The 134,850-nt window shown below is 41.0% G+C and overlaps 4 protein-coding genes across 4 annotated transcripts; 3 read left to right on the top strand and 1 right to left on the bottom strand.

The window, feature by feature from the left end:
* The first annotated feature begins 4,001 nt into the window (after positions 1-4,001).
* LOC119657615 (probable cytochrome P450 4d14) lies at positions 4,002-16,139 on the top strand. The gene is made up of 7 exons (XM_038064617.1): positions 4,002-4,372; positions 4,516-4,710; positions 10,483-10,692; positions 14,848-14,917; positions 14,981-15,263; positions 15,453-15,693; positions 15,775-16,139. Exons 1-7 carry the CDS (start codon positions 4,216-4,218, stop codon positions 16,122-16,124), a joined length of 1,506 nt encoding a protein of 501 aa, XP_037920545.1. The 5' UTR covers positions 4,002-4,215; the 3' UTR covers positions 16,125-16,139.
* A 4,740-nt stretch (positions 16,140-20,879) lies between these two features.
* Positions 20,880-70,817, top strand: LOC119657042. Its single transcript, XM_038063795.1, has 15 exons — positions 20,880-21,300; positions 21,443-21,637; positions 34,995-35,204; positions 39,557-39,626; positions 39,688-39,970; positions 40,174-40,414; positions 40,480-40,821; positions 53,139-53,271; positions 60,976-61,148; positions 61,271-61,462; positions 67,698-67,907; positions 69,648-69,717; positions 69,783-70,053; positions 70,109-70,349; positions 70,442-70,817. The coding sequence occupies exons 1-15, from the start codon at positions 21,144-21,146 to the stop codon at positions 70,789-70,791; spliced, it is 3,138 nt and encodes a 1,045-aa protein (XP_037919723.1). The 5' UTR covers positions 20,880-21,143; the 3' UTR covers positions 70,792-70,817.
* LOC119656749 (proteasome subunit alpha type-7-1) lies at positions 70,807-78,366 on the bottom strand. The gene is made up of 3 exons (XM_038063308.1): positions 78,176-78,366; positions 77,799-78,028; positions 70,807-71,449 (listed from the first exon to the last, which is right to left on the bottom strand). Exons 1-3 carry the CDS (start codon positions 78,275-78,277, stop codon positions 71,032-71,034), a joined length of 750 nt encoding a protein of 249 aa, XP_037919236.1. The 5' UTR covers positions 78,278-78,366; the 3' UTR covers positions 70,807-71,031.
* A 286-nt stretch (positions 78,367-78,652) lies between these two features.
* On the top strand, positions 78,653-94,848 carry LOC119657409 (katanin p80 WD40 repeat-containing subunit B1). The gene is made up of 10 exons (XM_038064302.1): positions 78,653-78,816; positions 79,088-79,215; positions 79,281-79,498; positions 85,390-85,870; positions 85,930-86,206; positions 86,267-86,916; positions 86,987-87,108; positions 87,172-87,264; positions 87,329-87,403; positions 93,804-94,848. Exons 1-10 carry the CDS (start codon positions 78,783-78,785, stop codon positions 94,039-94,041), a joined length of 2,316 nt encoding a protein of 771 aa, XP_037920230.1. The 5' UTR covers positions 78,653-78,782; the 3' UTR covers positions 94,042-94,848.
* The last annotated feature ends 40,002 nt before the right edge of the window (positions 94,849-134,850 follow it).

Genomic DNA, 134,850 nt, shown 5'->3' on the forward strand with positions numbered 1-134,850 from the left:
AAAACTCAATATTCATACGCCGTCGTTTTCTCCTGCCAATTCAGAGTCATTTGTTTAATGTCCATGACTCAATGATAGAGCAAACAAATATCACGAACATATTCGAGGTATTTGAGGAAACATGTCATGGTCCAATAAAGTGTTCCGCGTTCTCTGGAAAAGGCATCACCGATAACAGGAAAGAAGGTATTGTTTAGGATAAATGAGGGATCCTAAGTCCATCCTGTTGCACCGGACCAAATGGAGAGCAACTTACTCTCACGTCTTTTTGGTCCACGGATCCCTCGTTTGGGGCATGGCACCCAAGCATTCAAAAAATATAGGACAAACGGTTTCATCCAGGGCAGAGGCAACTCGTCAGACGCTGCCTCACCTCTGCCCTGGGAGCACCGTGATCGTGAGTTGCATCAGATGGAAAACGCTCCTTTATATATTTGGAAAAACGCGCCAAGGGTGTGGGGGGTCCAACACCCAGTGTTTGTGGACTTAGGATCCATCACTTATAACACACAATAAACACACAATAAACAATAATTTAGCTTTAGCCTAGCTTAGGCTCAAACTATTGGCGGTTTCAAATGGATATAATTCACACCCTTGGCGTGTTTGTCTAAATATATAAAGGAGCGTTTTCCATCTGATGCCACTCACGATCACGCTGCTCCCAGGGCAGAGGTGAAGCAGCGTCTGACGAGTTGCCTCTGCCCTGGAGGAAAGAAGGATAGTGACAGTATGCAAGTTTAGCGAATTTTTCTCTCTGATTCTCATTCCTCATGATTTTTTTCTTAACGCAGCACATTGCAATCTGCGCACAGAGCATTCTAGATAGACTCTGTATTAAAGCTGTCGGAAGCTTTCTGGAAAAGGATGAAGACTATTTCTTAAGAGAGAGCGTTCAGGCCTCAGTCTATTAAGGCGTTCCCATACAAGTATAGAGGAAAGGGTAGTATAGGTCCCAGGGCGAATCGTGGATTGGTACCCCTAGACCGGATACCGGTTGCTGCGCCGTTGATGATGATGATGACCTAACCATGTCTTACCAGCAAAATCGGTTGTCACATCGCTTTTCTCCCGCACTTCCCCCATGTTGGTTGGGGAACGTGGAATTAACCTTTGCAACTTATCGCCCTGGTTGTCATTAATACAAAGCCATGGGAAAGGATCCTACGGGTCGGGCTAATCCTTCCACGGAAGAGTCAGGATCGAGAATACTTACATAGCTACACGAGTTAGAGGTTTCACTCTAGCAAAATTGGTTGGTTCCCCATGCCCAACTCACATGCATCCTGTCCATTAGGCTACAACAGCCGCCTACCTAAACTCATGCAGTACATTCAAGCTGGAAGATGGTTTTTGTTGGAACATTGTCTCTGCCCGTGAAACAGTTCCTCTACCGCGGGGAAACACTTTCTAACTACAGGGAGATTTCACGCTGCTCGTGCACATACCCTCTTCACAGGTAAAGCAACAAAGTGGTATTGCAATAACCACCGTTCTGTTAGAGGAATCGAGTTGACGCCACTTCGGGAGTTCTATTGGCAGCTGAAGTACCCATTCCATTACTGAGATATCCGCGAACTGATGCAAGGCCGCTTCAAGATCCATGCATGACGCTACCATGAAACTGTGGGGCAGCTAGACAAACAGCTTGAGAATTCCTTAAAAGAATAAAGGTTAGTTGTATTACATGTGCGTTTAGACCCGACATACAGAGGCGAATTCTCTACTTTCTGACTAGCATGATCCACGAGTTGTGCATGTTATTCCAGCAAATCGAATAGCTAGACGAGCTTCTGTTAAGCTGGCATTTTAACCGACCACACAACTTTCCTGCTTAGTCAGGAGAGGAGGTAAATATGCAGGGCATCTCAGAAAATCCTCATTTAATTTTTTTTAGAATTAAATTTAATGAGAAAAATCTCGGGCGACCAATTCTAGGATATCGAGTTCTAGAATCCAGTCCCAACAACGAGGGCATTTCCGCATCTGTTGCATTTGACTGCGTACTCATTGCGGCCACATCTTCTACGGTAACGCCGTCAGTCATTGTGCTGGAGCGGTTCGACACTCCTGATAAACAAAGATTTCTTAGTCTGGCCACATACTTTTTTTTTTGTGCGTACACGGAGGTGGAAAATCTTAGAAAGACACGTCCGCCGCCCGAACGCTGGAACTACAGCGGGCGCGTGTGGGATTCACACCCACTAAAAACCACCCCTGGTCTCTCCAGCCCCAGCCCCGCGGGACCACCATTGAGGTATTACTTCGCGGGGTAGGTTTGCTCTTAGGCACTCATCTTTCTCCTATTTGCAGCTTTCCTCCTTCTTTGTTCCTTCAGCAACTCCTCCTGTATTTGGATGATTGCGGAGCCAACCGAAAGCCACTTCTCCTCGGACTCCAGCATCTCAGTAAACAAGCTCTCCCGGGTCCCGCTCCTGCCCAGCACCTGGTTTAAGCTCCTTCTCTCCATCGCAAATCGTGGGCAGTGAAACATCACATATTCTGGATCCTCCGGTATGCCATCGCATCTGGGACAGTTCGGAGAATAATCCAACCCAAAGCGGTGCAGATACTAGTAGCAACCACCGTGTCCCGTGAGGAACTGGGTAATTTGGTAGTTGGTCTCCCCATGTTTTCGCTCAAGCCACACCCTAATGTTGGGAATGAGCCTGTGCGTCCACCGACCTTTCGTAGACTCGTCCCATTTACGTTGCCAGAGATCAAGCGACTCTGACCTTACCGCATTTCTACGCTGTGCATGCCCCTCCATACGTCTTGCATTGTACAGGACACTCATTTCTTTGGCCAGAATGTCAACCGGGATCATGCCTGCCACCACCAATACTGCCTCATATGAAGTGGTTCTAAAAGCACTACAAACCCTCAAGGCCATCCGCCGGTAAACCGAGTTCACCTGCTTCCGTCTCTGAGAGTTTGCAAGTGCCTCAGCCCACACAGGCGACGAGTAGAGCAGGATGGTGCACACCACTCCGGCTAGTACCAACCTCCGGCAATGTTTCGATCCACCAATATTTGGCAACATTTTTGCAAGTGCCGTGGTGGCACTGGTTGCCTTTTGGCATGCATACTCTAGGTGTTCCCTAAAACTCAAAAACTCAAACTGGCCACATACCTGCACCTAGTTATGATACATAGAGGCGTGCAAGTGTGTGTCAGCAAGGCACTTCAGTAAAGATACATTCAAGTGGGGATGGGTCTTCTCAGTCAACTTCGCCATTTACTTTAGGTTTGGGATAACCTTCGTCGTTGATCTTGGTCCACCCGGATGATTGTTTGCCTATCTTGCCTCTAAGCCATTACAAATTTTTCAGGCAGAGAAGTAGTAAGTATCCCAAAACGTATGTTTATAACATTTCAAATTTCTCCAGAACCAGAAAGTATTGTTTATTTATTTATTTATTTATTTATTTAATGAGGACAATACACAGAAAGCAAATTTCTTATTACATATTGTCCTCAGAGGGTTTGTCAGCAGTTCATGCCGCTCCATGAGCTACATACAAATATACATAAATTTAAACGAAGAAAAGTTTTGATTATGATGCAATCCTAGGAATTACTCAATTGTCATAAAAGTGTCGTTAACGACAATGCAGAAATCCATATCTAGCATGACTAAACATATTTCCCAAACTACCAACGTATGAATCACTTGTTACTAAATCAATCAAAAGCATAAAAATCTCACCCTGTCACGAAAGGATGAGACCACAAACTTAAAATAATTATTTAATTGCACAATTGGCAGCATTTTTAGTAGTAAACAAATTTTTCTCACCATTCCATAGTCATAATACACATGTGTACATAGTATGCATATGGAGCTACGTAAACCCCCCAAAATACATATTGGCCCCCCTTGTAGAACGTTCTATGTACATAGTATAATTAACTATTAAGAAACGCAAGTCATTGATCAGAATTTCGATGCGACAAGTTGTGGATCGATTACTACATAGTTTCGAGTGTAGTACATTCGAACTTTCGCTGGAAGCAACATCATAAAAAGTCTTATCAGCAAAGCACATATTTAGCTAGAAGATAGTATTCTGTATGGCGGCACGATAAACGTTTATATAATACTTTTCGGGGCGACAAAACCTTCCCAATCAAATTTTTACTCCCAAAGTTTATTCTGATCCGCTTTGGGGATCAGTTAAAAGTTCGGAATAGTTGTGAATTTAACAAATTACAATGATTGTATTAACATTTTTTGTTGTTGCTGTGATTTACTGCTTTGCGGTTCTTTATCGGAGAAAGCAATTTGTGGATTTGATGTTGAACAAATTTCGGGCTCCGTCAACTGATCCGCTTCTCGGGCACGTGGCCCGGATTCCGCCTAATTCGCCCGGTAAGGAAAAGGATTAAGTTGTTTATAAAAAAGTATCTTCACCTTAGTGTATACAAACTGTAAAAGTGAAAGTGAAGTGAAGTGTTCGATTTGCCACAATACACCAAGTTCTGCGCGTACTCAACCATAACGTTTCTTTCCAGGCATCTTTAAAACTTTTTTCGACAGTAAGGAAGGATGGTTCAGAAAGTATGGCAAGAATATCGCATTAATCCGACCACTCTATGATGTCCAGTTATTTGTATCTAATCCGGCAGATGTCGAAAAAATCTTAGCAAATCCTAATTCAAAAACAGCACGGAAGGCGGATTCGTACTTCGATTTAGAAGCTTGGTTGGGTGAGTTTTACATGATTAGCTTATAAGTTATCTATCTTATCCATAGATAAGAGAAAGTTGCTAGCTGCTAGATAAGATAGGTTTCTAATATTGGAAGTAGTAGTAAAAGCATTAGGGGTGCATCTGCCTCTGTCGCTCTGTCTAGACTGGAACTTATGTAATAGTCGACATTCTCTCGGAGATCGACTTCTAAAGCAAGACGGAAAACTTGTGACGACAAATCCAACAGCCAAGGACTATCGTAAGATGCCACCGAAGTGGAGCCACTATTTGCGTGTGAAGATTAAAAGTATTGAAATTAAATTGGTAACATCAATTATTCAGCCGCACATAGCTTTTCATACTACCTATTCCCTGAATGGGACGCCTAGATCCTTTTGGAAACCCAAAATGAAGTTAGCGTTCTCTTGGCCCTTTTCCGACCAGGTTTCCGATTATTTTATTATTTATACACGACGATATACGTAGCCTAGCTAGAGTTGGGCAAACGCAGAGAAAGTGCATGAGGGTTTCTCTTCCTTCTCCGCAGCTTTGGCAATGCGAATTGTAGAGTATGCCGAACCTGGCGGCATGGTCCCCTATGGGCCAGTGCCCCGTGCAGACCGCCGTAATCTTGAATGCATTTGATCGGGCTACGTTATAAACGGGTAAACCTTTTTTATTTTTCGACAGAGTCTCCTTTTAGGCTTATACATTTCGTCCAACGCTGCTCAATTTTGCTGATCCCTTCCTAATAATAGGATTTGTCCAAGTCTCAAAAATAGCGAATCGTTTCTGCAATCATCTGCTCGTTTAAATAAAATATTTTCCCCGCCAGCTACTCCTTCAGATCGAGGAGCAAATAGTGGTCGAAGGGAGTCAAGTCTGGAGAATAGGAGGGATGTGAAACTAGTGGGAACTCTATTTCGATTAATTTTGCGACCACAACTGCTGAGGCGTGAGCTGGTGTGTTGGCGTTATAGAAAACGATTTCATTTTCCCAAGGCTACGTACCTAAGGTCACTGTTCGAATCTCACTGGTGGCAGTGAAATTTGTATCGTGATTTGACGTTGGATACCAGTCGACTCAACTGTGAGAATAATATCGGGCGAGCGCAGTGCTGACCACATTGCCTCCTACATATACTGTAGTGTACCGTTACGGTCTTGAATGCTCTAACACACTTCAAGGCCCTGATCCAATATGGATTGCTGCGCCAACGATTATTATTTCCGAGTTATCACAATCTCGGCAAATGCCGGATTTTATCTAATACTAGCACTAAATGCCAAGCATTTAGGCTCGGACGATCCTACCTATTTAAAAACTAAAGAGGCACTGGTGGTAGTGGCCGGTGGTAGGTCAATGGGAGAATCCGTCGAATACTCCTTGGAACATCGAGCACGTATGCAGAATGGTGTACTTCTGCATGGTTTGAACCAGACTGTGCAAAAGTCCCAGGATATCAAGGGAAGCCGTGAGAGATTTAGGTACAATACCTGTAGCTGACAATATTATTGCAACTACAACCACACGCTCGAGACGCCAAATTTCTTTGATTTCCCGGACCAGTGGCTCATATTTCACCTTCTTCTCCACATATTTCCGTTCAATGTTGCTATTATGGGGGATAGCAACATCAATAATATACGCGGAGTGACCCGTTTTGTCAACTAACAGTACGTCAGGCTTGTTATGTAAAGTATGGCGATCAGTCCGAACTTGCCGGTCCCAATACATGCTCGGGTGGCGACCACGCCGTCCTAAATGACACACATGAACTCCTCCGTCTCAACAAAGAGCTCTTCAGCACACAGCCATCTGTTCGACAAATGCAAATCGACAAATGGTTGCCAAAGACAATTCGCGTCTTTATCGTGCATTGCCTTCGACTTCTATTCATCGATCCGCTCTTGATCCGACTTCACCTCACTCAGAGGATTGGAAGATCAATCCTTCAAGTTAACTGGAGTCAATCCACAGTCTGCCTTACAGACAGCCGCATGCAAGGGACATGCCTGCTCTTTGCTGTAAAAAGAAGGGGGCAGCGAGTCGACTTGGCAATGATGTTGTGCCACCACGCCAACCACGCCACTACCTCCGATGTCACGAGGCAGGTTCATCCGCTCCACGGCAGACTTTTAATGATGCATTCGGAATTTGGACATAGTTGTTCGTATCCGCCGCTGGACGTTTTCCAGATCGATCTTCGTTCACGGCAATATTCCGAATGCATAGGCCAGTGAAGGGCTAGCAAATACATTCAACGCGCTTATTTTATTCTTCCCCGAAAGATGCGATTTCAGCACCAGCTTTACACGTCGCAGGAATTCGGACAGCAGAGCATCCTTCAGCTCACCAACTCGAGTATGGGTTCCTTGCAGAATTACTTGTAGAAGTCTGTCTCGGTCATAGCTTCGATGTTGAGGTCATCAATGCTATGTCCGGCATGCGGCTCGTGATGAGCTTTGTGGATGGCTTGGATTCGACACTTGTCTAATCCAAACTCCATCCGAATATCACGGCCGAACGTGTCTATTATTCGCAACAGACTTCTGTCAGTACCAGCATACAGCCTGATGTCATCTAAGTACATCAAATGTGTCAGTTCGCATTTAGCACGTAGGCCATACTTTATTGCAAAACCATGCTCTCTAGCATCAGTCAGTGCCACACACAACCAAAGGGGACTCATTGAGTCCCCCTGGAGGATGCCTCTCCGTATACGGATGGGCTCTGAGGTATTAGCATCCTCAGATGTACGGACTGATAAGGTGGTATGCCACCCTTCCATGACTGTCGCCAAAAACTTTATTAGTTTCGGATCAATGCGATACAGATGTAGGATATCGATTAGCCGGGTATGCAGAATGCTATCAAAAGCCTTGGCATAATCGATATAGTAACTAAAGTGGTTTCTTTAGCCTTTAGTTGCTTGTCCTCCAACTACTGAGTCGATAATGAGTTTCTCTTTGCAACCCCTTGCCCCAATTCGGCAGCCCTTCTGCTCCTCGGACAGAATGTTGTTGGTCTCGAGGTGCGCATTGATCCTTCCACTAATAATGGACGTTATGAATTTCTAGAGGGTTGGCAAGCAACTAATCGGTCTTGTGTCTGCGACCTATGTGTTCTTCTATGTGACTAACTAAACACGACCGCGATACGCGCCGTTAGTGCCATCTCTCTGACTTTGCACAGACTTTTCAAGCTTGTTTGAAGAGATGAGAATCAATACAAATTGAAAGTGAATTCATATGTTAAACTTTTAGGACCACGATAAATTCAAATTTTCAAGGAAATGTGGTTGTCGGAAAGTTGTTTTCAAAGACTGGAGTGCTTAACAGATTTAATATTGTTGATCTGTAAAATATGTGCTTAGAATTTCGGCTTTGCTTTGTGAAGCGTGTGTGCTCAGTTCCTTTTAAAATTTTGAAAAAGTCCGCACAGTTGGCGTTTTCGACCAGGATAATCCATTCTTATCTGGAAAGCAGTCATTTGGCCAGGCATAAATTCAACTAAAACAGAAGTTGATGATGTTTACCACTATGATAAAAATTCGCAGATTCTACTTTTCGCGGCTAAATGGATAAAAATTGTCACGTTCTTTGACCTAGACCTTCATATTAAATACGCTATGCTATGCAATACTGTCAAACTCCATGAGTTCGAATATTGGACAGAGCAGCTCTATGACCATAGTAATATCCTAGACGAGAATACGAGAGAATAATTCAGGAGCTCTGGGCATAATCAACAGAATATACCACACGCAAGCCGAACTTCATGGGGAATATTGTTGTGGGCTTTCCAATTAAGGCAGAGTAAGAGATCGACGATTTTTTACAGGATTACGACACGGTATTATTCACTGATGAATCAAGAATGGTCTGGGGAGTCGGAACGCACAGTGCAGCCAAGTCGTACACTTTTTCAAAGCACGCCATAGTGTGCAAGCAAAAGTACTAGCAACACTGAAGGCCTGTCGACGATTGGAGCATGATCAAAACCAGAGTCATTCTGGCCGACAGTGAAGACGCCATTAGCGCCCTGTACCCAACGGCGACATCGATTAGTGGTGGCACAGTGCATAATCGGCCTGAGCAGTCTGAACGATACGCTCAAAATCGCCCTTTTCGTTTCTGGCTATAGGGGCATTATAGCGAATGAGCATGTGTCATCCTGGCCAGGTGGGGCTGTGGACAGTGAAAGCCGTTGTCGTCCCTTTACACCTGGGAAGGGTGGAATCTACCAGTAATACTTAATAACGGCTGATTTCAGATGGTGAAAACTCACTACCTTTGCTAAGTGAAGTATTTGGCCCCCTACAGGTGAAGGGGTCAGATACGCTCGAATGTATATAGAATTACGGCAGTTAGCCTGGTAAACTGACGCCAGACTCAACATATTCTACAATTCGCATTGTTGAAGTTTTAGAGAGAAGGCAAATACTCGTGAACATGTGTAATGGACGTCAGTGTTGAGGAAGATCAAAATGAGGGGCTAACTACCGCCAACCACGAAAGATAGAAATTCAAGAAATTGAAAAGCAGGGGAAATTGGCTGTACAAGTCCACCCGCACCTAAGTGCACCCTAACTGAAGTATCTCGTCGATCTGCAAAAAATTCAGCCTCCGCACGGTATTTGCGAAATCATGAGATGATGATGACCTTAAAATCTATATATTCCATCGCGTAATAATATGAGGCTGGATATTAAAAAAATTATAAAATTTCTGGATTGAACCCCCATGAGGAACATAACGCTCGTATATTTAAAATAAAATCAAAGGGATGGAATCCTGAACAAATTGCATCCTTCAGCTTATTCTTCTACTAACTTTACGTGCGGACTAAACGTTGCGACTTACGAATGTAATGATTTACTGGATTGGCTAAATAGCCCAAAAACCTAAAAAAAGTTAGCGAAATTGACAGTGAAGTCCTCCCCAGCAAATATTGAAGCGTAATTTTGGGTATTGAACTTTTAGCTTATCCTGAGTATATGGATAAAAAAAGCAGATTGTTTTATAATTAGGGACGACCTTAAATATATTAGGGTTACATATATCGATATTCCATAAGCTTAGTCTGGCGAGGCTGTGATTTTTTTGATTTACATTGTAAGGAGAGGAGGCGAGGAGCAACTCGCGATCATGAAATATCATATATGTGAAAACAACAACAAATAGGGTTAATGATCATTTTTGAAGTGTTGGAAAATTGCTATATTAAAATTTTAGGGTTTTGCGAATGGGTTTTGTGAATAGAATTATAATCAAAGATTATTATTTTAAAGTTGAAATTTTAAAATTGGTGGATGGAATAGGAAATTGAAAGTAGGATAATCGAGGTGTTGAAGCCAATGAAATAGGAGAAGACTCCATCATTGCCGAGAAGCCACGGCTTCCTCTTAGTTTGTCCTGAGATGATAAAAAAATAGTCAAATGGGTGCCTTTAGATCAACTTTGCAATAAGACGTCAGAAAAACAGAATCTGCATAGAACAGTATGTAGGACGACAGGCACTGGGTTTTCCATGTGACAGTGTCCATAACAAAGACGAGCGGCGAGAGGGCGCATCATTGATGAACACCAGTCATGGGACTTTACTCTTTAGATCGCGGGAGAGCAATTTAACCCAGCACACGAGTTAGTTTGTCATTAGGTGTTGCCGCAAAGTATACCAGATGAGTTCATGTGGTGGCCATGTAGAAATTAGTAAAAAAGGATATAGCAAATAAGTTGAATACATCATTTAATCGATTTGATATATATCCTTTCTATCGTTTCCAGGTACTGGACTTCTTCTAGCATGGGGAGAAAAATGGTTTCAACGACGAAAAATCATCACACCCACATTCCATTTCAATATTTTGGAGCAATTCACAGAAGTGATGAGCAAACAATCTGATATTTTGGTTCAGAAATTGAAACCGAAAGTTAATGCTGGTGACATTGATATTTACCTCTATACAACTCTCTTTGCACTTGATGTGATATGTGGTAAGTAATTTGATAATTCCCCTGTAGTAAAGTCGAATGTATAAATAGATTCTGCTTTGTAACGCTTTATTGCAAATAATGAACTGATAGGCGATGCTAACACATCATTTTCCAATGGTGCAGGGGTTATAAAAATTACGTAATCTGAGCAACCTTCGATTTATGACATAAATGTAAATCAAAATATTTGTTATCAGCTTTTTGCGCGGTTGAAAGGCCATAGGTTTCCTGGGTGTGATCCTGAATCCTAAACTAAACTGTAGACTAGACATAGAAGTAAGGGTTAAGAACGCATGTATAGCCTTCTATGCATGCAAGAGGACTTTTGTGAGCAAATGGGGCTTACGGCTTAGAATTGCTCGCTGAATGTAGACAGCCGTGGTTCAATCCATTCTAACGTCGGGTTCTGCGGTGTGGTGGCCAGTACTGAACAGGAATTAAAGTAGAACCAAGCATAATAGATTTCAAAGTGCCGCATATGCAGGTGATACTGGAGCTCTGCAGTCCTGCTCGACAGATTCCCTCAATATATTCCTGCACCTCCAGTAACGTGTGGTACTGTCAGTTGCGTAAGTCCGGATGTTGGACAGGCAATCCAACGACCGTCCTAGATGATGTAACTCGGAAACTTTCTGCATTCCCAACGGAGCATGCATCACATAAGTCGAACTTCAAGAAGTTTGCTTTAGGCTTTCTAATCAGGAGTGGAAGAGATTCTGACACATTTTTTTATAGGCAAATGTGTGGTCCCTACGGTCTTCCAAGATTTGCCAATGTATTCCAAGTGCAGATATTGGCGATACTAAAAGCCTGTCAATAGCTGGGGCATAATTCGAGCCAGAAGTGTAAAATAGTCATTCTTACCAACAGCCAAGCTGTCGTGAACGCTTTGTTTTCAGTGGCGATACCATCCAGGCTGGTTGGACACAAACTGGGCGGCACGCAAAATCTCACCCTCTTATGAGTTTTCGGTCAAAGGAACTTACAGGGAATGAGCGAGCCGAGCCGAAGACTGGTTAAGTGGGGCTCCGCGCTTGACAGTCTCTTAATGGATAGAGTTGCCGTCCCTCGACTCCCAGGCATGCAATGTGCTCGCACTAGAAGATTTTATTTTAAAAATTTCAGAAAGATCAGTTCGCAAGAGAAGGCAAGTTTTCATCAGATAATGGTCGTTTTCGGAGCCGATGTCAACGTTTCTTATGTCACGCGCATTCAAGAAATGATCACTAAATTTACTGCTTCCCGAGGCTCATCGAAAATGACATAATAAAATAAGAATGATAACAAAGTAAGAATTCTGCTCGAGTTAATAATTTGGCGCTCTGCTGTTCTAATTTGTGCAACGTGTGAAGCTAGTGCTCAAATCGCATCTTTCGGGAAACTGAATGTATTCACTTCCTCCTCATTGGCATATACATTCGGAATATTGTCGTGGACAAAGAACGATCCAGAAGACGTCCAGCGGCAGATAAGGACTACTATGACCAAACTCGAATGTACCACCAAAATCCTGCCGTGGAGAGGATGAATCTGTCCCGTGGGATCGGAGGCAAGTCCGTAGTTGGCGTTGTGGCACAACGCCATCAGCAAGCTGACTCACTACGGGCTTATTTTCACAGTAAGAAGCAGACGGGTGCCGTACATGCAGCTGGTTGTCAGATAGATTACTGGCTGACTCCACTTAACTTGGAGGATCGATATTAATGTCCGGATGGTTCAAGTGGTTAGAGAACTGGGCTGTCGTAGCGGAAGGTTGCGGTTCAAATCTCACTGGGGACAGAGTGATTTGTTGTCGGGACTGGGTTTCGGATTCCAGTAAACTCAGCTGTGAATGAGTACCTAAGTCAAATCAGGGTAATAATCGCAGACGAGTGCAAAAGGATGGATTCTTCAATCCTTCTCTGAGTGGGATCAAACCAGAACAAAAGTGGTTCGATGAATAGAAGTCGAAAGCAATGCACGGTGAATACGTGAATGGCCTCTGTCAGCCATTTGTTTATGTCCATTTGTTAAACCGAAGGCTGCATGTTGGAGAACTCTTTGCTGAGACGAAAAGATGTCCCCAGGCGCATATATAATTTTCGTAAAGGTAGAATTTTCAACCTCATTCCCGCAGGGCTGGGAAAGTTATGGAGGAGGAAGGAAAACTCGATGCGCCCATCGCCCTTACAGTGTTATGGCCATTCAAAGTGGGGCTCCTTTTACATCAACATGATCAATGGCCCCCGAAAAACTTTTTTTTTGTAAATACAGGGTACATTATAAAAGTAATATTCATCCGATTAGTACAGACGGTTAAAATTCTTCGAAATAGTCTCCTCCTGCTGCGATACTCCTGCGGAGATGATCCTGCCACGCCTTGAAAACACTCTGGAATGCCTCTCAGAAACCTTGTAACTTGAGCTTGAAATTTCTCCACCGACTCCCAGTGCGTTTCCTTCAGCTCTTTTTTCAGTCAGGGCACTAAGGAGGCTGGAGCACCCCGGTGGTCTTGTTCTGGCTCAGGAAGTTACTAACGACGAAGGCCGTGTCGCTGGGGGCATTGTCGTGGTGGACTTTGAAAACGTCGTTTCAGTCTCTTGAGCACCTCCAGGTAAAAGGCTGCGTTGAGAATTTGTCCTTGTGGTACAAACTCAAAATGGGCGATTCCTCTGACGTCGAAGAAGACAATCAGCATTCTTTTGAAGCGAGATTTGCTCATGCGCGCTCAAAGTGCATTCCTCTTGAAGGAAAGGCCTCTTGAAGCACTTGGTAAATTTTCATTGCATTCTTCCCAAGCCGCACACAAAATTTGATCGCATACCGTTATTCCAGTGAGCGCTCCATTACGCAGTGACACAATTGAAAAACAGACTTCGCGCAAAAACGCGTTCTAACACTCCGCGCCCAAGAAAAAGGACCTTGAATCAATTGGACACCAGTCTATTTCAGGTGGAAATCTCAGCCAGGTGAACTATATACTGGTATAAAAATGCCTAAATATTTTGAATACGCTTGGTCTGCACAATAAGATAAGGGATGAACTGGCCAAGTAAGGAGGAGGAGCGCCGCTATACGCCGCTATAGGTTAAGACATTGTCAATATGAAACCCTTGGAAGTCAGGAACTTCTTAAAATTACTGTCGGTTATATCTTCGACATTCTTTAGTTATTGGGTATACTATAACATTATGGGGGCATACTAGTTCTCCTAAGACGCAGTGCAACTTCCCTTGACACTATTTATTATTATTTTCGTCAGCTTCTAGCTAGATGTTATCATAGAACTGTCAAGTTAGATGCCCAAACTGTCAACTGTCAAGTTAAATGTCAAGTTAGATGCCCAATGCCCCATTTTACCTCAAACCACTCCAATGAAGGGAATCCTATTGTCCAAAAGCTGAACTTGTGCAACCACGATGCAACCAACTGAACCAACCAGTAATTAACGCAAAAAGTTTCTCAGGAGCCTTCTTTGTCGCTAAGTAATCCACATCCACTTCAGGGCGCCGAGGAATTCTCCGGATCACGTCAAGACATCAACCCTTCTCAGTAATTAGTCTAGAGATCGCGCCTCCCCAAAATTCTAAAATTCAGTAAATCCAAATATGCTGCTCTTGATGGGAGGCAAATGGCGAAAACATTTTAATTAAATCTCAGTTTTTTAAGGTTTTGTTTATAAAATGGGGTCGAAAGTGATGATTTGCAAAAACTACCTAACCGAAAAATCTAAAAAAAATCATAAAGCTGCCTCTATATAGTGTCCAGGCCTCAAAATACTCTCCATATCGATATCTACTCAAATTAGCTCATAATATATTACTTTGTTTCTGGGGAAACTGACTAGAAACCCTCCTTAATTTTATTCTCGAGTTACAGCAATATATCCTCAAGTTTTATTGTACTATTACCTATAAAATAACAGCAGCTCAAAGTTGTCTTTTCCGTGTAAATTCACTGCAAACCCAAAATACTAAATATCAATATCACAAGTGAATAGTTTGACATTCTAAATATACATGTACATTACGGGCTGCGAACAAATGCACTCAAATATACTTACATCGGAAACAAACAAAACCTTTCATACCTGAATCGCTTATGGTTTCGCCACTTGTTACTTCTCTTCGGCAGCTACTAGCTAGATACTAATTAGCTTACATTTTTATTTATTAGAAACATCTATGGGTATTCCGATTGATGCTCAGTCGAGTCCTGATTCCGAATATGTGAAGGCTGTTAAAGAGTAAGTTTTAATAATTTTACGATTTTCCATACATTGATCCTAAATTGACATCTCTTCCTGTAGAATTACGCTCATCCTCCAAAGACGGTTTTTCAGTTTGGTCAGTCGTTGGCAATTCCTATATGATCTTACCCCAGACGGAAGACGTGAGAAGGAATTGCTTAAAATCCTTCACGGGTTCACAGACAGCGTTATACTTCAGCGACGAGAACAACTACTTCAGAAAAAACCAACAGATAAGGCAACCAAAATGAATTTCCTGGACATGCTCCTCAATTCAACAATGAATGGCAAGCCTCCATCAAACTCCGATATTCGTGAGGAAGTCGATACATTCATGTTTGAGGTGTGTGAATTGTGGAAAGGAAAAACCTGGTTCTTGGTGAAAATTGATTCAATTTTGTTTCTCAACTCCGGGCCCCCGAAAGAACTGTGCGCCAAGGGCCCCTCACGCCCCTTTCGGCGGGCCCGGGGATATGCTCATGAGCTTTTTTTGCTTGAAATACTTTAGATCCTTTATCCTGTATCTTTATAGGGACATGATACAACAACATCCGGAATAGCTTTTGCGCTATATCAACTATCACAACACAAGGACATTCAAGATCGTTTATATGAAGAACTGGCGGACATATATGGAGATACAAATCACATGGAAATTACATACAAACAACTTGCAGATTTACGTTACTTGGACATGGTAGTTAAGGAAGCATTACGAATACGCCCTTCCGTTCCGCTTATCGGAAGAAGACTAACAGAAGACACTGTTATAGGTAGGTGCAATACAAACCAAATAGAAATTCAAAATTGTCCACAGTTTCACACGATACGTTTTTAATATAATTCTATTGCAGATGGAGTCAACGTACCCAATGGAACGAACATCATTATTCCTATCTATGCATTACACAACGATCCCGATAATTTCCCGAATCCTCAGAAATTCGATCCAGATCGTTTTGATCCTTCACAAACAGAGGGAAGACATCCTTTTGCCTATGTACCCTTTAGCGCCGGAGCGCGCAATTGTATTGGGCAAAAGTTTGCCCTGATTGAAATTAAACTAGTCATAGCCAAGTTAATTATGCATTATGAACTCTTGCCTGCAACGGAACAAAAATCGCCAATCCTTCAGGGTGATATAGTTTTAAAATCAGCAGATGGTATCTGCCTTAGATTAGCCGAGCGTAAAAGAAATAAATAAAAGATTCTACAAATATTGTGAGCTATTTCCATTCCCCTAACGCCAGCCAAGCTCAGTGCGTGGTCAAAACTATGTACAAGGATTTAGGCGAGGTCGTATTTAAAACAGAAATTTGTGCTACGTTAGTAAAGCGGTTGAAAACACAGGAGCTAGAAGAGGTGGAGGTGATTATTATCAATCACAAGAAGGCTTATTGTAACCCAGATGGGTACCCCTGGACACAGCAAAAGTCCGTGTTTATCGTCTGCTGCCTAAGTTTATACTGAATAGCACGCAGCGAATACAATACGTAGCGTAGTGGACAGAGCACAAAATTATCTCTTTCAAACCTCGTTGAAAAGTCGCGGCGAACACCATCTTTAAAAAGTTGGGGTTCACAGTCGCGGGAGAGGGTGGAGGCGCAAGGGGCGGCCCCCTCTGTAACCCAGCTTGCACATGCGAGTTAGCCTCCTACCTCACATCCAGAATCTAGGAATACTCTCATACGAGGGGATCCCGAAATGCGGCATGAAAGACCAACTTATCAACCGACCAAAGGTTGAAATCCTGCGCTTTCCGCGGTTTCGACAGATAAGGTGTATTACCCGGCTATTTGAGCCCTTTTGTCCTTCCTACTATTTTTTTGTCGCAGCTTTATCAGCAATATTTATTGGTTTGCAGATCAACAATCACCGAAAAATCAAAAGAGACTTCCTCAGAGACTTCCTCGTCCTTGATTCTATGCTTCTGCATGGTGCATCACTATCGTCAGTTGAATTTCTCTCGAGCAAGTACCATTACGTGACGCTAACCATAACTGGTAACACGCATAATATCACACCAGAACAGGGTAAAAAAAACGGCGAAGGAGCCATGTATTACCGACCATTTGGGTCAACAGTCGGAAGGGTAGCGTGCAGAACAAAAAAAAAACTAAAAGTAATGCTTATAATGAAAATGCAAAAACGAATATCAGCTAATTAACTACCTTGGTCCAAGGGTTGGACTTAGTCCTATCCATCCGTACAAGGCTCAACGGCGTGAAATTGCATTAATTTTGTGAATCCTAAAAACTTCTTGAAAAGAAAAGAGGGTAATCAATGAATCGATGTTCCTGGAGAGTACTTCCTGCTTTTCGTAAAAGACAATTAAAAGGGAAAGAAATAGGGGTATTTATAGGGTAGCAATCTACAAAACCCAAACCTTTTTGCAATCGTAATACCAACAGCATTTCGAACAGGAATTGACCTCACGGCTGAGGAATTTGGCTGTCAAAAACATTTCTTGATTATTTTCTGGAATGTACGCACATTTCTCGATAACGGTTCGAGGCTTCCAACAATGCACGTTTTCACCGACTTGAGCGAAAATCCCGGCGAAGTAAGCTGGCCTTTGCGGGTCTAAGCGAAGCGAAATGGTGCGGCTCTGAAGAGTATTCCTTTACTTCTTACGGGACGGGATTTTTGTAAAGCTTAGTAATAGTATACGCAAATCCAGTGGCTGGTCCCAAGCCCAGGTAAAGGAGAAGGGTTTGAGCCAACGTACTTTGTATAATACTAACCCCAGCTAAAGAAAAATAAAATGCTGAGATCAGGGAAAGAGATAAATAAACAACAGTTGGAGTTATTCAACTATACTAAATCCTACCTGATCCCTCTTGGCGACAGATCCCGCGACAGATCGACAAAGAAAATGCATACAATGTCGTTTAAAATCAAAATGATCGGATTGAGTAACAATAAGCCCCGGAGAAATGTTAGGGCGTCGACCTTAGTTGACGTGGCAGGACGGGCCCCGGTCCAGTCGAGAAATGGGCAAGGGTTCTTAACGCATGGACGGCGTCAGGACGCTTTCGCGGTTTCAATTTTTAACTTTTTGTGAACACTTTGAAGAGACAAACGCGATTTTTGCATGAAAAAAACCCCTAATTTATTATTGCAAAAAAAATATTAACAAATTAAAAAAAAACTCTCCAGCGTTACCACGTAAATAATGTAGAAAGTAGTGTGCAAAATGAATCGGTACAGCAATTTTGGAGGAGTAAGTAAGTTTGAAGTTTTGAACACTACAAAAAAATGGAATAAAATGTTCATAAGCGAGTTGTATCGACTTAGCTCACACTGAATCATCGGTACTAGGTCCATAAGGGAGGTTGCTATCCTCCATGATGCCTAAAACACCTGCCTTCTTTAGTCTATTTTTCAGTTCCCGGCTCCGCTCGGTTTATCGCAACCATTCATGAGCGCTTGCTGCTGCCTCTCAAGCCTTGCATGAAGGTTAGTAAAGCAAAGAACATTCAGCAAATTAAATAAAAGAAAAATTAAAAACGTTACACCCTCTTAATTCTCAACAAGAAAAATGTAAAAAGGCGTTATTAAGATGTAAACTTTGTAATTGTTCGATTCCAAAAAAAACAAGCGTTAAAGCTGGAAGCTGAACGCTTCAGGTTTTGTGTACTTTTTTTATAAAGACTAAGTGTGCATTCGCCCCATTAGTATTTAGCATGTAATATATGTATTCATTATGTGAGAATATTTACATTCAGGTGAATTTGACTTTGTTAGTAATAGTGCGATTTCCACCAAATTTGGTAGGATCATGTTATACCCTACATTGCTGCAATTTCGTGGTGCTAAGATGAAGGCTCCTACCTAGGGTCGAAAATCACAACCGATAACAGCTACGATGATGAAATCCGCGCACGGTTGTTGGCAGCCAAGAGACTATTTCAGCTTAAAAAAACTGTTCCGCTCGAGACGTCTCACCGTAAGGTCCAAGCTCTTACTGTACAAGACAATGATCTTACCAGTCCTCATGTATTCCTCGCAGATTTGGGTTCTTAGCAAGAAGAATTGCGAACTGTTGGCCGTGTTCGAGAGAAGAATCCTCTGAAGAATTTTTGTCCCTTACATGATATATAACGACGAAATCTATAATACCATGACCGTCAGGTTGTGAATAAAACCCGGCTCAATAGGTTACGGTGGGCGTGTTAGTTAATCCATATGGATGAGCATCATCTAGCCCGGAAAGTCTATAAGGGCAATATCTATGGTAGAAAAAGAAAACGAGGCAGACCCTGCCTGAGATGGAGCGATGGCGTAGGTGTTTATTTGAACAGATATCGGTATGGAGGGTATTTCGAAGCCTAGGTACCACCTTTTAATTTTTCGGTTTGGTAGTTTCTGATAATGGGTCCCCGCAGTCCCCACCTTTTCAAGAAAACCAGCTTCAGAAAGTACCAACCAAGACCTTTTATTTGATACCCCACATGACTATATCTGATGAAAAAATGTACACCCTTCTTTTGCACCCTCCTTAAATTGGATGTAGAATTATGTAACTCACCGTATGCATATGTTCACAGTTCCCACCTTTCCCCCAACTTTGGTGTGAATCGCTGCTACCGTCTTCGAGAAAAATGCGTGTGACGGACAGACAGACAAAATCACCTGGGCTAGGCCTATGCATGTGAGAAAGCGGCAAATACCAGCGTGTCATTAGCGCGGATGATGCCTAATATTGGAGGCCCTAGATACAGTCGCGGATTACTTCTGGCCTGAGTGGTCCGCTACACACTATTATACGCGACACCAGTTTGGGAGGAAGCACTGGCGTGTGATGGATGAATAGAGCTAAGCGTGTGCAGCGTCTTCAGAAGAATATCACGCGACGAAGCATATGTTATTGCGGGAATGATCCCGATGGACATTCTGCAAGTGAGGCACGCTGCCTGTACGAGAAAAGGAGAACGAATCCACCTGAAAAGGATACAGAATACCGAAAGGCGGCAAGGTGAGAGTCGCTGGAAAAGTGGCAGGAACAGTGGGATGTCTCACAGAGGAGTTGCTGGATCCACACTATAATTCCGCATATTGAGGGGTGGATCCAGCGACGACACGGCGAGATAAACTACCATCTGACGCAATTCCTGTCAGGACATGGTGGTTACAGAAAGTATCTGCACCAATTCTCCCTTTTGTTCTGAAGGTGGTTGCACACCTGAGGACCCGGAGCATGTTATGTTCCACTGTCCACGATTATACTCAGAGAGAAGGAGCGTGGAAGACTCACTGAAAATCAACATAAGCGCGCAGAACATCGTCGGGGAAATGCTAAAGTCGGAGGGAAGCTGCTGTAAGGTGAACTCCGCAATCAAAAGTATACAGGAGGAACTTGGAAAAGCGGAGTGCGTAAGGACGATGCGAGGTTTGGTCGCTTAAAGCGCAGTCCTCCCCGCGAAGTAATGCTTTGCCGCGGTTCCGTGGAGAAGGTAGAAGGAGAAAGTGGGGATGGTTTTAGTGGGTGAGAATCCCACACACTGACGCAACCTGGTACGGCAGTGTTCTTGTAAGATTTCCATCTCCATCCATAAAAAAAAAGACAGACAGACAGACGGACAGACAGTAAACCGATTTTAATAAGGTTTTGTTTTACACAAAACCTTAAAAATGGTTAATGACAATATTGATCAGTATAACTATACATACGTAAATACCAAATCCCACTAAGTGTTCATCACTCATTATTAAGTCAATCAAAGGTATAGGAGCCTGAAAGATATGAGACAACTGCTAATAATTGCTGTAGATTGGCGGCAACTTTAGTAGCAAGCACCTTACCAACTTTTAGACATGATACTTACATACCGTATACATATGACGCATATGTTGTTATGTAGACCTCCTAACATCTAGCCTCATTCATCCTCACAGAGTATTCTACGCACTATATGGAAGTTAATTTTTAACGAGCGCAAGTCATTCAGAATTTCGATGCGATAAGTAGCGGATCGATTACAAGTTTGCGGTGTAGTATACTGAAGCTTTCGCTGGAAGCAACATCTCTATCTTTTTTAATTCAGACCAAAAAATCTTATCAACAAAAACAAGCTTTTAGTTCGAAGATAACATTCTGCTCAAGAAATAATATAAATGTTTATTGTATTCGGTGGTGGCACGAGTAAAAATCTGCACTCCAAGAGTTTATTCTAATTCATTTTTGAGACCAGTGAAAAGTTCAGAAATTTAAGGAACTACCATGATTGTGTTAGCAATTTTTGTTATTGCTCTAATTTACTGTTTCATCGTTTTATACCAGAGGAAACAATTTGTAGATTTTATGTTAAACAAATTTCGAGCTCCTCCAATTGATCCATTGGTAGGACATGTGACCCGGATTCCGCTTAATCCGCCCGGTAAGGTGTTTTGGGGGAAGTATAAACAAACATCAAAAGTGGAAGTGAAAGAGTGAAGATGGAATCATATATTTAGCCACACAAACTGTTCGGTTTATTACTTCAAGCTCAGCGCGTTATGAATCCGAAACGTTTCTTTCAGGCATTTTCAAAACTATTTTGGACACTGAGCAAGGATGGTTTAGGAAGTACGGTAAAAACATCGCCCTCATCCGACCAGTCTATGAAGTCCAATTATTGATAACAAATCCTGCAGATGTCGAAAAAATCTTAGCCAATCCAAATTCGAAAACAGCACGGAAAGGGGATGCGTACTTGGATTTAGAAGCTTGGCTAGGTGAGTTATATATATATGTAGAAGTTTCCTATCAGTTTTTAAGGTTTTGTGTAAAATCGGTTTACTGTCTGTCTGTCTGTCCGTCTTTTTTTTTTCGGCGTTGGAAGGTAGAAAGGTTCAAAACCTACTGCTGGCTCCTGCCACGCAGTTATGTGAGACTTCTACTCACTAAAACCCACCTCCTTCTCATTCCACTCTCCCCACGGAACTCCTATAAAGTATTGCGTCGCGGGGCTGGATCAGCTTTTAACTGCGGCTCATTATGGTTCTCTCCCTTCCCTGTTTTCGTCGTAGTTCTTCCTGCCTAAGCTGTTGGTGAATAGCTTGTAGTTCCCTTACAACCTGGTTCCAGGCATCCGTTGACTCCAGCATAAACTCCACAATGTTTTCGGGTGTTAAACGCTTTCGCCAAGGTGTCTATTGGGAGCATCCCTGCTAGTACATATGCTGCTTCTCCTGATGTTGGCCGATATGCACTGCATACCCGGAATGCGCTTAACCGATACACCATTCCCAACTTTCGGCAGTTCACTTTGTTATTCAGATCAGTTGCCCAAACTAGAGCTGCGTAGAGTAGCACGAAGCTGACTACCCTAGAGAGCAGAAGACGTTGACTTTGTCTGTCCGTCTGTCTGTCTGTCTTTTTTTTTTTTTTTAGGAGATGGAAACCATCAAAAGACACTGGCCTCGACACGCCAGCGTGTGGGATTCTTACCCATTAAAACCACCCCCGGCTCCCCCCAAGCCCCGTGGAACCACCGTACGGTATTACATCACGGGGCGGAGTCAGCTGGTCCCCTTTCGTCTCTACGCGGCGTACGTAACCGCGCTTTTCTGGTCTCCCCTGACTTTCCCAGTTTACTATGGGTAGTTATGACCGTGGAGTTGATCGCATCCCAGTCTTCCTTACATGCTAGCATTCTTCGCACCAGATTCTCTGGTACGAGCACCTCTCCTAGAGTCTCCTCTAGGTTCTTCCTTTCTTCCACGAACCTTGGGCAGTGGAAGAATACATGCTCTGGGTCCTCTGGGACTCCATCGCAGTTTGGACAATCGGGTGAGGTATCTAGTTTAAACCTGAACAGGTACTGGCGATATCCTCCATGCCCCGTGAGAAACTGAGTAAGATTATAATTAATCTCACCGTGCCGTCTCTCCAACCACTCCTTGATGGCAGGGATTAGTCTGTGTGTCCACCGACCCTTTCCCGAGCGTTCCCAACGCCCTTGCCATCTATTTAGAGATCTCTCCCTTTCGGCGTTCTTCGCCTGCGATAAAGGAGAGATAGACTTCGCATTATATATATTCGTCATCTCATCTGACAAGATGTCAATGGGCATCATTCCTGAAATGACGAATGCTGCATCATCTGAGACAGTCCTGAATGCCGAGCACACCCTTAGGGCAAAATTTTTTTTACGGCGCTTGGTGATAAGGACCGCTTCCGTTTTTTCCTCCACAAGTGTCAGACTAGAACTCTCAAGCCAACCCTTAACAGCACTGATCGCTTCGCATGAGTATAACTCAGCATCTTCGAGATGCTTTCCGACAACAACCACCGCTATATCATCGGCGTAGCCCACCACCGTGGCTTCCTCCGGAAGAGGAAGATTAAGAACATCGTTGTACATGATGTTCCACAGCAGTGGGCCTAGTACGGAGCCCTGTGGGACACCCGCGGAGAAAACGTACTCTTGGGGTCCGTCATCGGTGTCATTCCAAAGCCTCCGTTCTGATAAATAGCTGTTGACAATAGCTGCAAGATAAGCGGGAATACCAATCTTCGCCAGAGATTACCGTATTAGGTTCCAATTGGCCGAATTGAATGCATTTTTCACATCCAGGGTCACCACTATGCAATATTTGGTAGTACTGCCCTTTCCGTGGATTGCATCTTCGGCCAAGCCAGTAACCATTTTGATGGCATCAATGGTTGATCTGGCTTTTCGGAACCCATACTGCCGATCTGAGAGACCTCCCTGGCTCTCAACAACCGGGAGTAATCTATTATAGATTACTCGCTCTAGCATTTTGCCCACAGTATCCAAAAGACAAATAGGTCTGTAGGAGGTTGGCTCACCTGGTGGTTTGCCATCCTTAGGCAGCAGCACCAACGTCTGTCGTTTCCATGATGCAGGAAATATTCCCTCGGACATGCACGCTTCAAACAACTCAGCGAACATGTCCGGTCTGGATTTCACGGCAAGCTTAAGGGCCTTATTCGGTACGCCATCCAGACCCGGAGCTTTATTATCTCCTATCCTAGTGCAGATCTCCAGCAGCTCGTCACTGGTGACTGGCGGTATTGCCGTGTCGTTCAGAGGTCGCTGGAAGCTGTCTATGCCCTCCTCTTGCTGAGGGAATAACTCCTGGATAATTTTTAACAAGAGTGTAGTGTGCTGAGATGATCGGCCTCTGAATCGCCCCATCACGATTCTCCATCCTTAAAGCATTCCCTCTTGCTCCATTGGATGGCGAGCTTGAGGGTTTTGCGAGTTTCCTTATAGGCGCGCTCTTTTTGCCCTTGGTCGATTCCGCCTATCGCTCTTTGAGCCGCTCTTCTGGCTCGGTGACAGGCTGATCGAAGGCTGGCCAGTTCAGTATTCCACCAGTGGTTTGGTATTTTACTGGGGAATGAGCACCTCCTCGACATGGACGCGTCACCCGCTTCGGCGATGCATTGGACCACATGGGCAGCTCTTTCCGTAGAGGCGCCTGCTTTATTAGGTTCGTCTAACCACACCTCCATGAAGGTCTACTCATCCAGAGCTTTAGCGGACCAGCCTGACATCTTTCTCGGTTTCGGACATGATGATCTTATGCCCAGTGACTCCACCCATAGCCCAAAGAAGATTGCCTGGTGATCGCTGTGGGTGTAGTGGTTGCTGACACACCAAGACATACTACGTGCCAGTGCAGGGCTGACAAAAGTTAGGTCTACGATTGAGGTAGAGCCCCCTTTCTTATGTCTGTCTGTCCGTCACACGCATTTTTCCCGGAGACAGTTATAGCGATTGGCACCAAATTTGGTAGAAAGGTGGGAACTGTGAACGCTCACGCATATAGTGAGTAACATCCTTTTACGTTGAATTTAAGGGGGGGTCCCCATACATGCAAAAGGGAGGTGTAAATTTTTTTTTCATCAAGTATAGTCATGTGGGGTATCAAAGGCCTCGGTTAGTACTTTTCGAAGACGGTCTTAGTTTTGACTTTTTTTGAAAAGGTGGGGAGTGCGGGGGGTTGAAAGTGATCATTTCTTCAACGAACCCATTCTCAGAAACTACCCAACTGAAAAATCTAAAAAAAATCAGGGGCTGCCACTATATGGTGCCTAGGCTCCGAAATACTCTCCATACCGATACCTGTTCAAATAAAGTTAATAATAGTACATTACTATAATTTTTAGTAATTGACAGGAAAACCCCCCTTAAGTTCACCCTAGAATCACAAAATTGCAGTAATGTAGGCTACAGCATAGAACATGATCCTGCCAAATTTGGTGAAAATCACACTATTACTAACAAAGTTATACAAGGTCAAAACTGCAACGCTTCTCTGCAAATTCAAGACTATGAATGTCAATATCACTTGAAAGTGTAAATTTTCACATAATATAAGCATATTTTCCGTGCTACATGCTAATGGGACAAATGCACACTCAAATCTCTTTATAAAAGAAATATACAAAACCTTTCATACCTGAAGCGTCTAGCTTCCGGTTTCCCAACTTGTTAATATTGCCATTGGAAGCGAGAGCTTAACTAGAAGCTAAGATATAAAGAACACATTGGTTTCTTCCTGAGATGCTGACTATGACATACTATTAAGATGGCACTATCTTTACTCTCAAATCTCACAGTTAAAATCCTTTTTGAAATAACTTCCATGCCAAGATGGAAAGTTTGTGGAAGTTGTCACCGAAAACTCTTTCCGAAGGCTTATCAGAACGCCAAAGTCCGGTGAAACGTCTTACTCAAACCAAGAATATCCATTTGGTAGCATTGGAATTTGGTCAAGGTAAAAATAGTAACGAACTTTAGTCCCATTATCGCAAAGCGTGGGTTCGCTACAAAAAGTAAATTAATGATCGCCAGAAGGCGCGTTTCTTGCGATAGAAGGTTTTTATCACAAAAACTTGCGCTCCATAGCCAATGTATGGTATGAAGGTGAAGCGACATTATCTTGACCAATGAAATGATAGTGGCTCTTCTTTTCCTACTAAGCAGCTTTCAGTTTTGTTTTTATATTAAATTTGGATAATAACTGATGACATCAACAACAACTTTGATAACCATGAATATTATATACAGGTAAGTGAGCATAAGTCCCAAGATGTTAAGAACGTGATGAACTTGAACAACATTTAAACAGTTTTACTGTTGACACGTTCAGTACGCACAAAGAATTTTAATTTTAGTGGTGAATGCATGTACATATAAATAAATTGTGGAAGCACCGAAATCATAGTTGTTGATCCCTACGAGATGGGCTTCCCCTAATTCAGGATTCAAAAGTTACGTTTCCTAGTAACCCTATAGCCTCTAGAAAGGAATTCCAGAGTTGAAGGTCGGTCACTAAAGATCTTTAAGTTTCTCTTACAGTTGATTTGTTGTTGTTGCGTTAGCCGTGCGTAAATCTAAAATAAATTAGCGAGTTATAGAACCATCAGATATTATGCCACTATGCCTAACCTCTGATGATAGTTGCATTACATCAGGTATCATTTATAGTAATGATAGCTCCTTCCATTGCGACGATTATCACAAGACCATCTGCATTATCTTATATACCAAAACCAGTTGAATTTAATTCTTTACACCATGCTCAATAGTAGATACTGACGTATTATCAAAGTCACTCAGTCATGAGTTGACCTGTAATGAATGAATTGGTAATGGATAAGCTGTTTGTAGCAAAACAGCTTGACTTTCTAAGGTGTTGGGCTACTGTATTCTAGGATTGGGTAGAGGGATTCGAAGGCACCTGTTGGACGGTTCAGTGCCTTTGTGATATGTGGGACGTGGGATAGGCGGGAATTGATTGTCACCCCAAGGTAGGTGACTTCTTTGACGGTTGGGATGGTGTCGTTGTGGATCTTCAGGGATAGGGTTGAAATGTCGTTCCTCATTTTCGGTGTTATCCTCGCAGTACCACGGAATACGATGGTTTCGCATTTTTGTGGGTTTAGGGACAGTTTCCAGCGGGTGAAATACCGGTAGAGCTCGTCCAAATAGGAATTCAGGCGGGCTTCACCGGCAGGGATGTTTCTGGTGGAGGTGTAGAGGATGAGATGATCCGCGTATTGGAGGATTCCGATTGGATTTGGGTGTGGAGTTGGTTTAGGAAGGTCTGCGGTGAACAGGGAAAAGAGGGTAGCGGAGAGGACTGACCTCTAAGCGATGCCAGCCGGGCTAGAATATGGGGTGGAGAGGTGGAGGAGTTGGACTTGGGATTTCTGCCCATCAAGAAAGCTAAGAATTAGCTTGCAGAGATGCGGATGGAACTGGAGGACTTCAGAAAGCTTGTATGCGAGTCCGTATTGCCATACGGAGTCGAAAGCTTTCTTTATGTCGAGGAGACAGGCTATGGTCGGTGCGTTCCGGTTGAGACCAAGAAGGACGTCCGATTTGAGCACGAGTAGTGCATACTCGACTGAATGGGGCGGTTGGCGAATTGGAATTGTGGGATTGATTAGATGGAGTCACAGTGCTCGTCGATGATGAGTTTGATGGTCCGCTCGAAAATTTTGGCGGAGTATGAGAGGATTGAGATAGGATAGGAACAATTCGAGCACTCTTCCAATTTGTTGGGAAGTGGGCGTTGGTAAGGCAGTGGTTGATGATGGAGGACATAATGGGGGCAATGCTTGGGGCGCATTTCTTAAGGACGATGGAGGGAATTTTGTCAAGTCCAACCGATTTCTTGTTTTCGGAGGCGGCGATGGCCGCCCTGACGGAGTCTGGACTGACAAAGTGAATGGGTAGGATATTCTCTCACTGACTTGGATCAGCGAGGGCATGGGTGAAGGGATTTTGTGCGGGTTGGCGAATGAGGTAGGAAGGGTGGGTTAGCAGTTGGGAGATCTTTCCGTTTACCTCGTTATCGAAACTTGGTTCACGGAAGTGGAGGATGCAGTGGTGAGCTTGTAGGAAGTTGTCAACGAGGACTTTCACTTTTTCTGTGGGTGGAATGTTTTGGGGAAGGATCGCGTTTTGTTGGACTGATTTGCCCAAACGCGGGCTGGTCTTTCTGAGTTCCCTGTATGTACCAGGGTTCAGTTCGGTGTTGAAGAGGCGGATTCGTTCGCGAATGGACTTGTCCAGTTCGCGGATTTCGGTGAGGAGGTGGGAGGATTGCGGAGAGTATCTATTCCTAAATAATCTCCGCCTGAGAGTCTTTTTAAATTGGATGTCGGATAGGATATCGTCGGGAAGGGTGATTAGGTTGCGGTAATTTAAGGGACGGGAAGCGATCAGTTCGTCGCATACTTGCCGAACTACTTCGGTGTATTGACGAACTGTCAGGTCGATCGATTCATTAGGAATTGTACGGTTGGATGGGAGTAGGAGAGGTTGAAGTTTGGTTTTGAGGGCCAGGTTGATATGTTTCCAGTTTGCACGCTGGAAGTCGGGAACTGAGGGTGGGAATGATCAAGTAGATCGGGCATTCGAAAAAAATTATAGTGCAGTAAAGAGTGACACTGGATTAGTGTGCGTGAGAGCACGCCTTACCACGGCAATATTTAGTATTCCGGTATGATTAAATGTAGTGGCCAAACTGAAATACATAATAATTCCAATTTTGTCAAGCCTAGGTAAAGGAGGCAGAGACACAACGTACGTTCTCCTTCTTCTTCACCTTCGCGCAATTTCATTCTGTCAAAGACCTGAATTGGTGAAGCCACGAGGCTTTCAAATCACTATCCAGCGTATCAAGGCGTCTTTGTTTCGGTCGGCCTTTTGTTCGTTTCCCATCGTTTTCATGAATCACGTGGCCATTGCTGACCGTATCAATCTCAGATATCCTTATTTCGAATGTAATGAAGCGTATCACCCCACTGGTCTACTGCAACATTTTCATCTCCATTACCACAAGGCACCATTCATTGTCTTTTATAGGTGGCCAATACTCAGAACCATAGAAGGCGACAGCACGAACGACACTACAGTAAATTTGAGACGTTCATGATACGCCGATTACAAAGAACGCCAGTTGTAAAAGGCCACTTCATCCAGGTTGCTTTAATGCGTGAGCAATTTCAATTCGCACAGTTCTGGGCGGATCACTACCACTGATTAGTCGTCAAAAATTCAGTTTTATTCAGATTCAATTTGAGACTGTATTGCATGAGGTGATTATTCCATGTTTGCACAAATTGCTTAAGATCAGCCTTGCTATGCGGCTCTTGGAAAACATCATCTGCATTAAGCAATGTATAGAGAACGAACGTTGGATATCCTGTGGGAAGGAAGGAGGGCACCCCTTGATGAACACCGACAGAAACACGAGACGGTTTTGATATGCCCTCCAGACTTCGAACTTTATTTTTTTGGTCGTGGTAGAGCAATTTAAGCCAGCACACAAAATCTTGTGGTTGCCGAAAAGCAAACCAGATTAGTTTGTGTGGCACACGTTTAAACGTTTCTCCAGATCCAGAAATGCAATGTAAAGAGAACCATACTTCTCATGGTGTTTCTCCATGGGTCATGGATATTTGAAGAATTTCGCGAATATGGTTGTGAAGAATGCGTTCAAAAATCTTCCAGATATGGGGCAGTAACCGGATCGGACGGAAATTTGAAAATTCTGCTAGACTACTTTCCTTTTTCCATTTTAAAACTGTAGTACTTTTTTGCCAGTCAGATTGTGTTCTACCTTCGTCAACATCCCGATTGAAGAGTTCACTGAGTCACAGTGTGCCCCCTTCGCCCTCCAGAGCTTAAATGAAATGTCGTCAGGTCCTGTCGCTTTAACCGATTTCATTGGTTTTATCGCTCGACTTCAGTAGCGCTGGCAGCTAAGCCCATGGTGTTTAACGTAGGTACCTGTTGTGGAGACTTAATCCTACGGTCCTCTTCAGACACGGATTGATTTTGTGACCACAATCAGAGCCCCGCTGAGACAAGCAACAACGGTACCAGTCTATACCTAGTGCATGGCTTAGCATTCATACTGGTGGATGCAAGAATTACCTAAATCTCTACCGAACTAAGGAATACGGCACCCGTGTTGAAACGCAACACCACGCCGAGGCCCGAAGGTCTCTTCTCGCTTGAGCATAACCACAACCCCATGAAACTCCCACTAGGGGGCCAACCGCAAACAACCGAGCTGTATTCACATACAACGGGAGTTCACCCGAAGTATGAGAGTCCAGGGGCTATCGCGGTTCCCGTGGTACCAGTATACCCCTGATAAGGTTTCGTGACCAATTTGCCACTTCAGTTGAGTCCCCGTACAGACTCGGGTCTGATCGCCCTAATTAGGCCTTTGGAGCATTCGCCTACTGCATCACGGCCGGCAAACCAAAGTGAGTACAGCGTCTCCTGGTGCCACCATTATGGAGGTTCTCCTCGGCCACTTGGTTTTGGTTTGGCCGACAGGGTTGCCGCCCCGTCTTCCTCACCGCCACCTCTGACCACCATGGAGTAGCACTGACAGGTAGAATCGCTTCAAATGTCGACAGTGCTTGTGAAAGTGGAAAATGAACAAATTCCCCGGATGAAATCTGTCCGAAAGATGCTCGCCATCTATCCATCGCAGCTTGTCCATCAATAAGCAAAGTACAAAAAAGAACGAAAAAGTTGACTGACGTTTTCGTCCAGGGCAGAGGCAACTCATCAGATACTGCCTCTCCTCTGCCCTGGGAGCAGTGTGACCGGAAGTAAGGGCAGGTGGTAATCGCTCCACTTAAATATAATCGCAAACACGTAATGGGTACGAATTATATTCAAGTGAAAGCCGTCATAAGTTCAGACCTAAACCAGGCCAAGGTAAATTTTTTTGTTCTTTTTTGAAAACTTGGGTATTTAGCCCAAAAAAGAGGAGTCCATGGACTACAAAAGAGGAAGCAAGTTGCTTCCCAAGTAGTCTGGTCCGTCACCAAGTGGGTGCGGACTCTGGACTCCCAGCATACTGAACAAAAAAAGCAAAGTACAGTTCTTATCATTAACGCAACAGAAGTGGCTTTTAAGAAGCCGATACAGATATTTCTCGCCGTCCCGAGTGTCCAGTTTATTGTAAAGAACAGCGATCCCTTTCTTTGCTTCACGGTTAGTGTTTTTCTAAATATACCAATTGATCAGCGTTTTATAGTCGAAAAACTTATGGCGTTTCTTTTCGCGGACCTTGGACATCGTCATTCCAAAGCGAAGTATCTCGGTTGATGAACCGCTTATCTGGCTTGATAACCCCGAGGATCGCATAGGCTGCTTTGTGGATCGTAATGGTTGATAATGGTTGGTCATCGCGTAAGTGAGATCATTTCTTCTCTCCTCTCACTAAATCGCGAACATTTAATGGGGGGCTGGTCATTGCATTCTGTCTTATGAGGATATACATAGTCGATTTGCGTATTACGTTTACCACTTTAGAATGTAGGAAGATGAGACAATCGTTTGTACAAGATCGTGAGTGTCCGCAAAATCAACTATACACTCGCCACCCTGATTGCGTGCTCCAAACCCTTTTCCTCCATGACACATGTTACTGTCGTCTGCAATGCCAATATAGTCAGGAACAGGGGGGATATAGGTATCAACAAGTTTTTGCATCGAAAAGTGCCCAAAAGGCACCTCTTTCGACATCAGGACGACCTGCCTACGTATCGTACTATGAGCCGATATAATGGTAAGCTCCATCAGTCAGTCATCGAATCGCTCGACTTATTTAATGGCACCACGGAAACCCTGAGAGATAGTGATACCAATACCATATTGAGTGTGGCGGGCTACCAAAGTCGGAAATTTTATAGAGATTTTTACCATTTGAGCGTTGTTGCAACTTTTTCCACCTCACCATGCAGTTTCTTGTAGAATGCAATTTTCCGTCTTTCCAGTGAGGGCACCACTATTTGGCATGCAGACATATATTTCTTTTGCTCAGACTAATTTACTTACATCCTGGCATCGTCCATCCGTCAAGAACCCCTGCTGCTCTATAGGACCGAAGACAATTCTGGCGAAGTGAACACCCTAGCATCTCTCCTGTCACCACCAAAAGAGGTCAGGTTGGATTTAGCATAGTGGAGCAACTTCAACTGTAGTTATCTCTTTCCCTAACTTCATCATTTTATGTTTGTTTTGTCTTATTGAAGATACTGCACAGAGTCGAAACATGTGTAATACTATCCTTAGTGAATCCGGTGATCATGGAAAGTGATAAAAAGTAGAGATTAACGCCCAGCTTAGTGTCCAGATAGCTCAGTGGTTAGAGCACTGGGTTGTCATACGGAAGACGGCGGTTCAAATCTCGCTGGTGGCAGTGGGATTTGTATCGTGACTTGGTGTCGGATACCAGTCGACTCAGCTGTGAATGAATACCTGAGTCAAATTAGGGTAATAATCTCGGGCGAGCGCAATGCTGACCACATTGTCTCCTACAGTCTACCGTAGTGTACCGTTACGGTCTTGAATGAAGTGCTCTAACACACTTCAAGGCCCTGATCCAATATGGATTGTTGCGCCAACGATTATTATTATTAGTTGGGGTAACTCCGTCATACTGCGTTCTACCTGATAAAATACCCCCTAGTCAAGTAGGTCTAAAGCAGTTGGTCCCTCAGGTTGGAACTTCCACCAAACATATACGGAGATACAATGAACAGCCTCGGACAGGATCGCAAACGAAGGAATGACTACGCTCTTGGATTCTGGTCGAACATAATCTTCAAAAGTAGGAACGTATCAGGAAAACGTGAGTTTCGATTCTCTTGCGCTCGCCTCAAATGTATATACGAAAGATTGTGTATATTTCGCACAAAAGCAAAGTTCTTTAATAGATGGCATATTAACAACCACGCTCCAACTGAAGAAAAAGAGCAATTTTACGATATCCTTGAAAGATTATACGACTGTTTCCGAATGACACCAAGATATTGCTTGGTAATTTCAACACTAAGGTTGTAACGTGGACACGCCGAGGAACGACCGCAGTACGCAGCCTCCATAATATATCAAATGATTGGTTTGATGAATACCTAGCCTTGATAAGCAAAACGAATAATACAAGGAAATACAAGGGAAAAAAAGAAAATTACGAAACTTTCCAACGAGGAAGTAATAAAATGGTAAAAAAAAACGAAAATACTTTGAAGAGGAATTAAAAGAAATTGACGAGAACATTTCGAGCAACAACACAAGATAAGCCTAAACAAGTCGGGAAACCGGAAGCTAGACGCTTCAGGTATGAAAGGTTTTGTGTATTTCTTTTATAAAGAGATTTGGGTGTGCATTTGTCCCATTAGCATGCAGCACGTAAAATATGCATATATTATGTGAAAATAGCCACTTTCAAGTGATATTCACATTCATAGTCTCGAATTTGCAGAGAAGCGACAGCTTTGACCTTGTATTACTTTGTTAGTAATAGTGCGATTTTCACCAAATTTGGCAGGATCATGCTCTATGCTGTAGCCTATATTGTTGCAAGATTTTGTGATTCTAGGGTGAACTTAAGGGAGGTTTTCCTGTCAATTACTAAAAATTATAGTAATGTACTATTATTAACTTTATTTGAACAGGTATCGGTATGTAGGGTATTTCGGAGCCTAGGCACCATATAGTGATAGCCCCCTGATTTTTTTCAGATTTTTCGGTTTGGTAGTTTCTGAGAATGGGTTCGTTAAAAAAATGATCACTTTCAACCCCCCGCACCCCCCACCTTTTCAACAAATGTCAAAACTAAGACCGGCTTCGAAAAGTACTAATCGAGACCTTTAATTTGATACCCCACATGACTATATTTGATGAAAAAAGAATTTACACCCTCCCTTTGCATGTATGGGGACCCCCCCCCCTTAAATTCATCGTAAAAGGATGTAACTCACTATATGCGTGAGCGTTCACAGTTTCCACCTTTCTACCAAATCTGGTGCCAATCGCTACAACCGTCTCCGAGAAAAATGCGTGTGACGGACAGACAGACAGACAGTAAACCGATTTTAATAAGGTTTTGTTTTACAAACAAAACCTTAAAAAGAGTGAAGAATCTGAGGCGTGGGTATCAATCTAAAACCACCATCCCACTACTTTTTATGTCCTAGAAAATCTTCATGAAAATACTAGATAAAAGCATTACAGTGTAAGGCGAAAAGACGATCAGTGCATACCAAGGAGGTTTTCGGACTGGAAGATCGACAATTGACCAACTATTTACGGTCAAACAAGGGCTGAAAAAAACGGGGGGACCTCCATCAAATATACGTTCATATTAAGCAGTCATATGACAGTGTTGACCGATGTACTGTACAAAGTAATGCTTGACTTGGGAATTTCAATAAAGCTGGTAAGCATTTCCGCAATGACAATGTCCTACATAACAGCGCCGGTCAGAGTCAATAACAGACTGACAGATGCGTTTGAGTCAAACGTTGTGTTTAAGCAAAAAGATGGGCTGGCCTCACCTTTGTCCAATCTGGCGCTAGGTAAGGTTATACGAAAGTTGCCTGTGTACCCAAATGCACGCTGCTCAATAAGTCCTGGCAAGCTGTCGCATATGTGAATAATATGAACATCATGGTGTGGTTTTTATAGGTAAGGCAGAGTAGATAGCATAGAGTGTGAAGATCTGTCCGATTAAAGACCTCGGATTTGTTGGCATTCTCCTTTAGCGCCCGGCTCTGCTTGCCTTCTTCGCCAAACATAAGCTACTTAACCAATAACCAATAGCTCGGTGAGAAAGCAAGAAGATATTATCAGTGCAACCTCAAATACAAATAAATACAAGATTGCGTTGGCCTGCACGGGACACTGGCCTATAGGAAACCATGCTGGCAGACTCGATATATCCTAAAATGTGCACTGCCATAGCTGCATAGAACCCCTAAGACACTTTCTTTGCGATTGCCCAACTCTAGCTAGGTCTCGCTACGGACATTAGGTAAACCATTATTTAAGGAGCCAGAGAGATCTCTAGCTGGAGATGGGAGAGCTGCGTTCCTTCGTGAATGCTAAGGGTTGGCTCTGACGGTTTGTGCCAGATGAACTCTGCAGCCTCGCTCTGTGTACTTTGCGTAGTTTCCTTTAGACTTTAAATTATTAGCAAATTTTATAAAGTTTAACGTTCTATCAGACATAATAGCATATAATTTAATGTTTTTAATATATGTATATACATATATAGTTTCCATCATTTATAGGCACTGGACTGCTTCTATCATGGGGAGAAAAATGGTTTCAACGACGAAAAATCATTACGCCCGCATTCCATTTCAATATTTTGGAACAATTCATGGAAGTTATGAGCAAACAATCGGATATTTTGGTCGAAAAATTAAAACCGAAAGTCGGTGCTGGAGACATCGATATTTACCTCTATACAACTCTCCTTGCACTTGATGTGATATGTGGTAAGTAACCTTTTAAACTTTCGCCAGTAAAGATGAATGAATAAATACATTCTGCTTATTAATACTTTATTACGCCTTATAAATTGCTAAGTCATGCTGACATACCATTATTTAATGGCTCATACATTGATAAAAACCGCTTAATCTGATTAACCTTCGATTTATGTTATATTAAAATGTTTGTTATCAGTTTTTTGCAAATTTAATTAAAATTCACGGAGTTGTTATTGTTTTTTAAGGATTTTCACTTTAAATATGTAAAAATGTTGCCTTAAGGGGGGTCACCCAGTATAACAACCGATTTTTCAAGCTTTTTTTTAGAGTTTTTTTGACGCCTAAAAGAAAGAGAGAACTTTAACTTCTTCGTGGTATATTTATCATTATTTCGTTAGGGTATAAAGAATGTTCAGGCATAAATCTCCATACAAATATGAGTGCTTTGAAAACACCTCCAAATTGACGGTTAATTGAACTTGTAAACTTCAGACAACCGAATGAGCTAAAAATTAAATAATTTCTAGACTTTTGAACAATTAATTTTAAAATTTCTCAGTTTTTTTTTAAGAAATGTTGTTTGGAAAAAAAGTAGAAGTATAAAATGGTATATAGGCTAAGGGTCTGCCTAAGGGTGCTTAAAAAATGGCTGGAAAGTAGCTTAAGGGGAGTTTTCAGTCAATTTCTAAGAAATATAATTGCTAAGTATAGTAATATATTATACAGTAATGTATTATTAACTTTATTTGAGCAGATATTGGCATAGCAGATATATTGAGGTCTACCATAGACACCAATGGTCACAGCTTCGGGTTTGTTTTTCAAAGTTTTCAGTAGTTTCTGATAATGGTATCGTGAAGAAATTATCACTTTACAGTCCCCGCATTCAAAAAGGAGCTTTGCAAGTTGCTAATCGGAACCTTTCATTTGATATCCCACATGACTATATTCGGTGGAAACAAAATTATACACCCTGCTTTTGTAGGTGCTTTGAGATAGCGGTGAGGAAGATGGGCCAACAACCCCAAACCAAGTGACCGAGGGGAAAGTTTGATTTATTCGAAATAATTAAGACTTGCTTTTTTCTATTCACTAGTGATATTTATTGATTTTGTAAATACCAATGTTTCGGAAACCACTTACTGAAGGGAACCAGTGCTAACAAGCCATTGTTTTGCTGGTCGTGGTGCAGTAGGCGAATTCCCATTAGGGCGATCAGAACTGAGTCTGCACGAGGACTCATCTGAAGTGGCCATTGGTCCTGAAACCTTGCTGGGGGTATACTGGTACCATGAGCACCAAGGAAGCCCCTGTCTAAGGAGAATTCCTGCTTCAACTGCGTTCACCTCGGTTATAGCGGCTGGCGGTGCGGGTTGTGGTTACGTTCAAACAGACAGAGACTTTCGGGACTCGTCGTCGTGTTGCGTTTCGACACGGCAGCCGTACTTCTTAGTTCGGTAGAGATTTAGGTAGGTCTTGCATCCACCAATATGAATAAACTGGGCCATGCACTCAGTATAGACTGGTACGGTTATGCGTTAAACCAAAAATATGTAACCCTCCATTTGCACCCCTCCCTAAACTTAACCTAGAGCGCACTCAAGGGAATTCACAATTCCCATCTTTCCACCTAATTTCATATTAATAGGAGTAACCACTTCTGAGACAATGGGTTTGATAGATAGACAGTTGCACGATTAGACAATAAACCGACTTTAAAAAGGTTATGTTTCACATAAAACCTTAAAAAGGACTGAGGAAAAGTAGCTTCTTCTTAAATGGGACTTTGGTATTTCACTCGTATGTCATTTATTCTCATTTATTATGACGTCATCATCTTATGTGAAATTGATAACTTTGAACTGCTGAAGTTAAGGAAGTTTCCCGATCAATTTCGAAAAATTGGTAATATATCATTATTAAGTTTATTGGAGCAGACATCTGAATGGGATATATTTTGGGACTAAATTTTAGATAAGCACATGACCCTGAATTTATTTACTGCTACAGCGCGCCATTTACACCTACTGGCCATCATACGGCCTTGTATGTGGGTCTGGTCCAGATTGTTTTATAAGGCAAAAATTATATTTTCCAATGGTGTTAGCGATTATTATGTGTAGTAAGCAGTAGGAAAAAGCCGTTGGTTCCAGTACAATGATTTATTGGTCACTGTCACTAACAGTCGATGTCATTGTCAGTCATCGTGAGGGAGAATTCGCGCGTTAACGTCTCTCACAAGCCCCGTGATATACGGCTCTGAAATACCAGCCCAATAACAAATTCCTTTTTGTCAAGGTGCACAGTACTTACGAGCGTTTTTAATGGTGACCCAATTCTCTTCAATATTCTCGGGCCAATTGATGAAGGTATCTGCCTTACGATCACTATCGAGCGACAGTTGGATTCTATAAACGGTCAATGTTGAACTTTGGAGGTCGAAGCCCTCCGACCCTGCCAGAAGTGACGGAGGAAAAACGCAGGAGAAAGCAAGCGACTATTAGATGGTGATCCCTTTTGAACCCAATGCCAGTGCCTATCTTGTTAGACACATAATGAAGGCAACCCCCAAATACACTGTTGACCGCAAAATGATCAATCTGATTGCTTGTACGGTGTAGATCAGTTGAAACGCCCCTCAGAGCTGCCGTCGTTCAAAAGTACTTTTCCTGGCTTTCAGATGTTGGTGATCAGAATAACCCCAACACTTCCACCCGGATGTTGTTGGCAATAGAGAAGGCCAGAAACTTTCTCAACTATCGGCGTTCCTGAACTGGATACTAGGAAGGTTCGGGTGCAAATGGGCTACCGGCTCTACTACGGCTTGGGACCGTCACGTAACAATTGTTATCTCTTAAGGTCAGTGAAAAGGACGTGTAGCAGATGCTGCACACACAGCATCTTCATCTGAAACTTAGATGAGGTGCAATATTTCCCAATTAAATTTACAGCATTGTAAAGCGGTGACTGCGCTAATCAGTCATCGAATCAGTAGCTGCAAGACATTTACATATAGAGGTTGTTAGTGAGGAAATCAGGTGCTTAAACTTCTTACATGCTGACCTTTTGTATGCCAAAGGAAGGCCTGCATGGTGTTTGCAAACACCTCGAGGTTATCCTAGTTACAGGCTTATGTTATGGCGACACCATAACGGACAAATTAATCATAAGAAGTCAGCAGTGAGGTAAAGAGATTCTTTAGCGTTTTGCTTATTTTCCCTACGACGAGGACGAAATTCCCAGTGGAACATTCGTTAGAGCTATCCAATCCAAGAATAAAGGCATGGAGGATATGCGATGATGATGAGGCTGACAGACTGTCTGCACAATGATCTGGATCCACATTGTGAAGCCAGAGCCAGCATCCGGACACCCACTATCTAGTCTGCTCTGAGGGGTAAAATTGCGAGGATTCACACAGCCGAATGGAGAAACTCTAATTCCTGCCAGCCGACATGTTTGTCGCTCCTTAAGAATTGGAAGATGAAACTCTGGTAGAGGCATTTACGGGGCAATGTTCCCTAAACTGACACATGACGAAAATTGGGGTGATGGTTTCGAATATATGTATGTAGTCAATGTGAAAGAAAGGAGGAGACACTCCTGTATTTCATATGCAGCTGCCGGGCCTTCTCAGACCTTAGACAAAGATACCTCGGTAAAATTTTTTTCAATAAAGAATCTTCGCATTCTCTGTCTCTACAAGATATGCTTCGTAAAAAATACTGGATAGGTGACAGTACAATATACTTAAGAAAAGGCCTGAGTAGTTGGAGCTCTCCTCCCCTAAAAAAATACCCCACCACAAAAAAAAACCGGAGTATACACCTCAAAGTTTGTTTCACTTAAAGCAGGTATATAGTATGCAATGTGATTAAGCCCCTGCAGATCATATGGACGGAAGAAATCAAATCGAATCGGACTCCACTTAAAAAATAAGCTCAAATCAATAATAAAAGAAATGTTTGTTGCCACGAGAAGGAACCTTTTCAGAAATAAGCCTCTCCTGAAGTTCCACTTTTGGAGGCGATTGATCTGAAATTTTGGCTAGCCTAGTAATCAAGACAAACATTCTATACCAGAAACCTTCATTACCATATGCTTGCAGCTAAATCTCTTTCTGGACCCACCCAATGAAGATATAACCATGGATTCTCCTGGTCATACCAAGATAACATCCTTCCTCCATAATTATAATAGTGAACATACAATCAGCTTCCCCTTACTTTGTAACATTAAGAAGATGTTGAACAACCAGTAAAGCAGAAAGTGAGAAGATTATAATTAAATTTTGTCTCCTTCTATTCAACTACTACTGATTAACCAGATATTAACTAACTTAACTTCTTGTTTCGTAGAAACATCCATGGGTATTTCGATTAACGCTCAGTCGAGTCCTGATTCCGAATATGTAAACGCAGTCAAAGAGTAAGTTTTAATGAATTTAGGAGCAATAATTAGACTTTAAACTTTCACTTTCATAATGTAGAATTTCAGCTATCGTCCAAAGACGTTTCTTCAGTTTAGTCAGTCGTTGGCAGTTCCTATATGGTTTTACCCCAGACGGAAGACGTGAGAAGGAATTGCTTAAAATCCTTCATGGGTTCACAGACAGCGTTATACTTCAGCGACGAGAACAACTACTTCAGAAAAAACCAACAGATAAGGCAACCAAAATGAATTTCCTGGACATGCTCCTCAATTCAACAGTGAATGGAAAACCTTTATCAAACGCCGATATCCGTGAGGAAGTCGATACATTTATGTTTGAGGTATGAACATGCGAGGTTGGAGAAAGGAAAAACCTGGTTTGAAGTGAAAAATGCAAAACTGATGCAATTTTTTTCTCTACTCCGAGTCCCGAAGAGGACTGTGGATCGGGGATCTCCTCCTTCCCTTTCAACAGGCCCGGACATATGCTCATAAGCTTGTTTTACTTGAGATACTTTAAATTCTCTGCACTGTATCTTTATAGGGACATGACACTACAACATCCGGAATAGCTTTTGCTCTGTATCAACTATCACAACACAAGGATATTCAAGACCGTTTGTACGAAGAACTAGCGGACATATTTGGAGATACAGACCGCATGGAAATTACATACAAACAACTTGGAGATTTACGTTACTTGGACATGGTAGTTAAGGAAGCACAACGAATATGCCCTTCAGTTCCATTCATTGCACGAAGACTAACAGAAGACACTATTATAGGTAAATATATCACAAATTAAGCCTCTCAAGTTATCACATCATATGCTATTAATATACTATTCTAGATGGAGTCAACATACCCAAAGGATCAAACGTCACGATTGCAATCTATGCATTACACAACGATCCCGATAATTTCCCCAATCCTCGGAAATTCGATCCAGATCGTTTTGATCCTTCACAAACAGAGAAAAGGCATCCTTTCGCCTATGTACCCTTTAGCGCCGGGGCTCGAAATTGTATTGGACAAAAGTTTGCATTGATTGAATTGAAGCTAGTCATAGCCAAGGTAATTATGCATTATGAACTCTTGCCCGCAGCGGATCAAAAATCGCCAATCCTTCAAGGTGATCTAATTTTAAAGTCAGCAGATGGTATTTGCCTTAGACTAGCCGAACGTAAAAGAAATAAATAAGAGATTTTACACACATTTTGAGTTGTTTCACCACTTTATCCTTATGTATTACCACTAGACAGTCTACACTTTTAATCTAAACCAGAATTGCTAAACAAAGTTGTATCCTTAGAACTCTATGATTACAATCTGAAGAGTGTACAGTTGTAAGCTCTATTTTCTCTGTAACCCTCGGGCACTAGGGTAATATGGAGATTCACCATGCCTAAACCGATAAAAGTACGCTCGATCAGCTCCGCGTCCGCTCAAAACCTACTTCGTCGCTCGATACATTTCCGAATAGTTAAGTAACAACACTTAATGGCATTGTTACACAGTTGTTTCTTTTAGTACTTCCGTACTGTAATATCGAAACAAAACTATCGTAATATCGAAACAAGACTGAGGTTCCTTCCTTGGAACTGTGATGAATCTGGAGCTGGTGTTCGACACCTTTGCTCCCCTTTTCGCTGTGGACATTGTTGTCCATCTTTACTCTGGTTGGTTATTGTTCCTCTTTTTTCTTTTTTTTTTTTTTTTTTTTTTCAACAACGTTATAAAACTTATATCTTATACTAGTTATAAATTACTTACAATACTAATAATAATAATTTTTTCTTAACTAACTTTTATTTAACTAATTTTATTTGAACTAACAATATTAACAATATTACTTTATAATACTAATTACCTTAAAATACTATACATTCCTATAATACTAATGCCCTTAAGCTAGGATAAGTTTCTTTTTTCTTTTTGTCTGTTTTTAAGATATTTAAAGTTTTATTCTTATGTGAATCAATTTTTTGGAACAATTTCAGGGCTTTATCTTTAATGTACTTATCTATGGTTTCTAATCTTAGATCGCTATGTATATCTAGGTTTCTTATATAATGCGGGACATTGAAAATTTTTCTTATAGCTATATTCTGACATGTTTGCAGTTGCTTTTTATATGTCTTACATGTTTGGTAGAAAATACTGCTCCCGTATAGCAGAGATGGGCGAATTAATTGTTTATAAATTAAAAGACGATTCTTAATGTTTAGTTTCTTAGATCTAATTAAAGGGTAAAGGGATTTCAGGGTACCTGTGCATGCATCTCTTTTCAACTTTATGTGTTTTCTCCAATTTAGTCTGCTGTCGAAAGTCAGTCCTAAATATTTCGCGGTTGGTTTCCAATCGATGGGCTGATTTTCGATTTGGATTTTTCCCGGTTTCTGTTCTCTCTTTCTTGTGATGAAGATTGCCTGGGTCTTCTCCGGGTTTATTTTTATCTTCCACTTTTTGAAGTATTCCAACATTGTGTTGGTTGCCTTCTGAAGATTGCTGAGGCGTGCCTGTTTCGATGTGTGGAAGAGGCATGTGTCGTCCGCGAATAAGGAGATCCCTGTGAAGCGGTTAAATTTTCTTGGAATGTCCGCCGTGTATACTGTGTATAACAGCGGGGAAAGCGGCGATCCTTGGGGTACTCCTGCCTCAATTCTTTTTTCCGTTGATTGGTGCCCCTCCAGTGCCACCCTAAAACTTCGATCTGCAATAAAGGATTGGATCAGTCTTATCATAGAATCAGAAATTTTAAATTTCTTTAGTTTGGCTACGAGCCCTGCGTGCCAGACTTTATCGAAAGCTTTCGATATATCGAACATTAATAGTCCGGTCGATTTCCGCTTATTCAAACCACTGCGAATGTGCTGGACTACTCTGGCCAGTTGAAGCTCGCATGAATGATCTCGTTGGAATCCGTATTGTTCCTCTGGGATGATGTTGCGCTCGTTGAGTTGATCCTGCAGTCTGCTCCGTATTACCCTTTCTGCAATTTTTCCAATTGTTGGAAGTAGGCTGATGGGTCTCCAGTTCTGTGGGAAGGTTGGGTTCTTTCCCGGTTTCGGCAGAAGGATGATGATGGATTTTTTCCATGCTTTTGGATATGTTCTGAGACGGAGTACTGCATTTATTACTGCAGTGATTGATTCGGCGATGTTATTCGGTGCATTCTTGATGCATTCGTTTGTAAGCATATCCCATCCTGAGGCTTTTTTGCTGCTTAGTCCATGAATGATGGTTTGGACTTCCACCTGATCTGTTTGCAGTTCCCAGTCTTCTCTTTGTGTTGAGTCATCTTGTGTCTCTGTTTCTGACTCGTACTCTTCTTCAGATTCGTCGTCCGATGCGGTGTTCTCCCTGAACTGGAGTTCGAGTGAGTCCGCGAACGCTTCGGCCTTTCCCTCTTTATAAAATTCAAGGCCATTGGGACCATGAATTGTAGGCATTTGCCTTCTCGAGCCTCTTTTAAAATATTTGCTGAGCCGCCAGAAGTTGTTGCTTCCCGGCTCAAGATTTTGGATAAAGTATTCCCACTGTTCGTTTCTGAATCGGTCAATGTCATCTCTGATAACATTAGTGAGCCGATTCGCTTCTCTTTTCAGGTTGGGATCTCCTGTCATTCTTCCTCTTTTTCTGATGCGATTTCTCTCCCTTATTCTATCTTTAATATTTCTTGGGAGCCGGAAGTATTGTTGGTCGTTTACTTCTCTCTCCGTTGAGCTCTCCTGCTTGGCTGAAGTTATTTGGGCGGTTAGGTTTTCAATCTCTATCTCTACCTGCTCCGAAGTTTCTAGTTTTGAGGTTGTGGTGTATTGTCTTAGAATATGGCGGTAGGTGTCCCAGTTGGTGGTTTTTATCATTTTCGGTGGATTTTCAATATATAAGTTGTATATTGAAAATAACACCGGTTTGTGGTCCGACGAGAGGTCGTCCAACACGTTGATTGTGATGTGGTTGCTGTAATTCTTTGTAATAGCCACATCGATTATGGTGCCGGTTGTGCTGCGTCCATAATGTGTTGGTTCCTCTGGTGCGTGAATAGTTGCTTCGTTTCCGTTTAGGAAAGCGAGCAGTTCTCTCCCCGCTTTGGTGTTTCGGGTTGCTCCCCAGTCTCGATGACGCGCATTCAGATCCCCGGCGAGAAAAGACGGTCTGTCCCCGTTGAGTAGCAGTTGAAGGTCCTCTGAAAAATTATCTGCTGATGGAGGACGGTAGGCTGATATGATTTTTATATCAGCTGGTCCTGTCCTTGCCTCGATGACTGTAGCTTCCATTCCAGTGATGAGTGGTGTTTCCAGGCGGTGATGCTCGATGCTTCTCTTAATGAGGACTGCGGTTCCTCCTCCACGGCCAGTAAGTCGGTCGTTTCTATATATGTCGTAGTTGGGTACTTTAAGTGGGTCTGTTGGTTTGAGGAACGTTTCCTGGATGAGTAGTATATCTACTTCTGCCTCGTAAAGGAATTCTTTCAATTCTCCCATTTTTCCTTTTACGGAATTTGCGTTCCATGTGATAATGTTAAGCTTAATGCTTACCATGGTGGATCTTAGTTGGGTTGCCTAGAGGGATCTGAGAGCTAAACAAGGTTTGGATCATTTTAGTCATCATTGACTCCATCATGTTTTGTATCTGTGCTTGCATGCTGCTCAGCACTTGATCCATTTGCACCGGCTTCGGGTTCGCTGAGGAAGAGGGAGTTTTCGGTGCTGTTGGAGTTTTTCCTGTCGGCTTATTGATTGGTTGTGATACCTGTGGAGAAGAATTCGATTTCGTCATCTGGGCGAAGGTTTTTTTAATGTTTTTAGGGTTTTTGGGACATCCGCCGTAGCTGGCTGGATGATCTCCTTTGCAGTTGGTGCAGGTTGCATTCTGCTCCTGCTTCCTCTCGCATTTGGAAAAGTGGTGCGATCCCTCGCATTTAACGCAACGTGCGTCAGCGAAACAGTTATTCGCAGAGTGTCCAAACTGCTGACAGTTATGGCACTGCGATTGGGAAGTTCTCGGCTTTTGGAACTCGATTTTCACGATCAGGTGGCAGATCGATTTTACATTGTATATGCCGGTTTCGTTTTTCGGCATTAACACCTTCAGTAGTCTGGAGGGCCCGTTCTTCATTTTTATGAAGAAGCACTCTATGGGATGGAAGCCCTGATCCTCAAGGTCTTCCTTTACATCTTCGGGCGCTATACCCTCGAGCCCCCGGATTATAATATTTATGTTCTTCTCTTCTGGGAGAAGATATGTGTGGAATTGAATTCCACTTTCCCTAAAGAATTTAGTAATCTTCCGATGGTCGCTCGGCTGCTCTGGAGTTATTCTCACTCCCAGGTGAATCCTCCTCGCGTGAAGGATATTAATTTTCCTTTTCCGCAATTCCTTCTCAATGGCTGGCCATTTTGATGGCTGCCTTAGGATCACGGGTACCGTGCCCTTTTCGGCTTCTTTAGCCTTAGGACTTTCTTGTCCTGAAGGCTTTGCCTTTTCCGGCGACTTCTCTACGGTTTTTTTTTTTAAAAAAATGGGCGGAAGAGTTGGCACTGGTTTCGGTGGCGGCAGAGGTGGAAAGTCTACATCTTCCTCCTCCTCGGTGGCGGTGTTGTCCGTGTTGTCGGTGGACATTTCCTCTTCCGATGACGAGTTGCTTTCCGAGTCCGACACTTGTGGACTCTCGATGCGTAAACGCTTGCCGTTTTCTTTTTTTTCCCTATTTTGCAGGTCTATTGACTCCTGCAAGCTTTTAATGAGGGCTGTCAGACCCTCGTTTTGCTTCCGCTGCTCCTCTATCTCTATTTTCGCTGCGGCTAGCTGTTTATTAATTTCGTCCAGACTGCGTTGCAGACTGGCGATTAGTTTCTCTTGCGATTGGTCCGATAGTAATCGGACCTCTGGGGCTTTCTGGGCCCTCGTCTCCATAGCGGTTTCTGCTGAAAATTTTTCAAAAAACACAAACTATTCTCTACCCACAAAAACTTAACACTATCCACGCTTATCACTAAAGGGTACCTAAAAGATAATCACTCCTGAAAAAAGAAAAAATCTTGTAATTTATAAATTCTCAAAAAACTTTTACCTCTGCTGCTGTCCAAGGACGTCTGCTGCGTTCGGCTGAACTCTCAAGAATACTGAGGTTCCTTCTCGGTCACCTCGTATTTATATTTCCTTATAATATACATATGTTCCTTATCTTCTATGAAAATACATAACACATATGGTTCTTATCTACGTAAAATCCTTCTTATCTACGTAAAATCCAATCCTTTTATTAGGGTCATTCTGAGCAGCGAAGATGCGCAAATGCATCTTCGTTTATTATTCAACAACAGGACATGTTGTGAAAGAAAACGTTTGACCTGAGTCGGGTATGACGAGATATGGAAAGACCGAAATATTTATGAGGGTCATACGGAGGAAAGAAGATGCGCAGATGCATCTTCGTTTATTATTATTTAGGACCAGCATTTATGCTGCCGACGGTGCGGACGATTCCATAACTCCTCCCTCCTTAAGATTGAAGTTGTCCTTAACTTTGTCTGTTACTGTCTTTTTTTATGGTTATTTTTACAGATTTTTTATTACAAACAGATTTTACGAGAAGTATTATCATTATGAAGGCGAATACGATTATGAGTAATGATATGGCTACTGATAAGTTAAAATTATTTTCCTTAAGTGTTTCCAATTTAGTTATAATATATTTAACAAATTTAATGTCTTATTTTCTAAGTTTTGCATAATTTATGTTCGTCATAGGATACAAAGTAGGTATATAATTGCTAATTGTTGTTCTTAAGATCCTTACTAATCGAGAAATTACAGTTATTTGATTGTAATAAGAAACTTTTAGACTCTATGTATACAGATTTTGATTCGTTACAAAATGTTTGTAAATACTTATCTTTAATATTTATTAACTTAAATACTTATCTTAACATTTATTAACATCGTATTTGAAATTTGGGTGATTGATTTGTGTGTGTTTTTAAACCAAAACTGGGAATATTGTTAGCATCACCACCAGTATCCTTGTAAATATTGTGATGTTTTCTTAGCTTTTTCTGTCGTTGAGGGTGTGTCTTAGAATTATGTTTATCAACTACATATCTCAAATCTAACTTATTCTTTGGAATATTCTTTTTATATTTGTCGTCAAGAGGAACGTGTTTCCTGTTCTGATTGGACCTAGCAATCCATTTTTCCTTCTTGTTTTGGAGGTTTCTTAGTATCTCAGTTTTTCCAAAGAATACTTTGAAAGGTGTTTCGTTAGTTACAGAGTGCTTATTATTATTATAGTAATACAAGCATTGCTCTATTGGATCCAAAAGTTTTAAGTCAGAATCTTCGTGCTTTCGCCTTTGCAAGAATACACGCAGTTGTTCGTTAAGTGTTCTATGAGCTACTTCTATGTCGGAGTTTCCTGTTTTATGGTACAGGGAAGATAAATGATAAGAAATTCCTTGTTTTTCTAACCATTCTTTAGTTTTTATACTAGTGATAGCACCCTCGTTGTCAAAACCTAAGTATTTAGGAGAGCCTATTCTGTTAAATATTGACTGTAACGCGTTGATAATAGTGTCCCATTGTTTGTTTTCTAGCTGTTGTACTGTAAGAAACTTACTAAATTTACCTATACACGTGAGATATGGGTGTTTATTGTCCCGAAACCAAATGTCTAGGTGATAGATTTCTCTAATATCTGATGGAGGTAAAGTCATCTTAAATGGTTCCTTTGGAGGATGTCTGTCGTATTTAGCAGTCGCACAGATAGTGCACTTATTAATATAATTGGAAATTCTTTGTTTCATTTTGGGATAAAAATACATTTTGCGTAGTTTATCGTATAGTTTGTTAATCCCTAAATGGTTTGTTGTTGATGATGTTGATGTTCTTTAGCAATGATCTCTAACATATCTGAGTGTGAACAATCTTTCAAAACATAACTACAATTCTCAATAGTGAGTTGAGGATGATTTAGTTTCCATTTCTTATATTCATTCTGAACAGTTGATAATATAGTTTTACTGGGAACTACTCTTCCTACATCTGGAATGTGGTTTTCTAGTATGTGCTGAGCTTCTTTCGCAGTGAAACGTTTGTAGCAAAATACTATCCTTTTGCCACTTAACAAGGTTTTGGTACTGCTATGGATACGTTTTCCATTTTTTATAATAATCTGTAATTTAAAACAGTTTAACGGTTTTTCTGAAATGCTTATGAAATTTGTATTATCTTCCTGAGCTGTATGTTGTATAGCCATGGAATCTGATTTTTTATGTTCAACGTCTATTGCATTTATTTGGATTCTTGACAGAGCATCAGCTACGAAATTAGATTTTCCTTGTATGTATCTGATTTCATAATCGTACTCAGCCAATTTCAATTTCCACCTGAAAAGTTTAGGGGTATCTACCTTTCTACTTTGTAGAAATGTAAGTGGTTTATGATCTGTTTCGAGTACGAATCTTCGTCCATATAAATAAGGTCGGAAATATTTGACGACCCAAACTATCGCTAAAAGTTCTTTCTCGATAGTTGCAAGTCGCGTCTCAATATCGTTAAGTGTTCGTGATGCATAACAGATGGCTTTATCTCCTTGTGATAAAACGGCTCCTAATGCAAAATTTGAAGCATCTGTTGTCACAGTGAACATTTTATTAAAATCAGGATGTGTTAAAATGGGTTCATTCAGAATGTAGCTCTTTAATTTTTCGAATGATTTGATATATTCCGGGTTTGTCGGATTCACAGAGTTTGTTTTCTTCAAAGTGAGCGTCAAAGGTTTAGCTATTAATGCGTAGTCTTTTACAAATTTTCGATAAAAACCAGTTAGTCCTAAAAATGACTTTACTTCTTTCGTGGTCCTTGGTATCGGAAAATTGCGAACCGCTTCAACTTTCTTCGGGTTTGGTTTGATACCATCTTTAGTAATAATATGCCCTATGATTTTTTTTAAAAATTGAGTTTTGGACATTTGAATCTTTAAATTAGCAGAACGCAGAGTAGATAGTACTTTGCGCAGAGCGACTTCATGTTCTTGCAGTGAAGTGCTAAACACTAAAATATCGTCCATATACACAATACATGGTGAATTAACGTATTCCTGTAAGATTGTGTTCATCAATCTTTGGAAAGTTGCTGGCGAATTTTTTAATCCAAATGGCATTCGGGTGAATTCGAAATGCCCTTCATCAGTCGAAAAGGCCGTCTTATGTCGATCCTTGGGGTCTATTTCGATCTGATGAAATCCCTTCGCGAGATCAATTGTTGTAAAATAGTTAGCATTACCCAATTTTCCTAGAATATCATCAATTTGTGAAATTGGGTATCTGTCTTCGACAGTCACCAAATTGATTTTTCGAAAATCGATAACTAATCGATATGTATCTCCCTTTTTGGGTACCACTAATACGAGCGAATTGTATGGACTTGCAAAATCTTCTTTAATTTGTTTTTTAATAAAGTCTTTAATATGAAAAGGCAATCTATAGTTTCTCTGGTAAATTGGCTCACCAGTTTTTAATTTCAAAGTATGTTTCATTTCATGCGTGAATGTTAACTTCTTATTTGAATCGTATTCCAAATCATGAAATTCATTTTTAATTCTCTCTATTAATTCTACCTCTTCAATAGAGTGAGTATTAGGATCTGGTTGTTGATCTATTTGGGTCTCAATGTTATCAATAGCGTTTGAGAATTCCTGAATGATTTGAGTTGGAATATCAGTCGCAAATGGTATTACATTACCATTGATTTTAAGTTCGGAACGAGATATATCAATACTGGCTCCTAATGCTACTAAAATATCCATTCCGATTATAGCATCAACATTTTGAAAAGAAATATTGGCTATTTTCCAATTCATAATAGCTTTAACACCAAACTCTTCTGGTGCAAATGTCCTAATTAACTCAGTGCATTCGATTTTTCCATCAAGTGTATGGAGGTAAGCTGGCTCTCTCAATTTTTCCCTACTAGAATATTGTACTTTTGCGGCTGACATAATACTTGTTGATGATCCAGTATCAATCAAGCAACGAAATAAATGACCATTGATCGTTAATTTAAGAATGGGTAAAATTGTTTTTGACAATCCGAGGCAGGTAAATGAAAATCCTGTATCATGTATATGTAGTGATGTGTTATTTGAATTAACCGTATTCATAGACCTATCAGTTGGTAATGAATGGTCTACAGGTTGGTTATGATAGTTTCTCGAAGTTGAACCTCTATTTCTTGAAGGATTATTATTAATTTGCGAATTGTTACTAAAACGCGAATTATTGTTTCCCATTTGGTACTGTGGCTGTTGGTTTAACCACTGGGGATTCATAGTATAATTAACAGGCGTACCTGAATTGTGATTAAAATTTCTATTGAAATTTTGGGAATTTGGCTTCCCTCTAAATTTATTCTGTCCAAAATGGAGATAGCCTGTTTCATGAAGGATTACTCTAATATCCTCCAAAGTAGCAGGATTTCTTGCTAAGAGAACACTTTTGAGTGGTTCTGGGCACTTATTTATATATATGTTTTTCGCCATGAGATATCTACTTTTAATTATTTCATCTTTTTGGCTTCTAACGTATGAACTCTCATTTAAAATTTTTTGGCTTATTAAGCAAAGGCACTTACAAAAGTAATCATATAGTCGGCTTGCTGTTGTGAACGTCGCACTGCATAGTCGTTCCTGTAGCTGCAATTCCGTCTCTGCGGTGTCGAAATGAGTGATGAGCGTCCTTTTCACGTCGTCCCACGAGCTCGGATTATACGTCAATATCGCCTCTCTTGCTCTTCCGGTGATTCGCAATAATATTTGCTGTGTCAACTGCACTTTAAATTCACTATGATTCAAATCACTTTTGATGGCATCTATGGCCCTGATAAATGGATACAAATCCGACTGACTTCCATCGAACGGAGGGATGGATGAAATAAACGATGACAACTTGTTGTAGTCCATCCTTTATTTTATTTGGACTGAATCGAATTTTTTGATTAATTCCTCCAGTTTCTCGATCTTTCCGATCTTTCGTCGTCGCACAAAGACCAAAAAAGGTTTCGAGAAGACTTACGAACGAGATTCTTTTTCACGGTTTTACAGATCTTGGGTAAAAAATGAATTTTCACTTTATCTTTTTTAAACCGCGAACCGACTGCGCCAGTTAAGTAACAACACTTAGTGGCATTGTTACACAGTTGTTTCTTTTAGTACTTCCGTACTGTAATATCGAAACAAAACTATTGTAATATCGTTGTTAAAAGATGCCGACGGTGCGGACGGTTCCATAATTCGAATATCCCTTATGAGTCTGTGGATCCAGTAGCTTCTTTCTGATTCCTTCCACCTTTCCTGTCATACAGCAATAGTTTCGCTCTGCCGCCGGCGACCAGACGTTGTCATTCTCACGCCAGAAAATCAGTTGGGGTCACCCCTTCATATTCAGAGTGCACTTAGGCGATGTGTAGCTCCTACTTTTCATCAGTTCACTTTCTTTTCTAGTACATTCGCCCACTTTGGGGTTGCAGATAGTGGCGTCAAGCTGGCCTCTCTTGAAATAAGGATTCGACGACTCGGCGAAAATCCAGCTAGTGACGCTAGATCCATCAGGACGGATCCTTATGCAATTTCGTATGACGTTCATCAGCCTGTCGGCAACAATACGCACTAGATACTTTGGCCGGCCTAATTTGATTAGGAACTCTAGTAGTTTGGTCAATTTCGCGGAATTGAAGGCATTCTTTGTTGTTGATAATTTCTCCTATCTAGGATCGAAAATCACAACCGATAAGAGCTACGATGAGGAAATCCGCGCACGGTTGTTGTCAGCCAACAGAGCCTATTTCAGCTAACAAAAACTGTTCCGCTCGAAACGTCTCACCATAAGGTCAAAGCTCTTACTGTACAAGACAATGATCTTGCCAGTCGTCATGTATTCCTCGGAGACTTGGGTTCTTAGCGAGAAAAAGAAGACGAAGCAGACCCTGCCTAAGATGGAGCGATGGCGTAGGTCAGGACGCCAGATAGCTTTTAGGGATATCGAATTGGTGGACCCGGCGCAGAACTGGGATGTCTGGAGTTCCTTATTAATGCAGGCCTAGACCGGATACCGGTTGTTGCGCCGTTGATGATGATAAAGGCATTCTTCACATCGGGTGTTACCATTGCATAGCATTTATCCTCTTCGGGGGCGGCGGTAGGCGAGCTGATCCTCAGGTGTTTCAGACTTCCCTTTTCGACAATCGGAAATAACCTGTCACAGATCTTCCATTGGAATCATTCGCCAGTAATATTTAAAAAGTATATCAGCCTTTAGGACGACGGTTCACCCTAAGGTTTATTTGACCAGGCAATCAGTAGTAGCTGCGGCTACTTCCTTTGTGTGGGAAATACTACGTCTTTAAGATTTACGGTAAATGTCTCAGTAACCATATCTGGCGCTATTTTAACTCCTGCTCACGGACTTTGTTGAGGATGCTGCTCAAGCAACTTCTAAGACTTTCTCCTCCCTTACCATTAGAACCTCGTTTCTATTTCATCTAGCAGGTTGCGGCAAGTAATTGGTGAGGAGCATTAGCTTGGAATTTCGACATTATAGGCACTAACACAAGGTTCACTTTTACTTTTTATGGTTGTCATATACTATTTTTTCCACGCCTCTTTGTATGGGCCATGTAGTCGTTCGTATCCAAATCGGTTCCAGCTTTGCTGACTGCATCCAACTTTCCATAATAAGATCTGTTCAAATAAATTTAATAATTATATTAGGTGCACACGTCATCAGACACTGCCTCAGATTTGCGCTGAGAGCGACGTGACCGAAGCGGTTCATTGACGTTTTGTTTCCACCCAAGCCTGCTCATGTTATATATTATTGGGTGCATACTCGTTGTTGCTGGGCGAGTGTTTTTTTTACTCCTGCTGCGGCTGACTTTGAATTTGAAGTTCAAGGTCGGGTTTGATGGAAGCAAAAATTAGCAGTACCCGGACCGGGTGATGAGGTTGGGAAAGTGGTCAACTGGACCATGGTGTATTGAAGAGCTGACTGTGGGACTGGCTTCTAGGCAGTTGAAGGAGGAAGATGTTTGCGGTAATGAGCGAAGTTTGGGACATAGATGAACAGAATTGGAGTGTTCCCGGAGAAAGTGTTGCACTTAATGGTAGATGATAAAAAACCCTTGCGAAACGAAGATTTCACTATTTCGGATAAAACAGAGTCGCTCAACTAGTGAAATTACTAACTAATATTGATCACATTTGAATTTACGTCACTAAGTGCGAGAATAGTGTGTAGTCGAAGCAACTGAGATGGCGGAGTTCAACCTGAATGTGGACCACGGCTCAGCAACCGATACTACCTAATCTAGAAGCACTACTTATTATATGCGGTGATATTCACGAACAATACACAGATTTACGGCGCTTATTTGTATATGGTGGATTCCTGTCGGTCCAACTGGATGAATGTAAAAGTCGATATAATCTTACATTATGGAAAACATTCACAGATTGGCTTGGATGGCGATCTGTAGGACATGGAACAAATCCGTCGACTAATGCGGCCCATTGGTTCCATGGTCGCAGCGATCCAAAGAAAATTTCGGAAAGTGGAAGATGCCAGGAAAACACGGTTGCGATCACGTACATGCTATCTCCGCCCCGTAATGTAATAACTAGAGGTGGTTTCACTGAATAGGAGGAATAGGAGTCAGGGGCAGTTTTAGTTGGTAAAAGATGTGTGCCAGTATGTTTTGAACACTTCCTCTCCTTCTCCTAAAAAAAAAATAAATAAATAAAAAACAACAGACAGACAACCTATTGTAATCAGGTTTTCTTTTCCACATAAACTTACGAAAGATATATCACTCAACAGAGGCTATTTCAGCTTAGAACTTTTCCCCATAAACCAAAATTTCTTCTGCCCAGGGCAATGATGGTTCTTAGAAAGGAAGATTGGAAACGCTTCGCCACACTCGAGAGGAGAATCCTGATAGAAATGATAGCAAAGAAAATTGTGTGCGATATCACGAGTGTTTGGTTGTGGATAAAATTCAGCTCAATGAGACGTAATGGGTGCCTCACCTAATCCCTATAGGTAAGGATGCTTCAAAAAGTTTATAAGAGCAATATTTACAGAAGAAAAAGAAGGTATGTCTATGTGATTGCCATTTACCCTAGAATGGAATAAGACGCCTCAACCACACCCACGAGCCATTGAAAAGTTTGCGCTCCTTCTCAAATGTTCTGTGTCGTGTGCTTCTGCGGCGACCCAGCCGTCAGCCATCTTGGGATAATAGATTCTACCGCGTGCCGTAACCAGCTGTGAAATTATCGCCTTCCTGAATGTGCGGGCCCAAAGGTGACTGAACTTTGCGCTCGTGAAAACTACGATTTACCATCAGACTGAGAACTTTAACTTTGGTTGTATTTGTTTGACACTATTTGCCTCCTTCTTCAAATCCAGAGCCATTTGGCTAAGGGCCATGACTCGATTAGAGAGCAAATTGATTTCATCACCGTAGTCGAAGTGTATGTAGAAAGATGTTATGGTCCATTGTAGTAATCCAGGTCCTCCAGACGTCGCCGACAAAAAGGAGGAATAATATGCTCAACATGTGGGACAGTAAATCGAAGCCTCACGACTGGCAACGAGACTTATCTGTCCCATACTTAAAAAGGGAGATATCACCCGGTGGAACAATTATAGAGGAATCACGTTGTTGAGTACCATCTACAAGATATTCTCCGCTCCGATAGCTTCATACGCCCAGAGCATCATAGGCCCATACCAAAGATGCTTCACTCCAGGCAAATTAGCAACAGATCAGGTTTTGATCTGACCATTCGTAGCGCCATCTTTTCATCGACGAAATTAATAAAACTGACTAGGTTGACCCTGACTAATGTTCCAGGCCAAATAAAGGCAGCAGAATCACTCTTGAGATCAGTCGACATCAACAGCCGTCTAAGCCAAAGAGATGCCCTATTGTACACCCTTTTTGACCTGGCCCTGGAAAAAGTGGTCCGTGATGCTGAGGTAAATGCGAGAGGCACCATCCTTTTTAAATCCACCTAACTACAAGTCTATGCTGAAGATATCGACATAATGGAAAGAACAACCCGAGAGGTACAAGAAAAATTGCGGACTCTTGGACGCGTTCGAAAGGAAAATTCTCCAAAGAATTTTTGGCCCCCTACATGAGGATGGACCTGTAGCCTGCATAACGACAAAACTATGAGCGAGTAATGGATAAAATCCGGCTCGATAGCTTGCGGTGGGTGAATGACTGATTCCGTATGGATGAGGATGACCCAGCATGGAAAGTCTATAAGTGCAAAATATCTATGGTAAAAAATTAAAACGAGCTTGACCCTGCCTGAGATGGAGCGATGGCGTCGGGCAGGACGCCAGACAACTTTTAGGGTTATCGAATTGGCGGACCTCGGGGCAAAATCGCAATGTCTGGTGTGCCTTATTGAAACAGGCCTAGACCGGATACCGGATGTTGCGCCGTTGATGATGATGGTGGTAATATCCCTGGTGGACTCTACTATCAAATAAAAGATCTCGAGGAGGACTTTCCGAAGCAGATATTAGTTTTGTTATTGGTTGCAAAATGGATGGGCCCGAAAGGGGTCAATTGCTTCAAGGACACTTTCTCAAAAACCACTCAACCGAAAAATTTGAAAAAAAATGTGTTGGTCCACGCATATTGTATTTAAGCTTCGGAATACTGATATTTAAATAAAGGTAATTATATATATATATTTTGAAAATGTATTGCGAAGTAAGTTATATAGGCTTCATTATACAGCATCATACTCGAAAGTTTGGTGGAAATCCTACTATTATTAACAAAGCTACAGTAGATCAAAATTTACCTAATCCAATCAAATTGCTATCCCCTAAGAGATAAAATTTGAGTACCATATCGAATTAAATATCGGGTATATTATATACGTATATAAAGGGAATCATCGTGTAACCATATATTTTTGCATAAAAATCACCACAACCTTTTATATTTGAAGCGCAGAGCTTCCGGTTTCCCTCTTGTTTTATTTTTCTCTGCATTTTCTTTCAATTATTCAATAAGACTGTGTTTTAAACCCCAGGCAACCCAACCATGTTTTGAGTTTTCAAAAGTGATATCACCCTTAAATGTGATGTTACATTGCCGTCACTGAGTGCGATCCAAACATTACAAAATCAGCAAACATTATAACATCGCCTAACACTACCGCATTACCAAGCATCACCGCATTACCTAACATTATCACATTACAGAAGTGATATTGTAATATAACATCATTTAACATAGCTGCTCTTCGTAGTACAAGTTAAGGTGGGGATTGTCGATACCGAGTATCGGGCTGGCTTTAGACTTACTTTAGGCTGGCTTCGAGCTGCTTTGGGCTAGAAAATGATTTCGGGTGCATGTGAATATTGGGATGCAGGTTCTTGGCTTTGCTCCGCCGCTCACGACATCACCTGTCGTCCTGCGTCTTATAACACATGTAACGCAGACATTTTCAACGTGCCCTTCACAGAGCTCGAAGTCTACTTTCATTCCCCGATTCCTAGGCTTTACCGAAATTACAACGCACAACAGCTTGGTCCTTTTAACTTCTCTACTTTAAAGAGTTTTAAGCATAGAATAAGATTATTGCTTTCTCCTCCTCCTGACGACAATAAGTAATTGGAGTTTACTCTGTTTATTGTCCGTTAAATTAAATAAATAAATAGTTGATTTATAATGCTGGTTGATGGGTGCATAGCGTTGGTATACTTAATATTTCCAACAAGCGGCCGAGGCGACTATCGAGTGCTGATCTTATATCCTTATGGGATGTTTTTTTTTGTCTTCACTTGTAGGAAAAGTTCATTCTTCTTCATTGATACTTATTTTGCACTGTCATATACTTTACGTTTTGAATGTAATGAATACAGTTCAAATTATTCTATGATAGTAATAAGTGAAATTTCTAGTTGTGGATAAAACCGGCTCCATAGGTTGCGGTGAACGGGTTACTTAAAAAAAGAAGAAAGCGTGGCAGACCCTACCTCAGATGGAACGATGGTGTGGGCCAGAACGCCACACAGTTTTTAGGGAAATCGAATTGATGGACTTTGATGCAAAGCCGAGATGTCTAGAATTCCCTTTTAAATCCAGGCTTACACCGGATACCGATTATTGCCCCGTTGATGATGATGAAGGACCACCGGTTGTTGCACCTTTGGCTATGATTATGATTTTTTACAAAAACACTCCATTATATTTGTCTAAAAAATATAGATAATATTACAATGGGTTGAAGAGTACTGAAGACCATTGGAAATTATCCTTGCACAAAGATGCGAAAACTAACAATGGATGATTAACTGCAGCCTCAAAAGCTGGACTGGACGTAGCAAAGAACGGACGCAGGCTAATTTACGGATTAATTCTTGTGGAATACTGGCAATATCCTAGGAAATATGTGTTACGCCGATTTAATTTTCTTAGCCGCTTTTCAGTTTCTAATATTCCAATTTGAAATTAAAATTCTAATTTTCAAATTTTGATCTTCCGACTTCTGCCACTGATGGGAAATTAGTCCGTGTGGCGCCCTACCCTGCTTTGCCCCGATACTTAGCTGGAAATTTATTTTTTTTTTCGGAAAAAGAAGAGGAGGAAAGAAGTCGGAAAACCGGAAGCTGGTCATTTCAGATATGATAGGTTTTGTGTATTTCTTTTTAACATTTGAGTATGCATTTGTCCCATTAGTACCTAGCACGTAATATATGCGTATATTATGTGAGCATATCCACTTTCTGTCTTGAATTTGCAAGGAAGCGACAACTTTGACCTATCATAACTTTGTTAGTAATAGTGCGATTTGCCACCGTGGTAGAATCATGCTCTATTTTGTACCCTACATTGTTGTAAAATTTCGTGGTACCACAATGAACTTAAGGGGGTTTTGCATCCAATTATTAAAATTATAGTATTATACTATTATTAACTTGACCTATAAAGATATCGGTTTCTAGGGTATTTCGGACCCTAGGCACCATATAATGGCAGCTTCCTGATTTTTTTCATATTTTTAAGTTGGATAGTTTCTGAGAATGGGTCCGTTAAACAAATGATCGTTTTCGACTCCCCGCACTCCCCACCTTTCCTACAAATGTCAAAACTAAGACCGGCTTCGGAAAGTACTAACCGAGGCCTTCGATCGACGACAAACAGACAGGCGGACAGACAAGCAGACAGTAAACGGATTTTATTATAATAAGGTTTTATTTTACACAAAACGTCGTGCACGTTTTTTTGAGGTTGGGAGATCGAAAATTGTGAATATGGGAGATAGTTAACCGCCCGGGGAGAAAATTGACAAATAGTAAGCTCCGCCGGATCAAAGCCATTTAAAAGTGGATCGGGATTGTGTTGGACATATTCTATTTTCCTATCGACTGCGAAAGCAAACATCGTAATTTTCCATTCTTGTTCCCGGATTACTGGTGATAAGTTTTACATTGCGAGCAAATAAATGCGTCTCACGCAGGAGAGCGCCCTTACCACTTTGGAAAGTGTGTGGCAACTCCCAATCGTAAATTCAAGGAAAATTGGTAAATTCAACCCTCGTGAGAGATAGATCCGTTTTTAGTGGTCGTGCCTCAGTAGCACCTTCACCGTTTGTTGCGAACCGTAAGAAGGCGGTACCTGTGCAAGATGAGGATGCTGCCATGTCCGCGATGATAACGTCGTCCATAGAATCCACCGCGACTCTGACCGCTGTCGAAAGTGATGGCGCCATGTTGAAGGTAAGGTCAACTATATGAAGGATCAAGTTCCACGATCAATAAATGAAAGGACTAGATTATTGTAAGTGTGTAATTTTGCACTAAATGTAAGATACTCTTTACATGATGCATAGACGTAGAGACAAATTTAATCCAAACGAGATCACTAAATTCAGCTTATAATGGAACGATTTTTGATATGTTATCTGCAAGGTCACCCGAAATTGCGGAATTAGGTACAAGTTTACTACTAATTAATTTTATTGAGTAGTTTATTAGTATTATTAGTCTTGTATAACTTAGAACTTAAGATTAATTTCCGTGGGAGAATGAGAATATGTTCCTTATCCCTTTGCTTTTCCTTTGCCGCGAAACAGCTACTCGCGTTAATATCTATTTATTAGATCAGTTGATTTGAACAAAGGATATTTGAATTTTAAGTATAGCAGACTTTTTTTCTTCTATTGACAATAATTCTTATTCATGAATCATGTAAAATTCGCAAATAAGCAATATATACCACAAAAACAATGGGAAAAATACGTCTTCAGAGAAGAAATAAAAATAAAGAAAAGATTAAATAAAAATAACAAATAAATTTATATCAAAGTATATGGACAGAAGAAAAATGAAGAGTTGAACATATTTTGCTTGCGATACACCTACAAATTTCTAGTCGAAGAAAGTGCTCCCTAGCCCTCTCCCAGGAAGCGTCAGTCTTCCCCATGTTTAATTAGGGTTCCCTCTATTATATTGGAAGTGGCTGGGGGCCAACGATTAGGTTGGGGTGGCCTGCGGCGGGGCCATCATATCAACTCCCACCTCCCCCCCCCCAATGAAAAAGAAAAGAAGACGGGGGTCACTCGTCGCGTAGATGCCGGAATCAGCTCAGAGCTAATCCTTCGCCGTCCACCCCGCGCGCTAAAAGTTTTTGTGATTTAGTTCCCTCCTTTATAAGGCCGTTTGGCATTTCAGCTCCTTTGGAAATAAAATCGTCGGTAGTATCACTCCGCCTCGAGACTTCAATTTTCTATGACAATAGTTTACTCCGGGTTGCTTCTGTTTTGTCGACTCCTGAGTCAAGACACGTGATTAAATCTCTGTGTCCTGACAGGGAGATAATATGGGAGAACCAAGAATGCCGGCCCACATCTGGCCAAACTTCTATCATTCAGGTTAGCTCCAGCACGTGCTGTTCGGTTCCATATTATTATCTCACAGGGAGTTGGGTTGGTTGACAGCCTTGGTGACCGTATTGGTGCCAAGATGATACAACGCTGGACTCTCCGCGCTCAACATGAGACCACAGTTGTTGTTGCATAATAGAAAATCTATGAAAACTCTGAAAACCAGTAATGTACCTAGAGAAAATGTTAGACTAGAATTATCTACAACAGGCGGTCCGTTGTCACAACCTGGAGGTGCTTCTGGCGGTGCGCCCAGCAGGAAGAATACCTAGCTCGGTGGATTAGATATCCACAGTAATGGGTCCAGTGGAAGATGCGGTAAATTTTAGCAAATACAAAGCCGTAATGATGTTAAATATTGAATCAAAAAAGCATTGGCTGCAATGGAATTACTTTTCGGAGTCTTATTTGGTACTGAATGGATGACGAGACTGGTGACCCCAATTTATCCACACACCTCCCTACTATCTTTTTAACCGGCTTCAAGGCAGTATTAAACAGAATAACGACTTTGCGAGAAATTTATAACGGGAGACGCAATTACGTAATACCCTGCCAATTTTAGGTGCACAGAGGTATTGCATTTTCAACGATAGATAAAACTTGACCCGGTCTCCGTACGTACTCTTGTGGAAGCCATGTAGTTCATGCGTAAAGTGAATATCAGCTTAATCTGGCTCTCGAATGATTTCATTTTTTTTTTCTCAACTGAACACTTTATTATGCAATATAATTTTTTTAATTACTTTTAAAAACCGGCTTTAACATTTTTCTACACGTGCTTCTCCAATTTAGCATATGATTTCGCAGCCTGAGCCTAAACAAAGTGATCTTAAACATGGAAATGAATAGTTTCATTAAAACCCGCGAAAATACGTAGTCTCAATCCGAACATAGCAATGACGACCAAAGATAGGTAAGAAAAATAATTATAAAACTCGTAAATTTGCAAGCAGCGAAATATCTGCCTTTACTTGAGGCTTTTAATTGTGGGTTTTATCAAAGTTTTAATTTTCGTGAGAGTACGCATTACCCCCGGAATAGAGTGATCAACTGTCTTAGGGGCAAATATAATCTCTTTTCGCGGAACTCAACTAATAGTGAGGATCTGGATCTGTTCCAGTTCGCCACATACTCTAGGCGGCCCCACTAGACGCATCTGGTATTGTTGCTTTTTAAGAACATCTTGTTCATGAATTATATGACGATAGTGCTTCAGGTTAAAGGGGAGAAAAATTTCGTGCAGTGAAAACGCAGGCCAGAGGCTTCCACTTTAAGTTCGCCAGCCTAGCGGAAGCTGATTTTAATTTGAAAGTGCAACTTTTGACTCGAATATTGTCATTTTGAAACTAACAGTGAAGTTTTGTGAAGCATAATGTTCATACTAACAATTTTGACCGGAATATTCGCCATAATCTTCATATACTTCTCCATAGTTTTATATCGGAGAAGAAAGTTTATGAATTTCTTGCTAACCAATTTCTATAGCCCGGCAGTCGATGAATTTGTAGGACATGTGGGTCGCGTCCCACTTGACCCTGTAGGTAAGGGGAGATAGATAGGATGTGATGAGATTATGCCGGGAGTTTGAACAAAAGATGTTTAGAAAAGACTTGAAAACATAAAAATTCAAATTATTCATTCAATAAGGCAAACATGCTTACAGGAAACTTCCAAGCACTGGCCGGTAAGAATGGATGGTTCAATAAATATGGGAAGAACTTTGTGTTCGTTAAACCAATGTATGATGCCCAATTGGTACTATCAAGAGCTGAGGACATCGAAAAAGTCTTAGCTGTACCTAATCCAGAAATGACTCAAAAAGCTGACATGTACTCTCTTTTAAAAGCATGGCTTGGTAAGTATCATTGATTTTAGTTTTTATCTATTTTCGTGGAGAGTTTACAGACTCTAAAGGAAAAAGTCGATTTCTTTCAAGTAACATATATCTGGGTTTAGATGAAAAATCAAGCGATATTGGTCCGTTGTACTTTAGGAAACTTCTTGAAAATTAATACAAATTCGATGTGGAATTGACGTTGCCACACAAGATAAACCTCTTTGCTTGCGAGGGTGGTTTCAAACAAATGTGCGAATGTCATCCTACGGCAGCTTCAAAAATCCCACGTCCTATGCGTCTATAGGAGGATCACTCGTAAATGAAAATGTTCGGTGGGTTCCGGCTCCTCGTTGCTAGATGCACACCTATCTTCTTGTTATGCTTGTCAATTTGGTTGAAAGTGACCCCATCTGGGGAGGCTCACGTTTGTTTGTGGACCGCTTTCCGTGCAAACCAGGTACTTCCACCAACCATTTCGTGTGAGCTCCGTCCCTACTTGGCTGTTAAAATCCCCAAGTATGGCTTTGATATCCTATCTGGGACAGGCTTCGATGATTCGTTCTACTGCCTCGTAGAAAGTATCTTTCTTCGACTCAGCACTTTCCTCTATAGGGGAGTCTTTATTAAGAAGATATTAAGATCCCAGCGATCACCACGTGGAGGTGGAGATAGGGTTTGGTAGTAGAACTGTTGGTTTAGCAGGCGTTTGTCACGTTTTATGCTCCATCGTAGGCCTCAATCCACGTTTCGCCCTGGGAGCTATAACCCTCTGCTAAATAGGGGGGGGAGGGATTTCCCGGCTTTCTTTTCGAGATGTGGAGACTAGGAGTCTAGTTTCCTAACGTCCTTCACTTCCTTCAAAATATTAGTGTTGTCCAACGACAAATGGTGTCCCTGTTCTATTATATGTCTTGCAACCTTTTTAGGAATGCTTGCCTTCAGTTAGGCTTGTGTTCTGTATGGAGCAGGCAGAGAGGACTGTTTCCATGTCTTTTGTGTCTGCCCACCGTTCTGTGATATTTGTAATCTAGACGACACGGCCGTTCACGTAATAAACGGTATCTATAGTGCCTTACAAGCAGTAATACTATTCGGTGTGCTAATGCATACCCGCATACTGCTTTCCGACGAAGTAGGGACTTCCTTAACGCTGCTTCATCTGTAGTATGATGAGCAAATGGCCAAAGTGGCCGTAGCAGACGGCCAGCAGTCTCATATATTTTGTGTTATTGGTGTCTTGTGAGATCTTATGTGTTGTCTGGTATACAGAACGGTAGTTGACTGGTGAAAAAATTTCTTTACAGTTACCCGCACCGATCTGATTTCAGTCACCCCCTTTGGGTAGTGTCCTCCCCATGCAGTCAAGAAGGGAGATCAGATCCCACTCTACGAGGGACTCATCTGAAGTGGATCTTACCACGAAGTCTCATCGGACGATATCTGGTACCATGGAAACCGAGATGGCACTCTGAGAGCGTATGTTAGGTTCCCTTGTGAAAGTTTGATGGTATTTGTGGTTGTGCCCATATCGCGGGCAAAAGTCCTTATGAGTTTCAGCGGGGAGTTGTCCTGTAGAACTTGGGCGCCGGCCTTCTTAGTTGCGGCTGAAGTGTTAGATAGCCCTCGCATCCACTAGTATGAACCAGTACCGATGGCGGGGTTCTGATTGTGGGCTACAAATCAAAACTGGTGTACAAAGAGGGACGTGGGACTATAATTACATTGCAGGTGCTCATGTTTAACCACTAAGACCTTCATGTCCAACGTAAAGGGACAAGCTTCTGATGCGCTTTCGACTTTTATCATGTATCAAGCTCTAAGATTTCGTGTTATTTTTCCATTAACCTCTTTAAAAATGTTTGTTATCTAGAGTGACTCCCGAGACATTTCACTCTTCGAAAAATAGAATAGGCAATAACATACCTCCTCATAGACGATCTTTTTCGTTGCTTCTTTCTTCAGGTAGTAACACGTACTTCAGCACACAGTAATCTCTACAATAGCATTACATAGATCCACTTAACAAAACTATCATCAATACCATGTTCTCTGGTAGCATCACAAAATTTTATGAAGGGTGGGCAGGCAAAAGTCCTTTCAGCGTTCAAGAGGACTCCCATCCTGTACTTCCCTCTTAGAGTTCCATCATCGTTAAACAAAACCATGGAATTTTCACTAAGTGAATACGCTCTAAACGCCCTCTTGCGAGCACTATGCTTAACGGGTCTCTCAAGATATTTCAGCGGAAATGATCTTAAGTCTGAAACTCTTTCGGTTTGAATAGTTATCTTTCTCAGGCTTTGGTATGAAAATTCCGTTAACCTTCTGCCAAGAGATGCGCACGGAGTTCAAAACAAGACATACTGGGAAAATATATCCCTAAAGTCGCTCGCTTCAGCATCGCTAGGTAGATCCCATCCATACCAGATGCTTTGCAATGCTCAAAGGACAGTGTAGCAATTCTTGCTTTGGCACTGGCAACCAAAACTCTCGCAGCGTTCCAATTCTTCTTGCAACACTTTCATGTTGAAAGGTTTGCAAAAAGTGTCAACTCTCTTCCCCCCACTTCTACGATCGTCCCAAGGGCCGATTTACTTCCAAGAGAGTCTGTACAGACTCAGCTCCAGAGTTTATGAAAATACAATCCAATTTTCTAAGAGAGTCTAATTTGTGTTACTCTTCCCACTTAGGGTCCTATGCAGCTTTGAAATTTGGATTTACTTCCAAGAGAGTCTGTACAGACTCAGCTCCAGAGTTTATGAAAATACAATCCAATTTTCTAAGAGAGTCTAATTTGTGTTACTCTTCCCACTTAGGGTCCTATGCAGCTTTGAAATTTGGTCATTCATTCTCTATGCTTCTAGAAGTAAAATTCATAAATTATCTTTTTAATTTCCCTAAGTTTTCGCTGTTCTCGGTTCCACGATGGAACTATTTTATCACATTTACGCCAAGAATAAGACAAAGCTCTTCAAGGAATAAAGAAGGAAAAATGCGCAATGCAGCATTGGGAGTCGGAAGTTCAGTTAAATAATGCAAACACTATTGCACTTGTGAAAGAAATAGGCAAGTTCATAAGGAGAAAATCCGGGATCGGGGTGGAAAATCATTTGGCTCCCTCAAAATTGTACATTCAACCTAATTTTGGTAAAGACCTCCTCCAGGAAACTCTAGGCCCAGAGAATTACCCCTTCCTACCCCCTCTCGATAGTACTGGAAAAAGAAACTATTTCAACCGTCAGCACAATATCAATGAAGGCGCATTTTAAAAATGGCGTCCTTTGCAAACGACGCAAAAACGGAGTCTTAAATTCAACATTTCATACATTTTCTACGCGAGTATTCACACTTACCAGCAGCTAGCGTTACGTATCCAGCACGGAACGTGTCACAGACACAGCATCGATAGAAGTCAAGAAGATTCGTTTTCCGGCTTAAATTTGTGTGTTTCACGCATCCCAGTGGGGCTTTGTGCGAGTATTTCGTTTTTGGATCAATGATTTCAATGAATTCGTGGACAGTTACAGTCAAACAACTGACCCGACCAAACAAAATTGGTCCGACAAGCAGGTAGTCCGATTCCAAAGGAATAAAAAACGCAAATAAACTATACATATGTATCTAGATATTTATTCTTCTTAATTAATGGTGCGTACAACGTAATACAGAATGCAAAATCAAACTTAGATTAGGCATAACCAAAAAAAATTGTAAAAGGTTTAAGACAATTTAAAGCTTTAGCCTCCTCGTGATAATCTTTTTTTTTCGTACTCTCAAGTGGAAAATCTTAGAAAGACACGTCCGCCCCACAAACACCGAAGCTACAAGGGGCGGGGGATTCGCACCCACTAAAAACCACCCCCGGTCTCTCTAGCCCCAGCACCGCGAGACCACCATTTAGGTATTACTACGCGGGGTAGATTTGCCGTTAGGCACTTGTCATACTTCTCCTTTCGGCTTTCCTCCTTCTTTGCTCCTTCAGCAAGTCCTTATGTATTTTCACGATTGCGAAGCAAACCATATGACGGTTTTCCTCGGACCTCCTGCCCAACATTTGATTTAGGCTCCTCCTTTCCATTGCAAATCTTGGGCAGTGAAACATCACATGCTCTGGATCCTCCGATATGCACCACATCTAGGACAATTCGGAGAATCATCCAACCCAAAGCGGTGCAGATACTGCCTGTAACAACCACCGTGTCCCATGAGGAACTGGGCAAGGAGATAGTTTTACGTTTCCAGAGATCATGCAACTCTGACCATGCCGCATTTCTACGTTCTGTGTGCCCCTCCATACGTCTTGCATGGTACAACATACTCAATTTTTTCACCAGAATGTCGACAGGGATCATTCCTGCCACCACCAATACTGCCTCATCTAATGTAGTTCTAAAGGCACTGCAAACCCTCAAAGCCATCAACCGGTAAAAAGAGTTCAGCTGCTTCCGTCTCTGAAAGTTTACAAGCGCCTCTGTCAACACAGGTGACGAGTAAAGCATGATGAAACCCACCATTCCGGCTAAAATCAACCTGCTACAGTATTTTGGCCCACCAATATTTGGCGTGAGAAACACGTATATGGTAATGTTCAACCATCCGAATGTAGTCAAAATTCCTCTACTATCCTCGGAGTGCATTGTTGAGGACTTACACGATTATACTTAATGGAAAGTCCTCCCGAATAATGGAAAAATATTCCAATATATATAGGTTCGCAGAGATCATATATATCATAAAACCCAAAATGCCATAATAAACAAAAGTATCTTGACATCAGACACAATTGATTGCAATAAAATGCCTCCCTAGAAAAAAAGACCTAAGTCGAAGCTTAATAAGGGTTAATATTATGATATTTCTAATGCTAAAAATTGCGATATAATTCCAAATGAAAATGTTCAAAGTCAAAGTGTGCTCCTCAGTTCTTATGTCGAAACATGCCTGTATTGTGTTCATCAAATTACGTAAATCAACTGACACATTTGTTTTTATATGATTTAATTGAACTTCTGTTACGTGTGTTTCTATATTTATTCAGATAATTAATTAACTAATTGTACAGGGAGAATCGCAACTCGAATTCAATTGTAATTGACATATAAACAATTAGCACGCAATTCCAATTATCAGAAATTAACGTGGCTCCTTGTTTTTGTTCCCATTACCGGCATTCATGCAATCAGATATGCTTAAAGATTAGTAGGGCCTATTATCCATTTTTTTTAATTTTTCTACATCTTATTCTCCCTTTTGTCATTGAAATATTAATTTGTTTTGGATATACAGCCATATTTAAATGCATTTTCTCAATTGTAAACAGTTGCAAACACAAGGGTAGATGCAACATAGACTTCATCCAACTGAGCCTTAATTTCTTTCCCTTGTTAAGCCTTTGAAATATAATTGTTTAATCAATGCACGAAATTCACTTTTTTCTATTTTTCAAAACAGGCAAAAGTTTTATAAAAGTAGTTCCTTTGTTTTCTATAGTTCGTTTTAAGTAAAACTATTAAAAGGAAAAGTTTCCAGATTAACTATAGATTTATTGTTTTTCTAAGAATTGCAAACACGTGTTTCGGACACAACATGTGTCCTTCTTCAGTGCTGGTTTTGTAATTGCACAAAAGTTTCCTCTTACAATTGGCAATAAAAACGAAACTTTCCGACGGGGATAACTGGCACTTTGACAGCTATTCGTTGAAAAAACACTTACTAAAAACAAATCCTTTCTGATGCCACGGCCGCAATCTCTTGGATTTTCTAGGAACTTATTCAATACCCCAGCAGCCAAATGGGTAGTTTAGTTATGTCCACTGCGATATTGAGAGGTAGTTTTAGATGAAAACCCAAAGATTCATCTATGCTAGAACGTCTCTGTCTATTTCGTACCGTAAGCTTCCGACTTGCACAAAGGCTCATCAAGAGAGGGAAGCAAAGAAGGGCCCAGAGTTTTCTTAGGAGGGTCAAAATTGCCATTGAAAGGGGGCAGCGGGCCCAGAGAATAACTAAATACAGTTGATTATATCGTTCTGTGGGAGCATGATTTTCACTCTGGGCTCAAATTTTCTCGCTGAGGAAGAAGGCATATATTTAATCTAAAGACAGTGTCCGGATGGTTGATTAGTTACAGCACAAGGCTGTCATCCAAAAGGTCGCGGTGCATTATTACAGTGAAGAGTAATATTTACAAAAATAATAAACAAACAATTCCTCGTCGATCATGAAACCCTTTTAACTTATCCTTGTATCACAGGTTCTGGTCTGCTGTTGTCCTGGGGCGATAAATGGTGTAATCGAAGAAAAATCATCACCCCTGCATTTCATTCTAATATTTTAGAGGGATTTATTGATGTGATGAACAAACAATCGGATATTTTAGTACAGAAATTAAAACCGAATGTAGGAGTAGGTGACGTCGACATTTACCCATATACAAGCCTCTTCACCCTTGACGCAATATTTGGTAAGTATGATAATTTCTATTCGATGATATTTTGACTGTAGATCCATCTTATTGAACGCAGTGTGCGTTGCTTCCAGCAAATTTACTCTACCTTTTCCAAATAGTCCCCACCCAAATAATGTACACTGGACAATGTTTTTCGCCTGTGAAACATGCACTATGGATGCTCCTAGCGATTTTTGATTAAGTGGCTTTCTGCTCTGCACCTTCTTCAATCCTTTCGACTCCCTTACCTCATATTGCTTACTCTTACAAATATATAAATGATATTTAGTCTGCGACACACCAACTCACTCACAATCCCTTCTTCATTGTTTGTGAGATAAAAAAAATACTGAATAGGAGATGAATTAGATTTAGAGAAAGTAATATTAATTGTCGAATTGCTAAGGCTACTGAATCTCTCGTGTAAAGCCTATTTTCATGCAGGATCAATTAGAGGGAAACGTTTCAGGAGTGATCTGTAATATTGTATGTATATTGACCACCAAAAGCACAGAATTACTTTGAAACGTGTAATGACCATGGTCAAGGATGTCCGCCATTGTCTAAGGGGAATCATTCAGTAAACCTACTGAATGAATGAATTTATCTGAGATTGTCCCCTTGAAAACAAAGTCACTCAACATAATGTCAGTTGAACTTGAAGTTGGCGAAATTAAAAGACCAACAAGCGCACAAAGCCACTATCACTCCAGTGCAGTTTAGATGCTTTTTTTCGAATACAAAAACAAAACTGGGGCTTGTTAACAATGTGAATCAATACAAAAGATGATCAGAGGCGTTAACTGCTCTTATCTAATTTCGGACTTTCAGACTCGATAGTGTTGTTCCAAATTTACAAATAGGATATCGAAAACTGGCTCGAAATGAAGAATACTATGATTTTCTCAAGATCGGGCAGCGGAAACGACCCTTTGGGTTTGCATTGTGATATCATTGGACTAATTGTAACACCTGAGTGCCCACCGATCACCGGAATATCAACGGTATTCACATCAACTTTACATGAATGAATGAATTTACGAGCACGGACAATATCCAAAGTTGAAACACCGAAGAGACGACGAGGATAGTACTTTCCTTTGGATTTTAGAACTTCTGCGGCAACTGGTATATACGAGTTCACAGGATTTGTAATAATCGCAATTAAAGCTTTTGGTCAATTGTCCGCAATGGCAGAAGCCGCGAACGATACCAGCATTGGTGTCGAACAAATGATCTCGGGTCATTCCAGGATAACAACTAAATCGACGCCTTTCAAACAATCAGCAACGTATCCTTTTATACTCGTGGCTGTGTCGATGTGGGAAAAATCGGCTACAACACCGGGAGTGTTGCCGATATCGTAAAGGGCCAAGTCAGTAACAAGCGGATTCACCTTCAAGAGTAAGGATATAGGCTGCCCGATACCACCAGAGGCTCCAGCGAAATTCGTCGATCGTTGCCTCCTTTTCGCTCTTATTCCCAGAAAAATTAACCCCACTTCCTTTATTAACCAATGATGACTTGGGTGATTTTATATTCCTTTCACATCTTAGTTATTGTGAAATTTGATTAAGTAAAAAAATCGGTCATGGGCAATGCTACACAGTGGAATCTCCATAAGCCCCGTGAATAGATCACGCTAGAACTACAAGGGGAGGAATCCAAACTTCTGAAAAATTTCGAAATTCTTACAAGAGTTGTATTACATATCCTTAACCTATCGGGAAATAAATTACAATTCTTACCTTCCAGAGGCGTCAATGGGTACTTCAGTAAATGCGCAGTCTTCGCCGAACTCAGAATATGTTCAGGCCCTCGACGAGTAAGTTTTGCTACAACACAATCAAAAAGAACTTTACCAATCTCCTGTCCTTTTTCATATTCCAGAATTTCATCAATAATACTCGAACGAATCTTCAGCATATTCAGTTATTCTCAATTTCTCTACGATCTCACATCAAGAGGAAAACGTGAAAAGTCACTACGCAACACTCTTCATAGCTTCACTGAAAAAGTTATACTAGAAAGACGCAACCAACTGCTCAATAGTAGATCGCTTGACAATAAGAGCACCAAGATGAGTTTCCTGGATGTACTGCTAAATTCAACATTATCGAATGCAGATATTTGTGAGGAGCTTAATACTTTTATTTTTAAGGTAAACTTTTTAATATAATTAGAAGCACGAATGTCTGCAGAAAAAATGATTGTAGGGGCATGATACAGTTACCTCTGGGATAGCTTTTGCTTTGTACTACTTGTCCCGCAATAAGAATATCCAGGATCGCCTGTATAAGGAATTAATTGACGCTTTCGGTGAAGTTAACTCGATTGGAGTTACCTACCAGAAACTAGCTGATTTGCGTTATTTGGACATGGTAGTTAAGGAAACGTTACGAATTTGTCCACCAATTGCGATTATTGGGCGAAAATTAAGAGAAGACACTGTTCTAGGTTCGTACAGATATTTATATTCAGTGCTTTGCATCTATCTCTAATTGCATAACCTTATATTTTCTCTTTTTCATATTGAATACAATTCGAAGGCGATGTAAACGTCCCAGCTGGAACCAATCTTATCCTGAATATTTACGCACTTCATAACGACCCTGATTATTATCGCCATCCGGAGCTATTCGACCCAGACAGATTCGACCCCTTACAAATGGAACGCAGGTTTTCATTCGATTATGTTCCCTTCAGTGCGGGTGGTAGGGATTGCATCGGACAAAAGTTTGCATTAACTGAATTGAAGCTAGTCATCGCTAAACTAGTCATGAATTTCGAACTGCTACCAGCAGTGGACAAAAAAACATTAAGTCTGCAAGGATACCCAGTTCTGAAATCAGCAACCGGTGTCCATCTGAGATTAGCCGAGCGTAAGAGGAATAAATAAATAAAAGACTTTCTATAAAATCCCAATTATTATTTTCATTTCGCACATCCCTTTTTAAAGAATAACAATTTTGTTTAAGTTAAGCATGAAAACTTAATTTATTAAATCCAAAATGATTTTTTCTGTCAGTTTCGTATATGGATTTATGCGTATCAAAAAAATTGTACAAAGAATTGAATCGCATCAAAATACTAAACTGTTTCAAATTCATTCCTATTTTTAAACCTTATCGTGCATCCCCTACTTTTTCTGTTTCTTCTTCTCAGCCTCCTCCTCCTTCTCCTTCTCAATTATCGTCACGTACGATTCAATCTTGGCAGCATCCAACATTTGCAGTGGTTGATTCCGCTTCATCACGGCAATTTCTAAGTTCTTCTGTCCGGATTGAGCGACTTCTAGGAGAGCCTTAATAGCCAGTTTCACAGCACCATCCTCCGTCTTAACTTCTTCCGGTTTGTAGTATTTTTCAAGGAATTCCCGAACTGTTTTAGCTGATCGACCTGTTGCATTTGCTTTCCATTCATAATAAATGCCTGACGGTTCTGTTTGATAAAGATGTGGTGTACCATCGTAATCGAAACCACCAATCAAACAGGAAATGCCAAATGGACGTCTACCGTTGCTCTGTGTGTACTTTTGTTTGAGGCCGGCAATATACCTGAAAGTGAAAGCATATTTTATTTGGTTACTTATATGCAGGATATAACATCTATTGTAGTATGTGATAAGTTTCCTCTCTCCTTGGGAGATGGTAGCAGTGCGTCTGGAAAATGTTGGCGGTAATCAGAACACTAGATTATCTTCAGCAAACAAAAATTCAACCTGAAACTTTACTTTTATCTACTCAATAATTACGAGGTTATACAATTAAGTAATGAGACTGATTCCATAAAAACCCTATATTTAAAAATTATTATACAACTCTGCCATCCCCTTCAAAGTAGTCCCCTTGGGCAGCTATACAGCGATTCCAACGCGTTTTGCACTCTTCGTAACATATCTGGAACGCTTCGACTGGGATGTCCGCGAGTACCCTTGTCACGGCTGCTTATAATCCGTAATTGACTCAAAATGGATTCCTTTGACCACCGATTTTGTTGTAGAGAACAAAAAAAGTCACAGGGTGACATATCATATCGATCAAGCAGCGTGGGATCATTTTCCACTTGCTCCAAACAGTCTTCTGTGACGGTCATTCGATGCTGATTTTGCTCATCTGAAAGATTCTTTGGAACCATCTTCGCGAACAACTTTTTCATCCCGAAATCGTCTGTTAAAATTTGTTTGGCTGTTTCACGGTTAATACCCAGTTCCGAGGCCAATATTCAAACCGCTAAACGATGATCTTCACGGATTAGGGCGCGCACACGCTGCGCATTTGCGTCAGTCCGCACCTCGACTGGTCTCCCGCTCCACACCTCATCTTCCACGCTTTCACGCCCCTCCTTAAACTCTTTAGCCATCGAAACACCTGGGCACGATTAAGAGCACTATCACCATGCACTTTTACAACTTTAGCGTACGTTTTCGAAGCTGTTTCGCCCAATCTGGCGCAAAATTTTATCGCGACGCGCTGCTCATTTCTCCATTTTCGTGGCGAGCACCACCAACACACGTCTACTCAACACGACAGCAGGCGAACTAAACAAGCTAGAGCGATGGTGAATATATCAATGGAGAGGGAAAGGATGCCGGGAAAGGGGAAGAGAACTCGAAGATTGCATGTTTACCACAAGCGCAGCAATAAAATCAGTCTCATTACTTAATTGTCTAACTTCGTAGATTATTTTAACTTATAGTTTACACGAAACAAAGAAGTCCAAATTGTGACAAATACAAATTTTTTGTGATGAATGCTTTCACAACTGAAGTTTGGAGCCCTACGCAGCACATTCTATACACAAATCTGAAGAAAATAGAAACCGATGTGATCACCGTCAGTGATAAGAGCCTACCCAAAATTGGGCGCTACCTCAGGTCGGTGCACTCATCCAATAACATCAGCTCGACAACTGGCGTGCGATCAACTTATCATCGAACGTATTAAAGGTTAGTAAGTGCCTTAGAGTGGTTTTCTGGAGCCGACAGAGAACTCTACAATGAAATCCGACCTAATACGCGTTGATTTATCATCAGCAGCCCTGATACCAAAACCTATTCTCGATAACCCCCTTCTCTATGTTGGGAGCTGTGCAACTGGCTGACAGGTTCTGACAGAAATCTTATTGTCATGCAACTGTTGTGCTCCAGAGGGGATCGCATTTACGACGACGGCCACTCCATTGAAAAATGAAAAATTGATTTGACAACTGGAACTTATGTTCCTTATTCAGAATAGACACTCTCAGAGCACTTTTCGAACAGGTCGAAAAGTACAAGATCGATATCTTGGTGAACAAGACGATGAAATTACTAGGTAGTGATATATTTAAAAACATGTTGAACGCATTGTCATCAGAAATCCATCAACGACACCACATCTTTCAGACTTATAATGAAAGAATGGTCGCCAAAGAGTAGTATATGTAGGTCCCAGGGCGAAACGTGAATTGGTAACCACGATGGAGCATAAAACCCGGGAAACGCCTGCTGAATCAACGCCAACAGCTCTCCTACCAAGCCCTATCTCCACTTCCACGTGGTGATCGCTGGGAGCTCTTCCTTAACGAAAAGCTGCAGATGGAGAAGGATGAAGGGGTTTCCCACGCCTACAAACCGGACAAATTGTACCATCTGGACCTCCAGGTTGGGGGTTGTGGGGAGGACTGACAACCCTACACCGAAAACAACTTGTTACGAAGCCAAAGACTACATTGACAACACAACGGCGAACCCGACAACGACAACGGAAAACCGATTTTTGCATTTGTTCCTTTGCTCAACGTACGCTCCCTGTACAAAGATGGCACTGCCAAGCAGCTCGCCAATACCCTGTCCCAATATAGGGCTGATATAACAGCATTGCAGGGGATGCGTTGGACAGGGACCGATTTTCTAGAGAATAGCCATTACACCAATCACCACCAATCATACTTGGAGTTTCTAACAGCCAAGTAGGGACGGAGCCCCTATCAAAATAAAAAATGATAACAGACTGCGGATTATTCAATTAGCATTCCGCCCCGGGAAGTCCAACTCCGCCTGTCCCAAGCCCGGTTGTAAAAGAAAGAGGGATGGATAGCTTCAGTTTAAATGGCTGTACGCCACCGCAGCGCCTTTGCAGTCTAGCAGATTACTCCCTGAGGAAGATATCACCACACATCTGAGGGTGCTAATACTTCAGAGCCTATTCATATACATAGAAGGATCTTTCATAGGGATTCGTTGGGTTCCCTCTGGTTTTCCATGACACTGAACCCCCTTTCATGCCTAGATGCTAGAGGGTAAAACCTCTAGCATCAGATGTAGCCTACGGGCTAAGTCTGAGCTGACATACTTGATATACTTAAATGACAGCTACTGGTATTTACGACCACCTTAGAAGTCTGTTGCGAAGAGTAGACATGCACAACCGTGATATTCGGATGGAATTCGGATTAGACAAGTGTCGAATCCAAGCCATTCACAAAGGTAATCACGAATCGCATGCGGGACATAGCATTGGAGACCTCCCCATCGAAGCTATGATCGAGACAGACTTCTACAAATACCTAAGACTTCTGCAACTAACCCTCCTTCACTGGATTATGCATTCGGAATATTGTCGTGGACGAAAACCGATCTGGAAAACGTCCAACGACGGATACAGAAGACTATATCCAAATTCTAAATGCATCATCCAAACTCCGCCGTGGAGCGGATAAACCTGCCTCGTGATATCGGAGGTAGGGGCGTGGTTGACGTAGCGGCACAACATCATCGCCAAGTCGACTCGCAGCGCTCTTATTTTTAAAGCAAGGAACAGGCGAGTCCCTTGCATGCGGCTGCCTATAAGACAGAGTGTGGACTGACTTCACTTAAATTGAAGGATCGATCTTTCAATCCTCTGAGTGGGGCAAAGTCGAATCAAAAGCGGATCGATGAATGGAAGTCGAAGGCAATGCACGGTAAACACGTGAATTGTCTTGGGCAACCATTTGTCGAACAGATTACTGTGTGTTGGGGAGCTCTGACGGATAGATTTATGTGTTCGATTCGTTCCCTTTATATTTTAAGTTGGTAGGATCGTCCGAGCCTAAATGCTTGGCACTTAGTGCTGGTATTAGGTAAAATCCGGCAACTGGCGAGATTGTGACAAGTTGAAAATAACCGAAAATAACTTTTATGAAAAAAAATCGAAATTTTATTTAAATTAAATTATTTAAATCAATCCACCCTGATTAATAATATTGCTCAATTGCTATCAAATGATATAATTTGCGCTTCCTAGTGAATGGCACTATGGTGGCCTTGGCTGGATTGATGTGGGGCCTCGCCCTCCTACACCAGATAGATTAGATTCTATCACATAGGGTGTCCTCTTATTTATTAAAATATCGTCAGCGTCACCGTGGTAGGAGGTCGTCAACTACAATACTCCACATTAAAGGTGAAGGTGGAATAATAACCCTGTAGATCGCCTTAATCCGGCTTGGCTATAAGCTTTTCACGGACTGCAGACTAAGTACCGACCAGATGAACCACATTGTGCGGGCATGGTTCCCCAGACATCCTGTGCGGGTATGAAAAATAAGAAAATGCCAGCTCCTGATGGCATCCCAGCGGAAGTTCACAAACTGGTGTTCCGCTAAAGGCCAGAATTTCTGCTTGAGGTGTTCAACGAAGGAGGGCATTTTTCCTTGTCGCTAGAAACTGGCCAGACTCATGCTGATCAGCAAGGGTAAAGGAGACCCGTAGCTCCCGTCTGCATAACGACCGCTGTGTATGCTTGCCACGACCGGGAAAGTCCTCGAGAAGCTCATCAGACTCGCTGGAGCGATCCGCGCTGCCGAGGACCTATTCCCAACGCAATTCGGGTTCAGAATAGGGAGATCCACAGTGGATGCTATTATAGGGGTTGTAGATGCGAGAAAACTCATTTCATCTCTTGCGAATATTGAGGGATTATCTGAAAGACCGCTCCCTGCTTTATGAGACGCGAGAGGGCCAAAGGCGGATGGAAATCACGTTGGAAATAGCACAGGGATCCATCCTAAGGCCGGACCTCTGGAGCGCAAAGCTATTTACTGCCGTAACGGCGAGAACTTAAGACAGTTGATTGCCCGTGAGGAACGTCAACGCATCCTTATTGAGTGGCAACTTTCTTGGCAAAATGAGCCAAGAGGCAGATGGACTGCACGGCTCATCGACAATTTGGACCCGTGGTTGAATCGAACGCACGGTGAGATTGATTACTTCCTTACCTAGGTGCTTAGAGGTGGCGGTGAGGAAGACGGGGGGCAACCCTGTCGGCCAAACCAAAACCAAGTGGCCGAGGAGAACCTCCATAGTGGTGGCACAGGGAGCTGTACACAGCCAAAGTGGTTTGCTGGCCGTGATGCAGTAGGCGAATGCTCCAAAGGCCTAATCAGGGCGATCAGATCCGAGCCTGCACGGGGACTCATCTGAAGTGGTAATTGGCCACGAAACCTTACCGAGGGTATACTGAGGGTATGAGAACCGGGATAGCTCCTGGACTCTCATACTTCGGGTGAACTCCCTTTGTATGTGAGTACAGCTTAGTTATTTGCGGTAGGCCCCCTAGTGGGAGTTTCATGGGGGCTGTGCTTATGCTCAAGCGAGAAGAGACCTTCGGGCCTCGGCGTGGTGTTGCGTTTCAACACGGGTTCCGTACTCCTTAGTTCGGTAGAGATTTAGGCATATCTTGCATCCACCAGTATGAATGCTAAGCCATGCACTTGCATAGACTGGTACCGTTGTTGCTTGTCACAGCGGGGCTCTGATTGTGGTCACAAAATCAATCCGTGTCTTAAGAAGACCGTGGGATTAAGTCTCCACGACAGGTATCTACGTAAAACACTCAAGGACTTAACTTCCTTACCCAACTTTTAAGCGGGCATGGAGGTTATCAGTCTTACCTGCAGAGGATTAGGAAGGCACGATCTCCTGATTGTGTGTTCTGCAATGGAGTGGCAGACGACGCTAAACACATCTTTCCTCTTGCGAAAGGTGGGACGGCTTTATGCGCACACAAGGGAGCTTTCTCCAGACAACATTGTCAAAGCGCTCATTGCTCAACATTGAAGAGCGCTGGCAGTTGCAATCGTATTGTGCATTATGTTCGGGATCTACCTGTTGTCAAGAAGATTGAACTCGACCGGTGGAGGAATCAGATGGTACTAACAACTTCCTTCCTCCCCTCCCGTTGGTGAAAGGAAATTCCTGACCTGAAGACTCCCATAGCGGAGAGAGTGGGAGGGCTAGCCCAAGGTAATGTGTAAAACGGTTCCAGGCTAATTCTCTGACGACAGAGAGGTGTTTATTTAGTAATCCGACGGCGTACTGTTGCGGGAGTCCAACACCCTCTTCGTAAACACATTTACCTACCCTACTCCAAAAAAAAAAACCCAAATAACTGGGCCAAAAGTACATCCTCCGGGAGTTTGTCTGAATCTATGTCCTTAAAGCTCTCATGTTACAAGATATGCTCCGCTGAGGCGTCGTGGCAAGAGCCATTTCAGGTGAGTTTCTTGTAAACTCGGGTCTGATCGCCCTCCTGCCAATTAGGCAGGCCTTATTGCGTTCTTTCAGAGCATCGCCCATAAATCAAACAACTTTGATGGTGGGCCAGCTACTGAAAATCATTCTTATAAATCTTACCCCCGAATTCCTTCTCCTTCCGGAAAAAAACCTAAAAATGAATCCCAACCTCTCACTTCTTTCACTCATTCGTAACGCAGTCCTGACTGCCAAATAATACGTTTTGAAATGGCACCTCCGGTTAGTTACATTTAGGGAAAAGGACCAGAAGTTATAGATAATCCCTTGCGGCTTCTGAATCGAAGGATCATACTCAAAAATTAGGTCTTAAACGATGTGTCCATAACACATCCTTGGGTTTTCCTTACCTCGTGATGTACTCTAGTGTCACTGGATCCTCCACATTCAACTTGTGGCTCTGACACTCCACTTGAGCGCGGTTGATCAGGATCCGAGCATCGGCCGTGAGTCCAGCGAAAGCCATCACAACATGACTGTCCAGCGGACAGATCTTCCTCACGGTGCGCTCCTCCTGCAGTTTGCCCACTGATTTCTTCTCAACTCCCAGCACGACCACATCCTCTCCGCGAACTCCGACCTACAAAATGCCATCAGATATCAGTGCAACAGGACGCATTCAACAAAGCCTCGAATAACAGGCATCAGTAGTTGCCGGCCACAATGACAATCACAATATTGAAAGTTTGTGAGGTTAACAGACTGATGAGTCGAGTTTTTCACTTACCGCGGTCGATCCCTTGCGAACAGCCTCCTGGGCGTACTCGACCTGCAGCAGGTGACCGTCGGGGGAGAATATTGTCACAGCACGATCGTATCTGGCAGACATTTTCTCTTCTAATTTGAACGAAAATCACAAAGCAACCAACCAACTTCCAAAAGACCACAAAATCTGTTTGTCAGCTTCTGACTGACCCGGGCTGCCAGAGCGTAGAATTTCGACCGGTGAATATCGTAACTGACTTTGCATTTGACATGTACAATAGTACCAATATCGTAGCAGATTTAAACTCTATACTTGTCACTTCATTTGTTGTCTATAAATAAATTCCTAAGTTAGCAATTTTTATACTTTATTCCCGCTGAGAAAGTAAGATAACGTTGGATTTCTGCCCCATTCGAAAAAGAGCAATAGATGGCACTGCTCGCGTCAGAATGAATCCCTTCCCAATCGTGGTGCGTCATCTGCACTTGATTCCTCCAACTCGGACCCAATTCCAGGCCAGTCAAAAACACTCATCTGTCAAATGAATCTGACAACAGAACATTTTGTAGTAACTAGAAAAAGAAAAGTGATTTAAACAATTGTGATATTGATAAATAGTGATTAAGATATGGCATTAGCTAGAAAATTAACAGTGAAAATATGTAAGTAGCGTGCACTGGCCGCGCTTTGTCGCAATTGCCGTAAAAACGCTGGGCAAGGTTACGCGCTGTCGGAGAATTTGCATTTCGGTGGCCCCCATTCGTCCGTGTGTCTCCGCTCGCTGATTTACGTTCACGCCAAATAAATATGTAACTTATGTCGGTTGCGAAACGCATCCTCTCCCGCGGCTGTTTCAAGACGCCAATTCGGCATTTACACACGCTCATTGTGACGGCCAGACCTCCAGTAAATTGCGTATTTTGTGTTTTGCAGATGAAATAAAAGCCCACACAGAAAAGGTAACGTGCTTGGATCTGGGCGAGACGGGGCGGGTGCTGGTGACGGGCGGACAAGATCGAAATGTTAACTTGTGGGCAATCGGCGAGGAGAAATGTTTTATGGTAATTTTTTGTGAATTGAATTTTCACCGGAATTGAGTGCTTACTGTTGCGTTCGCATGTTCTAGTCCCTTACGGGCCACAATGGGGGGATCGACTGCGTGCGGTTCGCTTACAACGACGACTTTGTGTACTCGGCCGATGACATTGGGATCATTCGACGCTGGGACCTGAACGCCCAGACCATTTGCTCAACGCTCAACGGGCACATGAAAAGCGTGAAGACGCTGGATTTCAACCCGTCGGGCGAATATGTGGTGTCGGGGAGTAACGACACAACCGTCAGGTAAGTGGACACTTTAGAATTCTGGACCCAGAACCCAGGCCGGCCGTGCTCCATATATGGGTCAGGCCGCAGAGCGGTCGAGTGCGTTCGGCTGGTGTTCTGCTTTGCATTTGGTCGCGGCCGCTACGAACCCAGCCTCCTAAAATTGGGCCACACACCGTCATTCAGCATTTGTTTTAGTTTCGGCTCCAGTTGAATGACTCACTGGGTTGATTAGTGAAAAACTGTAACAATCGCTCACGTACACGCACAGTCAACAGAGATGTGAGCCGGAAGATTTCTGGCGGCCGGGCCGGGGGCAAACAAACAAAAAGAGTTGCAACAGGAAATACCACTTCGCTTTATGGGCAATTGAGAATTGAATATCCGATTGTGGGCAGCCACGAGAGTTTCGTCTTTGAATTTCGAATGCAAATTAATTGCTCGTCAATGTTTTTGTTTGACGCGCGTGTTTTTGGTTGATTATTTGAATTTAGGGCGTATTCGAGGCTGGCATTGTTAACATCTTTGCAAGAAATGGAACTGTGACATTGATCTCTGCTAGTCCGTTAGAAAAGCAGACAAATTTAGAAATTATTTAAAAAATTTCGGGTCGAGCAGCAAAGCCTACTAAAACTCATTACACAGCGTCTATATTGAATTGGATTCATCTCGGTCAGTCTGGACCGTCGCCGGTAAACTGCTAGAGATTCGATCCATTACTCCCCATTAAAACAATTAACAGATTTTGAAATTAATGCTGTTACTCAGTAGAGACTATTCCATTTATTTGCCAAAACTAAGAAGTCGTCCTGGTCCCCAAATCTACCCGTGACAAAGTGACATCATTTTTGTATTTTGAAGAAAATTAATTTTTAGTGTCCTGAACACAGACACACCTTATAGAGTAACTTTTTAAAATTTATCTTGATTGTTTTTGGTTTTTTGGACCAAACTAGAGCCTTTCTCAAAGGAAATTGTCAATGGATACTAAACACGACCGGATAGCCAAAGGAGGCCAGCCGAACCAAGAATCACGGCCTATTGGCCGTCTTGATTTAGATTCTATTCAAGAATTAACAGAAATGGTTACACGGAAAATAAATTTACAATATGCCAATAAAAATACAAGGAAGTAAACTTCAAATCCAGCACAACCTCCAGCTGGGTTTCCTTCGTTCGCCAAACTAATGAAGGGCAATGGTGTTGCCATTGTCGCTGTTATGGCCAACATCTTACTCGATGGAAGCGGATGCTTCGAAATTGTCCACATTCAAAGGTCGTAAGAGGCTCGGATTGTGACGTGGCGGACAAAGCCATTACTGCCCGGATGGGTCTGGACAACTCTGCCCATTAGCCAATCAGTAGGCGGAGAGTTGTCATCCTTAATCAGCACGATATCATTAATTTGAAAGTCTGAAGTGCGTTGTCGCCACTTGCCTAGCTACGAGATTTTACAATTTAAACAACATCGACATAGTGTCCCTGCAAGAAACCTATGGCATTCAATTTTCTCCGGTTTCCAAGGCTATAACAGAATACTGTTTAGTGTCCAGCGTGAGAGATAATGGATATGACAGAGTGGTCCTCGCCTTTTGCAACGGAATAACCTTTAGAAAACTCAATGTTGACACTGAACATGAAATACTGATTGCAGAAACACTAAATCTTAAATCCAACATCATTGTAACGTCCCACCTGAAAGATATCTTCAGAGTAGCTAACATCAAACTTAGGGAATTGATTCAGGACCTATAGCCCCAAGATGACCTGAGGAACTTCACGGGTCAAATACAGGAGCACATCAACTTGGTGACATACAAAGTAAGGAGAACCCCAAGATATAAGGCAGGAGGGCAAAAAGAAAATTTTGGGATAACTTATCAGAAGAAATGTCGAACTAAACCTACACCAAACAGATCTGGCTAAAGATCAGATGGTCCAAAACTTTCAGGAAGAGTCCAGACAACTTACATCATGGGGTAAAGAAGAAATTTCTCACGGAAATAGAAGGTAACTATGGCAAAAAATCTGTGTCCCTAGGTACAACCCCTTATAACACCTATTGCCATGCGAACTTCAGCATGGATTATCTCAACAAAGTTCTTACTAAGCACAACAGACAGTTCGCTCCAGGGACTGATGAGATACTTTACTCTTACGTAAACTGGCTAAATGAAGAAACCAAATTACAATTACACTGAGTGCGCTTAATGGGGCTTATAGGGCCCTCCAACCAACACAAGAATGGAGGACAGTCAAGATTATTCCAATACCCAAAAATCACATTGATCTGAACAACACCATGAACTACAAACCTATCTCCCTAATAAACAGTTTCGGAAAAATTCTTAATGGTAAACTTTCCTTCTTCAGAGAAAAAAACAAGTCGGAATACCGGAAGCTGGCGCTCCGAGTATAAAGGTTTTATGTTCATCTTATGTGAGAAACTTTCTATGCACATTTTCTCATTCGTATGTGGCTAAAAATTCAAAATATTCCTTTATATTTTTTTTGAAATTACAAGAAATACGTAGGGTTAAGTGACCCATAAACGGCTGTAAATATTGAATATGGACTTCTTAAATAGAAAGTAATCACTTAACTCTACGTTTTATTGTCACAAAAACTAATATAAGCAGACATAATAACAAAACGTGAAGTGGCAAGTAATATACAACATAACCTAACCACAATCATATAAAAACGTTAGCTTTTTCTGAACTTGTTACAGCCTGCTCACACAGGCTCCGACACAATTGTGCTTGCAACTGTCGTCACAAAACGTATTGATCTAACCTACGAGTCTGGAAACACAGGGCCCAGCGCCCAAAAACTGAGTGACAGCACGCAAGCCCCCTCTCACATATAAACATGCACAAGATAAAATAGATTATCAATATCATAGCAAAATGAGACAATTGTACACCCAAAATTGCCACGCTCACGCTGGGAAAAGCGCAAATATGTTTTATTTTGAATTGCGTCTGCACCCACTTGGTGACGGACCAGACCAATTAAGGAAACACTCCCACTTTTTTGGTCTACAGATCCCTTATCTTTTGAACAATCATCGTACTCCTATAGTAGTCAAAGGCTTGAAATATAATGCTATAATGCATTCAAATTTCATTATATTGATCACGCAAGCGACAGCGTTTAAAATATAGAACACCCCACCATAAGGTTCAGTTTAGACAAGCGTGAGAAAATGATCTGCCAAATCACCACAAAATGCCCTTGTCATAAAATGTATTCTTAAGTCGGTTCTTTTGCCATATCTAGTTCGATTTGATCAGCGTCAATAATCTAATGGGAAACCAATCAAGCCAGCCAATTAAAGTCCAGCTATTCTAGAGATTTATCAAAGATTAATCAAAATCGGTATTGTCTCCTTCAAAGTAATCCCCATTAACTGCAACGCACTTATGCCAGCGCTTGAAAAAACGCTCTAAACGTACTCGTACTCGGTATTTGGTATGTCTACCAGAGCCAAGTCCATTACCTCCTCTCAGCTACCGAAACGCCTTCCCCGTATTGGTTACAGGGAGCCAAATCAGGTGAATTTGGTGTTTATGCAGAAAACATTCTTCGACTACAGGCAGATATCTTCATAAATCAGTATAACTTCCTAAAGTTTCCCGTCAATCTGGAGAAGTCATGCAAGATTGCTTTTAATCGCTCTCAGCTCGATGTTTTCAGGCTCAACATCAACAATGTCAATCACCTTCCTGAGGGAATCATCTCTGCCTCTCTTACAGTCAGGGAGCACATTAAATACATATCAGATGCCCATGAAGGCACCAGAGGGTCATAAATTTTGTAATTGGGGCCAACTGTGGACTTCACCCTAGAGAACTCTCAGCCTATTTAGAGGGATTGTTAGACTAATCCTTGACTACGCCCCCCCCTTCAGTATTCGCTCCCAAATACCTTGAGAACAAACGGCAGCTGTTACACATGTTATCTTTGCGCTAGCGGGCGAACCTCCTCCCTCTTACAGGAGATCTTTACTAGCAGTCAAAGAGATTCTCAATGCCAAAATATTCAACCTCTCCTTTTATGTCCTCATCAGGGACAATCACATCACCTCAAACACACTAACGGCTGTTTTCAATAAATTTTACTCAATCCTAGAAAACTCACACGCAGATGTAATTCCCGTCCCGTTCATGCACTTCTCTATATTAAACCCCTATAGGGATGACGACTCCCCCTACAGAGCTCGAAGCTCAAAAATGAGAAGCTCTTGGCTCTACGATCCCGGCTACTGATGCCTCATTCGGCGCCGTAAACGCTGGATGTGCGGGTTTCTCAAAAGGGCAACATTTCTGCTCTGTGCTCCAAAATCTCTTGTTTTCTCGGTCGAGCTACTAGCCATTGTCCAAACAATCAAGCTATCAGGTACGGCTAAGCAAAAGAAAATCCTAATCATCACGGACTCCCTTCAAGCCACTAAAGCCCTAATTAACAAAACACTAATCAATTACCTGGCTGCTCGAACCCACAATGAAACGAGGAAAGATCGTCTGAAAAAAGCTCTCACCCTCTGGGTTCCTGGGCATAGCGGTTAATCATTCATACAACAAAATGGCGGATAATGCTGCCAAACAAACAAGAACGACTGGCATCCTGACTCCCCTTCCTTATGCTTTTTCTGACGTCTAGCAACTAATACGTAACACTATTCGTTCTGAATGGTATGAGACTTTCAAACTCATTTCCTTAGATAAAGATAAGTTTTTCTCTCGTGTCTTCCCTTACATTTCCATCAAGCCCTGGTTTCAGGACATGCCACTCAGCGCGGGTGACGTCAAGACTTGAAACAGAATAGTCTCAAACTTTTCCTTTTGTAAAGCCCTCCTGGCCAGGATCGGCGTGGCTTCCTCGCCAGTCTGTGATAGTTGCGGTGTAGACGAGACGAGTGATCACATTATCTTTCAATGCAAAAAATTCTCTCGGTATAGAACCGGCCTCGGTTGGATTAAGCTTTACAACTCTCTATTTGATTTCCTCACGACGGATGATAGATCGCTCTGAATAGACCTGACCAGCTTTATAAAAGAGGCTGGAATCAGACTCTAGCTTCGCTCTTCTTCTCATCTTTTATATCTCACCTAACCCTTCCGTTTTCCTTTTTTTTGCTTTTCTGTTTACATGAGCGTTTGCCCGCTGTCTCAATTTTTTCACTAATAGAACCACACACCAGAGTCACATACCTCATGCCTTTGTTGTATCTTTCTTTTACCTTTTCTTTTGCCTTTTACGGCTGTAAAATAAGGAGATTCAAACATTCTTTCCTGTCCTGCATCTTCTAAGATAAAAATTTCTAGGGAACATATCATAAACTTATCGAAAACGTTGGCATCACAGGCAACAGCCTGCCATTCTGTTTCCTGTCGGGAATCATCGTAGCCCGAATCAGTGCGATAAAGCACTGCATCGTTAACCTGCCGGAACCACGCGGAACAAACAAAATCAACAACAAATTAGTCAAAAATGGGGAGTAACGGTGACATTATGTAGGGATGTGTTATCGTGGCGCATCAAAGAGAAAATTACTCCCCAGGTCGACATTCTACTTCGCATAAATGTTGAATTGGGATGATATTTGCAGGGTTTTTCGATACAGGAATTTTAACATGTGATATGTTAGAAAACTATTGGAATTTGTACAAATTTTCTTCTAAATACGATGTTCAGCATTATCAAAATAACCCAATTTCGCCATGAACCTTTAAGATCTCGGCAGGGACAGAAATTTTCATTATATTGAGAAGCACTTGATATCAACAGAAAGAACTTAGACATATCAGACAATTTTCAAAGATTTTGTTTAAAAAGAACGATATTCCAGGACCTATTCATCTATTTCTCTACAATTGAACTAATTCAATTTTTCCTCTTTTCAGGCTCTGGGATGTTCGTAATCAAAACAAATGCATAAAAAAATATCGTGGTCATGTAGGGTATGTTAATTCGGTGAAATTCTCACCGGATGGGTTATGGATTGCATCAGCCGGGGCTGAAGGTTCTATTATTATATGGGATATCCGGGAAAGTAAACAGATCGCTCAATTTACTGAACGTTCTTCCCCGGTTACGTGCATTCAATTCCATCCATTCGAGTTTCTTCTGGCTGCCGGCAGACAAGATGGAACCGTTTGTCTTTACGACTTGGAAAATATGCAACTAATCTCGAAAACAGATAAAATGGGTTCAACAAATGGTCATAGTGTGAAGTGCATTATGTTTAGTGATAATGGCGAGTGCCTTTTCGTTGGAACGGCGGCCGGAATATCTGTCATCGGCTGGGAACCAGACAGAGAATTCGATCATGTCGAATCAACATGGACTAATCTAGGAGATATGAAAATATGCAAAAGGAAATTGGTTTGTTTTGTGAGACTTCAACATAGAAAACTTTTTTTACGATAATTATTGAATTGCAGATATGCGGATCATATGAGAAAGAAAACGTTTCGATTAATGCATTGAGCATCGATCGGGTGTTTCCTTTCTATAACCCATCAAATACACCATTCAGTCACAACCAAAGCTCACGGAAAAGTTTCTCGAGGGGCAGTCAAAAAATTCGCCTTTCCATAGGCACAAACAGTACCTTGAAACCCCACGATGAAATTGTAGAAAGCGGATCGAGCATTGAAGGAGGACTGTCATCGCCTAGCCTAAGCATCGAAATGGTAGACGAACCTTTGGAATATCCAAGTATGCCTTCTTTCCTGCAAATACTAAATGTGGTTATCAGTGTGAAATTTTCTATTCCAGAGGGAAATAACGGAATGTCATTTTCCTATCTTGGTACAAGCAAAGTCGACCCTTATTACATGAATGCTAACATCTATCCGAAAGATACAGTACTGGAAGGTCCCAGTTCATTGAAAATGCCTGGGGAACCAGATCTCTATCGATTTGATAAACATGCGAACAGCTTTACAAATGATCTGGACTACTATCCATTAGACAACAGTACACACATAATATCAAATTATGACGAAGCTGAAAAAGAGGATTTCACTGTAAATAGCGCCCAACAACCTGACTATGCGCCGAAAATGGGTAACACGGCCAATGCGAAGCTGGCGCCTCCAAGGAGTAGGCCTACTGTGAGGCCCCAGCGGCGCACCAGTCCAACTGGACACAAACCGCCACCACAACGCAAGTTGTCCAATATGACATCACTTAGCACGGTGGATCTACACAAAATGGAGTATAGCTCAACGACCACGACGACGACGAAACGACAAACTAACCAGACAAATTCGAAGCTTCGTCGACAGGATAGCCTGCAGAATAAAGAGAACAACCAGAAGGATCGTAACATCACTGTACAAATTATCACAAAACCACCAACAAGATCGAAAACAGCACTAGATTTAAGAGCACCACCCAGGGAGTCGGTAGTACCTAAGGCCAATGTAAGTCATATAACTTCAACCTGATCGTCGGACCCACCAAATCTAACATTTTCAATCCCAACCTTTTCAGAGAATCAGCTATACAACGGACGATACAAGTGAAATTCAAATGTTAAGTTCATATCACGAACAAATATATCAGGAATTAAGTAATCGCTATGCGACACTACAGTTAATTAGAAATTCAACAAAGTATGAATGATTACTAATAATGCGGGAGTTGTATAGCATTAAAACAAAATTTCGTCATTTCAGGAGTCAGGATATTGTGGGTGCCTTAAAGCAATCACTAAAAATCAGCGGTCGATCAGTTTTCGTCGACCTGTTAGGAGCAATATTAGAAAAGACGTAAGCATGCGGGTTTATTTGATGACTGCTTGGATGTATAAATTCATTTGTTTTATTTTTTCAGATCAACATGGAATTTGGACATGTGTCTGCTTCTCCTGCCTGAAATCTACGAGCTTCTTCAAAGTCAACATAAATTGTAAGTAAACAATTTTCGATCATTTTCCTGAGATGATTTAGCTAAGATTCTGCTCTTGTTTCGAATTTAATGGTGTTGCATTGTGAAAGTTTATAATTGAATCATAGTTTCCCTTAATTTTGGTTTAAAGTTTGTAGTGGTAACACAAGCTGTTCTACAGATCCACCACATAACCCAGAAGCAGGCGAGCTTTCTTTCTTAATGCAGCAAAATTTCTTGAGAATAGTTTGTACTTCAATGCTCTGTTACGTATGCCGTGAAACTACATTAGAAGCCTTTTTTTCACGTACTTTTTTGAGATTTCTTTTAGTGGAAAGAATTAATTGGAAATCAATCAAATTCGGACATTATACTAGTCACATTTCGTACAACCTTTGCGATTTTTTTGAATAATTTAAGCCACAAATAACAAAGTTTCGCGGCATGAGTCCGCTGAATGTCGTAACTAGAGTTTTCCAACTGCGGTACGTGGACCGACTTCAATATTTATCTGAAATCAAAAAGGCTTTAATTTTAATCAAGAGAACTACATTTTGATTATAATCATATATTAGAATTTTGATCGTAATTACGTAATCAGCAACTAAAATTTGGCCAAACCTCCATATTTTGTATGAATTAGTGGAGACAGGCTTAACGCTATGTACGAAAAGTAAGACAACCCAACACATTTAGACGTCAGATCTTTGAAGAAAGCTAGCATGGTTCATTAAATCTCTCCTACGTTCTCCAGTATATAGAATATCACCAATCACTATCAGAAAAGGGATCGACCACGGTGTACGTTCCTTTGGATTTTGAATTTGCCAGCATCAAAGAATCTACATAGTATAGCCAAAAGTTCTGTCAGTCGATGCGTATAACGAGAAATATTAGGCCGCCGAAACTGGTAACACTGCATGCGGAGAGTACGCTAACCATACCCCACATCCATCAGACTTTCAGGTTCCGAAAGTCAGTAGTACGTGAACGAAATTCTCGATGAAGTTCGGCAACTCTGAAAAAAGAATCGCGATTATTGCAATGCACCAATGTGGGAATGCGCCGAAAAAGATTCATAATTTGTTAAAAAAAGCTGCCGGTAAAGGAACGATTCGTTCTTAGTATAAAAACTCGATACCGTGAAATAGCTGATGTGGTTGACAGGCCGCGAGAGGAGCGCCCGCGCTCCGTACGTCGCCCGAATGTCGTGCATGCTGTGCGGGAGTGGTTCGTCGCAATCCTCTCCGCAATTAGAAACGAATGTCGGCGGAAATGGGCGTTTCAACTCGAAGTATGAGTCGTATTTTACGCGAAGATCTCTGTCTCGGTGCGTACCGGCGATGCGCTAGCCATATGTTATCGCCAAAACTGAAGGAAATATGGCGAACTCGGTGTGCTGCTCTTCTGCAACGATTCCCCGGTAAAAAATATCACAAAATTATATTTTCTGATGAACAAATTTTTACTATCGAGGAAAAATTCAACAGACAAATGATCGAGTACATGCTCACAATTGTTATGAAGCCAAAGAAAATGCTTCGCGAGTCCAACGTCATCACCATCCGACTTCTGTCACGGTATGTTGGGACGTTTCATATCACGGAGTAACTGATATTCATTTCTGCGAGGCCGGCATCAAAATCAATGCGAGCGTGTACGAAAAGATGTTATAGGATATAGTGGAGCCATTGAGTAAATCTCTATTCCCTGGAAAGCCGTGGTGCTTCCAGCAAGCCTCGGTCCCCGCTCACAAAACCAAGGTAACTCAGAAGCGGTTAGCGGCGCATGTTCCTGATTTAATAACCACGGATGAATGGGCCTCAGCTAGCCCAGATTTGAATCCTCTGGACTACAGCCTTTGAGCTAAGTTAGAGGAGCCTGCCTGCGATCGAACTTCGAACAGTGATTTGGAGAGTTTGAAAGCCATGCGTGCAGCTAGAGAAAAGCCGCTTCATATCGTGCGTAAAGCGATCGATGCTTGGCCTCACAGACTTCGGACCTGTATAGCTGTTAGCGACGGCCGCTTTGAATAATTTTTACTTTGAAAGCTGCCTTTTCTAATGGTGTACTTTTCGATTGATTTGGTTTATTACTTCGTCAGAAATAAAGATTTGTTTGACTGAGAGAACTTATGACTATACTATGTAGAATGGATCTCTTCCTTTTTGTTTTACTAAAAAATTGGAATACAGTCAAAGCCTTCTTGTCGTCGGAGGTGACTAAAAGAGATAGGAATTTGTGGGCTAGCAACCTGCAAATTTTGAAACTTCATTGCTGCCGAAACGTCGGGAAAGGACTGACCTCACGGCAACGACCTTTGACTACCGAAAACGGACTATGATTGGTTTCTAGAATGTGCGCAAACTCCTCAACAACGGTAGCAAGGGTTCTCAGAATGCTTGCTTTCTCTTATTTGAGTGGGAATGCCAGTGATATAAACTGGACATTCTGAACCTAAGTGAAGTCAAATGGTGAGGACTCTGGAGAGTACTCCTCTCCCTTTTGCGGAATGTGTTTTTCTATTCTAGAAAACCGTGGCAACAGACGCGAATGCTTTGTCGGGAAGCTGCGGCTAACGCAACGCGTGCCCTTTTGGCCTAGGAGCCGGTTTCTGACAGACTTCTAATTGCAATATTTCATTCCACATTAACGAGTATCACAATACACAATATGCACCAACAGAGACTTTCGATGTAGCAGAGAAGGATGCTTTCTACGAACAATTAAACCGGGCTCAACTTTCTAAAGGTGACAGTGATTATGATGGATGATCTGAAAACCAAGGTGGGATCTGACAATAACTTACTTGGGCATGTGATTAGGAAACACGGTCTTGGCTACCGTAGCAGTAATGGTGGGAGGTTCGTGGAATTCTGCAACTTACCGCTTCGTCATTATAATAATAATAATCGTTGGCGCAACAATCCATGTTAGATCAGGGCCTTGAAGTGTGTTAGAGCACTTTATTCAAGACCGTAACGGTACACTAGGAGGCAATGTGGTCAGCATTGCGCTCGCCCGAGATTATTACCCTGATTTGACTCAGGTACTCATTGACAGCTGAGTCGACTGGTATCCGACGTCAAATCACGATACAAATTCCACTGCCACCAGTGAGATTTGAACCGCGACCTTCCGTACGACAGCCTTGCGCTCTAACCACTCAGCTATCCGGACGCTTCGTCATTGGTGGCACATTTGTCGAGCACAGAGCCTGCCATTAGGTCAGTTAGGTCCACCACTTCGTGATCAACAGTAGATTTAGGAATTGTCTTCTGGATGTGCGTAACAAGAGAGGCACTTACATCGACTTCGAAAGGTATCAACAGCTGATGTTCGCTTACGTGTTGCATCCGGCACTTCGTGCAGGGCTGGGGAGCTGCGACTCCCTAAATTCAACATCGATCGCTTGTACGACCCAGATTTCGCTTGACAGTGGGAGAACCATCTTGCTGATCGAACGGCAGATCTACGTCGGCCACGCCTCGAAAGGGCGTCATAAGATTTGGCTGACTGTGGATTGATGAACGGAAGGGGTTGAAATTGCGAAGGATGCCGAGCGTGACGCGCTCGCACTCCCGTACCGAGCGAAATCCCGAGAAGTTCAGCGTAATGTACACCGCGACAAGAGAGAATGCTTGACTTCGCAACTGTATACCGCATAACGAAAAAACTTGCATTTGGTCACAAATGTGAAGGACGTGAACAGTGGACTTCTCATCCATGATGAACAACTGAAGAGATGGAAAGAACACCTCACCAAAGTTAGTTATCCGTATTACATCCATTGATATTCCCCCTCTTCTGGATGAAATGGCTAGTCACCGCAACGTGCAGATACGGACTGTTCCTCCAAGCAGAAGAGAAATCATTTCGGCCATCAATGCACTCAAACGGGGTAAAACCGCTGGGCTTGACGGTCTCCCCGCAGAGTTATTCATCGCAGTTACTGCAGATATGCTGCTTCCAAATCTTAGGAATCCGAGACTTTTCCCAGAGAGGGGAACAAGGGAATGATCGTTAAGATTAAAAAAAAAAAACAAAAGGCCACACGTCTTGACTGCAACAATTGAAGGGGTATCTGCGTGCTTCCTGCCGTTGCAAAGATAATTGCGTGAACAGGGCACATATCTGGAGTGTTCTACGCAGGAGTGGCATTCCGGAAAAACTAATAATTTTTATCAGAGCAACATATGATGGCGCAAAATGTTACGTGTTGCATCGAGGTAAAATCTCGGTGGATTTTGAGTTCCAAAGCGGTGCCATGGTTGCATCTTGTCACCGATATTTTTTCTTCTTGTTATCAGTGACGTTTTTCATGCTGCCTGATTTGCGACCAGATGCAAGCTCTTTCGTGATGCGGTATACAGTTGTCAAATCATTTTGATCTGCTGCATCTTCCGCTTCCCTGACCAGCGCAATAGCAAATTCTCTCTTGTCCGGAGGACGTGGTGGAATTCTATAGACGATGACATCTTTTCTCAAACACCTCGACTACGCTGATGACATCTGTTTGCTCTCTCACCGGGTCATGGACCTTGACCAAATAGCTTTGGATTTGAAAAGAGAGGCAAGTAGAGTTAGACTGAAGATAACAACAAAGCCGAGATTCTCAGTCTGACGGGCTATCGCGCTCTCCCTATCTGCAATAATGGGCAGAGCATCGAAAGCGTCGATCAATTTGTATATCTAGGAAGCGTGGTTTCTACTGACAGCGGCACCGAATCAGATATTGCCCGATGCACTAATAGCGCTAGACCCGCTTTCTCTGTCCTGTCTAAAATTTGGAAATGCAGTTATCTCAACACTAAGATCAAATGTACACTTTTCTGTGCTAGAGTTTTTTTTGTGTTGGGAGGACCTGAAGCGCATTTCTGATAACCGCGAGTAATGGCTCGTAGGAGTGATTAGTGCACTATACCCCCAAGAGGTGAATGGCAACCATATATATATTCAGTTCCAGTCTTCTAGACTTCGTTCGATCTCAATAGTACATGATATGTTTCTGTGTGCTTTGTTTAATCTCTCAAATATTGTATTGCCACGAAAAGGAGCATTTTTTGCGATCTCAGGGCGGTGTCTGTTTTTCAAGGCGGAACTGGAAAGAACGGCTTAGATGATACGCATCCTACAAATTAACATGCATGCGAGTGCAGCCGTTCACGAGTTGCTAGCGTAGTTTGTTGCGCAGGTAAAAGTGGGTCTACTACTAATTAGCGAACAGAATCGGAACAAGGACGAAGCTACCTGGTATTTCGACTTATCACGCATCGCTGCTATCTGGGTTTGGGGCGGGCAGATTTCTCCACCAAGCGATCATCAATACATCGCGTTTGAAGTGGTTGACGCTATCTGGCGACGTACACAACTCGCCGCTCTTCCGGCGCATGGAAATTTGGGAAAGTGAATATCGAGAGATTCGTCAAAGCAATTGGAACAGGCAGAACCGTAATACAGGACACTCCGGGGATCGGTGGCCCTGCAACTGACACTGTTGTAAATATGCATAGTTACGGACCTAATAACGGCAGCTTAAAAGAATTCCTTCTGCCAGGACTTGACTGTATCCCGGAAAAGGTATATAAACTGATATTTCACCATCGGCCGGATGTACTGCTCTTCCTTTTGATTGTCGATGGAAGGTTGGCGAGGTTCACGCAAATCAACAAAGGCATAGGAGACCCAGATCTGTCGGGCGATCTGCAGTGGATGCTGTCATGGAGGTCGTCAACCATCTGCGGTGCATATCCATGTTCCTCGTAAGGCTTTCTTGCCAGAACTGCTTTCAATTCCGTAAGATGGGCAGATATACTAGGCACACTAGAAAATTTATTTCATATGCCAGCGTTTCTGCTCTATAGGACGCTGGAGTACCAGAGAAGGCGGGTGGATGACTTCTTATGGTTTGAGCCTTGTGTTGGGAAAATGATGTAGTAATTTCGACTAAAAAGAGAATTCCAACACTGCGTTCCGGGCCGATCGGCGAGTCAAAACCAACGGTTAAGTACCTTGAATCGACGCTAGACCCGATGTAGAGGTTTTTCGAGCAAATCAAAGCAGCATCGAACAAGGCTGCAGCTGGAATTTCGGCCTTAGTCAATTAGTATCAAACGGTGATGCTGATTTGAAGCTCTCTAAGACTGGAGAACGGCAGGGCTAATCCCAAATAATGTATCAAACGGTTCCGGGTTTCAGTTCTTTGATGACCGGGCGATGCGTAAATGCAGCTGGATGCCTTTTTATTTTCAGTAGATTATTTTGAATAAGAAGGAATATGCCTTTGTTTGCATGTTGTCAAATCCATACCATTCTCACCGTTATCATTCAATTCACCAGTGAAAATATAAAGTATTATAGGAGAAGAAAAAGATTTAAACAACTAATTAAAAAAAAAAACACTTTTCCCATCTATTTCCAGTCACTACAATCGTGCATGTGATACACTACGAGTCATTCTATCTAATTTCTTGCCAACAATTCAAGAAAACATTGATCCCTGGTCAGCCGGATCTCTAGGTGTCGATATTACGCGGGAAGAACGTCAACGAAAATGCGTGGAATGCCAACAGTGGTTACTGCGAATTCGAATGATTCCTGAAAATCATGAAATGGGTTCGACCCTCACACAGCTGCAAAACATGATTGTGGGTATATAAATCGTAGAAGCTTAGGTATTGTGGGGAATAAGTTCTAAAGTAATATTCAATATATTAAAGAGCAATTACGAAACCTTACTTGTAATCCTAATCTAACATTTGAAGATAGGTAGAAAGTAATGAAACTTGTCAATAAACACCAAACTAATGGGAGAGAATATCTAAAATGAGGGAGTTCTTTTAAGGATAATTTCATCATAAAACAGGAATAGAGTTTTTAACACGAAAAAGTTTGTAATCCTAATTTAAGGTAGATAGAAGTCTTCAAATGTAACCGTCCCTTTTCAACAAGTACATGTGTAATGCGTAAGTGTGTTTACTATTTCATTTTAGTTTTTAGGTTATTTATTAATACACGCCAAATAACAATAATTAATTTCTTGGTCATTTTTGACAATGATACGAGTCATAATGGACGATAAACTCGTTAACGCGTTAACATTGACTTACTAGCCGAAAAATATTTTACGAAAATTGAAAACAGTAGATCATAATTCGGACGTTTTTTAGAATGTCAATGTACCATTTTATATTTTGATATGTGCATTTGCTTTATGCGTTCTGTTCGTACTTTTCTTGGTCTTTGTACTTCAAAATTCGATTCATAGAATGATGAGTTGTGAAAAAGTTTACATTACTTTATATTTTAAACGAGAGAAATCAAAGATCTTATCTATTACGTTGAATGTATGTATTTCTTGTTTAGTATTTTTAAAAAGACAGAAACAATAACAGATAATAGATTTTTATATTAAAATATTTATATTAATTGCAATTGATGTTCATAAAGAGAAACATTTTACGTTATTTTGTGGTTTTGTTTTCCTTTAGATTTTGTTAGTGTCGACAATACTTTGAATAAGCGCATATTGTTCTCCAATGCATTTGAGATGATTGTGAATGCAAGACAGGGATCCTCATATCCTATTCTGAAACATTACTTATTATTATATGGTTTGACCATGGACGGGTATAAAAACATAAATCGTAGTTGAAAAAATAGAATTTGTAATTTTAGGAGCAGGCTCACGGCATCCTACCCAGAAGGGTTTCGATATCACCTAGTTTATCAACATTTGGCTCGATTTAAAGATCAAAAGTGACGAATTGAAGAGAAATTGTTCGAATGATAATTGAAGCGGTGAACGTACAGTAGTGGTCAAAACTTTGAAAATTTTCATTTAAAATGAATCAAAAACTTGTAAAATTTTTATTTTTGGGTTTTTTTAAACATTTTTTTCATAGTGGGCCTTTATTTTATCCTTTTAAAAGGAAATATGATTGCTGTTAATTTAAAATAAAAACAAAAAGCTTTCTGTCAAAAAACTAAAGTGGCCAATTTTTCAACCCGTCAAAACTTTGGAAACTTTTGTCTTAGAAGCAGTTTACAACAATAACAATGTGAAACAAGTCGGGAAACCGGAAGCTAGACGCTTCAGGTATGAAAGGTTTTATAGAGAGATTTGAGTGTGCATTTGTCCCATTAGCACGTAGTACGAAATATATGCATATATTATGTGAAAATATCCACTTTCAAGTGATATTGACATTCATAGTCTTGAATTTGCAGTGAAGCGACAGCTTTGACCTAGTATAACTTTGTTAGTAATAGTGCGATTTTCACCAAATTTGGCAGGATCATGCTCTATCCTGTAGCCTACATTGTTCGTGATTCTAGGGTGAACTTAAGGGGAGTTTCCTGTGAATTACTAAAAAGTATAGTAATACTACTATTACTAACTTTTTAGTTCTATTATTAACTTTATTTGAACAGGTATCGATATGAAGGGTATTTCGGAGCCTAGGCACCAGCAGTGGCAGCCTCCTAATTTTTTTCAGATTTTTCGGTTGGGTAGTTTCTGAGAATGGATTCGTTAAAGAAATGATCACTTTCAACCCCCCGCACTTCCCACATTTCCAACAAATGTCAAAACCAAGACCGGCTTCGAAAAGCACTAACCGAGATCTTTAATTTTATGCCCCACATGACTATATTCGGTGTAAAAAAAATCCTACACCCCACTTTTGCATGTATGGAGACCCCTCCTTAAATTCGACGATATAACTCACTATATGCGTGAGAGTTCACAGTTCCCACCGTTCTACTAAATTTAGTATCAATCGTTGTAACTGTCTCTGAGAAAAATGCGCGTGACGGACAGACAGTAAACCGATTTTAGTTAGGTTTTGCGTTTTCACAAAACCTTAAAAAAAAGTAATTTTTTGTAACATCTTGTTGAATAGGCTCTAGTCTTTCCTACTACTTCACATCTTTGCGGAATAGATTCAACTAAGTTCATTATTACATCAACCAGAGTTGTGAACTATTTGTTGGAAAGCAGCCATTGGTTCAGCTGTTTTAGAAAAGTTTTGAACTTCAATACGTTAAGGGGTCATCCCGTGTGTCGGATCCGCGGAATCGAATTTTTTTTTTGCATCAATTGTATCTAGATAGAGTAGAATATATGGGCAAAGTAATTTTTTGTTATTCTGACGCGATTCATTCAGTAGTTTTTTTTTATTCAGTGAAGAAGTCGTGAAAAAAAAGTTTAAAACAGCACCAAAAATTTAGCTTTTAATATTTCTTAATAATCCTTGCGGACTGTAGTTAAGTCTGCACGTTAAAATGCCGTTTACTTTTTTTTTTAAGCGTCATCTAGCGTGGCAGCAGAAAACCACCTTTTTTGGAAATGGGTGTATAAATTGCTCTGTATTTCAATAACAAACTGTGCGATCGGGTTGGAAAAATGAATATGCACGCTCAAGCTATGGTGAAAAGTTCGTATTTGTATCTTTATCCAGTTCTTCACAAAAAAATCCTCAAAAAGCCAAACTCTCTTAACTCTTCTCAAAGATGCTCACTAAATTTCGGTCAGGACTTTGAGAAGGCCAGGTTTTTTACAACTTGGTTGTCATTTGGCCAATTCTGAACAAACGTGGACGTGTGCTTAGGAACGCTATTCTGTGAGAAAACCCAGTATTTTCCCACCTTGTCATGAGCATGTAATAACATAGGCTTTCCCAAAACGTGACAATACTTTGGCGATCTCATAACTACTTCAACTTGAATCAATGGACCAACACCATCACAAGGAAAGCACCCTGTAATAAATGTTGCTAGTGCCGAAAATTTCACACAAAAGTGATATCAACCCCAGATCGTTATCCTTCCATCCCCATGCTTCTTTATGGGCACTTCGTACTTAAGATCATTGCAAGCTCCACCTGAATTTCGAACATATCTAATTCCATCAGTACCAAACAGATTAGACTTGCTTTCGTTGCTCCACAAAACGTGACCCCAGTCAGCGACTGATCAATCTTTATCAGTTTCCGCAAAGATAGATAATCTTTCATATTTTTCTTTGAAATCCAATGTTTTTTTAAGGCCATCATCCCATTAGTCCATTTTTACTGGAAAATATTATAATTAGGCCATTTTAATAAAAATCAATTGTTTCACAACCGCAAAAGTCGCTGAGCAGCTGGTGTCGGTATTGAAACATTGTAAAATTCATCAGCTTCTTACGAACATGTGTACTATTTTTGTGCAGATTGTCTCGCGCAGCGTTAACCAAGGATCTGCGCATTGATTTTTAAGGTTTTTGCAAACAAAACCTTATTAAAATCGGTTCAAAGTCTGTCTGTCTGTCTGTCACACGCACTTTTCTTAGAAACGGCTATACCGACTGACACGAAATTTGGTGAAAAGGTGGGAACTATGAACGCCCAGACATACAGCCAGCGATATTCTTCTAGGTGGAGATTTAGGAGAGGTCCCCATACATGTAAAAGGGGGGTGTAAATTTTGTTGTCACCGAATATAGTCATGTGGGGTATCACATGAAAACGCAAAACCTTATTAAAAATCGGTTTACTGTCTGTCTGTCTGTCATACGCATTTTTTTCGGAGACGATTGTAGCAATTGACACCAAATTTGGTAGAAAGGTGGGAACTGTGAGTGCTTACACATATAGTAAATTACATCGTCGAATTTAAAGGTCTCGATTAGTACTTTTCGAAGCTGGTCTTAGTTTTGAGATTTGTTAGAAAGGCGGGGAGTGGGAGGGGTGGAAATTGATGATTTCTTTAACGGACCCATTCTCAGAAACTGCCCAACCCAAAAATCTAAAAAAATTAAAGCTTCCTCTGTATGGTGCCCAGGCCTCAAAATTCTATCCATATCGATATCTGTTCAAACTAACATAGTATATTACCATATTTTTGGAAAAATTGAGCAGAAACCCCCTTAAGTTTATCCCAGAGTTATAAAAGCTGGTAATAGGATAAAATATAATATAGGTAGTAGGATAATCTGACATGCTAAATGCATATACATAACGGGCTACGTACAAATGAGATAGTTCTACACTCAAATCTACTCACAGAAGAAGCAAACAAAACCTTTCATAACTGCAGCGCCCAGCTTCTGGTTTCCCGGCTTGTTACTAAAAGTTGTTAATTAGGACATATTTATAAAAATCAATTGTTTCACAACCGCAAAAGACGCTGATGTCAGTATTGGAACATTGTAAAATTCAGCAGCTTCTTACGAACATGTGTATTATTTTTGTGCAGATTGCCTCGTGCAGCGTTAACCAAGGATCTGCGCATTGATTTTTTAAGTTAGTTAGGCATCCACCTCCTTTTGAACGATCTGCCGTACTCCTTTCCTTCCGTTTTTTATGGACTCTCCATAGCACAGATTTTGTGATACAAAAAAGCACTCCGGCTTCTCATAAAGTGTTACCATTCTCGATTACACTTATCATTAGTTCCTTTATCTCATTTAAAAGTGTTTCAGTACGAGGCATCTTTTAAAAACTGGAAAATCCAACGTTCAAAAAAAAGTTTCCAAAGTTTTGACCAGTTAAAAATTTTATGATTTCAATTTTTGTTGAATTTTTATTGTTTTTTAAAAATTTAAATTCAGAGCAATTACATAAATGCAAAAGAATATACAGAAAGTTTCAACAAAAAAAAATTTTTGAAATACATCAAAAAATAAAAAGCATTTGATTCTCTTCACAGAGAAGTTTCCAAAGTTTTGACCACTACTGCATACCAAAAACGAAAAGATTGTTTGGCTTACTATACTTTCAATCTCAACTATGTTGAAATGCTTCGATCACAAGCGTAAACAATAAGTTTTGATAAATTGATGAATACTGCATTAAGTCATTCTTCAAATAATCCTATTAATATCAAGATCGTTACCTAATACCTATGTAAAAAAAGAATATGTTAACTTCCTACTAATAATATTTATCTAGCATTTCAGTAGATTTCAGCAAATTCACCGTTATTCCATAATTTTAATCTATACAGTAATATCTACATTAAATTTCGGAAAACTATTTCCATTTAATCACTATTTATCAAATTACTACGACATTGACTGATTTATAAAATCATTTGTTGAAGCTCATAAATGAAAATTACATGATTTTATGAAATAATTGAATTGTCATAATCTCAAGATTTTTACTCATACATACACCCAAGTCACTGGTGTATGATATTGTACTGTAAACCATCCACAGGTTAGAATTTAATTCTACTTATGACCTTCTCCAGTTATAAGTTTACGGTTTGAAGTGCCTTACGAAACAACAATTGGAAGTGAATATAAGTATATATCACATATATTATGTGGGAAATAATTTCTAAATTTATATTGATTGGAGCGTATACCGGGGGTGGAGGACTTATAGTGATTAAAAGAAACAGAACTGAAAAAAAGAATACAAAGGACGATACATCGAATTTACCGCACTATTTTTATACTAGAAACCATCTAATCATGCTAACATACTAATTTGAATTCCGTGGTTTAGAAATAACTGCATGCGAAGAAAGTACGCAGTTAGACTAATATAAGCTTTCCTAATCCACCAGTCATCGTTAGGCAGAAAACTATCTGAATACTTCCTATAAGCAGAAAATGCTTCAAAACTGAAATTGAAGAAGGTGACCCTCAAATTAGGGATTCACATCACTATGTCGACTTTTTGAAAATTTATTTCAGTCCAGTTGTGTTTCAATCTGTACAAGTTCACTCAGAATTAAAGTTCGCTGTTCCGAAAATCAGCATATCAAGAAAAAGAAAACTTGTAATCGTAATATATAAAATTTCAGAACAAACAATATTTTTGTAAGTGACTGGCATGTTAATAGGTAGTTTAGAAGTATAAGCAGGTGATGTAATTATCAGAATATATGTATATATGATGTACTATACTAATTCAACTTAAATACCAACAGTTACTAACTGGGATTTGTAATTTTTATAGATTAGCAAGAAATAGATGCATTCGAAAATTTTATCTCTTTGTTGCTTTATTCAACTGTAATGGTTTGATTTGCATGATATCAAAATTATACTTGGAGATTTTACCGACCAAGTCAGTATGAAGCCCGTATTCAGACGATACGTCGGCTCCCATAGCTTATATAAATCCAATAATGACAACGGACTGTTGATTATTCAACAAGCAGGCTGTCACGAAATGGTTATTGGTAGTACCACACATCGGTACAGTTGCAAACATATTTAGGACTAGTTATAAATAAGTCGGGAAACCGGAATCTAGACGCTTCAGGTATAAAAGGTTTTGTATATTTCTTTTATAAAGACATTGGGGTGTGAATTTGTCACATTAGTACGTAATACGTAATATACGCATATATTTTGTGAGAATATTCACTTTCGGGTGATACTGACCTTCAAAATCTTGAATTTCCAAAGAAGTGACAACTTTGACCCATTATAACCTTGTTAGCAATAGTGCGATTTCCACCAAAATTGGTAGGATCAAGCTCTATAATGTAATATAGTATATATTATAATATAGTATATATTTTTAATGTTAGGATGAGCTTAAACTTACTCAAAATTATAATAATATACTATTATTATTAACTTTATTTCAAGGGATATCGATGTGGAAGGTATTACGGAGCCTAGCCACCATATAGTGGCAGCCTCTTGATTTTTTTCAGATTTTTCCGTTGAGCAGTTCCTGAGAATGGCCCCGTTAAATATATGATCACTTTCGACCCCTCGCACTCCCCGCCTTCGAAAAGTACCAACCGAGACCTTTCATTTGATGCCCCACATAACTATATTTGGTGAAAGAAAAATGTACACTCAACATTTGCATTAATGAGGACCCCTCTTAAATTCGAAGTAAAAGGATGTAACTCACTGTATGCGTGAGCGTTCACATTTCCCACCTTTCTACCAAATTTGGTGTCAATCGCTACAGTCTCCGAGGGAAATGCGCGTGACGGATAGACAGACAGTAAACCGATTTTAATAAGGTTTTGTTTTACACAAAACCTCAAAAATTGATCTGGAAAGCACTGTATTGATATTAGTCAACCTTATAGGCTTCCCACTAGGAGTTTAATATTAGTTACAAATGTGACGAAATTAACCTACAACATATACAAAGAAGTCGGAAACCGGAAGCTGGACGCCTCAGGTATGAAAGGTTTTGTGTTTTTATTTTATAAAACCATTTGAGTGCGCATTTGTTCCATTAATACCTAGCACGTAATATATGCGTATACTATGTAACAATATCCACTTTCGCGTGATATTGACATTCAAAGTCTCGAATTTGTAATGAAGCGACAATTTTGGTCTATTAGAAGTTTATTAGTAATAGTGCGATTTGCATCAAACTTGATAGAGTTATGCTCTATGTCATAGCTTACATCGCTGCAATTTTGTGGTACTAGGACGAACTTATGTCACTCACTGTATGCGTGGGATTTCATTGTTCCCATATGTCCACCAAATTTTGTTCGGATCAGTTTAGTCGTTTTCGAGCAACACACACAGACAGGTAGTGAATCGATTTCAGTAAGGTTTTGCTTTACACAAAAAATGGAAAAATTATTCGGTGGACTGAAAATAATAAGGATAAGAGAATATAATTCTTAGTAAGAAACATTACGAACTCTTAACCGCGTTCAAGAGGAGACTTTCCGGTGAATCCAACTATACTAACCAACGTTTCCGCTATAATCTCGAGAATTATTAGTATCTTGTAAGACATCCATATGGAAATGTGGATTGTTAGTGCATTTTAAGATATCCTTATGTTAAGTCAAAAAGTTCGCTTAAGGTCCTATAGTCGTGTTTTTTCCTTTTCTTCTTCAAATGCATGGCAGACCAAATAGGCCACTAACCTCTATGAAGTTGCTTTATCAAAATAGCTTTCCAATTGTTTGCGTCGGTTTTTCTCTCGTTAGCTCTGAGTTTGAATATTATTTTGGAAATTCATTTGGTATCCATTGATTTTATATAGCGGACCCACAGCAATTTTATAATAATCAGGGCTACTGGACCAAAGGGAAATTATGCAACCCATTTAGATCGTAGAGAGAAAATCCACACCTTCTATTATGCTTATTTATTGCTTCGACTTGAGCTATTTCATTGTCCGCCTCTATTCCAATCTCCCCTCTATTGTCTTCAGGCCTGCAGCACATTGTTTTATTGAATTTGCCAATCAGCTTCAAACATCCGATTTAGAATTTTGGGTGAAAATTTATCAATAGATTCTTCTTATGTCTGCGTTCCAGGACCAAGATTGGTTTTTTAAACCTGGAGCTTCGTTTTGTTGCCCACCTCCTTTCTTTTCGATCTGTAGAATCGAATTGAAGGACGTGTTGGGCATCATTATTTGCCATTGAATTCCGGTGCCATCTTTGATATGTTTAGATAGATCAAATTGTCCACAGTAGACAATTTTATAGCATTTGGTGAGAACATGTGGTCTTACAGCAAGTGGTACCGTTTTCTGTGCCCCCATATATGTGTAATAATAATAATAATAATCGTTGGCGCAACAATCCATATTGGATCAGGGCCTTGAAGTGTGTTAGAGCACTTCATTCAAGACCGAAGTATAATTTTTTTCACAGAATATCGTCATGTGGGGTATCAAATTTAATGGCTACGAAATTTAGTCTTCAAAATACACCCCATTTCGATATCTGCTTAAATAAACTTAGTAATAGTATACTATCAAATTTTTTTTTGAGAATTGTTGGGTCCTAAGTCCGCATCAACTTAATGCGGGACCGGACCAAATGTACAGTATATTATCATATTTTAGAAATTTACCCGACCCCCTTAAATTCATGCTAGAATTTCAAGTACGTATTTGGTGTGGTTATAAGTAATAATATAATAATAATAATAAACCCCGCCCCCCCAAGCCCGGTTGTGAAAGAAGGAGGGATGGATAGCTTCAGTCTGAATGGCTGTACGCAGCATGTCAGGAGGTAGATGAGGAAAGTGCAGGAACTTTGCAGTCTTGCAGATTACTCACTCAGGAAGCTATCACCACACTTGGCAGTTAGGTATAAAATGCAAATCCATATATGAGAAGAAGAAGAAATTTAAGGTCCGGTACGGATAACCGGCGGGAGTCGACTGACTTGGTGACTGGATGGACAGCACAGCGTCGAAACCGCTAGTCGTGGGGCGGTTCCACGTCTAGGCGCCACGACGACCAGGAGCATTGCTCCGCCTGCTGCATCTGTTTCGCCACAATCTGTGGGGACCAGCAGGTTCGCATAGGCAGCGAATGAAGTGGACTGAGGAAATGAACCTCCACTCCACTCGAAATAACGGCGAGGGCAGGTACAACATCTTACCGCCTCTTATTGCACCAGAGATTCGTCGAGCATTTCCCGCAATTCACGCAGGTGACTGTGCTTTATAACTCGCAGCGACACAATCCCAGCTATTATCAGGGAGCGTTTTCGATCATCGCCAAGTCGACTCGCTGCGCGCTTACTTTTAACAGCAAAGAGCAGGCGAGTCCTTTGAATGCGACTGTCTGTAAGGCAGACTATGGGCTGACTCTACTTAGCTTGAAGGATCGATCTTTCAACCCTCCGGGTGGGGTAAAGTCGGACCAAGGGTGGATCGATAAATGGAAGTCGAAGGCAATCCATGGTAAACACGTGAACTTTGTTAGACGAACAGCCTTACGGTCCTGACTTTCAAGTGGAGGGGCAAAAATGTGTTTTGCACTCGAAAAAACGTTCATATAGAAAAGCCACGGAAGCCAAAAAGCAGCTGCCAATCGCAAAAAACAACGAAAATTGTCTGAAAAGAGCCAAAATGATGAAAGTGCACCAGCCAAAAAAGAAACAAAACTCCGAAAAAACCATAATTGTACATAAGTTAGCTAAATAGGTCGTCGTATAAAGTGAAAAAAGTTAGTACAAATTTAAAAAATTTAATTTTCTTTACAGCATACCTAAAAAAATATGGCAACTGCTTTGCGGATGTGCCTAAAAATGTATACGTTTTATCAGCTATCCAACGAGGTATAATAATCTAGGGTTTTATTTAAACTCATAGAAAAACTTAGCTTCTTATGCTACATGGGATTTAAAAATAAAGGCCCTTATTTATTTTAATTTATTCTTTGAACTTAGGTAACTAAATAAAACAATAGATAAGTACAAAAAACATTTATTTAACTTTATTTGTACGGATAATTTGTGCACAGCCATTCTCTAACAAACTTCTTGAAATACGCAGGGCAGCTATCATGCTGAAACCGCATGTTTCGAAGTAAATTGTGTGGGAGATCGTCCAATAAGTCGTCTAAGTCACCTCTTAGGAAATTTTCGCAGTCGTTGCCACTTAAATTATTAGCGAGAAAATAAGGCCCAATCAAATGATTAGAAATGATGCCCATCCACACATTCACGCTGAATTTGGTTATGACCCCTTTACACTCTTCTTATTACGATTTCCTGGTTCTTTTGGGGACCAATAGTGACCGTTGTGGTAATTCATAATCCCATCTTTATCAAATTTTGAATCATCAGTCCACAATATTAACTTAAGGAAATTCGAGTCTTCCACTTCAACATTTAGCATAAATCTAACCTTCTGCCGGGATCTGCTTGAATAGCTTGTACCGGCGTGTAATGGTATGGGTATATGCTCGCTGTACGTACCATAAACCACACTTTCCATTGAGAGAGTCCCAGGTCACGGGCAGCAATATTAGTAGAAGTGGTTGGATCTAATCTAAATCGTTCCACTATTTCATTATCTTGTTCTTCGTCGTCATCAATGACATGTGGTCTTCCCATGTCTGTACATCGTTTTGAAACAGAGCCAGTTTCTCGAAGTCTTCGATAAACTCCGTCGAACACGTTCCCATCCGGCACTTAGCGCCATTATTTTTAAATCCCATGTAGCATAAGAAGCAAGTTTTTTCTATGAGCAAACCCTAGATTGTTATACCTCGTTGGATAGTTGATAAAACGCAGATATTTTTAGGCACATTTTGTACTAACTTTTTTAACTTTCAATCGTCTACAACGACCTATTTAGTTAACTTAGATTCAATTATGGTTATTGAGGTCATAGAGCATCCTATTCTACATGTAAAAATTAAATAATAATAACAATAATAAGAGCCACATAATTCAATAGCCGAAAAATCGGCCATTTTTATAAAAAAAAAATTAAAAGTTAAGCATCTCGAAAACGCTTCAGTTTGAGGTATGGTGTTTCATAGTGAAATCAGTCAGAAATGATGGATACAATAAGCCTTTAACGGATGTAGGTCGACTTATCCTGTACCCCAGTATATGCAAAATTTCATCGAAATATCTGTCCTTTTTCTCAAAAAATAAACGCCCATGGATTTCAAATACTTCAACTTAATGATGAACATGTAAAGTTGCTGGTAGGTCTGCTGAAAGAAAGGGAGCTAGGCAGTGGTTCCCTTCAGACATGGAGTTTTCTCAGTGAGCCGGGGAATATAGAAGAAGACCCCACTTTGTGTCCGGAGTTTCTCACTATGACTCCGCTTGCAGCTCTACGTGAAAATTGCTACAGACTTCGCCAAATCCCTTTCAGCATCAAATTTCAAAGCAAAAGAAAGTTGTTGACTTAGTGGAGTAGACGCCAAGAGAGAGCTTTACCTTATAATGAATTAAGACAAAGAGCTATGTTGGCAGGAACTAATCATTAATATAACAAGATCTCATAAGGAATTGACATTTCTCGGAAATAAGCTTCTTATTCTGACGCTAAATGAGTTCTATTCATCTCGTTTAAAGGATGTAAAAACCATTTACGTATGAAAGACTAAAATTCCACAACCTGTACACCAGCGTAATGCAATCCGCCGAATATCTAAGTAAGTAACAAGTAAGAAGTAAGAAATTTTAGAAAGATTAACGTAAGCAGATTAATGGAAGATTAATTTGAAATTTCCAATTATAAAACGCCCCATAACCTTCCCTGATAATTTTACACGTATTATTTGAGAGACCACGATCTACATGGAGCGCAAAAATTGATTTTAATAGTTTGGAACGATAGACAATTCGAATTCTCATATCTACTAATATCTTTTTGTTTGCAAAACAAAACCTTATTAAAATTGGTTCAATGTATGTCTGTCCCCATACAGTCAAAAGGATGGTGTAACATTTTTTTTCATCGAATATAGTCATGTTTGGTATCAAATGAAAGGTTCTGATTAGTGCTTTTCGAATCCGGTGTTAGTTTTGAGATTTGTTAGAAAGGCGGGCAGCGGGAGGGGTGGAAAGAAGAAACTACCCAACCGAAAAATCTGAAAACAATCATGAAGCTGCCTCTATACGGTGTCCAGGTCTCAAAATACTCTCTATATCTAAATCTTTTCAAATTAAGTTAATAATAGTATATTACCATATTTTTGGGAAAATTGAGTGAACACCCCCCTTAAGTTTATCGCAGAGTTATAAAAGTTGCTAGCGGTATAGAATATAATATGAAGCATATTATCCCCAAGTGTGATCAACATCATACTATTGCTAACAATATTACAGTAGCTCAAAGTTTACTTTACAGTGTAGATTTACAGCAAGCCAAAGTACTAAATATTAATATGACACTTAAGTGAGTAGTCTGACATGCTAAATGCGTATACATAACGCGCTACGTACAAATGAGATAGTTCTGCATTCAAATATGCTCACAGAAGAAGCAAACAAAACCTTTCATACCTGAAGCGCCGAACTCCCGGTTTCCCGACTTGTTTCAAAGTAATTTCAATTTACCTTGATTGCCTATCAAAACAAATTCATCCTCGCTTGTTAATATCTCACCTTTATTGCAATAACCATTAAATGAAAATACACAAACATATTCAGGCTTAGTATTTATAACGGATAATCTCTGAAGTACGTTGACTCATAAATAATTTTTCATCAATAAATAGCCTAAAGGCCATTAAGTTTCAACAACACCATGGAAAATAGCGAGTGTAAAATCGTTCAAGGGATGAGTATAGGATAACAACAATAAGCAGGAGGGCACAACAAAAAACTACTATCTCTTTATGTTATCTCTTTTAAATCAAGGGCCCATATAGTAACTGAATACCATAGGTAAATTCAGGGTCTACCGTTTGAAATCTATATTGATACGTGCGGAAAAGGAAGTGCTCTACACTTTGTTGTGAATGTGCTGATTTATTGAATTTCCATTTCCCCGAGCTTCTTGCTCCTGCATATAATCGGCTTCTTAAAAATGTCTACATGATATTTCATATTGGAAGTAAGGAGGGTAGTCACCCTATTTCAATAAACTCCCTGTCTTCAACCCATCAATCAGCTACCACCCAAGCAGTTGTATGGGATTGTGCCTGTTCTTCTCCCAACCATGTACATAGGTACATACACGTATATCCGAGCACGTTGATTCCCGGATTGAGGAAGGCGTGCCCACTGTCTCTCCTTCATCTTCCTGTCGGTTTATACATAAGCGAAAATTAGGGAGAAAAGGCACGTAAAGGGGATTCGTTTCGGTATATATGGGTGAATAGGGCGTGGAGATCCTTGCAGGGGTAACTTGTCCCGTTTGACAAGTTATACCGGTTCATGTACACGATTTTATCTGATAAAATTTAATAATATATTCATGTATGTTGCACAAACCTTACGACATTAGTGAAAATGGAGTGCCCTGTTATTATCAGTTGTCGTCTGCTGAGAGTTTATGACGGAAACAAGGAACTGGTTATTGATTTCTATTTCTTTGTATTGCCGGCTTTTGTTACTTTAGAAGGGAGTCGCCATTTTATTTGTAGGCATATCATTTTCACTAGTCATTGTTGATTATGGTATCAAATTTTCAGGGGATTGATACAGTCTAGGGTAGTAGCTGCATTGAATGCCTGTGAATCTTGCAAATGGCAGCGAAACATGTCCGTATGTAAATTAGTACTACTCACACATTTCAGTTATTGGATTGAATATATAATAGTTTTCAATTTCTCAAAAGGACGTTACACGTGGGAAGCTCGTCACGAAAACAGCGATCAAGTCGTTCAAGGAGTCTTAAGAGAAGGTCACCTTAGAATGGCGCAGTGTCCTTTAATCTCCCGATTCGGAATATGAAACATAATGCTCTAAGCTCTTGTATCGATGCGAAAATGATCTTAATTTTTTAAACTCGGATATTACCGGCGATACTATAGAAAAATAAAAAAATCAACTACAAAATGGCATACCTAAAGGTCGTCCCGTCCCAGGAAGCCAAGTATAACTAAATTTAAATTCAATAACTTGTTTTCTTCTTTGGCATTACATGAGCATGCACACTCAAGCGCTCAAAAAACTCACAGAAAGGGCCGCGAGCTACCCTGTCCCAATATAGGGCTGACGTAACAGCGTAGCAGGAGATGCGTTGGGCAAGGACCGGTTTCCTGGAGAAGAGTAGCTACAACAAATATGCATATATGCAGAGTCGGAGAAGGATACCTTCTACGCGGCAGTAGAACGAACCCTCGAAGCCTGTCCCAGATATGATATCAAAATCATACTTGGCGATTTTAACAGCCAAGTAGGGACGGAGCCCGTATTCAGGCCAACACGGCTCCCATAGCTTACATCAAAATACAAATGATAACGGACTGCGGATTATTCAGTTAGCAGTATCACACGAAATGGTTATTGGAAGTACCTGGTTTGCACGGAAAGCTGACCACAAACATATGTTAGCCTCTCCAGACGGGAACACTTTCAACCAAATTGACCACGTGCTGATTGAACGCCGCCACCTCACAGCCTTGATGAATGTCAGAACATATAGGGGGGCCAATATAAACTCGGACTACTATCTCGTTGGCATGGTGCTCCGAGCTCGAATTAAGGCACCACCTACAATCCCCTCTTAGAATCAGGTGAGAGTGAATATTGAACCCATTCACAACACAGCCCTCGACAATACCTATTAAGGCGAAATAGATGCCGCAATAACCGCAGTCAACAGAGATCCTGGAGATGAAGTATCAACAAATGATCTTCACAACCATCTGAAGAACGTTATCATTGATACGGCCACAAAGATACTTGGCCCGAGCCGCTAGAAAAGTCGGAACGGCTGGTTTGACGATGAATGTTAGCGGAACGGAAGAATGCCGCATACCGTGTAATCACGACTTATCACGAACTCCGTCGAGCGAAGAAACGACTTCACGGGCGGAAAAAGGAAGCCTGGGAGAACCGACAAGTCTGTGAACTCGAAAAGTACAGGAAGCAACCGCACCAGGCGCACAAGTTTTACCAACAAGTCAGCAGGATGAGGCCCTACACACCTTGATGGTCATCCTACTGCGACAAAGAGGAACATCTGATTTCCGACAGAATGGGCATATTGGAGCGATGGGTTGAGTATTTTGATGAACTGTTCAACAACCAAAATATCGGCGAGTTGGAGGCTCCGCCAACTGAAGACATCGACGACGATATCACGCAGTGCAGCAATTATAGAAGTACCACGTTGCTGAGTATCATCTATAAAATATTCTCCGATATCTTGCTAGGCCGGATAGCCCCATACGCTCAGAACGTCATTGGCCCATACCAAAGAAGCTTTACTACAGGCAAATCGGCAACAGATCAGATTTTCTGTGTGCGGCAAGCGATGGAAAGACTGCTTAAAAATGACCATCAGTTGCACCATCTTTTGACCGACTTTAAAGCCGCCTATGATAGCATAGCCAGTGTAAAACTGTCTACGGCCATGAGAGAATTCGGAATTCAACGAAATTGATAAGATTGACTAGGCTGACTCTGACCAATGTGGGCGGCCAGATAAAAGCAGGAGGATCGCTCTCGAGACCATTTAATATCAGCAACGGTCTAAGATAAGGGGATGCCCTATCATGCGTCATCTTTAACCTGGTCCTAGAGAAAGTGATTCGCGATGCCCATGTAAATGAGGGGAGGCACCATCCTCTTCAAGTCCACCCAACTACTGGGCTACCTGTACTGTCTACCTTCATCCAGATCGAGCAGGCGGTGCGAGATCTTGAGCTGCACATTAATGAAGGCAAGACGAAGTACATGGTGGCAACGTCAGCGCCAAAACCAAAATCGAAAGAACGAAGAACATCCAATCGCACTGGCCAAACGAAAACAATGAAGATAGGAGACTACAACTTTGAGACCGTTGAAAACTTCTCCTATCTAGGGTCGAAAATCACAACCGATAACAGCTATGACGATGAAATCCGTGCACAGTTGTTGGCTACCAACAGAGCCTATTTCAGCTTACAAAACCTGTTCCGCTCGAAACATCTCACCATAGGGTCAAAGCGCTTACTGTACAAGACAATGATCTTGGCAGTCCTCATGTATTCCTTGGAGACTTGGATTCTTAGCAAGAAGAATTGCGAACTCTTGGCCGTGTTCGAGAGAAGAATCTTCCGAAGAATTTTTGGCCCCTTACATGAGGATGGACGATTCCGTAGCCTACATAACGATGAAATCTATGAGCGATACCACGACGGTCAGGTTGTGGATAAAATCCGGCTCAATAGGTTACGGTGGGCGGGTCACTTAATCCGTATGGATGAGGATGATCCAGCCCAGAAAGCCTATAAGGGCAATATCTATGGTAGAAAAAGAAGGCGAAGCAGACCCTGCCTGAAATGGAGCGATGGCGTAGATCAAGACGCCAGATAGCTTCTAGGGATATTGAATTGGTGGACCTCGGCTCAAAACCGGGATGTCTGGAGTTCCTTATTAAGGCAGGGCTTGACCGGATACCGGTTGTTGCGCCGTTGATGATGATGATACTTAATAATTACCAGTGAGTAAAATCAGTCGCATTTAGTTCGTAACACAGCCATTAGAAAAGAAAATAATGACATGCACTTGCCGTCGTTACAGTTACTATCTGCAAAAGTTGAAACCTATTGAAACTCACTGCATGTTAAGTGTGCTTGCAGAAAAATTCTAATTTAAAGAAAAATATTTCACCTGAAGTTTAGTATTTAGTATATAGTTACTGAAGTTTCTAGCTTCCGGTTTCCCGCCTTGTTTTTAAAACATTTCATTTTCAATGAGATTGTCCTTCAACTTTATCCTCATAATGCGCAAGTGAAAATCATACAGCAACACAAACATCCATAACCAACCAGGATTCGAACCCAGCGACACGAAATCAACACTCAATCAACTAAATCATTGCACGGTCATATCTGTTAAGGGTACCTGAATCTCACCTCCACCGGCTGAATGAACAAAGATTGGTTCTTTCCTTCAATGTAAAGTATCTGGGTATAATGCTAAATTGGAGATTGAGCGCTCAATGCCTGCAAGAGAAACTTTGCAAAGAAATCACTTCCTCTGCTATTGCTCAGCTCTAGCTAGAGACAGGCTACGGTCGGGTAAACCATTTTTTGGGGACCTCAGGGAGATATCCAGCTGTAGGGCGGGAGAGCTGCTTTCCTTCGTGAATGCTGCGGGTTAGCTCTGAAAATCTGGGCCGGCTGGACTCTGCCTCCTTGCTGTCATAACAACAGCCACGGCGTTAGGAGTTGGTGACTTCAAAACGGCGCACCACAACGATAATTGGGCTCCTCGGAGCGGCCACTAATACCCACCTACCTACCAACACGGCACGCAAAATTCAATTAAATATGTCAGTCACCCATGACAAATTTGATATGGGAGACCCTGATGCTAGACATGTTGATTTCCGACTGTATGGAGACATTAAAGCGCTGGATTGAGTATTTTGATTAATTATGGATTCATGGATCCAGTTCACCGTTCTTATCACCGCTATTATTCGAAGCGCCGCGCAATCAACACTACATACTGGTGTTAGACTATTCGTTTACTAAACTTTCCTTGTGCGTTGATATTTTGAAGCCATAGTCAAATCTAGATTAAAATTTATTCCTAAGCAGAAAAATTAAGCTTGTATTTAATCCGAATTCCATCTGAACCTTTGTCCAAGATTTTATTCAAGTCAAGGACATAGTCGATTCTCTGTTAATGAAGAGGCTTAACTTCCTGTTCATTTCTGGAAAAAGTCAGAATTTTTCATCTTATTTACAGATTGATATGATGATAAATAATTGATTGATTGATTGATATGATGATAAATAAAGCTTTTAAATAAAGTTTTCAAAATTTGTATATTGAAATTCTCCCAAACACCAATTCCTCATAAGAGTAAAACTCAAATATTCTCTGATTTCGCCTTCCATTACCTACGTCAATCAACACAGTTCATTTGGTCTCAATCTACGAAATCAATTAGCACCCCATATATGATTGTAGAGTTCATTTTCGTTCCCAAATCTCCTGTAGGTGTTCCAGATATGTTTTCATGCTCATTAAAGGCCACTTAGTTTAAAACCCAGCAAGCGTCCCGAACTCGATAATTAAACATCGGCACTTAAGATGGTTATCGGGTAAATACGCTTAAAAGGATCTTTGGATTTCTATAAACAAACAGCACGTCAGCATTCGGGACACTCCAAAGAGTGAAATATTGAAGGTGAATTGCTTGCAGGACAAAGGAGATCGCGTGCTGACTTTAATCAGACCATGGTCTTGGCACGCGCTGTTTTTTCTAGAAATATGAGGACTTATTTCCGCATAAAACAATGGTGAATGTGAGCTCTTATTTGCAGTCATATGTCCTTTTGTTTTTCACATGTTGACAGGCGTTCATCTATGGAAATATTTTTCTTTATTGTACTTTTCTATATGAATATCTCATCATTTTCTTCTCAAAACCAGCTTTACACTTGATTATTTAATAATAATAATGATATAATGTTCGGTTCAATAGGTGCACTGAGAGAATGTTTCTAGTAAAAGTCCTGGAACAAATTGCACGGGTAGACAGACAAACAAGAATATACCTAATTAATATGCGAGAAGTGAAATAACAAGAAAGATTAAATTCCATAAGAAGGTAACGAAAGTAGACTAAGGAGGTTTGGAGAAAAATTTGTTCCCAGAGAAAAGAATTTTCTGGTGGAGAGTGCTCATATTACCCCAGGCGTTAAGGTATTAATAAGAAAGTGTTTCGCCAAGTATGTTGCTGGGTTTGTGGAACATCCCTAGAAGCAAATCTTCTGGTATTTTGGACATCATTGAAGTAGTGCATATCGAAGTCATCCCATCCCTCCAGAAAGGACTCTCTCTAAACTATACATTTTTATTTTGTTGTAACTGCGATAAGGTTTTATCTAAGAATATTTGAGTGCACGAGGGTTCCATTTGAACATAGCTCGTAGTGTATATGCATCTAATATACCCGGCTACTAAATTTAGTGTGATCCTGACATATTATCTCTTAGTGGGCTGTAACTACAGGGAAAACAGCTAATTTATCCTACTGTAATTTTGTTAATATCAGTTGGATTTCCACTAAACTTTCCAGTATAATATATATTATATAGTATAATGTTCCATGTCATGCATTTATTATCAGAAAATATTATAATTCCAGGATGAATCTAAGGGAGTAAATTTATGAAATATAGTAATACCCTATTGTTATCATTATTTGAGCAGATATCGATGCCGAAGCGATTTTGAAGTCTAGATGTCGTTTAAAGCCATCACCAACACTATTTTCAGATTTCTCTGTTGGGTAGCTTCTTCTTCTTTCTTTTCCTCAATTTTCCGACTAACATACTTCCACCGACAATACCTTTGGATATCCTTTAGGGTATTCCCACTTCGTTCATATTGTGTTAATGAGCACTATGCTAGAGCTTTTTGGCTGTATGATTAACGGATTCACCTGAAAAGTCATGTAAGCCTTCTCGTCTTTTTCTTCAGCCTTAGTTCCGTTCACAAGCGGGGCGTCGTCGTGATCGGTTTCGCCATTTGATTCTATCAAATGCCTGATCTGGATGGCATCGCGAGGCTTTTAAACCCCCATCCAGCGTATCAAGCCACGGTTGTTTGAACCGGCCTTTTGGCAAGTGAATTCTCGTTAGCGTGAATTACGTGACCATATCATCGAGGACGCCTCTCTCGCAGTTTTTCCATGATCAGTGCATATCGATCGCGGATATCCTTATTTCCGATATGATCAAAACGTTTTACGCCACTAGACCAACGCAACATCTTCGTCTCTATTCCCGTAAGAAGCCGTTCAATGTCTTTTATAGTCGTCGATCACAAAGAACACCAGTTGTGGAAAGTCACTTCATTCAGGTTGCGTTAATGCGTGAAGTAATTTTATAAGGCAGTTCTCCATTGGTTGATAGCATTGACCCGAGATATTTAAATCGTTCAGTTCTGGGCAGTTTACTGTCACTGACAGTGATTGTGCCCGTTTTATGGGGATTGGTCGTCAAATACTCAGTTTAATTCAAATTCAATCTGAGACCGTGTTGCATGAGGCGATCATTCCATTTTTGGACAAGTTATTCGAGATCATTTTTGCTATTAGATGCTAGGAAAACATCATCTGCATAAAGCACCGTATGAGGCGCTGGACTTTGGATGTCACGTGTGGCAATGTCCATAACAAGAACAAAGAGGAGTGGTGAGAGGGTGCTTTCTCGATGAACCGCAACAGAGATACGAACACAATTGAACCCAGCACACGAGCTCTTCTGGCATCAAGTGTTGCCGTAGAGCATACCATACCGGTAGGCAAAGTTCCGTTCTTGTCATTAACGCAACATAAATGTCCGATATCCTGTGTGCCGTCGTTACGGCTTTTAGAAAGTCGATACAGATCTCTCTCGTCATCCCGACTGTCTAGCTTATCATAACGATTTTTGTAATGGTCCGCTCGGGTGACAGCGACTGCTTTCTTTGTTTCGTGGTTGGCATTCTTATAAATTTCCAATTGGCCGATGTTTTATCGTCGAGAAATTTATGGTAGAGGCGTTTCTTTTCATGGAACTTCATTTCAGCACCGTCATTCCAAAGCCAAGTATCTCGGTTGATGTACCGCTTACCCGGCCTGGTAACCTCATAGCCCTGTGATTTGAGGCTGAGGAATATATATACTCAAAGCCTTCTCTGCTTATCGTAAAAGGCTACTAAAAGGAATAGAAATTTGTGTGCTAGCAACCTGGAATTTTGAAACTCTACTGCTGCCGAAACGTCACCAAAGCCTCGGATAGGGGCTGACCTCACGAGAACTACCTTTGGTTTCGATAGCCGGACTATGATTTGTTTCTGAAATGTGTACACGCTGAGGGTCCTCAGAATTTTCGTTTTCTAGATTCTGAATTTAAGCAATATAAACTGGACATTTTGGGCCTAAGCAAACAGGTCGACCGCTTCGCCATCAGCAGAAGATTTAGGACATGTGTTCTGGATTTCCGTAACAAGAGATGCGCTGACATCCGCCTCGAAAGGGATCACCATATGATGGTCGCCAACGTTCGCTTGCGTGTAGCGTCCGCCACTTCTCGCAATATTGAGGAATTGCGACCCCTAAGTTCAATATCGGCCGCCTGTACAATCCAACTGTCGCTTGACAGTGGGAGAGCTATCTTGCTGATCGAACAGCAGATCCACTAAGTAACACACCTGAGAATGTTGATGAGCATCAGACCGCCATCAAAAATGCTCGTAACATGTTGATACGGACTGTTCCTCCAAGCAGAAGAGAAATCATTTCGGCCATCAATGCACTCAAACGGAGTAAAGTCGCTGAGCTTGACGGTCTCCCGGCAGACGGTCTCCCCGCAGGGGAATCCGAGGCCTTTAACAGAGGAAGAATGGGATGATTCCAAAACGGGGCACTTGTTTTGAGTGTCATAATTGGAGGGGTATTTGCGTGCTCCCTGCCGTCGTTAAACATAATAGCCAAAATAATCCAATCAAAGAATATCTCGAAAGCTTAATCGACAGATTGAAGTCTGGGTTCCAGTCCGGGTACTTTTGCATCCACCACATCAACATCCTAAGGATCATTTTGGAACAGTTCGCGGAATTTAGATATTCACTGGAGCTGCTCATCATCGATTTTGAGAAAGCTTCCAATAGTGTGAACAGGGAGTGTATCTGGAGTGCTCTACGTAGGTCTGAAATTTCAGAAAAACCTGTATCTATTATCAGAGCGACATATGATGGCACAAAATGTCACGTACTGCATCGAGGTAAAATCTCGAAGGACTTTGAGGTCCAAAGCGGAGTTCGCCAGGGTTGTATCCGGTCACCGATATTATCTGTTCTTGTTATCGGTGACGTTCTTCATGGTGCCCTGTCCGGAGGAATTCAATGGACGATGACATCTTTCCTCAAACACCTCCACTACGCTGATGATATCTGTTTGCTCTCTCACCGGATCATGAACTTCAGCCAAATGTCTGTGGATTTGGAAAGAGAGGCAAGTAGAGTTTGACTGAAGATAAACACGAATAAAACCAAAGTTCTCAGCTTGACGGGTCATCACACTCTCCCTATTTGCATTAATGGCCAGAGGATCGCAAAAGCTGATCAATTTGTATATCTAGGAAGCGGGGTTTCTGCCGACGTTGGCACCAAATGTGATGTGTCACCTTATGTGGTTGTTGCCAGTCCACTTGGCAATCCCTGTGATGTGCCACCTTATGTGATTGTTGCCAGTCCACTTGGCAGTACCTTATTCTTCTATCTTTCTAGATTAGATTATGGTTAGTCGGAGCAGCTAAATGCCAAAACTCCAGACTAACCAGCTATGGGAGCAGCAATTGCCTGAACTCCACAATGACCTAATCAAGCAGTGTAAATTATGGGAGCAGCGAATTGCTTGGACTCCACAGAATGAAACACGTTTAGCTTGAGTTTGATAGTTCCAACGAACTACGTATTTTTAATTTATATTTCCTTTTTTATACAATTTTTACCTATACTTAGTAGGCCGGTACATATCAATTTACAGTATTTTAGGAAAAATATTACATAGTAGGCAATGATAAAGTGAATAAGTTTACAGTATTTTTAGAGAAAATATTACATAGTAGGCAATGATAAAGTGAATAAGTTTACAGTATTTTTAGAGAAAATATTACATAGTAGGCAATGATAAAGTGAATAAGTTTACAGTATTTTACACAAACTAGATGTTTCCCGACGCATTAACAGCGCTAAATCGTGTTTGCTGCCCTGTCTAAAATCTGGAAATTTAGTTATCTCAACACTAAGCCCAAGTTGAGGCTGTTCTGTGCTAGTGTTCTTTCTGTGTTGCTATATGGGAATAGCATATGGAAAGTGGTCTCCACTAGTACTCAAAACCAAGCTTTCGTCAATACCTGTCTGCGTTGTATCATCGGAGTACGCTGGCCTGCTACTATTTCAAACGAACAACTTGGTCGGCACACAGGCTAGACACGCGTATACGATGTGATAGGAAGACGGAAGTGGCAGTGGGTAAGTCACACATTGAGGAGGAGCGACAATTGCATTGCGGGCTATGCCATGCAGTGGAACCCACTCTCCCAAGATGGTCGACGAGTGGGTCGCCCCAAGGGCCCTCGGCAGAATAGTAGAAGACGAGTGCGAGCGTCTCGAGAAGTTGTGGGGGGAGCTAAAGCACAAGGAGTGAAACGCAACCATGCATATTTATGAATTTCAACAAAGACATCATTTAAGTGCATTATTCTAAAAAGACAGGTCAGAGGGGCCGCCTTCTTTGTGATAAACACGTCAACGATCAAAATCAATCGCAGTGTGTCGGCCCTGTCGGTCTCTATGGTTCCGCATATTTATTAACCTCGCGGTAATGGAGACGAAGATGTTACATTAGATGAGTGGCGTATCACGCTATAATCATAACGTCCTCAACCAATATAATGTAGGAAAATTGCAAGAGAATATATTTCATATATTTTAATTCGCGATGAAATCGATAGAAAACGATCAAATGACCGACCATAACAACGATGGCTCGATAGGCTAGATAGTTATTTGAGAGTCCCCCAATACACTAAAATTGACGCAATCGATTCAGACGGACTGATCTCCCTATTGAAACGGAAAGTTAAAGCAGGATATTTTGTTCAAACAAATTCAAATTTGAGCAAGAGGCGTTGAACGAATCAAGGTGTTCAGTTGTCAATCATCATCATCAACCTTAGTGCATCGACTAATGGCCACAGAAGGCAGACTTGCAGTAGAGAGAATACATTAAACCCGAAGAGACTACTCGTTTATTCATCATCATCATCAACGGCGCAACAACCGGTATCCCAGTTTTGCGCGAAGGTCCACCAATTCGATATCCCTAAAAGCTGTCTGACGTCTTGACCTACGCCATCGCTCCATCCTAGGCAGAGTCTGCCTCGTTTTCTTTTTCTACCATAGATATTGCCCTTATAGACTTTCCGGGCTGGATCATCCTCATCCATACGGATTAATTTACCCGCCCACCGTAACCTATTGAGCCAGATTTTATCCATAACCGGACGGTCATGGTATCGCTCATAGATTTTGTCGTTATGTATCTTACGGAATCGTCCTTCCTCATATAGGGGGCCAAAGATTGTTCGGATGATTCTTCTCTTGAACGCGGCCAACAGTTCGCAATTCTTCTTGCCAAGAACCCAAATCTCCGAGGAATACATGATCATTGTCTTGTACAGTAAGAGCTTTGACCCTATGGTGAGATGTTTCAAATGGAACAGTTTTTGTAAGCTGAAATAGGCTCTGTTGGCTGACAACAACCTCTCTTGCAACTGGGAACAAGTTTCCCATAATGACAGGTGGCAGAGCCTTAATGCTGCTCGACACACCAAACTTTTCCTGCCAGAACCCAACATACGTACCGCAAAGTTTATCCTGTCGAAAAGCAGGAGGACTTGCAGGTGTATTGTGGGCATTCTGACAGGCCATAATTCACTAGCTGGGCATATGTTCAGAATAGGAATTACCGAAGATGATACGTGTCCCTCCTGTAATGAGGAAGCGGAATCCACGGAGCATTTCCTATGTGAATGCCCCGCCTATGGACGCATCAGGCATCAAATCTTTGGTGCCGATGTTCTCCAATTACGACGGGTAGCATCACATCCACTAACGGAAATCCTACGATACATTAACGAATCCGGAATATTCCGTTAGACGGGGGACGCGAGTACAATGGGCCAACACGGCCTGAGTGCTCAGAAGCTGTAGCTTCTCCCTACCACACACACACACACACACACACCTCTCTTGCAAAAATAAGAAGCTTTAATCGCCGAATCGGGACGACGTGTGGGTTTGGTTGACGTGCTATGCCCCACATAAGGGTTTATGGCAACAATATGTATGTATTGATTTTTGATTAAAAGCTCAGTTAGAGCTACAAAGTAAATTCATTCTTTATAAGTTGCTATAATAACAACTTGGTATATAGGATCCCACCCTGGGGTTCAACGCATACGTTATACATCGATGTGATGCCTTTTGGTACATTTTTTCAAAATTCAGTTTTGAACTTTCACTTTTCGTAGTCGCTGTCGTTGAGGCACTGCAGCCTATTTCGGGCCTTGACCTTTAGGATACCCTTAAATCATTTCGATCCATCGATCGCGATCTCCAATTTTGAAATCCGAGCAGTGATGCGCTGCCTTCGTCAACAAAATTTGCTTAACACTTTCGGGGTTTTCTTAGCGGTCTTCGTCCTTCTGTCCTCCCTTCGAATAATTTGTTAGGTATCCGAATGTCGGCCCATATGCTGAACGTGGCCAGCCCATTTCAACTTCCAAAGTTTCATTAACTTAAAGACTCCAGAGTCAAATGTTTGTATTTTGTTCAACTCATGGTTGGATCTGATTCGCCATTGGGCGACCTCTCGTTTAGTTCCTCTTATTCTCCTCAGGACGCTCCTCTCGAAAGTATCGTCCAGTTTTTCGGAAGTTTGTGTTAAGGTCCATGTGTCACATCCGTAGCATAACACAGATCTTATTATCGTTTTGTATACTCGTATTTTGTTCCTGTGTATGCAGTTGGGTTTTGAAATTAATAGAACCGAGTCGAAAGTTCTATTTGCAATTGGATTCTTCACTTTATTTCGTCAAGTCAACTCCTTGATATTCACCTATCATCTTATCGGTGCACGGTCTAATTTTTCTCTCTAAAATTTATCACATGTCAACTTGTCAACTTTTTTTGTGGATAGAGCATATCGTGGTTCCAGATGAAGAACTAAATTATGGACAGCTTTCATGGTCTATGAACCCCCTGATTCGATGAGTTTAGCAAGGATGTCATCTATGCCCGGTGCCTTGTTCATTTTTTGACATTTGCTCGCTGTCTCTTAATTCTTTGAAATAAGATGCCTATCTCTCGCGTGACTCATTTTCATCCTCCGATAATTGCTCCGTTTTTGTTTTTACAAAGGGTGGTTTTGGATTAATTTGCATGCCTCATACTCTTGATTACTTTGTAGGCTTGTCTTGTGTAGTTTTGCTCACAATGTTTTCGCCAATTTTCTTCAATTCTTCGTCAAAATGTTTTCTCTTCTTTTGCCTTCATATTTTATTTTCTCTCTTTGGCTTTGTGTTTCGTTTTATATTTTGTATATATGCCTCATTTTTCTTGTCAATCGATTCCTGGCATTAATCGTGGATGACCATCTTTCGATGATGAGAATATGGTCTATCTGGTTGAAGGTAATGCCATCTGAGGTCACCCATGTCCTTTTGTGAATGCGCTTGTGTGGGAAGCCTGGTGATTTTATAACTAAACTTCTGCTACTTGCAAAGTCAATGGGACGTCAGCCGTTATCATTTGATATGTCATGTAGACTGTGCCCCCCGGTCGTTCCTCGATTTGTTTTCTCGTTCCTAACCTTGGCGTTGAAATCTTCGAGCAATATCTTGATGGCATTGGGAAGCATATGGTCTTTCCAGGCTACCGTAAAATTACTTTCCAGGCTATCGTAAAATTGCTGATTAGCCATATATTAAAAATTTCGCTTTGATGCCAAGCGTACATAATCATTCGTGTATGGATTTGAAATCGATAACATCTGCCTTAAAATCCCCATCCACGAGCGACCAAGCGAACTTACATTTCTTTGATAACTTTCCACTTTTGAAGATTGTGTGAGACCTCATGCTGGACTGCTAGAGCCTTGGCCTTGTACTTGCTGTCCTGTCGAAATAGGTATTTGATAGCACCAGATTTTTTTACTGATCTAACATTCCAGGATCCAAGAGCGTAATTTATTCGTTTACGCGGTCGTTTCCGTGATATCAATCCAATCCAAGTCTGTTTATCCTGTTTCTGTACATGATGTTATAAGAGTTCTCAGTCAAATTTAGGAACTTGTATTTAACCTTTTATTCTTTTATTATTTGAAATAGGTTTTTGACATATTTTTCGTATGTTGCAAAGTTCAATACACAATTTCAAAAAATTACTCTTATTATAACTCCGAGATATTAGAAAAAATACTGATTTCCGTATGTAACTGTTTTCTTTCTGCACGAAAATCTGATAACTCCGAGATATTAGAAAAAATACTGATTTCCGTATGTAACTGTTTTCTTTCTGCACGAAAATCTGATAACTCCGAGATATTAGAAATAATACTGATTTCCGTATGTAACTGTTTTCTTTTCGCACGAAAATCTTTCCTTTTACCGTGACTGCCAACCAACTATTGTTTTTCCTATCTGACGTTTTTCGTCACCTACTCTGTTCTTCACTCTTGTAGCGAGTTCTGAACTGAGTAGAGCGCCGGTGACGTCATCTGCCCGCTGGTATTCACGACATTCGAAATAAATTTCAAATGCCGCGAATCCTGCCGCGCTACATCATCTAATTTTTTGGTGGATAACGGCTTGTAGGTTCATCGCTCCGAAACCCCAGGTCAGTTGAGTTAGACTCCTCGACGAAAGGGTCTGGTCAGGTTGGACGCAATATAGTGAAGTTATCCCAACTTAGCTGGGCGTACACCAATATAAATGTTTGTTTACTCTCAACCTCGCGGTAAGGCAGACGAGGATGTTACGTTGGACCAGTGGCGCAACACGCTATGATCAGATTCGAAATCAGAACATCGTCACCTTCAACGGCGCAACAACCAGTATCCGGTCTTAATAAGAAACTCCAAACATCCTGGTTTTAAGCCGAGGTCCACCAATTCGATATCCCTCAAAGCTGTCTGGCGTTCTGAACAACACAACCCTTATCAGACTTATGACCACGAAAAATGGTGCAGTCGATTCAGACGGGCCCACCACCCTATTGAAACGAACAGTTGAGGAAGGAGATCTTGCTGAAATAGATTCAGATTTGAGCAAGAGGTACTGAACGAACCTAGGGTATTTAATTGTCAATCAACATCATCAACCTTACTGCATTGACTAAGCCAATGGCTACAGAAGGCAAGGTTGCAGGAGAGAGAATACATTAAACCCGAAGGACCACTCGCTTACTAGTTATATTTCTTACTACCTTGTGATCATTCCCAAGCAAGTCCTGCTTACATTAATATATAGCAAATACATAAAATCGAAATTGTTCATGAATATTCAAAATTGCCCTACTTCCACTTTGAAAATTAGCAAAACTGACCATTGGTCAAGGCGTTACTCTTCTAAAGAGCCTACAATTTTATATTTTTCATTTGACATTCTAATCTTTTGCAATTCAATTTTATAACACCATTGCTTGCAATTGTTCGATTGGAAACAGTTGTCCTCGTCCTCGTCACCGAGCCCCAGGAGGTGAGCTGACGCACTCAGCGAGTGGTACGAACCCTTTTTATTTCAAAACGCAGCATACGTGCCCCTTTCATCTGTCAAATTACGACTTAATTCGTAAAACATAAATACTCCATGGGATGCTGATGTTCCTTCTTTGATTCAACCCGAGGTGCAGGGTAGGCCATGCATGTTTTTATAGAGCGAAAATTTAAGGCTATTCGATTATTTGAATCATTCTTTTGTTGTAACTTAGGAGAAGCTGAATTAATAAAAATTGTCACAATGTCTCAACGTGACGCGTTAAATTATTTTAGTTTCTGTCATTGAATGGGCATATACAGTATATCAATACGCCTGGTGAAGTGTCTAAAATTTTAGAGATTAAAGGATCCATCATTCCAATTTTGATTGAAATTTCAGAACCGTCCTTCGTAGCACTTCAGAAATATTATTATTGCTATTATAGTGTACGAGTAAACAGCGATTGGTTAATTGTCTAGAACCTTATTTCAACTAAGAAAATCGAACTTATTTTCTAAAGGATAACGAGGAGTATATTACAAAAGGCAATAAAACCCCATCACACCCATAAACATTTAGTGAGTGATTCCCCAGGTCAATTAGGCACATTTTCCTATTTTTCTCTGGACCGAGTTTCCTAATTTTTTATGACAAATTTTACCTATCAAAAGGTTCGTTCGTCAATAAAAATTTCCCTCGTAAACAATGCTCAGTGAACCTCCTTGAATTTGAAAATATTGAAATTATGGTTATTGTCTCATTTAAAGAAATTCTGAGGATTTTCCAGGATAGGCAAGGTTTCAATCACCTAGTCAGGTTGCTCCTCAGCTTTCATTCTTTTAGGCAATATATAATAGTGAGTGTCATAAACGCCTTGTCAATTCGCTCCTTTGTCGGTCAAATTCTGTTGTTCTCTAAATTGCCGCTGAGATGCGTTCGCTTTAGTCGACCATCAACGGAGTTATATGGCGCATCCTTTTGATCTTTTCCTTGTTGTAAGCTGACCCATCCACCAACAGATGCATTTTATTGCTTTTTAATACTTCGACAGAGAAGCACACGTTGATGGGTGTTCTTGAGAAGGTTGTAGGAAGTGATTGCACTGAAACATTGTTTCCGAATATGATTTGTTTGGGTGAGCGAGTTCAGAGTGAAACAATGTTACTCAATGGCTATTAGGTTACCTGGGTCGAGTAGTTTACAACTAAACCGTGCAACAACTATAGCCAAGGAGACTGTTTGAGATAACCTATACATTCAGTGTCCTTTTCACCGGATTGGTGTTGTTGTTTCAAAAGGACCTCATAGACTAATTTAACCCATTGCTCGCGCTCTTTGCTGTAGCTAAATATTTATCACTGTTGAGAACTTATCCATTCACACACTCACCAGGCGCCCCCTTACTTAATAGAGCGCGCAGAATTTCAGAAGGGTTGAAACTGTCCCTTGAAATCCATTAAAAATTGATTCAATTACACAGTCGAGCTGCAATTTTTTTTTTTTATCAGACATGTGTTCCGACTTCTTTTTGTCGAGTTAATTCCTGTTGCCTTTTTCATTTGTATCCGATGCAAAGGCCACGTCGGCTCACTACTGTTCGAGGACATAATTGAAAAGCGCAACCCCTTTTTCAAACAGGACACGTCGGACAGCATGTTTTACAATACTTTTATTGTTGTCGATCTTAAGGATCGTGAAAATATTTTAAACTGTGAAGTCAGTTAGGTGCAATTTAGGTAGGCGAGAAGAAAGAAAAAATCGATTCCGGTTCAGTGGAGTGCAAATAGTTAATTGAAAGTTTTTTAAATTTACTAAACACCATAAAAGTTCTCCTTCTTGGGAGTTATTGATTTTTTTTTGCGTTGTAAATTGCTATTTATACTCCACTGAACTCGTCAACGTTAACATGATCATTAATATAATTAGGTGCTGTTAAGGGGTTAGCAATTTGAAACGGTTTCTGCAGTTCTCAGGATAGGATAGCAAGTATATTTCCTGCAAGAGGTGAAACACAAGACACTTGGCGGTGCATCGTACCCATTAAAAATATTCCGCTCTTGCTCAAGTCAATCTTAACTAGTGAGTTATTGTTAGTGCAAATTGCATGATCATACCATCGAAAACGGCATCTTCGCAACATCTTCGTTCCCATATCCGCGAAACGCGGTTTATTGTCTTTGATAGTTGGCCAATACTCAAAACCATACAGGGCGACAAGGAAAACAACACTGCAGTAGAAAGTAATAGTATTCATGACAAAAACAAGCAGAATTGACGGCAAGAAACTTTATTGATGAACACTGACAGAGATACTTTAATTTCAACCTGGTTTTCGGTTATTTCATAATACGGGATAACAATCTATTGGCACATGCATTCGAACTGCCTTCCCTTTTTCATATTGGAATGACTGTACTTTCTTACCAGTCGCATGGGTTCTACCATCCTCAATAATGTCATTGAAAAATTTACTGCAGCACGTGTTTGGTCCCAGCTCTTCGCTTTGCAAGGTTCAGCTGCGATCTCGTCAGCTCCTGTTACATTCTCCGATTTCATTCGTTTGATCGCTTCCCCAACTATTATGGCACTGACAAGTGGAATTGCTCAAAAGGTCAGCAAACTTTTCCATTGAAACATGCTCCGAGTATTTCCGCTATCTCTCTATCACTGCTCGCCGATTGGTAAGCCCACGTTTCATTCTTTTTATTAACACAACAGAAGTATTCAATACTCTGTGTGCTCTGCTGGCGGCTATTGACAAATCGATGTAGACCTCTCCCGCCCTCCCGAGTGTCTAGATTATCACAAAGATCTTTGGAATGGGCCATTCGGGTAAGAGTGTCTTCCTTTCTCGATTCGCATTCTTACAAATTTACGAATAGGACAGTATTTTATCAACGAAAAACTTATGGTAGACGCGTCCCTTTTCACGGACCTTCGTTTGGACTTACCAGTTTAGGTGATCCCGAAAGTTGCCGAATGACGCTATACATAATCCTCAATAGACACGCTTCAGGTCTTTGTACCGAGTAATTGTCAGAAGGCATCTTTCTCGGCATCGGGTCCACCTGTCTGAGGTGCGTATGGGGTGTATCAATTTCTGTGGGTTGGACTAATTCGGTTTTGTCCTGGTGCAATATATGCGTCAAGAATCTTTGCTCATTCCTCGGGTGACGTTCTTGATCGGACTGTTGCGGGACCTGCTACCAAGAGAGATAACGTCGGATTTTTTATAATGGAGTCACTCCATCTATGCTTTGTATATCTCTTTCACTAATCTCAGCATTTTTATTTTACTGAGAATAACACTAAGTATATCACTTTAGACCTTTCTCTTTAATCTGTGCATAACGTTAAAGTTAAGAATAAGTTAATATAGTATACGCTGGAATGATACAGATGGTCATCCCAATACCAGTAACACTAGATGCTCATGCAGAGTTTCCAAAGGAAGAAATTATTAGCTATCTGCCAGTCAACATAAATTGAAGTGAAAAGATTGGTACACGCGATGGAGCATGACACCCGGGAATCGCCTGCTGAACCAACATCAACGCCTCTACTACAAAACTCTATCTCATCCTCCACTAGGTGATCGCTGACAGTTCTTTCTTAATGAAAAACCGCATACGGGGAGAGTTGAAAGCATGTCTCCTGTGTCTAAAAACGGGAGAAATTTAACTCATTGCTCCCTCAGGTTGGAGGTTGGGTAAGGCTAACAATCCTACAGGGCAAACTGAAGTCACGTAGTCGCGTAAGGAGCCTCAGACTGAATGGATTACATAAAAACGAACCCGGTAACGAAAACAGACTAACGGTTTGTGCAAATTCTCATGAAACTTGCGGTTCCTGTGCAAAAAAAAAGAGTTGCCAAAAAGCTAACCGATACCCTGTCCCAATATAAGGCTGATGTAACACCGTTACAAGAGATACGTTGGACAGGGATCGGTTTCCTGGAGAACAACCAATATACCATATATTATAGTGTCCATGCGGTAAACCATGTGCTGGGAGTAGCTTTCCTAGTTAATCAAAAAATGAAACTTGATGTTATCGCCTCTAAAAACATAAGCTAACGAGACCGGCGAACGGGGTTAAACATACTTGGCCTCAGTCACTGAAAAAATTGGAACGACAATGATGTTATTAGCAATGGAACGGAAGAATGCTACTTACCGGGCAATGCTGCACTCTCAACGGACACGAGCCACACAGAGACCTATCACGAACTTCGTCGAGTGAAAAAGCGACTTCACAAACAGAAAAAGGAAACCTAAGAGAACCACTAAGCCTGTGAACTTAAAAAGTACAGGGAGAAACCGTACCAAGCGCGAGAGTTTTACCAACAAGTGAGTAGTCTGAAGCCTTATACACCTCAATGCTCATCTTACCAAAACAAAGAGGGAAATTTGATTTCCAACAGAATAGGCACCTTGGAGCGAAGGGTACTACAACCGAAAATCCCGATGAGTTGTAGATTGAACCAATTGAAGACGGCGGACAAACGTTGCCACCACCAAGTACGGAAGAAACAGTCCGTGGAATCTATCGGCTTCAAATTCATAAGTCCCAAGGAACCGATGTACATAATAATAAAAATGCCTATTAGTACTAAGTTGGGTGTACTCTACAAGTTTAATAAAATCGTAACTTACTCAAAAGACATCAATGTTCACATCTGTTAAAGAAGTCTTGTTAAACCTGAACTAAGAAGTAAAGCAGAATGAAAGGAGTAAAAAGACTCCCAAAGGATGAGTATATTACAGAAAATAAGAAGAATTTATACGTATACTCGCTACAAAATTGGCAGAAAAAACCAACAAAACTGCCGAAATTGGGGAAAGGCAGCTCGTTTATAAGACTTTTTAGCCAGCGCTGTCGATCCTAAAACTCAACTACATGCACAGAAAAAGAGCACGAAATCTACAAATCATTAATGCAGAGTACCGCTACCGGTCTGAGACACCGATTATACGAAAGCGTCCAGCGGTCCACATACAACGAATGAACAGAGACAGGTCGTTAGGGAGAAAATTTGGGCCCCATATGAACATTGAGCCCTCTTCGTTTTCCCCCGGAACAAGACAATCAGTCCAATTATATTAGAGTCTCCCTGTTCTGGGACCCCGGGAAACCCTCATGCCCGGGAATGTCCTTAACTCCCTCCTCCCCTCAACGAGCATGAATGGAAACCAAATACCTAAAAAATTGGGAAAATTATGGGATGGAGGTCAATGGGAAGACCCAGGGAGCGCTTGGCTTCATCTCTACTCGGATTTCGCAATTTTGCTGCTATGTGGAATATACACTTTTTATCTCTTGTCTCTCCTTTTTTGGTGTTACTTTCCATAATGAAACGGAAGCGCAGTTTCTCTAAAAATAAAATATGGGAAAAAATAACAATAACAACGGATAGATTGTGTAGATTCCCTATACTTCATAAAGGAGTGAACAGGAAATAAACAAGCTTGATCCTTCACAAAGCCCCCCACACAAAATCATTTTCAGCTCTTAGAAATACAGTCAAAGTTTTCTTCAACTTTTTAACGCATTGATGCAATTTTTACTTTGGCTTGGATCTTGTGTTTTATTACACAGTTTTCACTTTTGAGGATGGCCGATTCCGGAGCATGCATAACGACCAAATCTATGAGCGATACCATGGCCGCCTGGTTGTGGATAAAATCCGGTTCAACAGGTTGCGGTGGGCGGGTCACTTAATCCGTATGGATGAGGATGATCCAGCCCGAAATGTCTATAAGAGCAATATCTATGGTAGAAAAAGAAGACGAGGCAGACACTACCTGAGATGGGCTGATGGCGTAGGTCAGAACACCAGACAGCTTTTAGGGATATCGAATTGGTGGATCTTGGCGTAAAACCAGGATTTCTGGCGTTCCTTACTAAAGTAGCCCTAGACCATATACGGTCACTGAGCAATATCTGAAGATCACTAAGCAGTCACTGTACTATTTCACGTTTAATACCAAATTGCCAAAACTGAACTTTCAGTAAGTAAAAAAAAGATGAATCTGAGATAAATTGAATAAGATTTCAGAAAGGTAGGTTAATGGTATTAATAGTAGATTAATGTTGCTGTCACTGGAGCTATCACCCCGGTTTATTTTGACACATCTGGCTTAAAATCGAATTTATGGTGTCACCAAGTACAAGCGTTTCTTTAATATGATTTGTCTTCCTTTAGGTCAATTCCTTCAACGCCTCTATGCCTGCATAACGCCCGATTACTGTGGATGCAATCAGAGATTGGAGGACCTGGAATCTTCACAAATCACTTTCATCCCCAAATATGAGGAGTATTTAGAAAAGGTAGGTCAATTTTTGTCGAACCATAACTCCGAATGATTGCTGAAGAATTGGTAGAACCAGGGCCTTGGGAAAAAATCTAAGTACAGAGCGAGAATTATGTGAAAAAATCAAGCCCGATGTGAAAATATGCGAGTCCACTATTATCGTTTTTTCACTTGAAATTTTTGTTTAGAGCCCTAAAGAAATTTCGAGTCCGGAAAGAATTTCGTTTTTCATCCCCTCTCATCAAACTTTGGTGGTTTGAGGCATATACTCATACTTGCAACCTTGAACAATAAACAGCATCCTTCTAAAATCTGAGGTCACTTCACTGTGATGTTAGTTGAATAGTTGGAACGTATGGAAACATATAAAATCCAAGATCTAAAAGACGCTAAATATTGGCATTATAATATTATTCCTTGTCCTTTGATTGTAACTTGGAAGGTTGTGAAAATCAGGCCATGGGAAGGTACTGAACTCTATACATTCGTAATAATCAACATTAAGTCAATACATTTTCACGAATGAAAAAGCAAATCAGAAATATTGAAATGTGCCAGATTTAATATTTCAGAACTAAAAAGTCACCTAACCTTTTCGAAGCGTCCTTCAGTCAACCTACCCATTGACATCTTCTCAAACATTCCCTTTCACAACGCGACAAAAAAGTGAGCGTTAATCACCCAAATCCATTTATCACCAACAAATCGATTAGCATCGAAACATGTGTTGCCTTTCACAAACTCTGATTTTGCATAAAACCGTATCAAATTCAAAATTTAAATTAAATTTGAATAATCCCATAAATTATTTCCTACCTACGACTGAGCAGGGGCTTTTCTACAATATGCCCCTATTATCCATAGCGTTAAATGCTTATAAAAACACATGCAACTGCGCAAGCCTTTTTTATTGTTCTCGGTCCTGTAGAAAAGCGAAAAGGGTCAAGTCTAATTAGTCCACGTGAAGAATAATAAATATGAGTAGAAAAGACCTTGTGAATTGCTGCTTCCAGAGATGATGTCGTAATTAATTATTACGAAAATTGGTGCAAGTAGTTGTTTTAAACAGTCAAACCCCATTTACTTGTCACCCCATATGCTTGATCCCTGCCAGAGTGGATGGAGAGTGAAAGGAATCCTCTCGTCACACCATTCTACTCCATTATTGCTTTGTAAGCTGTCACGGCCGATTAGAAACCTTTCAGCTGGGAGAGGTGCAGTTTTTGCAATTAAAGGATAAGCAAAGGAGCAAATAATCGTGTAAATATTTCAATATGGTATGACACGAGAGAACAGAGACTTGCTTTTATTCAAACAAACAAAATGGAAATGGGGGTTGAGCAATATTGAATAGTTCAGTGTCACTTCGATGAAATTCAACTGAAAGAGGATGTATGAGAAATTGCACTTGTTTTTGTTGATCCAGGACTTTAATCTGGCAGCAAAATTACTACACTTCCAGTAGTGGATTTCCTCAAAATCTATTGACTTAGTGTCAGATAATTTGGGTGTTTGTAAATAATGATATGTGCATGTTTAGATAAAGAAATGTAATTTGTTGGGTAATACATTTATTATTTCCTGAAGAAATTTACTTACTTCTCATTTCTTCCTTCCCCTTTCTATCTATCCTTCAAAAGCATGTCCTCTCAACAAAATGTAAAGTGCCAGAGAAAAACCGTGCTCAAAGTTTTAGATATGTTTTTCATTAAAAAACGAATGCATTTTTAATATTTATATTTTATGTTAATATATGATTTTGCAGCATATTTTATATAGAAAAATATGCCTTATTTGAATTTTTGAAAAAAAGTTGTCATAAATTAACCACTTGTTGCAGTGTTGCAAAAAATTTAAAATTCGACTTTTTTAACAAAACAAGGTGGGATACCAGGCATGAAAGGTTTTGTGTATCGCTTACATAAGCACATTTGAGTGTGCATTTGTCCTACTGGTACCTAACTTGTAACGTTTATGTATTTACATAGATTATCAGGCCATTCTTTACTACTCAACTACTCAACCGAAAAATCTGAAAAAAATCAGAAGGCTGCCACTATAAGGTGGCTAGACTAAGAAACACCCTCCATACCGATATCCATTCAAATAAAGTTAATAATAGTATATAATTACAATTTTTACTAATTGGCTGCAAAGCCCCCGTTAAGTTTATCCTAAAATCACATAATTTTTCAGCATTGTATGCTATAACATAAAGCATGATTCTACCGAGTTTTCACTTTTGTGCAAAATCAAGACTTTGAATGTCAGTATCAGGCAAAAGTGGATATTCTCACCAAATAGATGCGTGCTAGGTACGAATGGGACAAATGTCCACTCAAATATTTTTATAAACGAAATACACAAAACTTTTCATACCCGGTTTATTATTAAAAACTAAGTGACATGGGCTGTACGCAGAGCTTTCTGCTAAGTGTATATCGTCAGCGAAAACACTTCATTTGTATCTTGAGAATTGATCAAGTTCTGAATCCGCAATAAGTTGATGAACATTCTCCATTTAAGGTTAGTTGTTGGTGCCATGAAAAGTTGAGTTTATCCTTCCGTTGATTGTGGGACATTCACTTATTTCGAGTTTTGCTTCGATACGTGGTTAATGAATTTTACTTTGTTTACCAGTACTTTTATTTCTCATAAATTCAGTGACCAAACTGTTTCCATAATAATTTATTGGTACTTTTTCAATCTTATCGAAATCGTTTAAAATTGACACTTTTCCCGGAAACGGCTGCATTTGGTGAAAATGTGAAGACTATTAAATTCCACAATACAGTTAAAGGAATTATTTGGTGAAGAGTTTAAGGGGATTCCCATACAATCTTTTCATAGAATAAAGCCAGTTGTAAGGTAGGGAAGTGAGAGATCAAAAAGTAAAAATTTAATATGAAGCAGGGTTCATTTTTGGAAACTACCCAGTCGAAAAACTTGAAAAAAAATCATGATTTTTGCAGTTTGATGGGTTTAGAATTTTACGCATCGAATTCGAGCAATGTGAACTAATTACTCTCCTCAGAGGAGTTCCACATTTCATCGGACCTACGTAGTAATTTCACTGCATCGACTACTACGATATCTAATTTACATCCCTTAAGCAGACCGATAAGAGTCTTCAATGCTCAAGGTTTGTATAAGAATCTCACATTCCATGATTTAATAGAATATGCTTACGTCAATTAGGTTTCTGTTAATTCAGTTCGTTCTATACTTCTCAAATTTTGTAGCATTAAAAATCAGCGAAATTCATCATAATAACTTGCTATGTTTTACATGCTATATATATATGCCCAGATGAAGGAAAAGGGTTTGAAGCAACATACTTTGTACTACCATCATCATCATCATCAACGGCGCAACAACCGGTATCCGGTGTAGGCCTGCCTTAATAAGGAACTACAGACATCCCAGTTTTGCCCCCGAGCTCCACCAATTCGATATCCCTAAAAGTTGTCCGACGTCCTGACTTACACCATCGCTCCATCTCAGGCAGGGTCTGCCTCGTCTTCTTTTTCTACCATAGATATTGCCCTTATAGACTTTCCGGGCTGGATGATCCTCATCCATACGGATTAAGTGACCCGCCCAACATACCCTATTGGGCCAGATTTTATCCACAACCTGACGGTTATGGTATTGCTCATAGATTTCGTCGTTATGTAGGCTACGGACTCGTCTATTCTCATATAGGGGGCCAAAAATTCTTCGGAAAATTCTTCTCCCAAACGCGGCCAAGAGTTCGCAATTTTTCTTGCTAAGAATCCAAGTCTCCGAGGAATACATGAGGACTGGCAAGATCATTGTCTTGTAAAGTAAGAGCTTTGACCCTATGGTGAGACGTTTCGAGCGAAACAGTTTTTGTAAGCTGAAATAGGCTCTGTTGGCTGACAACAACCGTGTGCCAATTTCATCTTCGTAGCTGTTATCGGTTATGATTTTCGACCCTAGATAGGAGAAATTATCAACGACCACCACTTTGTACTCTCCTCAATAAAGCAAAAATAAAATGCTGCGATTAGGGGAAAGAGATAACCGAAGTGCAATCAGAGTTATTCCACTATTCTATAATAAATCCCAGCTGATCTATTTGGGTGATAGGTCCCGCGGCAGGCAACCAAAAAAAACGCATTAAATGCCGTTAAAAACAAAAATGATCGTGTTGAGATATCCAAAGCCGCGGAAAAATGCTAGGGCGTTCACCACTGTCGAAGCAGCAGAATGGACCCCCGCCCTGTGGAGAAATGAGCAAGGGTTCTTGACGCATGGACGACGTCAGGGTGTAAGTAAATTAGTCTTACCAAAACAAATACGTGTCTGCACGCTAAATATTGTCACTCTCATTGGCAAGATGAAGTAACTCGCAAGAGCCCTTCCATAGAGGCGTTCAAAATCTGCGACATAGAATGTGAACGCATTTTGGTAGCCCTCACACTCAATGTGGTGTCGATATTGTCATCTTAGAGTGTTTAAGTGATACTATTAAAGAAGTCAAAAGATTTGATGACCGGCTGGTGAGCGCACTCGTTATATGAGATGATCGCCCAACTTACTTCTGCACCACATATGCTCTACAAACATGTCGATCAGTTCTGGTTCTGGCAACTTCTGGTTGTGGTTCTGGCAACTTCTCTCGACCTGCAACGTGCATGCTGATGACTAATCATCACTGCGGGCGATCTTAATGGTCATGTAAGTGAAAAGACAGACGGCAACAGGTGCCACGGGGAAAAGGGTTTGGAGCATGCAGTCGATTTTAAAGAGAATCATGATCTTGTATTTGTGAATACATGGTTCCTCAAACGATTGTCTCATCTTTCTACATTTTATGGTGAGAACAATGAAAAGCAATTCGACTATATCATTATATAACGCTGACATTTTATCACCGTCACTGACTGCAAAGCCGTTCCCTATAATACCATCGCACCTCATTATCGGTCATTGATTGCCTCCTTGCGAATCAAGCGAAGTGCCAAGTTAAAAACACGATCCACAAAGCAGCCTGTGCAACCCTCGGGATCACCAAGCCTGGTAAGCGATTCAATAACCTAGACACTTGGTTTTGGAGTGATGATGTTGAAATTATGGTCCGGGAAAAGAAACGACTCTACTAAAAATTTCTCGACGATGGCCAATTGACAAATTTAAAAAAAAATTCAGTCGGGCTGAGGGCGAGAATATTTCCACCGGATTTTAAATGAAAAATTTGTTCATCCGCCACTGCCACAAGCATTGCCAACATTTGGAGTAATTCCACCTGCCGACACCACCGAAGTCAAGGAAACGAAAAAACGAATGGAATCAGGGAAAGCAACAGGACCTAACAATAATGTAGCTGAGCTCTGGAAAATGACGAGCTGAGACTCAACAATGTGGTTCAGTAAGTTCTTGAATCGGGTTATTGACGAAAGTATTATAGAACCCCATCTGACTGGTAATATGGAAAAAGAAAGCTAGTCTAGTAGAATATTCAAATTACGGTCAGATTCGGTAACTTAAGAAAATTTTTGAA

The sequence above is a fragment of the Hermetia illucens genome, chromosome 5, assembly GCF_905115235.1.
Source record: "Hermetia illucens chromosome 5, iHerIll2.2.curated.20191125, whole genome shotgun sequence".
Taxonomy (NCBI): Eukaryota; Metazoa; Arthropoda; class Insecta; order Diptera; family Stratiomyidae; genus Hermetia; species Hermetia illucens.

Bases quoted from the DNA above. Each gene is read 5' to 3' on its own strand.
- LOC119656749 (XM_038063308.1), bottom strand. From the start codon at position 78,277: ATGTCTGCCAGATACGATCGTGCTGTGACAATATTCTCCCCCGACGGT. The intron at 78,029-78,175 runs GTAAGTGAAAAA...GGCATTTTGTAG, and splicing joins TTCGCAAGGGATCGACCGCG to GTCGGAGTTCGCGGAGAGGA. The intron at 71,450-77,798 runs GTAAGGAAAACC...TTTCACTTTCAG, and splicing joins ACACTAGAGTACATCACGAG to GTATATTGCCGGCCTCAAAC.
- LOC119657615 (XM_038064617.1), top strand. From the start codon at position 4,216: ATGATTGTATTAACATTTTTTGTTGTTGCTGTGATTTACTGCTTTGCG. The intron at 10,693-14,847 runs GTAAGTAATTTG...TTTATTTATTAG, and splicing joins TGCACTTGATGTGATATGTG to AAACATCTATGGGTATTCCG. The intron at 15,694-15,774 runs GTAGGTGCAATA...ATTCTATTGCAG, and splicing joins AACAGAAGACACTGTTATAG to ATGGAGTCAACGTACCCAAT.
- LOC119657409 (XM_038064302.1), top strand. From the start codon at position 78,783: ATGGCATTAGCTAGAAAATTAACAGTGAAAATAT. The intron at 86,207-86,266 runs GTATGCCTTCTT...TTTCTATTCCAG, and splicing joins CGAACCTTTGGAATATCCAA to AGGGAAATAACGGAATGTCA. The intron at 87,109-87,171 runs GTATGAATGATT...TCGTCATTTCAG, and splicing joins TTAATTAGAAATTCAACAAA to GAGTCAGGATATTGTGGGTG.
- LOC119657042 (XM_038063795.1), top strand. From the start codon at position 21,144: ATGATTGTGTTAGCAATTTTTGTTATTGCTCTAATTTACTGTTTCATC. The intron at 39,627-39,687 runs GTAAGTTTTAAT...TTCATAATGTAG, and splicing joins TATGTAAACGCAGTCAAAGA to AATTTCAGCTATCGTCCAAA. The intron at 40,415-40,479 runs GTAAATATATCA...ATACTATTCTAG, and splicing joins AACAGAAGACACTATTATAG to ATGGAGTCAACATACCCAAA.